Here is a 125977-nt window from a genome sequence, read left to right as displayed (position 1 = left end):
CTTTGCAGCAGATTTACCCAATGCAACGCATCGCTTGATTTCTTGATTGCTGTTTCCATGGCTGTTGATTGTGGATCCAAGTAAAAATGAAATCCTTGACAACTTCAATCTTTTCTCCGTTTATCATGATGTTGCTCATTGGTCCAGTTGTGAGGATTTTTGTTTTCTTTATGTTGAAGTGCAATCCATACTGAAGGCTGTGGTCTTTGATCTTCATTAGTAAGTGCTTCAAGTCCTTTTCACTTTCAGCAAGCAAGGCTGTGTCATCTGCATAACGCAGGTTGTTAATGAGTCTTCCTCCAATCCTGATGGCCCATTCCTCTTCAAATAGTTCAGCTTCTTGGATTATTTGCTCAGTATACAGACTGAATAGGTATGGTGAAAGAATATAACTCTGACGCACACCTTTCCTGACTTTAAACCAATCAGTATCCCCTTGTTCTATCTGAACAACTGCCTCTTGATCTATGTCAAGGTTCCTCATGAGCACAATTAAGTGTCCTGGAATTCCCGTTCTTTGCAATGTTATCCACAGTTTGTTATGATCCACACAGTCGAATGCCTTTGCATAGTCAATAAAACACAGGTAAACATCCTGCTGGTATTCTCTGCTTTCAGCCAGGATCCATCTGACATTAGCAATGATATCCCTGGTTCCACGTCCTCTTCTGAAACTAGCCTGAATGTCTGGCAGTTCCCTGTCGATATACTGCTGCAGCCATTTTTGAATGATCTTCAGCAAAATTTTGCTTGCGTGTGATAATGATATTGTTCTATAATTTCCACATTCAGCTGTATCACCTTTCTGGGGAATAGGCATAAATATGGATCTCTTTCAGTCAGTTGGCCAGAAAGCTGTCTTCTATATTTCTCAACATAGACAAGTGAGCGCCTCCAGTGCTGCATCCGTTTGTTGTTACATCTCAATTGATATTACGTCAAGTCCTGAAGCCTTATTTTTCACCAATGCCTTCAGAGCAGCTTGGACTTCTTTCTTCAGTAGCATCGGTTCCTGATCACATGCTACCTCTTGAAATGGCTGAACATCAACTAATTCTTTTTGATATAATGACTGTGTATTCTTTCCATCTTCTTTTGATGCTTCCTTGTGTTGTTTAGTATGTTTATTCTAGGACTGGGCAAATAAGTAATATATCGTGGATAATGAGACCCAAAAGGCTAGCGTGAAGCCTATAGTTGGATTGGATTTGAAAGTATTGATATGAACTCATGACTTTCAGTATATTAGACACATACAGGTACATAGAGGTAGAAACAGATGCGTGTACATGCACATGGTATGTACGTACACGTATGTTCTAGCTTTGTCTGCTGAGATGGCCTAAAAGCAAGGACTCCCAGCAGTGATGAGCGAACACAGTGCCTAGACCTTCGTTTCCACATACTATTCTGCAATAGCAGGAATCAGGACTCCTTGGAAAAACATCTCCCCTGCAACGGGCCAGGTCTTATGTATATGGACACTTCGGTGCACATCCAAGCTCCAACCTCAGTTTATCCTAGGAAGTCAGCTCTAGGGAATTGGCTCTACAGGCCCTAGAAGCAGGCTTAGGGCAATTTGAGTAAAGAACTTTGGGGTCCCACTCCTCTGCTGCTAGAACTTCTTGCCCCGTGGGGTGGAGCACAGCTGGAGGAGAGCCAGAGTGGAGCCTTCTCAAGTATGGAACCCAGGGCAGAGGCCCCTCGTAAGAGAACACCAAACGAATTCGGTATTTAAAAACATGTCATATCTTCTCGAATTTTAGGCCTTCCCCTGGGCCCTTGGATCTAAGAGAGCTTCCCTCAGGGTTCCTGGTGACACTAGTTTTTTAATATTTGGTTGTCTAAAGGAAATCACTTAAGGGTTTAACACGTACTTTTAGCACTCACCTAAATGCATGGTGTTGCCAATTGGCAGCTAGTTAACTGGTATAGTATATTGGAATCTGATTTGTTAACTTGAAAATCAGATTAAAACAAAAGATTACTGAGGGCCCTTTCAAGGTCATACTACATACAGCTTACCTCACAAGGACACCTAAGGGTCATGCAGTGCTATAGGGAAGTGGAAGTTTTGTTTTGACCTACTATGTACTATTGAGTGGAGCGCTGGTGGTGCAGTGCTTAAGAGCTACAGCTGCTAACCAAAGGATCGGCAGTTGGAATTCTCCAGCTGCTCCTTAGAAACCCTAAATTTTTAAAATAAAAAAGCGCTATTCTCTAAAAATTGAATTCTAAATATTCCACCAGGTTATATGTGTCCAGTGATTTGTTCTGGTGCCCACCAATGGCATTTTAATAATTGGAATCATTGCTGAAGAGTCATGAGACTTCTATTTCATCAAGATTTAAGTCTAGCTGTTTATACTTAGTGATAACCCAGCCTGAGGCTTAAGACAAAGAGCTGTTGTCAAAGGTGGGGAAAACCAAACTTCCTACAAGTCTGGGGAAAAAAACGGGGTGTGCTGGTCGGGGGAGTTGGGGGAAGTCACACAGGTATGCCCTTTGTAGATAGGGAATCTCTTCAGGCTTTATATCCCATTCTTTCTAACAATTCAAGGTTCTGTCATTATTGTTCAGGTATTTCTGTCTCCTATTGTCAAGTTTTATGAGCAAGTCTGGAATCTTTATAGTGAAGGAAAAGGGAAAAACAGAAGTCCTGAGGTTTTCTTCATCTACTTGGTCAACCTCTATTTTTAGTAACTATAAGGGGATTGACGGCTTTCAACTTTACAACTCCCTCTTCCAGCAGGAAACCTCAACATGGCACCCATCAAGCCACTTGATGCTGGGTGAACAAAAATCAAATCAGTAACAAATACGAAGCATTGTTTTGTGCTTTTTTTTCAGACTTTGTTAATGGTATGCTCTGAAATCATTTAACTTGCGCTTTCCACTCAGCATTATGATTTTTAAATGTATCCACCACCTGTGGCTCCAGATCCTTCATTTTAACCTCCACTGAAGAAATATGTAAAATTTACTCTTCCATTCCCCCACTGGGGCCCTGGTGGTGCAGTGGTTAAGCCTTTGGCTGCTAACCACCTGCTCCCTGGAAACCCTATGGGGCAGTCCTACTCTGTCCTATAGGGTCACCATGAGTTGGAACTGACGGCAACGGTTTTTTAAATTCTTCCACTGATTAGACAATGATCACTGTCTACGTCTTTTTGTGCAGTTATGCCAGCTTCAACACAGCATACCCTTAAAGACAAAGTTACTGAGTCTGAAGCGTACCCCCGCACCCTCGACTTTACTAGGTCCTGACAAAGTCCTCAGCAAAGGGGTTGCACCGATTTACACTCTCACCAGCTGTGTAGGGCACTTCCTATTTCTCACCAACACTTGCTATAATTAGACTTTTCTATATTTTTACCAAATTGATGGGTACGAAATTGTATCTTCTTGTTTTAGTATTTCCTTGAGCTCTTCTGCAATTGAGCTCAGTATATTACCATACCCTTTTTCTTTTCCTAAAAACTGGCTTGTTTTATTGATTTGTAGTTCTGTAAATATTCTGAATATTAATCCCATGTTAGTTCCCCTTTGCCGTCGAGTGGATTCTGACTCATAGCGACCCGAGAGGACGGAGAACTGTCCCACGCTGTTTCCAAGAAGTGGCTGGTGGGTTTGAACCGCCATCCTTTGGTCAGCAGCCAAGCTTGCCTTTGCAAATATCTTCTCCGAGTCTGAGGTTTGCCTTTTCATTTTTTTTTTAATGATATTGTTCATTTTACAGACTTTAAAAACATTTTAGAAATAACATTAAAAAAATTTTAAACCACATGTGTCTTCATGGTTGGTGGGAAGTGCTGCTGTTTATCAGCCTTACTCCCAGATCCAACTGATGATGACACTCTCTTCAACTAGAACATTGCCTGTGGCCACCAGGGAAGGGAGCTCTGGAATGGTTCACCTGGCAATTAAATACTCCAGCTTGGAAGTAGTGACTTCCCTGCAGTTCACAGGCCCCGAGTCAGAGCCAGCCATGCGGCCCCTCCCGAGCACCAGAGGACCAGAAAAGGCAATCCAAGCTTTCCACTGAACAGATGTTTTTAAATTTTAATGCAGTTAAATGTACCATTCTTTTGTTGCCTGTGCTTTTTCAAAGGTGTTATTCATACCATAAAACTCATCCTTCTGAACTGTACATTCAGTGGCTTTTAGTATATTCGCAAAATTGTGAAACCATTTCCTTTCCACTAGATAATCCCCAGAACACTATCATTCCAAAAAGAAACCCTGAAGAGGTCACTCCACCTACCCACTGCCACCCCCCACCCCCAGCCTCCCAGCCCGTGGCAAACACTATTTTCTGTCTCTACAGTTTCCCTATTTTGGACATTTCATGTCTAAGTAAAATCATACGTGACTTACATGTGTCTGGCTTCTTCCACTTAATAAGTATTAAAGTTTACCCACGCTATAGCGTACACCGGTTTCCTTTTACGGCTAAATATTCCATCGTTTGAATACACCACATCTTGTTTACCCATTCATCAGTTGATGGCCATTTTGGTTGTTTCTGTTTTTTGGCTACTACAAATCATGCTATGAATATCCAGGTAAAGGCTTCTACATGGACATGTTCTCAACTCTCTTGGGTGCATATCTAGGAGCGGATTGCTGCGTCATATGCTAACTCTTATGTATGACAGTTTTCCAAAGTGGCTGCACCATTTTACAATCCCACCAGCAATGTATGACAGTTCCAGTCTCTCCACATCCATGCCAACACTTGTTACTGTTTTTGATTATTGATCTAATGCAAAGGAACGCAGTCACGCTTGGAAGGTCTGAGCCTATCCAAGCTCATCCCACCTGCTGGAAGAGGCCACGGTTACCAAGGGGTTGAAGACCAGCTGTTGTTCTAGCAGGAGCTTTCCTTCTTGGGAGTTTCTCAAACATGGGTCCTCACTCATTAGTTTCTTCTCCTGGGCTTTTCAGAGAATAAGGGGAAAAAGACTCCTTTCCTCAAAAAAAAAAAAAAAAAAAAAAAATTGACTCCATCCAACTTCTTATATTCAACAGAGTCTCCCATAGTGTGTCCAGCTAGGAAGGTAAAGAAGGAAGAGCAAAGAACTGGAAAAAGAAACACAGTGGGAAGGAGTGGAGAATGGGACGGGAATTCAGAAAACCAGTCAATTATAACCCCAACTTGAGTCTTTTAGAAACTGCTACTCCAGCTGTGTTGCAATTTTGAAGCCGGAGGTATCAATGGGGCAAACAGCATTTTCATGCTCAGTAAAGGCATGAAACAGTGAAGGAAAGGCAGGGGTTCCCAAGGTCTGAAACAGACGCGTGCAAAGTGACTCCTGTAGTGAAGGTGTAGGACCTGTCACCATGAGCGCTCTCCTCACACTAGGAAAGGGACTCGGACAGGAGGAAACTTCAGGAAAAACAGGAAAGCCAGTGTGCTCATCGTTTCTAGTCTGTTATACCTTCCATTCAAAGGTGAGGCTGTTTGATTAGCAAAGTTGGGGAATATCTTGTTCCATGAAAAACGAAGTCCCAAAATAAGTTCAGAACACACCGAGCCCAAGACAACAACCTTCTTTCTCCTCGCTACTGTGGTCCACAAAAGGACAACGTGGCCACATCACTCCTCCCAAGGCCAGATTCAGCTTTAAAAAAATAACAAAAAAAAACATTGCCATCGAGTCAATTCTGACTCATAGTGACCCTACAGGACAGAGAACTGCTCCACAGGGTTTCCAAGGAGTAGCTAGTAGATCTGAACTGCTGACTTTTTGGTTAACAGCCAAGCTCTTCAACCACTGCACCACCAGGGCTCCAGACTCAGCTTGGGCACCCACAAAGCTAATGGAGAGCCTGGGAGGGCCAGGGTGGCAGCAGCTGTGCGAGATGCATGGGGGTCACGGTGGCAACAGGGAAATCCTCTAAGGGACATCTGCTACTCAACTGGGAAAAGGAAACCCAAGGGCTGCCAGGCCTGGAATTTCCCAAGAACCCAGAATTTTAAACACTTGGCGTCTTTAACATTTCTCCTATTTTAAAATGCTGGTGATCACCTCTTTTGAGAACACTGCCAGGGTCGCACCTAGCCCGCCAGCCCAAGTGCGGCCCCTGGGCTGTCCCTCCGACTCCCGTTCCAGCAGGTACGGCGCATATACTCTTGCTTATTCTGGATTAAAGGATCACACAGACACAGCATTTCCATGGAAAAAAAAAACCCTCTTGTTTATTTGATTAAACAAAAATAAAATAAACTGCATAGGAACAATTTTAAAGTCCAGAGAGACACCAACTTTGTTTTAAGGCTGCAGTAGCTGATACAGTGTCTCCTTGCTACCTTCTCCAGCCTTCTCTGTGGACCACAGTGATACATTCAGAAGCCTGTCAGCTAACACAGGAGTTTTTGAACACTTTTCCCATTGGTTCTTCACTTGCTCATTGCCTGTCATGCCTGTGGCCTGCAGTATAATATTTAAGATTTAAAAGTAAAACAAAAAAGATAAAAAAGGGGGGGGATACCCACAAACACAAAAACCCACTTTCACCCAAAGGTCTGGGGAAAGACCTTGCTTCCCCACCCATCCATTAGTTGATGGGACCCTTGCTGCTACTGCAGTGGTCATTGGGGGGAAAAAAAAAATGGCAAGAGGGACTCAACGCCCCAGACAGGCTTGCAGCATCGTCTCTGCTGCCACGGGGCTTACTCCGGGGGTGCATATTCCTTACTTTATGTCTGCCTTGGACAAATTAAAAAACTAAGAGGTTTTTCACTTAATTTCAAACACCAGTCGACAAGCACCCAATTCTGCATTTGCCTTTCTCGGAAAAAAAAAAAAAAAAGGACTCACCGAGTCGTGTGTTCTACACTTAAAAATGAAAGCATTTTGCTGACCAGGCATGACAGCTAACGGGACAGTATTAAGGAAGATTCCTCAACAAATACTAACAACCCTCCCAACCCACCCAAGTAGACCTAACATGCTAGTTAAAAACAATACCCCTAACCTACCCCTGCCCTCTCACCTGCATTGATTTTAAGGGAAAAGAAAAAAAGAAACCTGGCCACCCTACAAACAACAAAACCCTAGAAATATGGAAACTCTTCCTTGGAAGAAAGACAACTACAAAGATTGCTAGAAACATAAAGAACTACCACCGAGCTGGTTATTAAAAGAAGTAAACACTTTGCTACACACGTTAACATTCAGTCAGTATGCTCTGTGATAGAGCCTTACGAAAAAGACTACCTGAGCTTGTAAGTTAATACAATCATTAAAAGGAGGTCTAAGACCACGTGGAGACACAAAACTTTTAAAACCATTACTGGTTAAATGATGATAGAAAACATCCCACCAGGCTGGCTTGTTAACCCGTAAGATCAGCTTTAAAAATAGGTATCATTGAGGTATTTCTTCACCATGACTTTTATAAACCCAACGGATAAATACAGTGGTCTTAGAACCCTCTCTTCCAACCAAAACAAAATTTAGCTAGGGGAAGAAGAGAGGTGGGAGGTTCAGTAATTATATCCTGGTCATGTGCTTCTCGACTTTATCAAGTATTTAATAAACAAGCAAAGGAAAAAGAAACCTGTCCACCATGACACCTTTGGTAGGAAAAGTAAAAAAAAAAAAAAAAAAGACAGCACGCAAGAGTAACACATAGTTCACCGGTCACTGCCCAGTAAAAACAGTGACTTTTGCAATGTCATGGGTGACAAACATCCTACTAGGTCCAGAAAATCTACAAATACAATCACCAAGTCTAAAGGACTCTCTTTTCCTTCAAATATTCGATGTTTCCAACAACGAGACCCTTAGCATTGCTCCTGAAAGGATATATTTGCAGACACTCACAATATAGATAAAATATTTTTCTCTTGAAGAGAGAGACCTAAAGGTCTTTATTTGCAATTAAGTCCTCACACAGGTCAGATGAAATCAGCAGTTTCATAATACTGAATGTGACAGCGGTGCACAAGTGTCTTTATTAGCGGGAAAAAGCCAGGTTGGTTAAGAACCACTTGGATTTACGACCATACTTGCCTGAGTATAGGAATATTTGGTTTCAAAGTTTCTCTTTCAAAGCTAAACGTTTCTCCTAGGAGAAACCAACTCTGGATTTACAAAAACAGTTCTTCTAGAGGTAACCCCCACTCCCACCCACTCCCCCATGAATTAATACTATTCTTTTCTGAGACTTATCAAATGCTCATATGAGGTAGACAAATTTCACCGAAAGTGAGGTAGAAACAAAAAAAAGCACTCGGAGTGGTTGGTGTGTGTATTTTGTGTGTATGTGTGTGTGGTGCCCCTGGCCCACAGAAGCCTCAGGAGGCCCGGGCCCTACAATACCATCACACGCAAGTACAAGAGCTTGACTTTTATACAGCCCCAGACTGTGGGACACTCGGTAAGAGTGATGTTTTAAATAAATACCCTAAATACTTTTTGGCACCATTGGATTTTTCTTTAAAAAAAAAAAAAAACAGAAAAACAAGCTTAACTTTGGCATATCTTTTGCTATCTACCAGAGTACAGCCATCTTAGATCTTCCAAGAGGAAGGCAACCACACACACAGACGGTATTCTGCTGCTTCAAGCCTAAAAGTCTTCCCTCTGTAGATTAAGCTTTGGCTTAACTAGAATAAAACAGAATGAGCCAATCTCAAGCTATTTTCCCACAACTCCATCACAAAGTGCCTTATTTTTCTGGCAACTGTTTTGGCCTAACACGTAATTCAGGTTCTGTTTATGGTAGCCTTGCGTCTGATTCCCTAAATAAGTTAGACTTAAAAAGGGCACCAATTGAGCAGTCGGCGCACTTAGGGTACTGACCGAGCCACAGGGCTCCAGCCAGCACAGAGACTGCGTCTCCGGAACGAATTTACAGAGAAATGATTTTTTATTCATTTTTTTTAAGATAGCACTTTTGAAATTTTAGAAGTCAGTGTCCTCAGAAGTGGTTTTTACCTACGGGTTATTTAGAAATCCTGCAGCCATCTCCATCCTGAAACCTATATATACAAACCCAAATGTCATCTCTAAGCCTCCCAACCCCAGGTTCCACCTGACCATACCAGAACTCTATGGGGACTGCTGTTTTTAGAAATTCGTTTACTGTCTGGAAATATTTTCACCTTTTCCCTCACAGCACCCAGGACCTTATCTTCTGACCGTGTTGAGGACTTCTTCTCTTAGCCTCAATTCCTCCTCACAGGGGTTAGTATCACTTCATCCTGAGGGAGATACGCATTTAAATGCATGTGTTTTTAACAGCCTCACATTAGGGGGTACCAAATGCTGGCTTTCACCCTCTTTTCTTCGACTTGGAGCATCCCACTGTACAATAAATACTCTCCAAAGTGCTTGGCACCAATCCCTGTGGGTCAGGAGTCAATTGTGGGCAGCCACAGATGGCGCATGTTTTAAAAGCAAACGCTTCCCAAATGTAACCATGTTTCTCAAAAGCCCGTTGTGCGCCACCATTAAGGATTAAAAGGTAGCATTTCCCACCTTCACTGTCAGGAAATGAAGCCCTTACTTCCTTGAAGACTGCAAACTGGTGAGTCTTTACTAAGACCTGATTATTTCTGACATGGAGTAGAACGCCAGGCTTTACGACCAAATCTACAGTAAAATGTTAAGGTGAACAGTTTTAGTTTCTGCTATCCATCAGGAGAATTTCTCCAGCGGGTCCTAAAATTCCTCACAAGTGAAGAATCTGGGAAGGAAAGAGTGTGAAAATGAGGATGGAAAAACCAAAGAGGGCAGCGACTCACTGAAATAACTTATCCAGCCACGACCATGCCCTATGTTTCTGAAAACATTTTTAAGAAAAAAGAACTATGAAGGGCCATTCCCTCAAGAAAAGTCTTTTTTTTTTTTTTTTTTTAAGTATCTGAAACCAGTTGTCTTTGGTGTTTAAAGGGTGATTTGTTGGCTGGTTCGTAGAGGGAAGGATTAGCACCAAGTTACTCCAAAATAACAAACAGGAAAAATGTTTTAATTATGTGAACTCATTTCCAAAAATTCAGAACATTGGGGGTGGGAAACAAATAAAAGGCAACCTCATAGGAACTGGGGAAGGATTCATTATTAAATTCTTTAGTAAAAGAAAACGCATTTTTACCAAACCAGGTATCTTAATGCCTCCCCACCCTGTGACGTACAGCTGGAGGCAGCACTCTGAAGCTACTTTCCAATTTATGGATCCTTTACAGCGTGCAGTTCTCACTTGTGAAATGTTTTTTCCCTGTTTTTGTCACTTGAAAATACCTAAAATTTAAAGCAATGGAAAGAAGACAGGGTACCTTGAAGGGGCAAATTAATTGCCCAAAAGAGACGGGTGGGAGAAGCAATCTGATTGGCTCTTCACAATCCCCCACTCCACCTCTTTTTCTTTTGGGCCACAAAGGCAAATTGCTCCACTTTGTTCATTTATTCTGCTCATTTAAAACTACGTCCGTTTTGCAGCAGAAATTTCACTTCAACACAGGATCAGAAACGGATCCTTAGCCTTTCTGTTTCCACAAGAAGTCTCCCTGTAAGCCACTGACGTCGGAGGCGACCGCTCTTCCTGAGTGCTGCTCTGCATTATGGTTCTTATGTCAGTATTGGGGGCATAGAAGGGACCCATCTGGGTTCTGACAAGCAGGGTTACCAGCCACACCTGCTTCTTTCCACCTGAAAGACAGCCAACACCCAGAAGCACAAGGTCCTTGTACCCAAGTTCAGCTCACAACAAACCAACCCTGTAAAGTGACACCAATGCCATCCCAAGGGTCTATAGTGGGACCCTGGCTTTTTTCATTCTTTGGTACCGAGGTATAGGTTTAAGAAAAGGTATCCCGTCCCGTCCTACATTTCAGGTCGAGGTGATTTAGTTTACAAATCCTTTTACATTCAAAGGCCCTGGGGTGGGGGGTGGTAGTGGTGGAAATCCATATTAACCTTCAGCCTGGGCACAGACCATTCTGGAAAAGTGGCCTGAGCAGCGGTTGTGGTATGAGCTGTTCCTGTTCAATGTGACTTTCAAACACGCAATTTTCCTGGACTTCCAAAGCAGTAAAAAATTGTGCTTTTAAAACAAAAGTTTATTCTTCTGCTGACTGTCCTAGCACTACAGAACAACATTCAGTCTTGGGCTGGGGACTGAACTGCCCTTTTCCTGCAGAGTCCCTCATCTGGGGGTGGCCTTGCTTCTCTCCTGCACTCCACCTGGGATTCCAGCACACATGGGCCCACCCACGCTCACACCCACACACTAGCACGTGTCTGAAAACCCTCTCTCGAGAACGAGGCTCATCTTATCCTTGCTTCCACTGAGCTCCTTGTAACAACAGGAAAATAATCCTGGACATTTTTGAGAATCAAAACTCCGGCACTACATCCAATTATTTTTTAAGAAATCAAAGTGTGAAAAAAGGGGAGGAGGGGGTGGTTCTTGGAAGACGGCATGACATTTTCAGTTTTACTATTTCAGAGCAAGATCACACACTAACACGCGTGCACATAAGATAAACACATCCTCCCTCCCTTAAAAAAAAAAAAAAGAAGCAAAAATTACGTATCTTAAAATATGAATGGTCTGCTTTTCCTGGCTGGCAAGCCACAGCCACTTGTTCGAAGAATAAGAAAATATTCTGAGCAGGATGGTAAACACACTGAGGTATATATAAAAGGAGAACGCAGGAAAGTTCTCTCTTGCAGCACTTTCAAAATTAAAAAAAAAAAAAAAAATTTCCCCACAAAGATCAAGACCACAGAACAAAATCCAACCCCACAATAACATAGTATGCTTAAGAACACAAAACATCATTATGCAATCTAAATCCTAGTCTTCCATGTTTTATAGTTTTTTTTCCCTTTCCCCCGAAGTAGTTTTTTGTGTTTCCTTGGCTCGATCTACAGAACACACCCTACCAAACACATCCAGTGCCCTCCCAGCCATACAGATCCCAGGCTTGTGCATATCACGCCCCCACGTGGGGCAAGAGGGAATGTGACCCCCGCTGAGGGGCAGTGGGAGGGGGCATGGATGAGGGCCTGCCCAGAGAAGGAAATGTAAAGATTATGAGGTAGATAGAAATTATCACTTCACAGGCTCAGTCCCTGCAGAAAAGATAAGTACATTCATCTGTAAAAAAATAAAGATGAGGTAGGACTTAAGCGATGTTGTACTTTTCTTGTTCTTTTAAAATAAGAAAGAAAGCAAAAAAAAAAGAAAAAAAGAAAAAGAAATTTCCCTGAGACGGTTTCTTCTTGAAATTCAAAAGGAGAGGGACAGCAAGAGAGAGACGCAGACACGCACACCCCAAACAGAGAAGCCTAGAAAACGCGATTAGAAGATGAGGATTCGATTGTTGCCAAAGTCCACCACGACGATCATCCCGTCGGGGGTGACGGCGATGCCGGAGGGGCGGTCCATCTGCCCGAAGCCACTGCCCTGAGAGCCAAACTTGCACAGGAAGCTGCCGTTGGACTCAAACATCTGTACCCGGTGGTTCCTGGAGTCGGCCACGATGATGCGGCCTTCCTGGTCCACGGCCACGCCCTGTGGACGCAGAAACTGCCCGTTGCCAGTGCCCTCAGAGCCCAGGAAGCGTGCAGATTGGCAGTCGGGGTGAATGACAAGGAGGCGGTGGTTGTTGAAGTCGGTGACCACCAAGTGGCCCTCGTGGTTGAAGGCCACCCCTCGTGGGGAGTCAAAGTGCTTCCAGAGAGCCCCCTCGAAGCCATACTTATTCAGGAAGACCCCGTCGGGCCCGAACAGCTGGATCCGGTGGTTCCGTGTATCTGAGACCAGGATCCTACCCTCGGAATTCACTGCCACGTCCCAGGGGTAGTTGAACTGCCCGTTCTTGGTTCCCTTCTCACCAAACTTGAGGAGGAACTGGCCCTCGAAGGTGAAGATCTGGATGCGGTGATTGTCCTTGTCCGCCACCACGATCCTGCGTGAGGCGTCGCAGGCCACCCCGGCCGGCCGGTCAAACTGCCCAGGCCGGGAGCCCAGGGCACCGAACTTGTGGTGGAAGGTGCCACAGGGCTTGAATACCTGGATGCGGTTGTTGCTGCGGTCAGCGACAATGATGTAACCCTCCTTGTCCACGCTCACGCCCCATGGGCGGCAAAGCTTGCCGTCGCTGTCTCCCTCGCTGCCGAAACTCAGGCCCGGGAGCCCGATGCCCACGTAGCTGCGGCCTGACTTGACCACCACCTTGAAGGGGCTGTTCTCGATGTGCTGGTTGCACAGGGTGACGGACACCAGGTGCTCGCCCTCCAGCTGGGGCCGGTAGCTCACCACGTAAGTCCCGTTCTGCTGGTCATTCACCTCCGCTCCAAAAAGGTTGCCATCGGGGCCCAGGACCACAGCAGACATCAGGTCGCCCCCTGAGAGACGGGGCTCCCCATCATGGTCATAACCAATGACAGTGAAGGAGGCCACCTTACCCTGGAGGGCCCGCTTGAGGCCATCACCCGTGGCCTTGGTGAGCGGTGCAAAGGCACCACTGCTGACAAAGCCAAAGGATTTGATGGCCAGGTACAGGGCCTGGTCGGGGGGCGTGAACATGACCCGGTCATCTTCCTGGGGCTGCAGGAGGCTCCGCACGGTCTTCAGCTCCTGCACCTGGGCCAGCATGCGGTCTCGGGCCAGCAGGATGTCCAGCGCCCTGCCCTCCTCCAGGACCTGCTGGACGGCGCTGATGGTGCTCTCGAGCTTGTTGAGGTTCTGCCGCAGCTTCTCCACCTGCAGGTACAGAGACTTGGCTTTCACCTGGCGGATCTTCTCTACCTGGAGGGAAAGGTGGGAGCCGGGAGAAAGAAGACACGGCGCTTTAGAACCAAGTAAAGACAAAGGCACCTAACCCAAATCTAATCATAAGGACAGCCCCATGCTGAAGGACAATAGACAAAGGACAACTGGACTGCACTGCTCAAAAATGTCAAAATAAAAACAGCAAAGGAAGGCTGAGGACATGGTCCAGATGACAGGAAACCGAAGAGTAGTGAGAACTACAGGTAATGGGGCCATCCGGGATTGAATCCTGGATTGTGGGCGGGGGGATGCCTATAACGAAGACTACTAGGACAATCGGTGAAAGTTTTATGGATTGTGGATTAGATACTAGTATTGAATCAATATTAAATTCCTGGATTTGATTATGTCAGAGAACTTCTTTGTTCATTAGAAATAAACACTGTGAATACACAGGGGTAAAGGGATAACGTATCTCTGATTGACTCCCAAATCACATACATACATATACATAGGAAACGATAAGGCAAACGGGGCAAAACATAAACAACTGGTGAAGCTGGGTGAAGGGTATCTAAAGGTCTTTGTATTATTCCCATAACTTTTCTGTAAATTAGAGATCACATGATAAAAAAGTTAAATTCAGCCACCAAGCTCATGTTTCTGAGTGTCTGCATTGTCCCCGGCACTGGAGGTACAGCCGTGACCAAAACATACAAATACGGTCCCTGCCCTCCTAGAGCTTACATTTAAAAATGACAGACAGACATTACGCAAGCAAACGAAGAAATCCCAGATGGTAATTTCAGAGAGTGCCAAGTGCAGAAACAGGAAGGCAGTGACCAGAGAGGCCTGGTTTGGACAATAGCTGTCAGGGACTGGGTCTTTCAAGAGTGGAGACCTGGAAGGTCCCCAACAAGCAAAGGGTCCTTAGCCTGGTGAAACACGCAGGCCCTGAGGGTTTTACGCAGGGGAGTGGTTTGTGCGGATTTATGTTCTTACACCCTCAGCTACGTGGAACCTGGACTGAAGAGGGACAGTGAGGTAAGGGAACATGTGGCTGAAAAACAGAGGTAGAGAGAAAAGTGAACAGATGGGGCGGGGGTCCGCAGAGCCAGCGGGACTTCGCGAACAAAGCCAGTCTTGTGGCAAGACATGGAGCCTGAAATCTCACAGTGCGTGTATGCATGCACACGCACGTGACTAGAGGGTGAAAGGTTGTGTGTAGACAGAATATGGGGAACTCATGAGCGCTAAATCCAGGTTACAAACCCCACTCCCCTAGTCCCCTCTCTTCAATCCTGTGCTGATGAACAGCTTTTAGAATCTTCAACTCAAAAGCGCCATGGACTACAAGGAGCATTCATGTCGTGTTCCTGGTGAATTTACGTCTGTTCTGCAGGATTTAAGGAGCCCTGGTGATGCAGCAGTGAAGAGCTATGGCTGCTAACCAAATGGTCTGCCATTCCAATCCACCAGCCACTCCTTGGAAACCCTGTGGGGCAGTCCTACTACTTTGGCCTATAGGATCGCTATTGAGTCGCAATAGACTTGATGGCAAAAGGTTTTGGTTTTGGTGACACTGCGGCTAAAAATCACTCGGCTGCTAACCCAAGCATTGGTGGTTCTAACCCACCAGCTGCTCCGTGGAGGAAAAATGTGACAGTCTTGCTTCTGTAAAATTTACAGCCTTGCTAACCCTGTAGGGCAGTTCTGCTCTGTCCTATAGGGTCGCTAAGAATCAGAATTGACAGCAGTGGCTTTGGGTTAAGGATTTAAAAAATACGTTGCCCCCCGCCCCCAAAACTGCCCTAGAATCTCAGAACTAAAGAAGAAGGGAAAGACACTGGAAGGATGACAGAGATGTGACAGCTTAAGTTGGCAGGAGACCTTGGTGAAAGGATCTAAGATGTCACAGAGTCATAAAAACAAAGACCAGCAAGGTTCCTGGTTGGCTTAGCAAAAACAGATAAGGTAGTTCTCAGTGGTAAGGCTTTTTCCCATTACATTAATAACCACAACATTTCCGGACCCCATGCCCTAGCTCATCACCGTGGAAGAAGTAGAAGTGAGTTCCCGCCCAGGGTCTCACCAACGGACAGAGTAAAGATAGTCTGAACTCAGGCAAAATTGTGCATTTAAAGGTTTACAACATGGGGTATAATTTTCCATGAACTCACAACTCCAGGAACAAACATCAGCTGTTCAAACTATAAAACTCTTCATCCAGATTACTAAGTGACATCACAACAGATGTTAGACCACATTCCAGAAGGAGAGAAGCCATCTTCAATTTGAACAAAAAAGTGAGGACCTATGAGCTGCCAATCATCATGTTAGCATTGGGAACATTATAGCCCAGTGTAATCTGGTGAAAGCTAACTCATATTGGTTAAGACAATTTTTGCTACTCTTTTACGATCCTACGGAAACCCTGGTGGCGTAGTGGTTAAGTGCTACGGCTGCTAAACAAAGGGTCCGCAGTTTGAATCCGCCAGGTGCTCCTTGGAAACTCTGTGGGGCAGCTCTACTCTGTCCTATAGGGTCGCTATGAGTTGGAATCGACTCGACGGCACTGGGTTGGTTTGGCTTTGATGATCCTACAGCCAAGAATGGTTCCATGAGGCCCAATGAGAAGAATGGAGGAAAGCAAGCCAAAACATCTAGATTCAAATCCTTGCCTATTAAAGGTAAGGGACTACCTTGGTGGTTCTCAACTGACTGAGCAGATCCACCCGTGGTACATTTATAAAATCAAGATGTCCAGAAATACTGAGCCCAAAGCTCCAGGCGTATGGCCCAGAAGACAACCCACCAACCCCACCACACACACAATTGTGAACTTGGCAAGTTTGTCACAACTGCTGGCCTGTATCACTTCCAAGGAAGCCCTCTAAAGATAAAATGCTATGATATATAAACACAGGCTCTCATCTGGTTACGCTATTTGGGAAAATGGCATTTTGTCTAACTGATGATTGCTACCCGACCATTTTGTGTCATTTTGCAGAGAAGGCCATGGCTTCTTCTGCGTGCTCTGTTGATCTGAAAGCCACGGCAAGTCCAGTTCAGAATAAGGATCCACTGTTGGCAGGCTTCTACTCTAAGTGGATTCCCTCAGGCGATGATGACCGTGATTTTGACCCACTGAAACCAGGGTGGGTGTGTGTGTGTGTGTGTGTGTGTTGTGTGTGTTGTGTGTAGCAGAGGAAAAGCTAAGCCCTTTGGTCTTACACTGGGCCAAACCTCTGGTTTTGGTTCTGATCCCTGAAGTTTTGTTGTGTCACTGACTCTGACTCATAGCGACCCCATGTGACAGAGTAGAAATAGTGCCCCATAAGTGGCACGATGTATTTATACACAAGGTTATGTTGCTCCTACAAAGCTGAGTTTGATTTAGCCAAGGCAGTATTCCTGGGTTGTAAACTGGAGGGGAATGGAGCCCTGGTGGTGCAGTAGATTAAGTGTTCGTCTGCTAACCAGGAGATTGGCAGTTCAATTCCACCAGCCACTCCTTGGAAAGCCTATGGGGTAGTTTTACTCCATCCTGCAGGGTTGCTGTGAGTTGGACTCAACGGCAAAAGGTTATTATTCTTATTTTTTAAACCTTCACAGAAGCAGACACGAGGTCTTTCTCCTCCAGAGCCTCTCGGTGGGTTCAAACCACCAACCTTTCAGTTAACAGTTGAGTGCTTAACTGTTGTGCCACAGGGCTCCTTAGTGACTGGTCACCCTAAACTAGGTGGTATAATAATCCCCCAGGGGAGCTGAGTCCACCGGAAACTTCTACGCCATAAAAATTCAGTCAATACTTGACAAATTAAGACTTGGTCCTTACACTCTTGGTTTTCTCTGCAAAATATGAAACTATACAAAATAGTCGGGTAACTTGTTTATTCCCTTTATGTAAAACCCATTGCTGTCGAGTCGATTCCGACTCATAGCAACCCTATGGGACAGAGTAGAACTGCCTCATGGGGTTTCCAAGGAGTGGCTAGTGGATTTGAACTGCCGATCTTTTGGTTAGCAGCCTAAGCTCTTAGCCACTACTTGTGAGAATTAAAAGTGGGAGATTTTATTTATTTAATGCAACTGGGACTATGAGAAAAAACAAAATTTGTCTAACAAAGAGGTATCCTGGAAGAGGGCAGCAGAAAGGCTTTACTGGGAGGGAACAAAAAAATTAGTCATTAGTCAGAGGCGAGGACCCCCACAGGACCTGGGGTGAGGTCTCATAGCAGGAAGTAAAGAGAACAGGACTGAGGTGTGTAAGAACAAGCCAAGGTATTCTGGAATTACCTGAGAATAATTTTTGTAGGCAAGTAGAAACAGTTTGACTCTTTTTTGCCAAACATGCCTCTCCTGAAGTAAAAATGTAATTTCTATTTCTCCTGAGAGAGCACATGAGTCAGCCTCCCAGGAGGGAGAGGAGCTGAGGTAAGACCGGCAGAAAACCACCCCCCCCCCGGCCCCCACAAAGGCCCTTTCATCAGCAAATCCAGAAGAGCCAGTTTGTGTTCACCTCAGAGCTCTCGGGTTGCAGAAGTGGGCCCCTCTCAGTTATAATTAACATTCGTGGGTGGCACGCAAGACAACAGACCATGGAGACCATGGGGCCATCCGAGTGTCTGCAAACAACACTGGGTCCACAACGGAGCTCAAAAAATACTCGCTGAGTTAAATCCGGGACGTTTCCCCCTCAAACGCTCTACTCTTCCTGTCAACTGCAACTGAACAACTGAGCCACATCCCTTGAAAGGTCAGAAGAGGCAGAAAGCAGCTAATTACTAAGCATAACTAAATGGGGAAAAAAAGCAAAATCCAATGTAACTTTTCAGAACGTTTTAGGGCCCAGGAATTAATGAGGGTCCCTTTCAGAAATTGAGATGCTATTCCTACGAACAAATAGCACATACACACAAATGCAGATTTTCCATCAGTTATGTTAAAAACAAACAAACAAAAAACCAACCCAGTTCTAGTCACGTCTATTCTGACTCATGGGGACGCCCCGTGTGCTCAGCACAACCGTATTCCCTAAGAGTTTTTAAGGCTGGGATCACCAGAGACTTCTAAAGCACCTCTGGGTGGGTTCAAAACTGCCAACCTTTCAGCTAGTAGTCAAGTGCTTCACTGCTGCACCACCCAGGGCCTCCAATCAGCTATATACACCTACTCCTCACCTACCGACTATCTCGTTATCCAACATTTCGCATTTACAACAATAGTAAAAAAAAAGAACTATTATCTTTTTGCGCGTTAGGTGGGCATGTTGGCAATGCCTGCAGTGCGGCCCCTCAGGATTGAGGAGGGACTCTGTACAGCCTCTGGGAAGCTGGGCCTTGCTGCCCTGCTCTGTGTCCAGCTGCCGTGCAGAGTAGGCCTCCTCCATAGCCAAGCTGGAGGCAGGGGCAGCACCAAGCCAGCAGGTGCCTGTTCTTGGTTCCCAGCTCCTATGCTGCCTGAGGCCCTGCAGCTCAAAACTGCTGTGGGGTAGGAAGGAAGGAAAGAAAGAGGCATCGAAGACAGTGGTTGGAAGAAATGTGTGTGAGTTTAATGACATCCCAAAGTGCACCCAATTGGGCCTGAAGCCTCTGTGGGGCCAGATGAGTGGCCATGCTCCCAGTGCTCTTGCAGGAAGCCAGAGTCTCAGTGACTCTAGTCCTGGAGGGCAGAGCAGACTCCTGGGGATGGTGAGCAGGGCTTGCAGGGGTGGGAGTGGAGCCTGGAGGTGGGTCGTCAAGAGAAGCTCTGAGCCAGCACAGGAGGGAAGAGAAGTGGTTAAGCCATGGGCCCTCCGCTCACACAGCCTGGCTTGATCCAGCTGTGTCTCCTGGACTTTACACAGGTCACTGGTGGCATAGTGGTTAAGAGCTTGACTTCTTACCAAAAGGTTGGCAGTTTGAATCTACCAGGTGCTCCCTGGAAACCCTCTGGGGCAGTTCTGCTCTGTCCTACAGGGTAGCTGTGAGTTGGAATCGACTCGACAGCCATGGGTTTAGTTGGGTTTGTGGTTTTAGACTTGTCACAGTGAGAAGAACATCAGTAAACCTTAGCTATTACTGTTTCTATGATCATATTTTCTAAATTAAAAAAAAAAAAAACAAAAAAACGAGACAAATGGATGGTCTAAAAACGGGGAAAAAATTCTCTATTTTCAAATAATGCTGATTTTTCTTAAAGACCTGGTCTATGGAATGGAACCACATCGCTAAGTGAGGGGTGTGTGTAGTCTTACTCAAACAGAAGCTTTGGCTGCCCATCATTACAGTGAGTGTGTTTAGAGAACAGAGTTACATCTAAGAACTGACACGGGGTGACGGTCCACCCACAGGCACATGCCCGACTTTTCCCTGAGGACGTAAGATCAGAAAAGATTGGGATGGTGACCTGCACTTTGGTGGAGCGAGTCATCTTTCCAGCTGATTTTATCTCAACAGCACACTAGTGTGTGCTTGCCACCCTCTTCTGCCCCAACAGGAAGAAAGGGCACACACTCCCTGCCCTTACAAGCGGAAAACTGGTCTTCCACAAGGGTCAGGAAGTGGAGCCAGCCAGGATATCAGGAATAGGATGTTTCCTACCAGCCTGCTTCTCTTAACAACAGTTCTGATTGTATTCTCCTTTCTGCTCCTTTTCAGGACACGCAATAAAACTTGAGACTCGTGGGTGCCCGGCCACTTCTGAAAAGCCTTCTTGTACGACTGCATGGCCGGCACCCCCGGTGTTCCGGGGGGCCCTGTATCTTTCTGCCAACAAACTTTTAGGGGAAAACAGCAAGTGTTATAAACTTAGAGCCTGGTCCAGGACTCTGAAAATGAGTCTTCGGAAAGCTCTGCTGTGGTTTACAGAGGAAATGCCGGCGGGGTGGGCGGGCGGCCCACTGTTACCTTCCACAGCAGCTCGCACTCTCGCTCCTCCAGGGCCTTCTTGTGCCTTGCGGTCACCGCTTTGACCTCCGAGTGCACCAGCTTGGCCTTCATCTCCACCTGCTCTGCCACCGCCTGGGCCTGCTCGATGCTCAGCTGGAAAACCAACGAAAGTGTCAATGCACCAGGAGACCCTTTCACTGTCACAGCAAACGCTGAAATCTGCTTTTAGCAGATGTGGACAGCGACCACCCTGGGCCCCCAGACCACCTGACCCACCCTCCTTGGAAAGGGAGTGGACACTCAGGGGAAGACTGGCACCTGTTGGACGTGTAACTGAAGGAGCTGCTGGCAGGCGCTGGATTTCTTTGTAGGAGAAATGGTATCTACACAGCCAACGTCAGGACTATTAAGAGATACCTTGACACAGTAAAACTAGTGTGCAGGGAATGGAGACTGTGAAACGCACAACTCTGGGCACATGAGCAAAGCCAGCATGCTGAGGACATGAGGGTATACAACAGGCTCCCTACTATAGGGTTACCTGTCCCATCGTGGTCAAGGCACGAGCAACACAGCTCATCCCAGCTAGATGCAACACCTAGTGCACATCGGGACTATCATCTGGCCACCTAAGAAACTGTGCCCTGTGGTCAGGGACCGCCTGGCAGAGCTGTCTGCTCACCACCACACACCCCCACCTTGTACCAGGACCCTGAGTAAATCAGCTGGTTTAATCAGACATATTATTGTTCATAAAAAATTAATCCAGACAGAAGTCCTGGTGGTTTTCATTAATATTACATGACACATCTTGAAAAGCCACAAGGATCTCTATGAGATACTGAGGTATTAAATCAGGGAATCCTGCTGCTAATAGTACCACAGGTTCTATAGCAGATGACCCAGGTCAGGTGGGGCCTTGGGACACGGGGGTTGGAGCCCAAGTGGTAGGGTGACCAAACCATCTGGTCTGCGCTAGACTGAGGTGTTCCCGTGACACGGACTTTCGGTGTTCACACCAGAACAGGACAGTCCTGGGGAAGCCTGGATGGTTGGTCATCCTAGGAGATGGGTAATCCACATTCCAACCCTGGGTCCCTCTCCCTTTAGCTGTAAGGCCTTGGACAAGCTCCGGGGCCTCTCAGACCCTGGTAAAGGGCGGATGTAAGGAAATACACGGTGATACATGGAAACTGCTGAACATAACAAACACTGTCGCTATTAATGGTGCTCAGCTGACAAAAACACCTGGAAAGACAGCCCAACTATCCTTTCCCCTCAGCCATTACCTCTCACCACATCAGAGGCTTGGTCATGGAATTAGGCCTACTAACGATTCCCATCTTTACGTTTTAAAAAAAACTGTAGTAAAATACACAGAACATAAAACTCACCATTAGTGACCTTCACAATGGTGCTAGACCATAGTCACTATCCAGTTCCAGAACATTTCCATTATCCCCAAGGAAACCCCGTACCTATTAACTCCCCACACCATACTCTCCCTAGACCGTGGCAACCAATAATCTGCTTTCTGTCCCTATGGATTTGCCTATTCCAACACTGCAGATAAGGAATCCTACAGTATGCGGGATGCCTCATTTTTATGAATACTCTTCGGGCCAAACAGTGACTCCTTCAGTCACTTACTATCTGGGCCCCTATTTACCACCTTGAAGAGGACTGATATTCACAGCATGCAAGCTGCACCTACATGCATTTCCAGTTGGCTAAGCTCCTTAAGCTCACCGTGCCTCAATTTCCTTTCAAGTAACTAGGGTTAACGACACCAGTACCAGCTGCGGCCCAAGCTGACTCTGACTCAGGGTGACTCCATGTGTCTCCAAGTAGAACTCTGCTTCACAGAGTTTTCAATAGCTGTTCTCCCCCGACCCCATGGAAGTGGACCACCAGGCCCTTCTTCCAAGGCACCTCTAGGTAGACCTGAACCTCCAACCTTTCGGTTAGCAGCCAAGTGTGTTACCCATTTGTACCACTCAGGTACTCCTGTACAGCTACCCTCAGAACACCCATGACTGACAGATTTACTGTACTCTCTGCCTCAATCCCTGTGAAGCCTAAGGATCCACTGAGCTTTCCGGAGCTACTTGGGCTCATCTGGAAGGCTCACAGGCTCTCCACAGGCTAGAATCTTTCTCTTCCAACTTTACCTATTTCAAAACCTAGCTCAGGTCGCTTCCTTCCTGAAGCTAAAAGTGGCTGACGCCTTCCCATGTTTCTGCTGTCTTTACAATTCTGTTCCTCCTGCCCCCCGCCCCCGCTGCCAATATATACCAAACACAGCGGGATCTAAGTCCATGCAACTTGGCCATCTGGCTTGTAACAGAAACAAAATATAAATTTCATATTGTGTAGGTCCCTGGCCTTAGGTAGCCAACAAACAAACTGAAGCAGGCCGGTGCATATCTAAATTACCCAGAAGATAAAAAATTAGAATAACCAGTCAAACGTGCGAGTGTGGATATAAGCAGACATCATCACGGGACTGATGACTTTCAAATGTCTCAGAATTCACGAAGAAAAAGCGAAACCTCACTAGACATTAAGAACGGAGAGAATTTCATGTCGGAAACTGGTTAAATGTGAGATGGAAGGGCAAAGGGGATGCTGAGGCTAACAGAGACGGACAATAACTGCAGGAAGGAGCAATGAGCCCTTGGGCTGGGAGAACAAAGTTGTGACAACCCAGAAGTGTGGAAGAAGGGCTGAGCCCAGCTAATTCTGGGGGTGGCAAAAGCTGGATGCTGGAACCAACATCTGCTGCCAGGGTGAAGAAAGGGTGCTACTGAGAATAGAAGAAGCATGTCCCTTCTTCCAATTTCCAGACATGTGGTTGGAAGAGTCACAGCCCCAGCATCACAAGGCAAGACTATGAACATGCTGACTAGAGCCGGGATAGCAGAGCTCAGTAATCTAGACAGTCAGTTTTTAGATATGGTCGTTATTAATCAGCACAAAGTTGCTGTCCAAGTTAGTATCTGACCAAGACAACCAAGCCCGTGTCCGTGACATTTTTTAACCACTGCCTCAGTTGAAAAGCAGAAGCTGCAAACAGATTTATTTATAATAATGCCATGTTATGTGCCAGCTGGCCTTTATATAAAAATCAGAAAATGTGGCAACAGTAGACCCGCATTCCTCCAGGGTAAGCACTGGCTGGAGAGAGCACAGGGCATCCCCTGTGCAGAGCGGATGGGTTTACCTTCTCTCCCCTTGGCTGGGCTTGCTCTCATGTGTCCTGCCAGGCCCCAACAGGTCCTTGTGTTAGAAACTCCAGTTCTATGATAAGAACTGCCTGTTTCTTTCATTTTTCAAACAGGCAAAAGGAATGCAAAACTCTATGGCAACTTGAGTCATCACCCAGCATGCAAGGATAACATCATTTCTTGGGTAGAGAGTCATAAAGGCTAGATGTGTAGAGGGCAACATAGGTTTCCCCTAAACTGTACACACCCCAATCAAGCACTGCATTCCAAGATGTGCAGACCAGGTCAGGGCCTGGTAAACTGGTTCCTGATCTAAAACAGGAAGTTTGAAGCAGACACAAGGCAGATGGGTTGGGGACTTCCAATTTCCAAAACAGGAATGCACACTCTGCCCGTAAGAAAAGAGAATCACCCAACAAGCATGGGAATAGAGAGAAAATGTTACCATCTCTTAAATGTTAACAGATTTAATCAGATGTGGGAAAGTTAAGGGTCTCGATCCGGGCAGGTGAGACAGGCAGCACATGTCAACCAACTGTTGAATGGTGGCCATTCGTGGACGCGAGGAGTCGAAGGCCAAATGGAGGTTTCCTGGCAAAGAGTGCAGGCATCCATTAGCGATGTCTGCTGTGGACAGTAGTGTTGGCATGATGGCTACTTGATAATCAAAGGGTAATAAAGAATTCAGATACCACCCATAAACTCTTAGGCTACCATACTGTTTATGGGAGCTATCGTACTTGACTCTAAAATGTAATTTTTATCACGTTAACATCTTTGAAACTAGGGCTCATACTACAATTGCCAGTATTTTTTTATTAGTTACACATAAAATAAACATGCATCTTACGACCAATGGCATCTTAAATGTGATGAAATACATTAACTAAATCATCAGGGCTGTCTCAGGTGGATATTAACTACTCCTGAGCCTTGTTACTGTCATCCCCGGGGATTTGTGCACATCAAGAACTCCTACATAAATGACCAAAATGTACTTCCAGGGAGAGAGTCAAAGTGAAAGCAATGGAATATTCTACGAAGTAATAAAAGTGGTCAGTTTTAGAGCACTGATGAAGCGGATGAAAGTATCTTCTGTGCTTTGTTTGTTGTACACCTTCCTCAGGTATGAATTCTCTTTATCAGACAATCTAGAATTAATTCAGGGATTTACTTCTGGGTGTCTTCTCTAGACCTAAGACTTTCAAGTTAAAAACAAGACAAAGTTTGAGTCTCTTAGAGTTGTTAACTTAGGAATCTGAGAGTCAACTGTACATGTGATACTTGGCAGTTAATATTGGATAAAATCCAAATATTCACGGGAGAAATGTACCTTTTATGTATATATACTCTCCATCCAGAAATGATTTATGGGAAGCTTACAACATCACACAAACCAATCCTGAAATTAAGTGGATGAGAACATCAGGACTGGATGTGTCCAAGACAGACGGCCTCACCAGGGAGGTTAACACACAGACTGACTGCTGTACAGGGCAGCTTATTTGTTGTAGGAGAGGAACCAGTAGAAACCTCAAGCCTTCTGGCACCAACACAAACGCAGAAACTTGATCAGTGGAGTGATTTGGGGTCCAGAAGACCCTGCAGAGAGGCAGAAAACACCTCTGCTGTGTCTCTTGGGAGGTGTATTATCTCCAACCATGGAGAGGAAACCGACAAGTGTCCCTGGTTAAATAACGGTGGAGGGAGTCCATGAAGGTTCTTTCTTAAAAAAGCTGCTAAGTGGAAATTAAAACACCTGATCCCCAAGTAGTGCCGAGTCCAGGTACATTGTAATGTGTCACTGAGGACTCGTTTAAGGGTGGCGTAAGTTTTATGGAAACCCTGGTGGCGTAGTGGTTAAGTGCTACAGCTGTTAACCGCAGGGTCGGCAGTTCAAATCCACCAGGCACTCCTTGGAAACTCTATGGGGCAATTCTACCCTGTCCTATAGGGTCGCTATGGGTTGGAATCAACTTGACTGCACTGGGTGAGTAAGTTTTATAAGGCTTTAAATCTAGCTGAATAAGGAAGATTGAAGAAGAATTGATGCCTTTGAACTGTGGTGTTGGCGAAGAATATTGAATATACCATGGACTGCCAGAAGAACAAAGAAATCTTTCTTGGAAGAAGTACAAGAATGCTCCTTAGAAGCAAGGATGGCGAGACTGTGTCTTATATACTTTGGACATGTTGTCAAGAGGGATCAGTCCCTGGAGAAGGATGTCATGCTTGGCAGAGTACACGGTCAGCGGAAAAGAGGAAGACCCTCAACGAGGTGGACTGACACAGTGGGTGCAACAATGGGCTCAAGTATAACAACGATTGTAAGGATGGCGCAGGACCGGGCAGTGTTTCGTTCTGTTGTGCACAGGGTCGCTATGAGTCAGAGCCAACTCAACGGCACCCAACAACAACAACGACAAATCTAGCTGCAGATTTGGTCCAGCCAGTATCCTTTACTTTCTGGATGTGTTCTTACTCCAATCCTCTGGTCCAAAGGGGACTACCAGCCCTCGTGGTGCCCATCTCCCCACCCAAAGAGGGAGAATGGAGGAAGCCAGGCCAATCACGTGGGATTTTACAAATGGATGTTCCAAGCCTCCCTTCCTCAATCTCTCCAAAAAAGAAAAGGTGAAGGTGGAGGATCTCACTCCTTCCCTGCGGGAACAGGACGAGAGCTCCGCTTATGCCCACCTGCCTCTCTACTACACCGATGAAGCCCATGTTCGGCAGTCAGAATGAATGAGGTTACCCTGGAGAGACGAGCAGAGCTGAACGACACCATGGCTGAATCCCTGGGTCCCGAAAGCCTGATCCATCCACACTCTACCTGGTTACCTGAGACTATTCATTCCCTTTCAGTCCCTTGCAACCAAGAATCCTAATTAAGATGGCATGGGAAACTTTTTATTTAGGTCATGGTGCATTAAAATTTTTCAGCCATAATGTGTGTGTGGGTGTGTGTGGGTGTGTTAGCTGTAGTCTCCCAGTTTGGAAAAAAAGACCACCAGTTTTGGGTTCAGACCACAATTCCTTGACCACCTTTGGCACTCTTAACCTCTGTGAAGCAAGGTTTTCGCCCAATAAAATGCAAAGAATAACACCCATAGCTCCCAAGCCTGCTATGTGTCCATAAAGCACCTATTTCACTGCCAGTACCAGAGCAGACGCTCAATAAACAAGGGATGTTAATTCTTACTGATAAAAAGGGACGCTGGAAGACCATGGCTAGCTAATGCGATCTGAGACCTTTGAGAAAAGCCCCTACATTTTGTTTTCTTCCATTTTCACATCTGTAATGGGGGAAATGTTTTCTTCACCTACATCCTGGGACAGTTTACACAAGCTCACATGAGATACAAGCCTTCTCTGCATTTGTTGTCCTTATTTTCTATCATGGCAAGCGGGGGTTAATAAAACGCAGGCTACCTGGTCTTACCAAAGTGATCAAACAGAAAGTAGGGGACCACAGTCTAGCATCACATACAATTTCACTTCTATAACATAAGATAATTGTGCTAAGTTGCTGAAAACTCGGTTTTCATTTATGTGTCAAGTGATGTGATACAGTTCTCTTGCTTTCAATGAAGAGTACCAATAATATTTACTTTCATAACTGAGAAAAGCAACTTAGACGCCCAATAAACAAAATCAGAAGAGGGGGGAAAAGCACAAGTAGCTGGTAGTCTGAAACATTCATTTTAACGATATTACTACTATTGACTTACTACTAGTATCACACGAAAAGAGAAGCTCTACTTTAATCAAAACTATAGTGTGCTTAGATAAAAACTCTTGCAGCTGGTGTGATCATTAGGCCGGGTTTGGGTCAACATGCAGGTATAAAGGTTATGCAAGACTTCTGAAAAATTTTTACAAAAGGTGCAGAGGTCATGGTTTCTTTCTTCCAATTGCCCAGAACATAGATGGCATGGCTGGAGTGCCAGCAGCTATTCTGGACCATGAGGGGGATTTGTCAACATCTAGGATTTGTAGGGCAGAGCTGAAGAATCTTTGATTCCCCAATGAATCCCTTTATCGCCAGACCTCTTTTTGTTTTTAATAAAGAGATTAAACCTTGAGCTTTTAAACTACTATTTTGAGGGCAGAGAGTCTGTTACTCATTGCTAAAGGCAATTTCTAACTGATATAAAAAAAAAATCCAATCTATGACAGAAATCAGATTAGTAGTCGCTTGGAACATGGAGTAAGGTGGGAGAGATTAGGGGAAAAAAAGGACAAGGGAACGTTTGGAGGTGATAGGTATTTATAATCTTGATTGTGGAGTGGTTTCATGGGTGTCTTGTTATACAAGTGGGCATTTTAAATATGTCCAGTTCATTGTATACCAATTTAACCTAAATAAAACCAACTTGCTTCAGTTTCAACCATAGCAAAACAACAACAACAACAAAAAAATTACTATTAGTATTTCAGTCTGTTTTTTCTCAGTGTTATTTCCTGGTTTTGGATCATCTCTAAGCAACTCACAGTATACTTAGTACTCACTTATTGACTATCTCATTATTTCACATTTCACATTTCCAACAATAGTGAAAAATTCTACTATCTGACTATTCCGCACATTAACGACATACATCTGATGGTGTGGTACAAGGTGAGAGTAATGCTGGCTTGTGATGATGGGAAATCATTCTCAGTGGTTCTCACAGTTATATAATGATGTAGTCATCCTCCATTTTGTGATCTGATGTGGTCATCCTTCCTTTTTGCATATAACATCGATTTTCATACAATGAACTGGCCTATGGAGGCTGAAGATGCTAAATGAGGAGTGGGCATATGCTTTTTTACTTAAATGTGATCACAAACAGTTCATCACGTAACTGGCCATAAAATCCTTGCTCCTATGGCTGGCCATTCGTAATGGTCCAATGATTATCTCTTGTCTTCTCCAGCATGCAAGGAAGCTGCCATAGTGGAAATCCTAAAGGGGGGAATGACTTACTTCCAGTTAAAGCTCTGGATATTTTTCAAAGCACATGCTCCCATCCACAAAGATTAAGAATGGTGTACTCAACAGATTTCATAAGAGTCAGAGTATTCTGGGGTCATTTTTATTATGGTTACTTCTCAGGTTAAGCATACTGCCATAAGTTCAAATGAAACCGTTGTGTTTTGTCTTTATAAGGTATATGTTCGTTTCCTTCATTCTCTTCACCTTTTAGTGGCTTCCAATTTTATCTACTTATAATCTTTTCATAGAGTAACTAACTATATGTCATTACTTTTCTAATTTGTTGTTTCCCTTTTAATTTTACTGGTTTTTAACATGCAAAAAAGCCTTTTCTATCACTTCTAGTGCCTTTGTATTATATATATCTCCCTCAGTTGTTTTTTTGTTTTACCCTTTAACCTAGCTAGGTTTTAGCATTTGCTGTGATAACTTTTTAAATCTATTCCTTCTTTCTACCTCTTCACCCCTTATTTGGCTTAATGCCTTCTTAACTATACGATGCCAACAAGATAAAACCTACTTCTGGGATATGTATTCTGTCTCTTGAATCTGCCAGCACAAACAATAAGCTTTGAAAAGTGGCTGAAAAACTCGTTGAATACATTCATACTACCGAGATCAAATGAACAAACCTAGGACTGTTTCTTAGACCAATGACTTCTGAACTCAAACTTGTTATTTAAACCATCCCTGTAAAAGAAATCAGAATCTCGTCTTACCTTCTGGCCAGAATGACTGTGTTTTCTGGTTTAAGTGGGTTCAGTCACTTTTCTTCAAAACAGTAAGAACAAATATATGGGAACCCAAATTACGTACAGATTATCAAGAAAATCACCATTTCAGAAAATTACACACCAACTGCCTACAATTTCCCTCCTCTCCAATTATCACATAAAAGAAAACACGGGCTCCATATCCTCTCTGCTGAGCTCTTTAACGTAATGCTATTAATTGACAGCATGCATATTGTGTGGTCAGGCTGTCCACTTCCATTAACGTTTGAGAAGCTGCATGGTAAAATCATGTGGATGAGATCGTGCACCCCGAAATCTGTGTCATTCACAGCATTTCAAGGTAACTTCTTTAACTCTGTCTTCCCCATTCCCCTAGGCACCCCTCGTGGCACAGTGGTTAAGAGCCCAGCTACTAACCAAAAGGTCTGCGGCTTGAATTCACCAGCCGCTCCTTGGAAACCCTATGGGCCAACTCTACTCTGTCCTATAGCGTCATTATGAGTCAGGATCAACTTGATAGCAATAGGTTTGGTTTTGTGTTTTCTTTAACTCTGTGAGGCACGTCTCAACCTTTCAGTGGTTCTCTCTTTCCAATCACTGCTCAGTGACCAACAAATGTAAAACCACTTGTATATTCATATATAAATCTCAACATCTTTTCTCAGACGCATACCCTATGCTTTGTTGTTGCAGTTGGTCCTGACTCACGGTGACCCCACGTACAACAAAACTAAACGCTGCCCGGCCCGCACCATCCCTGTGATGGGCTGTGGATTTGAAACCTTGTGATCCACTCGATTTGCTCTGATTTTCAGGAAGATCACTAGGCCCTTCTTCCTAGTCTCTCTGGAAGCTCCACTGAAACCCATCCAGCATCATAGCAACAGGATGTACTGGAGACTCACTGGCAGGAAACTGCATCTGGGTCTCCCACATGGAATTCCACCACTGAGCTGCCACTGCGCCTCCTTACCCTGTGCTTAAAAACCCATCGCCGTCGAGTCAATTCTGGCTCATAGCAACCCTATAGGACACAGGAGAACCATCCCATAGGGCTTCCAAGGAGTGCTGGTGGATTCAAACTGCCGACCTTTTGGTTAGCAGCCACAGCTCTCAACTACTGTGCCACCAGGGCTCCTGCCCTATAATGACTGCCATTAAAGATTAATCAATCTTAGGGTTTTTTCCCCCTGTGCATTACTAACACTTTCCCCGAAGTCTTTTTAAAATACGTGAAATGATGTAGTCATTAAATGAGTTTTGTTGTAAATGCTCCCAGGGACGAGGACCGCCCTGTGTACACCCCAACGTTCCTCTGATGTTTCCGGAACAGCATCGTACCTTAACATTTAGGAGACGCTGGGTTACAATTGCTCCAGGCTGACTTCAGTGCCCTGTGACCATGGTGGGGCTAGTGAGCTGTCACCTGTCCACTCCTACTCAATCTGCTTCCATGACATACAACTGTGACAGTCCTGAGCCCTGCTGGCAGCCCCATGTACAAAACATGTCTTCACACTAAAAAGCATGTCACACCAGACTTCTGGCCTTCACAGCTTGTTTCTGTGGCTTACATGGCCAACAAGCTTTCAGCAAAAGGTTTTAGTGTGAAGTTAGTTAGCCCTGTTAAGCGCTCAGATGCTCGCTTAAAGGTCCGTGGTTTTAACCCACCAGCTGCTCAGTGGGAGAAAAGACCTAGCAATCCACTCTCTCAAAGATTACAGCCTAGAAGACCCTACGGGGTAGGTGTGCTGTGTCACATAGGGTCACTATGAGTCGGACTCAACTCCACGGCCCAGCCTTTACCTCAGCTTCCCCTCCCTGCTCCAGAGGCCTGTGTCGGCATCGCAGCATTAACTCAGCGAATGAGGTTCTGTGTTTTCCACCAACATTCAAGAACTGCGTTCTTAACAGGCGCCCGTACTCTCATTTCAGAGAGGGCCTCTGAGCTCCCAGATGCTTGCTTTTCTAGAAACTCCCACTTCATCAACGATCTGATGAGAACAGCCAGAAGCAGGTGTCCGATCCCACTCCAGTCCTCAGATCATTGGCTGAATGTAGGTTTTAAAGAATTATAACCCAGAGCAAAGAAAGAGCACTACACACACACACATACACACACCCCACTGTTACATGAGGATTTTCTAGGAAATCTATTCAGAATCCATGTAAAGCTGATACTCTGCAGGCATACCTAGGTGTGGGGAATCCCTGGGTGGTACAAATGGTTAAAGGCTCAACTACTAACCTAAAGGCTGGTGGTTTGAACTCATCCAGAGGTGTCTTGAAGACAAGCCTGGCAATCTGCTTCCAAAAGGCCATGGCCTTAAAAATCCTATGGAGCAGTTCTACTCTGCACACGTGAGGTCATCATGACTAGAAATGACTGGACAACCATGACCACCACTAGATATGGCCATACAGTGTTAAAATACCAAAACACTGGGCCTCTCACCTCACCCGAACTACTTACTCCCTGGCCACCTGGCTCCTCCCCACAGAATGCTCCATCATCCCCTATTCAGACTAGTGTCAGGCACACTACTACCAACTATTATTTTCAATTTCACCCCTTGGGCCTGTGCCTAGTTCTTTCCACTGCTCACGAAGTAGGCTGTCAGGAAACACAGAAGATATTTAGTTTAGAAATTGAGCGTGGCAGACAACACTGGCTATCCCTCAAATTCTCTCCCTTTCACAGAGAACGTGCGTTTCCCTGAGATATCATCATCTTAACACAGACCTCTTTATAGCAAATCATGACACTTGGTTTTTCTCCCTCGAGTGGCTGACTCCACAAAGCAGAGGTGGCTGTGACAGAGCTCAAGACCACCAGCAATTCTCTAACTTAGGCTTCAAAGACTCCCTGCATGTTCTCAGTCTCCTAGGGCGGAGCAAAAAAAATAAAAAGAAAGGCTCCCCCTGTCCCCATCAGTGGTCCTGAAACCCTGCTGCACTGTAGAATCACCTGGGGGGATTTAAAAACTCCTGGCGGGCAGGCTATACCCGAGACAGATCCTATCACAATCCAGCATGTAAGCTTCCAAAGACACGCGGATGTGCAGCAGAGGCTGGGTACCAGCTCTGGGAGACACCCACAGAGCTAAGACACTTGGCAAGGTCCTAACTGTGGTCGCATAAAACAGGAGACACAAGCCATCTCACCCCTGGAAACACAGACATGCTGACAGGATGACCCACCAGTGGAGACGCCTGCAAATGAGAACTACTGGAACTAAGGATAAGAAACACATTCTTCATGAGTATTATCTTATGTCTTAGAGTCCAGTCCACTATGCCTGAAGAGCTGGCTTTGGGAATGGTTTTAGATCTGGGTTAACAGAGAGTCTGGGGGCCATGTCTTCTGGGGTTTCTCCAATCTCAGTCAGACCATTAAGTCTGGTTTTTTGTTTTTGTTTTTTTTTTTACTAGAATTTGAATTCTGCACCCTACTATTTTTTTCCTGCTCCATCAGGGACTCTGCTGCGTTCCCTGTCAGGGCAGTCTTCGGTGGTAGCTGGGCACCATCTAGTTCTTCTGGTCTCAGGCTGATGGAGTCCCTCTGGTTTACGTGGTCCTTTTTGTTTCTTGGGCTAGTATTTTTCTTGTGTCTTTAGTGTCAAACGTTCAACCTTTCAGTTAGCAGCCAGTGCATTAACCACTCAGACCACCCAGGGTCTCCACGTGTGAGAAAGAAGGGAACCAGGCGAGGGGTGGGGAGAACTGACCTGGATTGCCTGGCGGCCCTGCTGGGCGTCGGCCAGCAGCTGGATGGTGAGCGCCCTTGAGTCCTGCAGCGCCTCCTGGAGGTAGGTGAAGCTGTGGCCTCCGTGCCGGCCCATGGTGCACTCACGGCAGATGGGCACCGAGCAAGTGTCACAGTACAGGTGCAGCACCTGCCGACGACGTGAGGACAGACATTAGTGAGATGCATGACACCAGAGGGGCAAGCAGAAGGACAAGCAGGGTGCCTGGAATCCCAGGCCCAGAGCTACCCGATCCCAACAACCACGCACGCCCCTACGTGGAGAGGGAGCAAGTCCAGCAACAGTGAACACAGCCAAAATTAACCACGTGCTCTTCTTTCCACTCCCTCCTGCCCCACGTCAAGGGAAAATACCACAACTCCCACACACCCCTTTCCTTTCATTCAGAACAGTAACCGCCATACTTCAAAGGCCAAGATGCAATGCAAACCACCCTCCTGGCAGAAGAGATTTCCCCGCATCTCAGATTAATTACCCAGGAAAGTTGCAAGATTATGTTTCTCTAGTCTGAGGTTGGCAGCATACATAAAAAGATACACCAGAAGGGCTCCCCTCGCCACCCCAGCCTTCGGGTGTGTGGAGCAAGGAGTCAGTATTAATCACTCTCACACCACAGCACGTCTCCAGGCTCGCCATCAAGATTAGCACAAAACGCAAAGCCTGGTCCTCACAGGCAGGCGCTCAAGCTAACTATGGGCTTAAGCTTCTGGAACGAAGGCCAAAAAGCTAGTGGTAAGGTCTGCCAGGTTCTCGTCTTTCTTCTTCCTGCCAAGTTACGCCAAGGAGTTGAACCTGGGAGGCAGCCGGCGCTGATAGAACTGCTTTACGTGATGCTGTGTGTTTCCCTGGGGCCCTGCGTGCTGAGGGGAGAGAGAGAATGGTTGGCACAAGCTCCACCTGCTGATAAACAAGGAGCTCTGGAAAGCTCCTTGGCACAGAAACTGGGCCAGCGTCACTGCCATGTCCCTCCATGGGACAAGGCGCTTAACATGCTCTGTGTAAATGTTTGCTGGATTGCTTTCAAGGGCAGAGCTTAAATCTGCCTCTGGTACACCTGTGTGTGAGGGAAGCCAGCCAACACACAACAGAGAAGCGAGGTCCATGGGGGATTCTACACCTACACACACACACACACACACACACACACGTCCTTAATCCCCAGATGATGAGACTGTGGGGGGGATCAGGGCCACATGGCTAGCAAGGACAGAGAGGGGCGGCTAATGTGAGCCTTTCTCAAGATTTTGGCACATGCACGGTGAAGACAACCTGTCAGAGTATAATCTAAATTCCACGGGACACTTGTTCGCAGGCAAACTACCCTGCTGAGTATAGTGCAGAGCCAGGATGTGGGACTCAGGATGAGGCGATTCTGCATGGAACACGACGGGAGCCTCCTGGCCTGGTGGAGAGGCCGCGAAGGGGGAGTGTTGTGGGAAACTGCGATAGGGAGGGAGGGTCAACACCCCCGTATAGAAAGGGACAGGGATGGAGTGAGAATACCGCTTCTCCTTTTCTCCAGCATGTGGCTGCTCTCCTTCTCCAGGCTTTTTATTTTATTAACCAACCCAATCTTAGCACAAAGGGTGTGCTCTGGGAAATGACCTTCCCACTGGCTCAGTCATCCAAAAGTCCTGCTGCTCCGCTAAGCCTCAGTTAATAGCTAGTGTTACTATGGAGGTTCGTAATCCAGTGTGACTTAGACTGCTTCTAGGGGAATCTCTGGATTCAGAAACGGAGATAAGAAAACATTTAGGATATTATGTTCCTACTTTTTTTAAAGTTCTGATGTAGCATGTTATGGCCCCTATTTTATATAAGGGAAATATCATATGAGTAGTTGGTAACTCATCTACCAGTTTTGTCCACTGAAGTACTTTTCCAGCAATCCACAGTACGCTGAAACCAGGTGGCAGTAATTTGACCTCTTCGTCAAGGCCAGTAGGTCCACCATTTACAGACAATCTAAGCTCTCCTCTTGTCCTGAGAAAGCTAAACTTAAATATTAACCAAAAAAAAAAAAGGGAACCCTGGTGGTGGTACAGTGGTTAAATGCTTGGCTGCCAACCAAAATGTCAGCAGTTTGCAAAATCCATCAAATGGGGAAAAGACAGTCTTTTTAACAAATGGGCAAACTGAAGGTCCATCTGCAAAAAAAAAAAAAAAAATGAAACAGGACTCATACCTCACACTACACACAAAACTAACTCAAAATGGATCAAAGGCCTAAATATAAAACCAAAAACTTTAAGGATCATAGAAGAAAAAACAGGATCAACACTAGAGGCCCTAATATACGGCATTAACAGGATAGAGATGGTAACTAACAACACACAAACTCCAGAAAGAGAACCTACAGATTGGGGAAAAAATTTTGGCTATTACAAATCCAACAAAGGTCTAAGCTCCCAAATCTATGTGAAAATCCAACACCTCTACAGCCAAAAGACAAAAAATCCAATTAAAAAAATGAGCAAAGGAAATGTGAAAAGACACTTCACCAGAGAAGACATTCAAACGGCTAACAGACACAAGAGTACATGCTCAGTTTTAATCTGCCAGGCGCTCCTTGGGAACTCTATGGGGCAGTTCTACTCTGTCCTATAGCATCGCTGAGTCGGAATCGACTCGACGGCACTGGGTTTGGTTTTTTTTTTAAGTAGTAACTTTGGTGAAGGGTAAGACAGTACACAATACTGGGGAAGCCAGCACAACTTGTACAAGGCAAGGCCATGGAAGCTCCAGAGACTCATCTAAACTCCCTGAGCTGAAGGCTGGGGGGGACTATGGTCTCGGGGAACATCTAGCTCAATTGGCCTAACATAATTTATAAACAAAATTTTCTACATTCTACTTTGCTGAGTAGCGCTTGGAGTCTTAAAAGCCTGTGAGCAGCCATCTAAGATACGCCACTGGTCTCACCCCTTTGGGAGCAAGGGACAATGAAGACAACTAAAGACACAAGGGAAAAATTAGTCCAATGGACCACAACTACCACGGTATCCACCAGTCTTGGGTCCAGTACAACGAGATAGTGCCCAGCTACCACCACTGACTGCTCTGACAGGGATCAAAATAGAGAGTCCCAGACAGAGCTGGAGAAAAATGTAGAACAAAATTCTAACCCACACACACAAAAAAACAGACTTACTGGTCTGACAGAGACTGGAAAAACCCCGAGAATATGGACCCTGGACACCCTTTTGGCTCAGTAATGGAGTCACCCCTGAGGTTCATCCTTCAGCCAAAGATTACACAGGCCCATAAAACAAAATGAGATTAAACGGGCACGCCAGCCGAGGGAGAAGGACTAGAAGGCAGGAGGAGACAGGAAAGCCAGTAACGGGAACCCAAGGTCGAGAACGGAGAGTGCTGACATGTAAGGTTGTTAACCAACGTCATAAAACAATATGCATACTGTTTAATGAGAAGCTAGTTTGTTCTAGAAACCTTCATCTAAAGTACAATTTAAAAAATTATATATGGGGCAGGGGAGGAGGAGGAGTTGGCAGTTTGAATCCATCAGCCGCTCCTTGGAAACCCTACTGTCCTATAGGGTACCTATGAGTCAAAATTGACTTGGCAGCAACGTGTTTTTTGGGGGGGGGTTGGGGGTGGGGGGACTAGGTAGGGTAGGTGTACATTTAACTTCATTAGAAACTACCAGACTGTTTCTCAAAGTAGTTGAGCTGCTTCATACTCCCACCAGCAGTGTGTGAACTTGTGGGTTGCTCCCCATCGTCCATCCATTCCCTGGAAAGGTTCCTTTTAAATTAGAATGAAAGATGCCTCTGTGGCCCCTCTTTCGCCAGAGGACAGCCCCCCAACCTGAAAGCTTCTCTCCTCTCTAGCTTTTCTCAACAGCTGTGTGGGCTGGCTGGGCTGCGCTCTATTGTTTACCCTGCTGGCGGATGGGAATATAACAATTAAAAGTCACTGTCCTCTTGATGTCAGGGAGTCATTGTTCTATGGTGCACGGAAAAGAACGGTTAGCCCGAGCCCGTTGCTGTCTGGCTGGCTGACCCACCTGTGACAAAACACTGGATCTGTCTTAGTCTCTTAGTGCTGCTGTAACAGAAATACCACAAGCGGTGGCTTTAGTGAACGGAAGTTTACTTTTTCACTGTTTCGGAGGCCAGAAGCCCAGATTCAGGGCGCCGGCACTAGGGAAAGGCTTTCTCTGTTCCGCCTGCGGGAAAACCCTTGCCTCCTGTCAGCTTCTGTTCCTCTGTGACTCCACATGGAAGCGATCTTTCTCCATTTGTGCTTCCTTCTCTGCACTCAAAGTGCTCTTTGGATATCTCAAAGGGTAATACCTTAAAACACCCTACACTGATACGGTCTCATTGACACAACAAAGAAAACCTATTCCCAACTGGGACCACATCCAAGTGTATAGGAGTTGGGATTCCAGTACATATGGGGGCAAGATGATTGGTGGAGACACACAATTCAATCCATTAACAGGGTCTGCCTGGGCACCCTACCCCTTCCACTCCGAAACCCTGGCAGGCAGCCCTATCTCCCAGGCATCAGGACAGAAGAGGCTGTGAAGTAACTCTTAGCTGACCCAGAGCTCCAGGTCCCGGCTGCACAACTACAAAGAATTAAGGTGCTTTTCTTGAGTTTCAGTTTGTTAACCAAAAAATACAGAACCTGGATGATGCTGGGAATAGAAAATACCCCATGAGGTTTTCATAGGTTTTAAAGGATTGCACAGATGCAGTGGCCAAAAAAGAAATCCTGGTCAGATCAACAGGGGGCAGCAGGGAGGGGCAGGGTGCCTGACACTCCTGACCACACAGACATCTCTAAAATGGGCACTAGGGGTCTCTGGGTGCGATCCCTACCTACCTGCACACCATGGCACGTGGAATCAACGCAGTTCTGAGTGCCCAGGACACACTGTGGTGTCAGAAGGGCCAGTGTGCAGTTTCAGGATACCTGAAGTGACCAGGCAGCTGATAATAAAAACTACAGGTAGGTAGAAAAAAAACAAAACAAAAAAAAAAAAATCAAACAACATATTGCATTGGACAAATCTGCTGCCCAAAAGAAAACTTTTTAAAGTTTTTAAAAACAAAGATGTCACTTTGAGGACTAAGGTGTGCCTGACCCAAGCCACGGTATTTTCAGTCACCTCATATGCATGCGAAAGCCGGACAAGAGAACATGGAAGACCAGAGGGAGAGCTGGTGCCTTTGAATTGTGGTGTTGGCAAAGAATACTGAATATGCCATGGACTGCCAGAAAAACACACACATCTGTCTTGGAATAAGTACAACCAGAATGTTCCTTAAAGGGGAGGACGGTGAGACGCGTCTCACATAGTTTGGACATGTTATTAGGAGGGATCAGTCCCTGGAGAAGGACATCATGCTTGGTGATAAAGTAGAGCGTCAGAGAAAAAAAGGGGAAGAACCTCAAGGAAATGGACTGACACAGTGGCTGCAATGACAGGCTCAAACACTACAGTGATTGTGAGCCTGGCACAGGACCAGACAGTGTTTCGGTCTGTTGTACACAGGGTCGCTGTGAGTCAGAACCAACTGGACGGCACCTAGCGACAAGAGCAATTTTTTTCTTTTTTAAATTCATTGCCCGAAACCTTCTGGCTAAATACGGAGTAAAATTTTGGGAAAGGTTTCCCGCTGCATTTAGAAACCCCACATTTTATCTATCTGCAATTCCTAAGATCAAAAATCCACAACGTTAGCAGTAGATAAGAATGTGCTTGGATGCAATTCTCTCTCAACCGGCTGGAAGGTTATTTTAAAGAATAAACTGGAGCCCGGGTTCTCCATTTAAAGGCCTGTGCAGGGCCATAAACTGGGGTGGGGGGGAGTGGTCCTCTGGCGGCAGGAATTCAGGGCCCATTAGGGGCTTCCCGGGCAGATGCAGGGACACGCCCCCGGGGCCTGGCGACAAACCGGCTGCCCCTGCTGAATGGAGCAGGCCTGACCTCTGACCCTGAAAGTGACCACCCTCTTCCCTGCCCCCAGCTTCCAGAAAGCCCCACCCATGGCCTTCCTCTCCCAAAATTTCTAAAATACCAGGCAGAGACAAAGACCCAGGAATGTGGGCCCAGCAGGAAGGGGAAGGGGAGGGGGAGGGGGAGGGCTAAAGGAAAAATAAATAAATAAAAATACCCAGTGGGCAGGGTGACCTTAGCCAGTTTTTTAAATAAAATGCTTTGTCAATGAAAAGGACTTTGTCTCTATGTGTGCTCCCAGAATCTAAATTTTTACCCCGCTTGTGGTCCAACAAGGAAAATACCCATCTCGGGGATCCTGGTAGCGCACCCCACAACTGAAACAACAGACTTTCAGGTTTAAAGGACAACCAACCATATCACAGTGTGGAATGTAAACTGAAAAGATGGAGGGGCCTCTGCCAGAGTAAAGATGCCTCCGCTAATGTGGTACCTAAAACCCTAAAATATAGTACCTTAGAAAACAACCCCAAAATAGTTTTGAAAACCTAAAATAAAGCATATTAACGTTTTAAATTAACATATTAAATTTATTTCCTGCTGTTTCTGCCAAATCCCTTTAAGAAGCCATGAAGCATGCATGTGGTCTCACACGAACTAGGGGACCTGTTTCCCCCCAGAGAAATGAAGTGGTGACAAGGGGTTCCAGAAGCAACATGGGCCCCCAAAGCCTGACCTGTGTGCCCCTCTGCAGGCTCCCATCTGGGGCAACGGGGGTGTTCGTTCAAAAAATGGTAAAGTTCGAGGCACACACTCTGGCCAGGAAGCAAAGTCTATTAAATAACATCAAAGCTTTACGTGGCTTGGGGAAATGCTCTGCGCAGTGGTCCAGAGCTCCCAGCCCTGGCCACGTGCGGCTGCAGAGCGGCCAGGGAGGCCCGGGAAGAGCAAAGAAAGGACCCCAGCTCACTGACAACCATCACCAGCTCAGGACCTCAGAGCCCAAATGGGAACAAATTATCCTCTCCCTTTTCTGCGGGCCCGCGAGGGGAGAGTTCAAAATATTTTTTAAATGCTTTGTTTTTAAATTTATTTAAAAAGGTATTGAAGTGCAAATGTTTTTTTTAAATCTCTCAATTTCTATTTTTTAAAATGTAACTGTCCCAAATTATTCTATACTCTATATTCTATACCGCATATTCAAATTTTCTGAAGGCATCAACGGCGGCAACATTATACGGGACTTTTTTCACTTAACTTGGAGAATGTTCTGGGGGTTCCCTCTATATAGAGGGCTGCCAGTTTTTTTTTGTTTTGTTTTGGGTTTGGTTTTGTTTTGTTTAAATAGCTGCATGGTATGTTGCCAAGTGGGTGTGTTGTTGTCGTTAGGTGTTTTCCTGTTCTGACTCATTGCGACCCTGTGTACAACAGAATGAAATGCCGTGCCATTCTCATGATCCTTGTCATGCTTGAGCCCATCGTTGCAGCCCACATCTTATTTAATCAGTATCCTGCTGACAGAATTTTTAAAAGTATTTTCCGACTTTTAGGGTGAAAAAAAATAAAAGAAAAATCCCGAACAATGTTGCAGGGAATAACTTGTTCTTTAAAGGGCCCCCCAAAAGTTCCTCCCACTTGGTAAATATATACACACCCTGATGTCATAGTTTTCAAGGAAAAGATCTACTTGTAAGTGGGGACAGCAAGAATTCAAGTGAAGTCAACTGTCAGGTCAATATCCACCCAGGAAGAACGCAAAGGTGGTCACCGTCAAGCTTCAGTTTCTGTTCCCGACAAGACCAAACGTCCACAAAAAGCCAGTCCTGCAAGACGCCAGGTGAGGCAGCCGATGTGGACACAGGCCACGGCTGAGAGTTCAGATCCTCCTGGCTGGAAGGTTGCAGTGGGAAACTGGAAAGAGGCACAGAGAAGAGGAGCAGGCAGGCAGGGCCTGCGTCCCCAGTACCAACAGCTAGGGAGATTGTCGCCAACGCAAAAGGAGGTGGCTGTGGGTGGGGAGGTGTCTCCAGAGGTATGAAAATGATAGAAGGGGTTTCAGGCAATTTAAAAATGGATACTGTAGATACTTATGAATCCCAGAGGGTTTCATTCAACCACCCAGTGAAACAAACGCTAGGTGCCCTTTTCTACAATTCCAAAATCTTAAAAAAAAAAACAAAAAAAACTCTGGAAAACAAACTTTTCACATGAGTTTTTGGCAACAAAACCTCAACTAGCATAAAAATGACTTATAATTTTTATCTATACCATCTATAGTGTGGGTTTTCATATATTCTACTGCAGAAATACTAATACTTATTATTTGGGAGTGTTATTTTATTACTTAATATGGGGCCCTGGTGACACAGCGGTTAAGAGCTTTGGCTACTAACCAAAAACGTCAGCAGTTCGAATCCACCAGATGCTCCTTGGAAACCCCATAGGGCAATTCTCCTTGGTCCTACGGGGTTCACTATGATTCGGAACCCACTGGATGGCAACAAGGGGGCTTACTTAACGTATGTGAGCGTACAGGGCTGGCTTTCCAAAACTTGAAAGTTTGAAAACTAAGGCACATGTGGCCCCAAGGGTTAACAAGGTAAGAGACTTAAACATGTAATGCCACCTCTATCAGGCCAGCTGGCTAAATAATCTCCATTCCCAGGTCAAATAAGCAAATAGAGTCAAGACTACCTGGGGGGAGGGTGTGCCCAAGAACAGCCTAAAGGGGGGTCAGAAAGGATAGAGGAGCAGTCTGCACAACCTAGATCAAATGTTCAGGCTCTGTGGACAAGGTGGTGCAGCGCTTAAGAGCTCAGGTGCCAACCAAAAGGTCAGCTGTTCGAATCCACCAGCCACGCCTTAGAAACCCTACGGGACAGTTCTACTCTGTCCTGTAGGGTCACTATGAGTTGGAATCAACCTGCCGGCAATGGGGTTTGGTTTTTTACAGGTGGACAAGGTAAATTTGACAAGGTAGGGCTGAAATCTGAGGGGCACGCCATTAGCACTGACAACTTGCTAGACACGCTGCAGTCGCTGGTGCCTCTCCCTCAAAGTATCCAGTAATTTCAAGGATATGACACAACGCTTACCAATTTAACCTTTCTCACGTGCACAATTCAGTGTCATCAATCACATTGATCATGTTGTAGAACCATCACCAATGTCTGCTGTCAGGTTTCCATCTCCGTAAAGAGAAACTCATGCTTCCTAAACAATGGCTGCCCAAGGGGCAGCCATCTGTTTGGAACTCGTTCACTTGAGGATTTTGTGCCACCCCAAAAGTCACAACTTGATCCCTTACTCCCTATTCCTTTAGGCACAAATCCCCACCGATCCCTGCTCCCCTAACAGGTACCTCCTTCCTCCCAACACCAGCAACCACCACCTGGCAGGGCCTTCTCCTCCTCCCGGCAGGGCCTTCTCCTCCCATGTCCCACTCCACAAGGCCTTCCTCAAACTCTGCCAGCACCTTCTCCTACTATCAGCCGAACCCCCGGCCTGTGCGGCCAGGCCCTCTGTCCTCTCTTTTATATTCCAGAAACCAGCCCTGCCCCGTCCCGAGTCTTCACATACATGGTATTCAGTGTCCTTTCTCCCTGGAGGGACCCTCCTTGTAGCCCAGTACCACGTGTCTGTCCTGAGCACATACCTACACAAGCCTTCAATATTAATAACACACACACACACACAAAAAAGAACCATTATCTTTTAGAAACTAAAACCAAAAAAAAAAAAGGATCACCGATAACTAGACACATACGCTCTCTTCCCATAGTTGAATGCTTAGACTTGGGTGAGCTTCCTTCCAGAGAAATAACTCAACCTTGGCTCATAGAATGGTCAGTTATTGAAAGTATGAAAATAAGTTCACAATGGAAAAAAAACCATTTACCTCTTAGCACTGATTCTTTGAAAGATGATGAAAACCCAGAGAGGGAAACCTGGGCAGCACAGAACAATACCTTTGACCAATTTTGCCAGAGTCACGGACAATATAGTTTCATGAATGTCTCTTACCATAAGCCTCTCCTAAAGCCGAAGAAGGGTCTCAGCTCAAGAAAGGGGCTCTCTGAGGCAAGAAAAGGAATCCCCGGGTGGGACCAATGGTCCATGCACATGGCTGCTAACTGAAAAGTTGGCAGATCGGGTACACTCCGAGGTGTCTCAGAGGAAAGGCCTGATGATGGATTTCTAGAAAATCAGCCACTGAAAATCCTAGGGAGCACAGTTCTGCTCTGATACACACAGGGTCAGCCACGGGGTCAGCCACGGCCAGATCAACCCAACAGCCCCTGGTTTCAACCGGAGGCAAGAAAGGGTGGTACAACTCAGGTATTTTGCTTATGATCCTGATCCTTCTTTTCGGGTAGCTGTAGCTTGTAGGCTTTTTTGGGGAGTGGGAGGAGGTGGGGGGAGAGAAATCCAGGGACCTATAAAGGGCAGGGGTGGAGGTGGAGAGGAGGAACGGAAGCTTTGGGTAGGGAAAAAGACAGAAAAGACTGCACTTCCCACTGTAAGCAACGTTAGCATCTGCTGAGCCTTTGTGAAACCAGAAAAAGAAAATTTTTTAATGTTTTAAACATAATCGAGACGTTGCTTAATACTAAGTGTGCCACAGACAACATACACAGCAACTCCAGGGCGTAGGACTCAAGGTTCTATTTCTATTACCTGGAATGTCCACCCTCCCTATCCCTGGGACTGCTCTGCCCTGGTGGCAATCTGTTGGGTCTGGGTCCTGCTTCTGCCCATGCCTTTCACAGCTGTAGATAAATAATAACCAGTATGTTCTCCAAACGCCAAGAGTCTGCCCCTGGGGACAGCCCAGCAGCTCCCTCAGCTCTTGGGGCCACCAATTATTGGCTTCTGCATTGATCTCCTGGTCAGAATGTGCCAGGTGGAGGGACATGGAGTGGCTGGTCATGCCCACCCATGCCAGCAGGGCTTACTGCCCACTGCCTGGAATCTCTCTCAACATGGCTTGCAGGCTTTAACAAGCACCCACAATGGAATGGCATCTCTGTGACAGTGGCACGTAACACACTTGTGCTTGGGGTTTCCTTGAATGGATCCAAGTTAGATCATGTAACATGGACCCGGGGTGACTGGAGGGAACGCAAGGGCATCCCTTCTGTGTGACAGAAATGTTCTATCTTCATGGGAGGGGTGGTCATGTAGGTGTGTATGTAATCCTCACATCTCAAGCTGTACGCTTATAATCTGTATTTTATTCTGTATAAATCCAACAGCCCCCTTCGCTGAAAAAAAAAGCAGAGGGCAACACTAGTACTCATTACGTAAGTATTGATGGGGTGAGGCTTGGAGCCTAGCCTCAGTGTGGCACCCTTCATGGATGAGAACCCAATAAATACCCATTGAGCCCATAAATGAGTTACTTTAATGGTCCCACATAATTTACTTCTAACTGGTCGCCACCAGTCTTTCCACAATGTTCCCACTAGGATTTTTCCTTTGCCCTCCACTGTAAATATTATCTTTGATAAGTTCTATCTCTCAAGAGGCAAGCATTGACCAACTCCCTAGAGGTTTTGAAAAAATGAGAGCCCTGAGTCCGATTTACACCACCAGAGGCGGCAGGTGGCCACAAAGCCGAAGGAAACCATCAGTGTCCCAGCTGCCAGCCCGGCATGCATCTGACCTCTGACGTACTAACGAGTGGCCCCGTGCATCAAATAAGAGAGATCTGTCCCGAATTGTGAGCACTGCCCACGTAAATTACAGATTTTTAATCCAGAAAGAAAGACAGACTTTGACATAGACACACAGTCTTCCCATTGCCTCCACCGTTGCAAAAGCAGAATTGGTGGTACCTGCGGGGTGACTTTTAAAAATGAGCAGACTCTGTAGGTGGTCATGTAATTCAGTCCTCACCTCTTAAACAGTGGGCAACATTGTGCACTCGAGACCCCATCGCTCCCGGAGGAGCAAAAGGGGTTTCAATTGCCTGCATGGCTGGAGATCATGCGGACAGGTGGCCTTAAAGCAAGGGAAGGCACGCACCACCTGGGAAAAATCAGCCCGAGAAGAGAAGCAGAAATAAGAACTCAGACAAGCATAAAATAAACGACAAGAAGTCATGTAAAATTGCTAGCCGAGCTTACTGCACCCTGTTCCATGCAACATAATAAAACACGTTCCCTTCTCCTCCCATTCCGGAAAGTTCCATCATCCTGAGTAACCGGACCCCCTAATCAATGGAAACACTGCAAGCAGGAGGGAAAAGAATGGCTCCTGCGTTAGTCTGTTGCCCTCCGCCTTGGTTAGGGTGCAGGGCTCAGGGTTTTCCAGACGGAAAAGGTGCAGCCCTGGTCTTCATCCATCATACAGGTAGTCAGATGACCATGGGTCATTTTATGACCTGATTACCGTCCTGAGCAGGGCCTTGCAAGTCAAGAAGTTAAACGAGGAACTTTGTTTTAATCCGGAGTTGTTCACAGGCAGAAGTTATTTAAATTGGGAAGGGACCAATCCCAGGAAGCAGTTCTGACTCATGGCAAGCCCGTGTGTTTGCTACAGAGTAGAACTTCGCTCCACAGGCTTTTCTTGGCTGTAACCCTCACAGAAGCAGATCGCCAGGCCTTTCTTCCATGGAGTGGCTGGGTAGGTTCAAACCTCCAACTCTTAGGTTAGTAGTGGAACACTTAACTGTTTCTGCCACCCAGGAACCGAGTGCACATACCAAAACCCAAACCAAACCCGTTGCCGTTGATGCCGTCAAGTGGATTCTGACTCACAGCGACCCTACAGGACAGAGCAGAACTGCCCTACAGAGTTCCTAAGGAACACCTGGTGGATTTGAACTGCCAGCCTTTTGGTTAGCAGCCGCAGCACTTAACCACTACACCACCAGGGTTTCCGAGTGCACGCACAGTCTCTGTGAATTCCCTAATGCCAATAAGTGTTTATTTCTCAGCAGAGGGTGCCAAGGCTAAGGTGGGGGGCTGGCTCACGCTCACGAACTCCCTGGTGTCAGTGACACAAAGGGGTTTCTCAAAGCCCTAAGCCCAGGCTCTTCTGCAGCATTCCCCAAGCTCTCCCAACAAAGAGGACTTTTTAAAAATGTAAGAGTGCAGTGAACATACCCTTGCAGTGTCCCTTCCCCCTCCCTCTGAAACTCAAGAATCACCAGGGCCTTTTTTAATAGCTTCCTTTTCAAGTAAAAGGCAAGAGGAGGAAGACCTAACCAAAAACCAAGCCAACTGCCCTCCAGTCGATTCCAACTAATAGTGGCACTATACAACAAGACTACCAAACCAAACCCAGTGCCGTCGAGTCCGACTCATAGCGACCCTATAGAACAGAGTAGAACTGCCCCATAGAGTTTTCAAGGAGCGCCTGGCGGATTTGAACTGCCGACCCTTTGGTTGGCAGCCAAAGCACTTAACCACTATGCCACCAGGGTTTCCACAGCAAGACTAAAGGGGCCTCAAATCAAAGCTCTAGGAAAATAGCTGGGGGCAAAGGAAAGGCCTTAGTCTTGTCACGGAATTATCTCATTTTTAAAACCCTTTCCAATTTAGGAGCTTGTGAGGCTGTCAATCTAAACCCCTCTTTTCTCCAACAATTTCCCATTGTGGTAGTCGATTCTGATTCATTGTGACCCTATAGGACAGAGGAGAACTGCCCCATAGGGTTTCCAAGGAGCGGCTGGTAGATTCAAACTACCAGCCTCTTGGTTAGCAGCCGAACTCTTAACCACTGCCCCACCAGGGATCCTTCCTCCAACAGTTGTTGTTGTTAGGTGCCATCGAGTCGATTCCGACTCATAGTGACTCTATGCACAACAAAATGAAACACTGCCCGGTCCTGCGCCATCCTTACAATTGTTGTTATATGCTTGAGCTCATTGTTGCAGCCACTGTGTCAATCCACCTTGTTAGGGTCTTCCTCTTTTCTACTGACCCTGTACTCTGCCATATGTGTGGGCAGCCCCATAAAGGCCAAGAAGCAGTGGGCAGGGCCATGTAGCCCAGGCCAGGCAAGGGGACCAGCTTTCAAAAGCACCTGTCACTCACACTGGGAAAAACCAGGGAAGTGTATGAGCCTGGGTGGTTCTGGGATCCAGGCAGTTACCGGGTGTGTCTCAGAGACAGCAAATGACCCTACCCCAGGGAAAAGTCCAAACTGTGAAGAGCACAGGAGACCTTCTCCCATCAACCATCAGTGAGTGACCTAGGGGGCCCTCCAGGAGGGACGGTGAAGAGAAAATGTAAAAGGCAGGCTATCTCAGATTAAGAGCCATTAACATTTAAAGCCCTCTTAAAGGTGGGTGTGGGGAGCAGAAACCAAGTTCAACAAAGGGTGGGACACAGAATGGCAGGTAAACCAGTAAAAACTGGTCCAAGAGGAAGAACAGGGGAGACCCAAGCATACCCTGGAGAAGAAGGGCCCAACCTGTGCTGGAACCATAGAGGATAAATGTGAGTAAGCCTACCAACTGCAGAGCTGTCAGGTCAGGTGCCCTTCCAAAGGACCAAGCCAAATGCCCCTGGGAATCTCAGGGACCCCAGCCCCCAAGGCCAGCAAATCTGAAGCAGAGAAATGCCAACTAACCAGTAATAAGACAGAATCAAAAAGAGCAACATTTGAGAACCCAACATGGAGTCAAATTCCTCTTTAGAAGCCTGGGTTCGTGATACCACTCATCACGCGATGCTTTTTTCCTTCTTTATTGGGAAAATGATAATGAGAAATCATTTCCAGTCTCAGACATGCGCCCTTCTCAGAATCCTGTTTTGTCCCAACAAATGACACTTGTGCAGCGTTCTCCTGAGGCCATCTCTTCCAAGCTGTACCTGCAGGCTGTTCAACGGAGCTCAAGTCTGACTCAGCAGGGAGTGGGATCGGGAGGCCCCCACAGTTCTGCCCTACAGAACCTCCCCAACTCATACCCCAAGCAGATTCCCAAGGATAAGCTGGAGTTAAAAACGATAGGCGTGTCAGGGTGGGGAAAAAATAAAATTCACAAGCTGGCTGAGACAATCTGGTAGTATCGGTTATGTAACCTCAGTTTCTAGGAAGAACATAAAGGAGTAGGAGGAAAACCTTTAGATTGGTCTCTGCGTGAGTCCTGAAGGAATCCTGGTGGTGCCAACTGTTAAGGGTTAAGCGCTCTTTGCTCTTTGGCAGAAAGATATGGCAGTCAGCTTCTTAAGATTTACAGCCTTGGAGACCCTATGGGGCACTTCCACTCTGTTCTTTAGGATATTCGGAAGGGCAGTGGGTTTTGTTTTTTTGGGAGGGGCGAAGGGTGGGTCCTGAAATTGTTTCATGAGGCCCTGTGTTGACAGAAAAGGTCGCCTGTATTTTGGCAAACACCTAAATCAGGAAGAAGTGAGATACCAGATGAGAGAAATCTAAGTATCTGTGATGGATGATCAAATTACCATGTTCTGAGGTTCTGGCTTTATCTTTAGTCCTTCCACCACATTAATCCCACTGCACCTGACACTGGGAGGAACTTGCTTCCCCCGGAGCCGCTGGCCAGGAGTCTCAGGCTGGCCTGTCCTCCTTCCGGTCCGTTACGGAGGAGCCTCTGGTTCCCTCTCCCATCCTAGATCTTCAAATTCATCTATTTTACAGAAAACTCTTTTCTTAGAGTCAGCCTGCATCTCCAAGGCTGTAGTCTCTGATCCCACAATATCCTTATCAAGTGTGCTCTATTTTCTGCAAATTATTGTTGTTTGCTATTTACAAGACTCTGAGCTAAGAAGATTGGGAGCTTTAAAAAACAAAAACAAAGCTTAAGAAATGTCCAGTCTCCTAGAGGTAGGGGGACCACTTCCATCTTATCTTGGTTGGTGTGGGGAAATCTGGCTTGCACATATTACCTTGGCATAATGGTTAATGGCACCATTGTTCACTCTCAAAAGTGGCCGAATTTCGACACTGCACGTCACCCCAGCTAGAGTGGGTCAGTAAGACCAATGGAGAAGTAGCCAAAATACCTGAGAGCAGAAAGCAAAACTCATCATCATCCAGAAAAGTTGTACAAAATGCCTCCATCCCTCCATAGGGTTTGGGGGAGGGTCTATCTTCTCAACAACTCTTTTAGGACCAGAACTTCAGCCACCTTGCACAGGTGACACTGTGGTAGGGCAGCTCGATCAGAAAATGGCCTCCTGGAGGCAACAGGACAGGGCCAGGAGGACGGAAGTGGGAAATTCACAAACGCAGTTAAAATGAAGAACCTGAGCAAACCAGCAGTTCCTGGCTCAAGCGCTGGAGATGTGGAGTAGCCTGATGGGAAGCGTTAGCTGGAAGGTCCTGGAAGATACTGGGGAAAGGAAGCCAGAGGAGGCTCCTGAGGACGGGTGTAACTGGTGCTTGGGAGACCTTGAAGGGACAGAAGTTACAGTGATCGACAACCATCCACACAGAGAGGGGACGGCCACGTTGTGCAACCAAAACCCTTTCCCACGGAGTTGATTCCAACACACCACGACCCTATACTACCAAGTAGGAACTTGAGGGCTGGGGTTCCAGAAGAAGAGGACTATTGTGGTTAGAAGCAAGGTTACCTTCTCATTGTGCCTAAGCCAAAGTCAGTAGGCTGAATTTCTTCTGGCCCTGCTGAGGATGGGCCAGTAGGAGGCGCCACCTGCCCCACTTTCAGGCCTCTCTCCTTCCTGCTGTCTGTTACCCCATCTGGACTATGAGAAGCCAACCCTCTGCCCCAGAAGAGACAGGGCCACTGGGTTCAGCATCCTTATCCTCCCCTGCTCTCCCGCTTAAGTTTCTGCTTATATTGGAGTTCCTCTGGGCTCAACTCTTCCTCTCTCCCTCTCAGTCAAGCCTCCCTGCTGTGTTCCTCAAACTCCCCTATCCCAGCACCTGAACCCTCATTCTGGGACAATGAGACCCCTCCAGTGGACAGGCATCCCTGAGTGTACCATCACCTTCCAGCCTCTCAGGCAGCCAGCAGGCCTGGGATCCCTGCTGCTTCTACTGCTGCCCTAGAAGGAGAAGCCCCTTCCCTCTGCTGCAGCCACCACACACTGCTGGAGTCGACTCCGACTCAGCGACCCTACAGGACAGGGCAGAACTGCCCCACAGGGTTTCCAAGGAGCAGCTGGTGGATTCAAACTGCCGACCTTGTGATTAGCAGCTGAGCTCTTAACCACTGCGCCACCAGGGCTCCTGCAGCAGCCACAGCTAGCCTTTCAAAAGGCCAGAGACAGGCTGCAGCACTGCCCTCCAGAGGCTTCGCATCGCAGCAGGCAGCTGGGGAGGGCAGGGGGTGGTCGTGGAGGCTGTTCTCCCTTCAGTGGTTTAGCTCAGCCAGACTGTGCACGCTTGCTGCTCCCCCCGCCTGAGATGTTCCCTCCGCTCCACTTCATTCAGGTCTAATCACTTCCTCAGAGCCTCCCCCTATAACCGAGGCTGCCCTGGTCCCTATCTCCTCCGTTCCCTTACTCTGCTTAAGTTTCTTCTCAGCACTTTCATTGACTCCTCAGGAGAGTTTAAGGACCACAAGGACTGGAACTTTCCTGTCTTGCTCACTGCCTCATTCCTGGCATCTAGCAGTGTCTGGCACAAAGACGCTCAAAAAATGTTTGGTGAATGAACAAATGAACAGAATGAAGGACCCGATGATTTTCACATTAGGGAGTGGTTAGCACTGCATCCCACCTGGAGAGTAAGACGGGGAGGAGGAACAGGACAGGAAAACTGTGCCTCAGTTTCCAATACTGAAATCACAAATAGAAACCCACGTCACATTATGAAAATCTAGTTCCCAACACTGGGAAGTAGTATCTGGGTGAATTTGTGGACTTTTTCTAAAAAAGTCACTTGTGGTCAATTAAAAATGGTTTTGTTTTTTTTCTTTGGCTACTCCTCCCGTCGAAACATGCAGTCCATTTCCCCTTCCCTTGAATCTGGGCTGGCCTTGTCTTGCCTTGCCCAATCCAATGTGGTAGAAGTCAGGCTATGTAACTTCTGAGTGGGGCAGCCTTTGCTTTCCTGTACTTAGAAAACTCATGCTTGGAACCCAGCCGCCATGCTGTGAGAAGCCCAGCTCATGTGGAAGAAAACTCAGGCACTCTGGTTGACAGCTCCCCTTCACTGGATTGCCAACCAGGTGAGCCAGCCATTTTGGTCTTTCCAAAACAGCATCTGTCCAGATGACTACTGCCCCATCAATGACAAGTACGGCAGAAGACTGGCATGGCTGAGTCCAGACTACCTACAGAGTATTCAGAAACACCATTTTTATTTTCTTTATCAATGAACATAAAACAGAGCTATTCGCTGAGTTGGAGTTGAGGGCTGGAAGGGTTTCTTCAGCCAGATAATGCCTTCTTTTCTCTTCGAGTAAAACCCAAAGAATGAATGATATTCACAGCTCCTTCCCATACCACTTCTCAACAGCTAATCTCACCAAAATATATGGATTTGTTCATTTATTCACTCATGAATTCCACCCCAGAGCTTCGGTCAGGCCAGAAGCCACAGAGGAAAATCCATGTTCCAAATACTCAAGAGCTGTTCACCACCTCTCAGAGCCTCATCAACAAGCCTGCTTCACCAGCCATCTCCAGAAGGTTCTTGCCATGTTTGAGATTATTTCCAGAAAGTAACTGTCCATGGGAATGAGATGGCAGGGGGGACTGTAAATCCCCAGGAAGCTTCCAAAGGGGATAATAACCCCAAGACTTTTTTTTGCAAGTCTCCTCACCAAGCCACCATCTCTCCCACAAACTTTCTCACCAAAAGCAAAGTTCACATTTGACAAACCTATGGTACAGACCTATAATCTTATTTCTCACAACTGGACCAATATGATATCAATAAAAGCTTCATATCCTTTTCTTCTCAGGAAAAAGGGAGGGTTGCTCCTTTCTCCACAATATATCTTTATATGTTCGAGTCATCTGCTGGGAATGAGATGCTTCCTTAAAAATACAGATGATTTGTGGCACCATGGTTGAGACTGAAGACAAACTCAACGTTCGTCACTACGCCATACAATGAATAACCAGGAAACCACTGAAAAGAATGAGTATGCTGTGAGCTCAACAGAATGGCTTCCAAGATACGTTACTATAGAAGAAACAAGGCATGGAGCCACGTATATAGAATGCCGCTATACGCATAAAAGAAAGAGCAAGTAAGTATTCCTTGCTAGTCACCTCTACAGTGAGTGGTACCTGTGATCTGCTTGTAGTTAATAGAATAGTATTGTGTATTTTTTATCCCACACCAAATGGGTGTGTCTGTGTAGCTGCTTAGAATTTAATGAAATTCCAAATGCCTTTTACTATTGCCTTCATATTTAATTACTGCTTATACTAAATAACTAATATTAAAAAAAAAATTTTTTTTTTTAATATCAGGTATAGGGTCGCTATGAGTCAGAATCGACTCGACGGCACTGGGTTTGTTTTTTGTTTGTTTGTTTGTTTGTTTAATATCAGGTATGTGATGTCCAGGGGAGAAACAGGATACAATTGAGTAAAATTCGCAGTATGATCTTAATTGGGGATGGAGCAATGGCTCTAAAGCCACTTTTGAAATACGTGCACCAAACTGTTAATAATAGTTATCTCTAAGGATGACCAGCCATCTAATTTTCTGTGTTTTCTAAATTTCCACATAAACCAGAAAAAAAAACCCACCGCCATCAGGTTGACTGCGACTCATAGCGACCCCATAGCACAGAGTAGAACTGCTTCAGAGGGTTTCCAAGGCTGCAAATCTTTACATAAGCCAAATCTTTCTCCCACGGTGTGGCTCGTGGGTTCCAACTGCAGTTCCTTTGGTTAGCAGTCGAGCACTTTAACCACTGTGCCACCAGTGCTCCTCAAATTTCCACAGGAGACTTAAACAAAGCATAGGGCTCTCTGAGGTTCACTGACCCATGATTTGTCAGACTTCAAAAGGAGTTTAATAATGGGCACTATTCCAGGCACTTCACACACATTCTCTCATTTAATCCTCACCACAACCCCACAGAGTAGCTATTATTATCATCCTCATTTTACAGGTGAAGAAACTGAGGCAAAGACAGGTAAGTCACCTATGGCTAGAAAGTGGCGGGTCTCCATAGGGACCTCAGGTCTACACAGTAACCTCTAGGCTTTGCTACTTCTGACAGCAACGACACTCCCTCCTACCCCCCGCCCCCAGTTTCGAAAAGCTTACCCCTATAAACCTTAAAAAAAAAAAAAAAAAAATTTTTTTTTTTTAATAAACCTTAGTCTACAACCAGCCAGTTTTTATAACACAGTTCCCTGCGTGTCACCAACTACTGCTGAACAACTCCCCGACTGCTTTCTTTTTTTCTGTATCATGTCTTAGCTCAACAACTCTCAATGGCTCCCAGGTGCCTGCAGGTCAAGAGTAAAGGCCTCTCAGATTTGACACATCTGACTTCAATCACAACCCCTAAAATAAAAAATCCAGTTGGCTGTCCTCTCCAGTTCATGGTGGCTACATGTGCTCTGTCAGAGCAGAACTGGGCCCCTTAGGGTTTTTTCAAAGGCTGGTTTTCAGAAATAGATCACCAGGCCTTTCTTTACGGTGCCTCTGGGTAGACTCAAACCTCCAACCTTTCAGCCAACCATTTTGCACCATATCCAGGGGCCCCTGGTGATGTAGTGGTTAAGTGCTACAGCTGCTAACCAAAAGGTCAGCAGTTCGAATCCATCAACTGCTCCTCTCCTTGGAAACCCAATGGGACAGTTCTACTCTGACTTACAGGGTTAGAATTAGAATTGACTCCAAGGCAAAGGGTTTGTTTGTTTGTTTTTAGGGACTCCTCTAAAAATGCAGTGAAATAAAAACTCTCCAGCCAAAAGTTCTGTCTCAGCTTTCTGCTCCTGAATCCTCCTGACGTCTGGAGGCCACCCTCCTCCTATCCCTTGTTGATCCTTCCACCCTCTAAAACCAAAAAAAAAAAAAAAAAAAAAACCAACTCTACAACACAGCATTTCTCTGAACCACCGTCTTGGCTCCTAATACCTTAAATTTCTACACATCCCCTCAGGCACAATCCAGTACCAGACATGTGGAGAAGCTGGAAAAACCTATTTATCTGCCTCCCAACCCCCACCCTCCTGCTGCTCAGAGGGAAGGAACACAGCCCTCAATGTCCTTCTCCAGGATATGCCCCCAGGGGCTCCTCCTTAGGCCCAGACACCATCCCTGCGCCCCTAATTTCACTCATGGCCCCACAATCCAGAAGCTTACCCCCAGGGGGGGTCTGTGATCAATTTAGTCCCAGGCTTAGGGCCAATCATAAGACAGCTTGGTCCAAGATAGCAGCTAGTCCAATACAGAGTCTTTGTTCCCACAGGTTCCTTGGGGCATGCTGCTGAGAGAGGAAGACCCCAGGCGCATTCCCTCTCCCACTGAAGAGCTTTGCGAGGAGGGAAGTGGACAGAAAATGCCTGTCCCCGCTCTACCCCAAAGGAAAAAGCTGTTCATAAGCCTGGACGATATAAGCAGACTTTTCCTTTTCGCTGTTTGGCAACTCTTCAGGCTCCTATTTGTCGCTCTGCAATTGTTGAGCTCCCCAAATAATACATTTTCTATGATGAATGTCACACAAGAGATAATTAACTTTAAATTAGAACCGCCCGGCCCTGTCCCTCTAAGGGCCGCCAGCTCTCCCAGTAGCATTACTAATGGGAAGATAAGATGTGGACCAGACCAACCAAGAGAATCCAAACCACTTTACATTAGCTGAGTGAATTCATCTAGAAGGAAGGACAGTATACAATCAGACTCAATTCCGAATATGCTCCTTGTTGATGCGACCAGCTTTTTGCTAGCTGTAGCCTGCAACTCTACCCCGGAATTTCACTACGTAGGCATTTTTTTTAAAAAGAGGGGCAGGACTGAGACCCCATGCTCAAAAAGAACAAACTATCCCATTGCGCCCAAGAAACACTGCAGAACAAGCTTTTAAAAAGTGTTGAACTAGAAAGGGAGCTTTTTTTTAAAAAAACCCTGCTCGTGGGAGTTCTTTAAAAACAACAACAAAAACAGGAAGGGGGAGAGGCTGGTTTTAAAAAAATGTTTTGCATTTTTGTGTATTTTGATAAACACAATAGCTTTTTTGACTGGGGAGGGGGAACCATTCCTCTGCCAGCACCTCAGGATTTCTAATTAGAAAGGGGTGGGTGGTGGGAGTGGAGAAACGACTTGGGATTTTGGGATCTGATCAATGCAACATGTTAGGGACAGAGCACGGTCAAAAGGAAATGATTAATCCCACGACAGAAACAGGCGGATGGGGCTAGGGATGGGCCCCCCACAAAATCCTAATAAGTGCACATCAAAAAGACACTCTGGTTAGCGGGGTTTTCTCCCCAACCATACTCAAGATTTGTACCTTGGGTGCATCATCCTTCCGATAACGAAGGTCTCCTCGAGCTGGTTTTCCTTAGAGGTTATTTTTATGTGCTGATTTCATTCCCTCCCATAGTTGCAAAAGCAGTCTGCCTCAAGCAGGGGAGAGAATGCCTCCAGTCATCTGGATGACTAAGACATTCTGTGACCATTTCCATGACTGGCGGGAACCTCCCGACCGTTAATGGAGGAGGGAATATTTTAGGCCCATTTAAAAGAAGTTACCAGTCAAGACATACAATATCCCTTTGAAATGCGATGACATCAACACTCTTTGAAAGCACATAAATAGGTCAACATCGAGAGGAGGGGGAAGGGAAATGCCTTGTAAGAATTCTTTGGGAAACAATTTTCCTCTTAGCTTTTCTCCCTTGCCTTTAGGTCACACTTAAAAATTCGTATTCCTAAGTAACAACGCAAAACTCCCTCTCACCAACAGACTGGCATTTAAACAAGCTCAGAACTGCCCCAACACATTTCTGTCCCATGACAGACCTCGTCCCCGCAAAAGAGGCATGAGAAATCACCACGGGCTAAACTGAAACCCTGGGGACTGGGTGGGGTCACGTTCTACTTTGAAAAATTCACGGTAACAGATGACTATCTTGCTTTGAGAGGGCCCCCGCAGACATACCCCAAGAAAGCTTTGGACCACAAAATCTTCAAAGCTAGATGGGAGTGGCCTTAGACTGCATAACCCCAGGGTTTGGCAATCCCTCCACTTGTGTGCAGTTGTGCGTGTGCACATTTTCCTGGTCCACAGGGGACATGGGATTCTTAAAGGGGGCCTGACTATTGGTGGGAAGGGGAGAGTTAATAATCTCTACCCAAAACGGAGCCCTGGTGGTACAGTGGTGAAGAGCTCGGCTGCTAACCAAAAGGTTAGCAGTTTGAAGCCACCAGCCGCTCCTTGGAAGCCCTACAGGGCAGTTCTAATCTGTCCTATAGGGTTGCTAGGAGTCTGAATCGACTCAACCGCAAAGGGTTTGGCTTTTAGTACACAAAAAACCCTGTCTACCGTCCCCACCAGACAAGTAAGTAGAGAGGAAGGAGGCCCCTTTAGCTGGGTAAAACAGGCCGGTGTCACTTTAGGGGGAAAAGATTAGAGCTCAATCTTCCAGCCTCTCATCCAGACTCCTTCCTCTAGCCAAGCTATTTAAAAATTAGTCCTCAGGGAAAATGGCAATGCCAACTCAAGGCAGATAAGAGAGCCCCGCCCTGCCTTCCCAGAAAAGGGATGTTTGACCATCAATTCTTGGTAGCAGCCCCGACAGGCTCTGGCTCCTGGCTTTGTCCATCCAAACTGTAGCCTGCTGTCTGCCCCAAGGAATGGCTTTAATTGAAATTGCAAGCTATCTTGCTGGCCTCCCCCTCCCTCTCTGCCTCCCTGGTCTCCCAGGACTAAGATCCCTGGATCCTGTTTCCTATAATACAGGGGGGTCCTTGAAAACCTCTAAATACCATCTTAACTCCAACCCAGGATCCTGTGGCCACGTGAGGGCTGTGAGACATGGCTCTGGTGTTTGGCAAGGCCCTAGCACCTAGAAGTCTCCAGTGGAGCTCGGTGGGACCAGCAGGGACAAGACCCAGACCCAGCCGCAGTTGTGTGACCTCACAGAAAACTTTCCAGCAAAACCCAGAGAAGACTGTCTCCCCACCATCTGCAATGAAAAGTCACAAGAAGCTCTTTTCCTGCACGCCTGGTGTCCACACTGCTAGCAGCTCCCCAAGAAGACCTCTCTGCTCCTGGACTCCACTCGCCTTGGCTCCCCAGCCCAGCCACTACTCCCAGGCTGCAGAACAAAAAAGAAGACAACAGCATCAGGGGTTATTAAAAACTGCCAGAGGAGGGGGGTAAGTAACCTCAGGTGCCTGCTCACAAGAGTGGAGCAAGAAAAGAAGCAAAATTTAGCAATACAACAGGATGATGGAGCAAAGAATTAGCTGGGGGTGGGGGGGGAGAGAGGAGAATATATATATATATACCCCTTGTTTCTTCAGAGGGGCCCTTCCAACAGCCCCAGGACATGATGGCTCAGGCCTCACGCCCTCCAGGGAAGAGGGTGGTGTCAGGGGTAGAAGTGAAGGGGCCGCTGGGGCCGAAGTCTAGGGAAAAGATAAGAGTTTATGGGCCAGACCTTGCAGAACTCCCTCAGTGGGATTCCTCTGGATTCCTGGACTTGTGTAACTCAGAAGGCAGAGAAGCCTGCACTGGGAGACACACCCTACCCCAGGGTACATGGCTGTCAAAACTCCCCGAACGTTTCTGATTTGTGCAATTTATTATACATACAGTGTATGTATGGAAACCCCCGGTGGCTTAGTAGTTAAGAGCTATGGCTGCTAACCAAAAGGTAGTCAGTTCAAATCCACCAGACACTCCTTGGAAACCCTATGGGGCAGTTCTACCCTGGTTGCAATGAGTTGAGTGCACTCAACAGCAATGGCTTTGGTTTGGGTTTTATACCATGAAGCTGCCCTGGTACACGATGGTTAAGCGCTCAGCTGCGAATTCAAAGGTTGGTAGTTCAAACCCATTAACCACTCAGTGGGATAAGTCTGGCGATCTGCTCCCATAAAGATTACAGCCTAAGAAACCATATGGGGCAGTTGTACTCTGTCCTATTTAAAAAAAAAAAAAAACTCATTGCTGACAAGTCGATTCCGACTCATAGTGACCCCATAGGACAGAACAGAACTGCCCCATAGGGCTTCCAAGGAGCGTCTGGTGGATTCGAACTGCCGACCTTTTGGTTAGCAGCCATAGCCCTTAACATCTGCACCACTGGGGTCTCTGTAGTGTCAGGAAATCTTTTGTTTGAACTGAGCACCTATCATTAGCGCTATTCAATAAATAAGAAAACCAAGGCACAGAGAGGTTTATTAACTTGTGCAAAGTCACCCAGCTAGAAAGTGGCTCCTGTCTGTGGCTCCCTGCCACTCCTGTATAAATCAAAAATGAAACCCGCTGCCGCCGAGTCAGTTCTGACTCATGAGGACCCCACGTGTGACAGAGCAGAACTGCCCCACAGGGTTTTCTTGGGTGTAATCTTTACAGAAGCAGGTCACCTGGTCTTTCTTCCCTGGAGCTGCTGGGTTTGACCTGCCACCCTTTAGGTTAGTAGTTGAGGGCAAACCATCTGCACCATTTAAGGACATGCTCCTGGATAAAATACTCTCAAACACATCACTTCTAAAATGAGTCCAACCACAATATACCAGGAGGATATAACCATATTAAATATTTATGCACCCAATGACAGGGCTGCAAGACACATAAAACAAACTCTACCGGCCTTGAAAAGTGAGACACAGACAGCTCCACAATAATAGTAGGAGACCTCAACACACCACTTTCAGTGAAGGACAGGACGTCCAGAAAGAAGCTCAATAAAGACACGGAAGATCTAAATGCCACAATCAACCAACTTGACCTCATAGACATATACAGAACACTCCACCCAACAGCAAACAAGTACAGTTTCTTTTCTAGTGCACATAGAACATTCTCTAGGATAGACCACATATTAGGTCATAAAGCAAGCCTTAACAGAACGCAAAACATCAAAATACTACAAAGCATCTTCTCTGACCATAAGGACACAAAAGTAGAAATTAGTAACAGAATAAAGCAGAAAAAAGAAATCAAACACTTGGAAACTGAACAATACCCTGCTCAAAAAAGACTGGAATATAGAAGACATTAAGGATGGAACAAAGAAATTCAGAGAATCCAATGAGAATGAAAACACTTCCTATCAGAACCTTTGGGACACAGAGAAAGCAGTGCTCAGAGGTCAATTTCACACGTCCAAAAAGAGGAAAGGGCCCAAATCAAAGAATTATCCCTACAAGCTGAATAGAAAGAGAGCAATAAAATGAGTCCTACCACAAATAAAAAAGGAACAGAGCCTCATGCTGAGAGGGAACCAAGGCTCAGAGGCAAATGTGGGAGGGGGCAGGTGCTAGGGGGAGTCTCTCCTGTCTGCAAATGCATTTTTCAAATGAACGTAACTTATACATTTAACTGTGTACAAAGCTGGGCTCACTACAGGTACTTTATATATGCTTCCCAAATAGGCGAACCTAAGTCACGCGGTGGGTGGGATGTTTCCCTACATTATCTCATTAAAACTGTACCACTACCTAAGGAACGATAAATCCCACCTCCATTTTACAGGTATGGAAACTGAGGTTTTGTGCAAGCCACAAGGCTGATATGCAATTCCGCCCAGAAACCTTACGAAAGGCTCCAGTCTCCATTCCCATTTCACAGGTGGAAGAAACTGAGGTTTTGTTCTACCAATAAAGAGACCAGGGCCCTTTTTTCCTCACAGGGCTGGGCCCACATGAATATTATTAACCCACAATTCACACTCAGCTGGTTATAATCTGTCACCTATACTTCATGGCTTTAAACATTTGTGCCTGTGACTACAGTGTGTCAAAGACGCAGACAACTGAAGTCTAAAAGAGCTAACAGCTTTATAGCCAAAACTTGGGAGGCGGGGTTGCTGCCAAGCAGGGTTGTCATAAAATTACCCCTGGGGCACCGTCACGGATACTTCTTAGATATAACCAAACACATTGCAGATTGGTTTTCTAGGCTTGAAGGCTTAGGATCATAGTCTCGTGGGACAACTCGGTCAACTGGCATAATATAATTCATAGAGCTTAGGCTCCACATCCTAGTTTGGTGAGTAGTGTCTGGGATTTTAAAAGTTTGTGAGGAGCCATGTAAGATGAAATTATCGGTCTCTTCTCATCAACAAAAGTGAAAGAGGGAAACCGAAGACTCAAAGAAGAAACTAGTCTACAGAACTAAGTCTACAAGAGCCATGACCTCATCTACCCTGAGTCCAGGAGAACTAGATGATGCCCAGCTACCAACAACTGTTCTGATCAGGGCCAAAACAGACACATCTTGACGGAACGGGAGAAGAATGTGGAACAGAACGCAAATTCTTAAACAGTCCAGACTTGCTGGAATGGGTGAGACTAAAGGACTCCCCGAGACTATTGCCCTGAGATACTGCACAAACCTCGAGCCAAAATTACCCACCACTGAGGTCACCTTTTAGCTAAATAAGTTTGGCTTATAAAATAAAGAACAGAACCCGTTAGTACTGCACACCTTTAAAAAAAAGATCTACGTAATCAAATGGTCAACAATTACTCTAAATCAAAGATTTAAGGGAAACTAGATTATTGGAAACTAAACATTCAGAATTCATAAGGTTTTCACTGGTAATGCTTTCCAGAAGTAGACCGCCGGGTCCTTCTTCCTAGTCTGTCTTAGTCTGGAAGCTCAGCTGAAACCTATCCTCCATGGGTGACCCTGCTGGTATCTCAATACTGTTGGCATAGCTTCCAGCATCACAGCAACATGCAAGCCCCCACAGTACGACAAAGTGACAGACACATGGGGAAAGAATAGATTTGACGCACTGAACACTAGTGACTGAAGACCAGACGAGTTGTGGAATGACATCAAGGACATCATACACGAAGAAAGCAAGCGGTCACTGAAAAGACAGGAAAGAAAGAAAAGGCAAAGATGGATGTCAGAGGAGACACTGAAACTTGCTCTCGAACGTCGAGCAGCTAAAGCAAAAGAAGAATTGATGAAGTAAAACAACTGAAGAGAAGATTTCAAAGGGCGGCTCGAGAAGACAAAGTATTATAATGACGTGTGCAAAGAGCTGGAAATAGAAAACCAAAAGGGAAGAACACGCTCCACGTTTCTCAAGCTGAAAGAAGTGAAGAAAAAATTCAAGCCTCGAGTTGCAATAGTGAAGGATTCCATGGGGAAAATATTAAATGACCCAGGAAGCATCTTTTGACGGAAGGAATACACAGAGTCATTATATCAAAAAGAATGAGTCAATGTTCAACCATTTCAAGAGATGGTATATGATCAGGAACCGATGGTACTGAAGGAAGAAGTCCAAGCTGCTCTGAAGGCACTGGCGAAAAACAAGGCTCCAGGAATTGATGGAATATCAATTGAGATGTTTCAACAAACAGATGCAGCGCTGGAGGTGCTCACTTGTCTATGCCAAGAAATATGGAAGACAGCTTCCTGGCCAACCGACTGGAAGAGATCCATATTTATGCCTATTCCTAAGAAAGGTGATCCAAATGAATGTGGAAATTATAGAACAATATCATTAATATTACACGCAAGCAAAACTTTGCTGAAGATCATTCAAACACGGCTGCAGCAGTATATCAACAGGGAACTGCTGGAAATTCAGGCCAGTTTCAGAAGAGGATGTGGAACTAGGGATATCATTGCTGATGTCAGATGGATCCTGGCTGAAAGCAGAGAATACCAGGAAGATATTTACCTGTGTTTTATTGGCTATGCAAAGCCATTCGACTGTGTGGATCATACAAAGTTATGGATAACAATGCAAAGAATGGGAATTCCAGAACACTTAATTGTGCTCATGAGGAACCTTTACATAGATCAAGAGGCAGTTGTTCAGACAAAACAAGGGGATACTGATTGGTTTAAAGTCAGGAAAGGTGTGCGTCAGAGTTGTATCCTTTCACCATACCTATTCAGTCTGTATGCTGAGCAAATAATCCAAGAAGCTGGACTATATGAAGAAGAACGGGGCATCAGGATTGGAGGAAGACTCATTAACAACCTGCGTTATACAGATGACACAACCTTGCTTGCTGAAAGTCAAGAGGATTTGAAGCACTTACTAATGAAGATCAAAGACCAAAGCCTTCAGTATGGATTACACCTCAACAGAAAGAAAACAAAAATCCTCACAACTGGGCCAATGAGCCACATGACAAACGGAGAAAAGATTGAAGTTGTCAAGGATTTCATTTTACTTGGATCCACAATCAATAGCCATGGAAGCAGCAGTCAAGAAATCAAAAGACACATTGCATTGGGTAAATCTGCTGCAAAGGACCTCTTTGAAGCGTTGAAGAGCAAAGATGTCACCCTGAAGACCAAGGTGCCCCTGACCCACGCCATGGTATTTTCAAATCGCATCATATGCACGTGAAAGCTGGACAATGAATAAGGAGGACCAAAGAAGAACTGACGCCTTTGAATTGTGGTGTTGGCAAAGAATGTTGAATATGCCATGGACTGCCAAAAGAACGAACAAATCTGTCTTGGAGGAAGTGCAGCCAGAATGCTCCTTAGAAGCAAGGATGGCGAGACTGCGTCTTACATACTTTGGACATGTTGTCAGGAGGGATCAGTCTCTGGAGAAGGACATCATGCTTGGCAGAGTACAGGGTCAGTGGAAAAGAGGAAGACCCTCAACAAGGTGGATTGACACAGTGGCTGCAACAATGAGCTCAAGCATAACAACCACTGTTAAGGATGGCGCAGGACCAGGCAGTGTTTCGTTCTGTTGTGCATAGCGTCGCTATGAGTCAGAACTGACTCAAGGCACCTGACAACAACATTCAGAAAGGAATTAATGAGAATGCTGACACATTGTGGAAAATGTAACCAATGTCTCTAAACAATTTGTGTAGTAACTGTTAAAAGAGAACCTAATTTGCTATGTAAATTATCAGAGAAAACACAATTTAAAAAAATAAACTGGCCGTAGGATGGTTAACAGAACAGAAAGAAACCCTGGTGGCATAGTAGTTAAGAGCTATGGCTGCTCACCAAAAGCTTGGCAGTTCAAATCCACCAGGCACTCCTTGGAAACTCTATGGGGCAGTTCTACTCTTCCCATAGAGTCGCTGTGAGCCAGAATTGACTGGGCAGTAACAGGTTTGGTTTTTGGTTTTTTAAGATGGTTAAGATGGTATGCCTAGAGGAGTAACCTGTTCGGTCCATCTGTGTATGGGGCTGGAGCGGGGGATCCCTGAGAGTTCTGAGAAGCCAGCAGTTGCCTTCTCCTTTCATCCCCTTTGCCCTGCCTTCTGGCAATTCCTGCATCTTTGCAAGGCGCTCCAGAGCCTGGTCCAGAGTACAGCAGGAGCACTGGGGTCTGAGCCACCCTTCCCCCAGGTTTCCACCCAGGAAACCCCCAGGTGGTGAATCAGCATCCCTGGCTGAGGTCTTCACAGCCGCAAGCTTAACATTTCAGCTCCGTCTTAAACTTATGGTATCCCTTCTACAAGAAGGAGCCCTGGTAGCGCAGTGGTTAAGTGCTATGGCTGCTAACCAAAAGGTTGGCAGTTCGAATTCACCAGCCACTCCTTACAAATGCTATCCTATGGGGCAGTTCTCCTCTATCCTATAGGGTCACTGCTAGCTGGAATGGACTCTAGGGCCCTAGGTTTCTACAGCACAGCAGCCGCTGTTTCAGTACAACCTTCAAACAAAAGGGATACTTGGGGAAGAGGTGTCAAATCTGAGTCATTCCTTTCCCCATTTGTCTGAGGCTGCTGGTGGGGGGGCGGGGGCTGGATTAATTCAGGGTGACCTTCGCTACAGGAACAAGCCTAGACAGAAGACTTCACAGGGAAAGAAAAAAATAGAAGCTTATTTATGGGCTTTTAGTTTTTCAAGGAGACATGGTGATGATTTAAAAAAAAACACTGGAAAACAGCGTGACGTTAAACATAAACGATCCAAAGGAGCATAAAATACCGTAGAGGTAGAGCACCCCTGAAAGGATTTTATTTAAGCCACAGTGAAAATTGGGGGCACTGAGTCTGCAGAGAAAACCTCTAGCCACGCAGGAGAAGGTCTGGCCTTCTTGCAGAGAGCTACACCGTTTGCCCTGACTCAGCAGAGGTGGGCCCATCCCACCAGGAGCTGAGCCTCCAGCCTGCAGCTTCCCGGTGGCCTTAAGTGCCTGAGCAGGCCCGGCAGGCTCCCTGCCAGAGAGACAGGTACCTGGAAGGCATCCAGGTGGCTCCCATTCAGAAAGAGGAGGTGCCAACTGGCAGCGAGACCAGCAGCTGAAAGACCTGGCAAGAGATGCAATGCAGCCTCGCCCTTGGCAGCAGTGTAGACACCGGGAGTTTGGCTCCGGTGCCCAGTTCCAGAGCAGCTAGCCTCGTTCTAAGCACCTTTATCTGTGGCCATGGCAGTTCCGTAGGCAAATTCGAGCCAAAAAACTCAGTCTTCATTAACCTGTCTCAACTGGATTTTCATCCCCATATGGTTAAGATTGGAAACCCTGGTGGCATAGTGGTTAAGTGCTACAGCTGCTAACCAAAGGGTCGGCAGTTCGAATCCGCCGGGCACTCCTTGGAAACTCTATGGGGCAGTTCTACTCTGTCCTATAGGGTCGCTATGAGTCAGAATCGACTCAACGGCACTGGGTTTGGTTTGGTTTTTTTTATGGGTAAGATTGGGAAACTTACAGAAAATGGATTAAGTTTCTTAGAAACATACGTTCCTTTGTTCTGCTTCAAAGGTGGCTCTGAAAACGGGGTGGCTACTGAAATGCTGTGGCTTGACTCTTAGTTAAGAAACACCAAACGACCGCAAGTGAAGCCTCATAATTTTCGAGGCTGCTTCAATTAGGGCATCCATGGGAAACAGGTGTAACAACTCCACTGAACATCTCTTTGGATAAAGAGAGATTATGACTAACAATTGGGTAAAATGCCAATTAAAAACGCATACAACTCCGGCGTACTGTGACCTGAAATCCCCTCTCCTTCGGCACCAGAATTTTAATTTGCACTGGAACCCCCACCCCCCAAGGTACTTCCTAAAAATGTCCGTTTGAGCCCCACCCCAGTTTTGAAGAATCAGAATCTCTGTGGGGTAGAGGCAGGGGTTTACTGATTCTCAAACAGGCAAGGTAAACACACGGCGCTTACCAGATGACCTACAGAGAACAAGTTCAGTTCACATTTTTCACCAAAGGTTCTGCTTCCAGGTATGGCTGGCCATCTCTCTCCCAAGCCCACAGAAAGCAGGGCTTCGAATCCCTGCTAAGAATTTTCATGTCTAACAAGTTCCCGGCTGAAAATCTGCATTTCTACCCCCAGATATACTGGGTCTGAATCTGCATTTAACAAGATTCCCAAGTGACTCTTAGGTATAACTTCCTGGGAACCTGTTAGACATTGAAATTCTCAGCACATCATTGATGTGGTGAAACTCGTGTGAAATTGTTCATTACAGATTAGTAAGCAAGCACAAGTAAACCTGTGCTTACCTTGCTTGCTGGGTTATGGGCCCCTGGGTAGAGGGTAGTCCAGGGTCAGTCAACTTCTCAGGTCACTGGTAAACAAGGAAAGGCTTAATTTAAACGATTACCTGAAGTAATAAAGAAATGCAATCAGAAAACAGGAAGGGCTCAAGCAAGGTGTCTTTTGTGTCACTGGATTAGGAAGGAATCAAATGCTTTTTGAACAAATAAATGTTCAAGAAAATACTGCTCCAAGAGTTCTCAGGAAACCCTGGTGGCATAGCGGTTAAGAGCTACAGCTGCTAACCAAAAGGTTGGTGGTTCAAATCCACCAGGCATTCCTTCGAAACCCTATGGGGCAGAGTTCTACCCCGCGGTATATGTAGGGTCGCTATGAGTCGGAATCAACTCCACAGCAACGGGTTTGGTTTCTTGGTTTTAACAGCTTTTAAGGAGCCCTGGTGGCACAATGGAAACCCTGGTGGCGTAGTGGTTAAGTGCTACAGCTGCTAACCAAGAAGTCTGCAGTTCAAATCCACCAGGCACTCCTTGGAAACTCTATGGGGCAGTTCTACTCTGTCCTATAGGGTTGCTATGAGTCGGCATCGACTCGATGGCAGTGGGTTTGGGTTTGGGTGGCACAATGGTTAAGAGCTTGAGTGGCTGCAAAGGTCAGTGGTTCGAACCCACCATCTACTCCACAGGAGAAAGATGCGGCGGTCTGCTTCCGTAAAGATTTACAACCTTGGAAACCCTATGGGCCAGTTCCGCTCTATCCTTCAGGGTCACTGCTAAGAGTCAGAATCAACTAGACAGCAACATTTCTTAGCATACTTTTTAAAATTTTATGTCTAGGCACCATAAGTCCTTAGCAGAAAAAAAATGTATTAGATGGTGTTATTTACATAACATTAAATCCAGCAGGATTTACGGGGCTTCTCCACAAAGGTGGGGCAGGCCCCAGATTAACCCTCGCCCAAGCCCTGGTGGATTCCCAGGTCAGCTCTGCAGGTTCCCAGAGGGCAGCGAGGCAGCACAGGGGCTCAGGGAGGTTCTCTCGGATAACAGCCCTTGGGCGAGGACTCCACAGAATGTCACTTGTCCTCGGATGGGCTGGAACAGAAAACCCAGCGGGAAACGGGATAAGCACACAGGCGGGAATTAAGCCTCCTTCCCGGAGAAGATTAAACACAGTTAATTAAAATCCTGCAGAACCAGGAGGCAGGAGGATTAGGTGGCAGGAAAAGGGAGGGCAATGCTAGCAGGAGAGGTGATGCCTGCCCAGAAGAGTTCCTTTCCAGAGCTCTTCTGCCCACTGCTAATGGTGTCGCAGTGGTTAAGAGCTTGGCTGCTAACCAAAAGGTCGGCAGTTCAAATCCACCAACCACTCCTTGGAAACCCTATGGGGCAGCAGCTCTACTCTGTTCTACGGAGTTGCTATGAGTCAGAACCGATTCGACGGGTACATACCATAACAATCAAGATTAAATGAGCTGAGCATTACATTCTGACAGATCCCTGTACCATTTCACTTAAAGGCAATTCTGAAGGCCTGTTTCCGGAGCTGGGCAAGTCCAAATGTGTTTTTTCATATAAAAAAAAGTAGTTACAGGGGAGTCAACCTGTTGTTGTCGAGTTGCAACCCTATAAGACAGAGCAGAGCTGCCCGTAGGGTTTACAGGCTGACTGCCGCATCCTTCTCCCAAGGAGCAGTTGGTGGGTTTGAACCACCCACCTTCTGGTTAGCAGGCAAGCATTTAACCACTGTGCCACCATGAAACAGAGGAAATTGGTGGGCTGGAGATGGAGACTCCTCTGAAGTGCAAAGATCAATCGTCAACCCTCAATTTTTCTTGCTTGCATTTCTCCTCATCTCCTCCCCTCCCCCCAGGCTATCACTCAGTCCAGATCTGGAGGACTGAAAGCAGCAGCAAGCAGCTAGAGGGTTCCCAGAAGGGCGATTCCCCCCACCTCCTCCATTCCCCAGCAAAGACATGAACTGATGGATTCAGTCAAACCCAGGAAGCCTTGCCCTGTCCAAGTCCCGCTTGTGGGGCTCTTGTGACCACCTAGTAATCCCACAAAAATCCCTCCCAGTTACAGAAGACCGAGGGCAGGACCATCAAAAGCATTCACGAAGCACCTAACTGCCCGGAGTCCAGGCAAAGATTCATGGGGGCCTGGGCCCTTCCCTGGGAGAGGGTCATTTATGGCCATTAAGGCTAGAGTAAGGCAGGCTCCCAGAGACCATAAAACTCCTAGGAAAGGAAGTGGAGATTAACCACTTCCTCCTGCCCCTCAGAAAGGGGTTTCAAGTTGTACCAAATTGCAGAACAGAGGGCTGGGGGGTGGGGGGTGGGGAAGGGGGTTTCAGAAGAGCCTACACCGGGCCGTCACCTCTGACTAACGTTTGGGGTTCGCAGTTGCTTTGATTTTTACAGACAGGGTTTTGTAGCCCTCACTGCTCCAGCATCTCTGGGAAGCGCATTCTAGCATGTCCCCCGCAGCCCCAGCTGCCCCACCTGCCCCTCGGCCGGGGGTCTGGATTCCGACCAATAAGGAACAGGGGCACACTTAAGATTGCATTTCTTTGACAAGTATTGTGTGGGCACAGTCGGTGGCCTCCTTCTTAATTCCTTTCATAATTATCAGCCAGGTTTGTCAAGTTAAAAATTGACCTTACCCTATCTTCTCATCTTTCACTCTTTCATTGCAATTTATTTCAGCAAACTTCTCCCAAATCTAGGAAAAACAACAATAAGCAGGAACAAGCCTCAGTCAAGAAACGAGAGCGAAGCCTACCAGTGTGACTTCCTGGATTGAGACCATAAATTTTGCTCTGAGCTTCCTGGCAGTCAAAGCGAAATGAGAAATACTATACAATTACGTGGTGGTTCAGTGGTAGAATTCTCGCCTTCCGTGTGGTAGACCTGGGTTCGATTCCCAGCCAAGGCACCAAACGTGCAGCCACCACCTCATCTGCCGGTAGTGGCCTGTGTGCTGCTATGACACTGAACAGGGTTCAGCAACGCTTCCAGACCAGGACAAACCAGGAAGAAAGGCCTGGCAATCCACTTCTGAAAATGAGCGAGTGAAGACCCTACGGATCACAACAGTCCCATACGTAACCCATCATGGGACTGGGCAGTGTTCTGTTCAGTTATGCATGGGGTCACAGTGCAGGGGGCGTGGGGGGGGGTCAAAGCAGCTAACAAGAACAACTATGTCCTTATCAAACCCATCAATATTCTAGATGACCAACGTTTTTCCCAAACCCACACACAGTAGTAGAACCTTTAACTTAAACACACCATCCTGAACAGCCCTAAATATAGAACTAGAAACACACGCAGATAGGACCTGCTTTCTGAGCTTCCCTTCTTCTCCCCACTGCTGAATGGCACCCAAACCCCTGAAGACAGGAGTCGGGGGGGGATCATTGTGACCACCGAGACACCACCCCATTCACAATGAGGCCTAAGGGGTGGCACTGAGACCCCCGCCATGTGGTTGGCAGCAGTGGATCCAGATGGGAGTAAGAGCTTTCTCCTCCGCTTTTGGCTGGTGCTCAGACCCCTGGGTTTCCAGTTAAAAGGTGAAATTCAGACATGCAACATTTTTCAGTACAGTATAAGTATGTCCCAAATACTACATGGCATACTCATACTAAAAAATGATGTTTATCTGAAATTCAAATGTAACTTGGTACCTTTTCCCCCTAAATCTGGGAACCCTAGTCAGGAGGCTTCTGGTAAACTCTGGGGAGGTCCCAATTAAGGAAAGCCCTGAAAACCTCTGGGAAGGGAAAACTCGAACTTAGAGAAGCCATGTTAAATCAAAGAGTGGTTGTAGCCTTACACTTATTAACCATCACTTTTATTAAAAAAAAAATGGGAGGTTACAGGCCAATCAAATTGACAGGCCACATGTTCCAGGTGATTGGGCAAGTGGCTCTTTGCAGGACTCACAACGGCCTGTGCTCCCCCAGGATTTATTTATGCATCGATCACTGGTGACATTTATCAAACTGTGCTGTAATCGTCTGCTTAATGCTGTCCTCCAGATCAGACTGTTATCTCCATGAGGGTTTGCAGCCATGTCCTCAGCAACAAGCAACGTTCTACACAGACGCTCAATAAACGTTCATTCAGGAGGAAGAAAAACTGACTACCAACTTCACGATTAGGTGTAGGACTTCTCTAGGTAGAAAACGGGAAGAATTCTAGACAGAATAAACAAAGGTGAAGGGATTCAAAATTTTGGTTTCAGGACCCATTCATACATTTACGGAGCCCTGGTGGTGCAATGGTTAAGAGCTACGGCTGCTAACCAAAAGGTCAGCAGTTTGAATCCACCAGCTGCTCCTTGGAAACCTTATGGGGCAGGCAGGTCTACTCTGTCCTATAGGGTCACGAAGAGTCAGAATCAACTCAATGGCAACAGGTTTGGTTTTATACATTTAAAAATCATTTAAGATTCCAAAGAACTTTTTGATAATTGCCATATTAGAAATTAAAACATTAATTTTAATACTGACCTATGTAATTTATTTTAAAACAAGAATAAGCCTCTTACACATAAATATAAATGGTATATTTTTATGAAAAATAATTACATTTTCTGGAAAAAACTGTGAGAAGAGTGGAACTGTTTTACATTTTTGCAAATCTCTTTAACATCTGGCTCAAAAGAAGACAGTTGGATTCTTCTGTCGGCTTCCTCAATCTGATGAAATATGCTGCTATGATGGAAGATCAAAAAACATACAGTGGAAACAGGAGACATATTTTACTAGCTTTTTCAGATCATGCGGACACTCTTCTCTGATATTACACCCAAACTTGGCAAGTGGGAGTTTTCTTAAAGGTAAGTTGTAATGTGAAATCTGAAACTGTATGATTTTTTTTTTTTTTTTTAATTATTACAAATTAAAACTCATTGGTCTTAATAAATGGGGAGAGGGACTTTTCAGTCTGATGTGGCTAGGACCAAAGCAGGGATCTCTTGCACCAAAGTGTGGCTTGTTGGCTCCCTTGGTCCAGTCCAAGGGTGGCCGAGACCACAGCCACAGCCAGGCATTCCCTCCTTCTCCCTGTGAGGCTGAGGGCTCCCCAGAACAGAAGGACAAGGTTTCAGCAGCGCACACCTCTCAGATCAGCATTCCAGGAGGCAGCTATTCCTGCCTAAGGGCGGAACAAAGGGCCTGGGGAGGAATTCCTGCCGCCCCAGGCTAGCATGGGGGTGGGGGGCGGTAATTATCCACAGGACACTGGGCAGAGAAATGTGCCCCCAGCAAGAGGACCTAGGAAGCTCATTCGCTCTGTTCTGGCAGGCCCATGGAAGACTGCAGTGCAGATATCCAGATACTGAAATTGGCCCTTAGAAACCACGAATGCGATTTGGGGGCTGAGTCTCAAACCGTGATGGAGCAAAGTTCAGCGGAGGGAAATCTAAAGGAAACCGGCCCAAAACCCTGAATTTACTCATTAACTCTATCTGGAGGGTCTTCTTTGTCTTCCCGCTATGTACCTACCGGCTTTTACTGTAACCAATGCGAACATTTCACTGTCCTTGGAAGCAGAGAATGGAGGGTAATGACTGCTCCTGCATCCCCATAGGAGGTTTCAATCTGGTGTGCCCAGCAAAAAGGCCTAATGGAAGCGGGGGGTGGGGGGGGTGGGACTAGAAACTGGTGAAAGGAACCTTTTCTCTTTCCTCCCTCCCTCTGGCTGGTGCACACTCTTCTGTTCATACAACGGACAGGCTCTTCAGGCAGCCTGAAAGGGAGAGGAGAGACTTGGGCTTTCAGAAGCCTGGGGAAAAATGTCTGGGCAGGGCACACAATTGCCAGGTTGTCTCCTTTAAGGGCTGTGGTGGTTCCTGGGTGATTGTGTTCCTATGAAACACCCCTTTCATGGTCCCCAACTGCAGGGCTCCCAAGAGCTCCCTGGAGCCTGTTTGCATTAACTCTGTAAACATTGGTTGAACATTCACTTTGCAGATAGGGCTCTAATGGCCAATGGAGTGAGTGCTTCCCGGGTTTTCAAATGCCTGGCTCCGCAAAGGCGCCCAGGTATCTCTTCCTCGAGCAACACTACCTTCTCTTCCTCCTGCCTGAGCACCCCCTCACACACCCCATTCACTTCCCTGCCCTCCAAGGGGCCACCAGTCGCCGTTTAGTCAACTCCAACTCACGGTGACTCCATGGGTGTCTTTGTAGAGTGCGCTCCATAGGGTTTTCAGCAGCTGATTTTTCTGAAGTGGATCTCCAGGCCATTCTGCTGAGGCACCTCTGGGGAGACTCGAACCTCCAACCTTATGGTTAGTGCTAGCATTAACCTTCTGCACCAATCAGGGGTGCCTCTCCCAGCCCAGCTACCTCCTAATCCCCTCAGTAGACCCAGTTCTCACTGGGGGATGAGACCACACACAGGGCAAGAGCTAAACATTCAGAGAAGGTAGAAGAATAACTCTGAAGCCCAGACAAGGCTATTTTGATAGTGTCAGGCTGTAGGGGCCCCCCTCCCACAACGAAGCTCAGTTATCAACGCAGACTTTCTAAATTGAAGACCCAACATTTGTGCACACAGGGAACAGCCCAAAGCCTGCAGGTAAGATCCTGTCCCTTCCCCCGTGGGATCTCATCCAGTGAAGGGCAGTTCTGAATGACATTTCCAACAGTTGGTCCATGACAAGTGTTTTCTCCCCCCACCCCCACCAGCTGGCCCAAAAACCAAGTAAAATTTCCTCTGTAAATCCAACTTTGCGACTCATAAGGACCCTATAGGACACAGGAGCACTGCCCCATAGGGTTTCCAAGGGTGTAAGTCTTTACAGAAGCCAACTACCACATCCTTCTCCCGTGGAGTGGGCTGGTGGCTTTGAACCACTGAATCTTCTGTTAGCAGCCATGTGCTTAACCACTGCACCACCAGGGGAGCTCAAAACATGAGCATATAGTACGTAATCAAATCAAAAGTAACTTAGAGGTTTTCCATGTACCTCATTCACCTCGCTACACAAACCCCCCAGATTTTCTATTTCCCTTTAGAGTAAGGTAAGGGTCTCCAGAAGGCAATCTCTGTCCTATTTCTTTGTGTTCTCAAACACCTGGGGAGGCCCAGGCACAAGGCAGATGCTCCACACAAGTGTGTTGACTAAGTGGAATTCACTTCCACGTTTTCCAAGCAGTCGGTGAGGAATTTGCCTCAGCAGGCCTCTGCTCATTGGAAAACAATGTGCCCTGGCCATTCACGTGGCAGCCACAAACCAGCAAATGGTCAGAGGAAAAAAGGGAGAGGCAGAATCCGGGCCTACTCAAACGCTAAATGCCTTGGAGGTTTCGGGAGTTTTACAGCCGTCCCCACATCAGCACCAAGTCAGGACATCAGCTCTTACAACTTTCCACCATGACATTCATCACACCCACAGCCCCTACGGCTCTAGTTTCAGTAAATTCTTCTCAGACCCATGACCAGAGCAGCAGGCCAAATTTCTCAAAGAAAACCAAAAAACCAAACCCGTTGCCATCAAGTTGATTCAGACTCACAGGGATCCTACAGGACAGAGTGAAACTGCCCCATAGGGTTTCCAAAGAGCAGCTGGTGAGCGGCACTAAAAGAAGACGATGGAAATGCCCTATCTTGATCAGGGTGGTGGCAACACACGAATAAAACTGGTCAAAACTTGTGAAAATGTGCATTTCAAATGAGTGCATCTTAACTGTATGTAAACTTTGTTAAAGAATGAGTACAGTCTGGCATGCAAAGGTGTGCCAGATTCATTATCAGATTTAAAAAATAAAGCAAATTATAGAATTAAACAGTATACTTTAAAAAAAAAAAAAAAACCATTACTGTTGAGCTGATTCCAACCTTTCCAACTCACAGCAACCCTATAGGACAGAGCAGAACTGCCCCAGAGGGTTTCCAAGGAATGGCTGGTGGATTCGAACTCCCAACCTTTTGGTCAGCAGCCCAGCTCTTAACCACTGCACCACCAGGACTCCGTCTTACAGTGTACAATGTAATAGATGACATCTCAAAAACAGAACCTATGTGTACATGATGAAAGTATAAACACAGATATAAAGATACAGTTGCAGAGGTACAGTAAACGAAACCAAGGATACAACGCAAACTATTTCCAGGGGCTAAATCCTGCAAGCCGAATTGGCCTGCTGTATTTTTTAGCTACTTACTCTCTGCCTGTGTTACAGTGACAACTTACTTCTTTTGCAATTAAAAATTCAACTAAGATCAATCAGTTGGAGGAGACAAGTCAGAGCCCTAAGGGCATGAATGAGGCAACAGATAGAATTGTATTTGAAGGATGGGGTGCTCAGGATTAAACTGGGAGGGAGCCAGGTGGAGAAATGACAGTTCAGTGGACAGTCATTGTTTTAATCTACCCAGCCTCATTCATTCCAGGCAGTTCCAATGAAGTGCCTGTCAACGCCCTCCGCCCCTTGAAGACAGAAGTGGGCTTGTGACTCAGGCTTTCCCATTCACAGTACCCCATTCTCCTGGTCACAGTAATTGGTCCAGGGATGGGCATGTGACTCAAGCCAGGCCAATCAGAGTCCTTCTCTGAAATTTTACAGTCACCATGAGAAAGAAGTTGCTCCTTACTGGGCTGAAATGATAAAAGCCTGGACCTATATGTGGCCATGTTTCCTCACCCCTGTTTCCCTCTGCAAGGAGAAAGCTTGTGTATCATGGGAAAGATGGGGCCTGAGTGAGGAAGGGAATAGGAAGAAGAGAGAAAACCATCTGACAATGTTATCGAAGTCTCTGAAACCAACTTTGTGGACCTAACAATTACATGAGCCAATAAACTGTCTTCTTTCACATTAAAAAAAAAATTTTTTTTTCAAGTAAGATAAAAACTGAGGGGAAGGAAGGCAGCTGTAGTCAGGACCCAGCCCAGTAACTGGCACAAAGCAGGTAAAGGAATACGTGGTTTGTAACAGACACACCAATAGAAGCCTCACGCGGCTTAAGGTTGTCACCCACCTGCAGTGAATATAACTGTGACCACCTGCAGACAATCTATTTTCTTACCAGCTACCAAACATCAAAGAGATTTTTAAGAGATCTCCGGTACATGACTAAGAAGCATGAATATATATTAAACAGCAAATCAGTTGGCATTGCGGGGAGCAGGGTGATGGATCTTTGTAAAGAGCCCTGGTGGTACAAATGGCTAAGCACTCCACTGCTAACCAAAAGGTTGCTGGTTCAAACCCATGCAGTGGTTCCATGAAAGACCTGGCCATCTGCTCCTGTAAAGACTACAGCCCAAGAAAACCCTATGGGGCAGTTCTACTCTGTCACATGGGGTCGCTATGAGTTGGAATACATTTAGAATGTTTCCCTGAAACGTAAGGTTCAGAGAAAAGGTGGCATATCACATCACTAGGGGAAAATGGGACCATTCACTAACAGGTCAAGGAATGAAAAGAATGTGCACCTCAAAACAATCAACCATAGGAGAACAAAACCAAAGTTCAGAAGGACCGTAGAGGCAGGAAAGCTGGCCAAATGGACAGAGGAACCCAGGGAGGAAGCGGGGGAGAGGCCTGACACTTTCTGGGGTTTGCAAGCAATGTCACGAAATGAGCTATGTATAAATCACTGAATGGGAAACTAGTTTGCTCTGTAAACTTTCACCTAAACCACAACAAAATGTTCCCCTAGCAAAAAAAGGCCACTCAGCAGTAGGCTGGAAAAGTTCTGATAGATTTTCTACGTGCAAGCATCCAGCGGGTTTGTGATTTCTCTTTTGCTACGTGTTTGTTTATAAATCTGATGCCTCACAGTGGTTTTAAATGTCTCACTTAAGTAAAATTTACCAATAAATATAAGATGACTAAAAGGGACCTTTTACAAAAAAGAGAAATCATAGATTTCTTAAGAGTCAAATGAAAACCAAAGCACAGCATACAAAACTTACGGAATGCAGCAAAGGCAGTACTCAGAGGGAAACTTATAGCAATAAATGTCTACATTAAAAAAAAAAAGATCTCAAATCAACTGCCTAACTCAACAACTCCAGAAACTACAAAGAACAAACCCAAAACCTTCTGGAAGGAAGGAACAAAAACCAGAGCAGAAGTAAATTAAAAAAAAAAAAAAGAAAAATGAAGAACGAACAAAACCAAAAGTTGGTCCTTTGAAAAGATCAATAAAATTGACAAAACTTTAAGCTAGACTGACAAAAGAGATGTCCCACGAAATCGAAAGCCTAAACCTCCAAACCAAGGAACCAAATTCCATAAGATTTTTGATTATACATAAGCAGTTTTCAGCAGCTTCCTTTTTTGTGTGTGATGGTTGTAAATAAAGAAGTCCAGGTAGCACAGTGGTTACACTGGTTGGCTGCTATCTGAAAGGTCAGCAGTTGGAACCCACCAGCCGCTCCACAGGACAAAGATGTGGCGTCTGCTTCCGGAAAGATTACAGCCTTGGAAACCCTATGGGAAAGTTCTACTCTGTCCTATAGAGCTGCTAGGAGCCGGAATAGACTCAAAAGGCAGTGGGCTGGGTTTGCTGTAAATATATCTATCATACAACTTCTGCAAATTCAACTTTTTACAGGTGTACAAATTACTGACATCAATAATTGGCTGTGCAACCCCACCCTTAATCAATATTATTTTCCCATCATGGTTAGCCTCTTCCTCTCCCCTTCTTCCCCGGCCCTGGTAACCACTAATAAACTTTGGTCTCCACCAAAAAAAAAAAAAATTAGGAGCATCACTGTTCTAAATAAAATTATATCTCTACCTCCCATGATACACAAAAGCTACATTCTAAAGACACAAAGTGTAGAGAAAGTAAGACTGACTACAGCTGATGACACTAACGTGTATTCCACGATGAACTAAGTGAGGCGAGCCGTGGCCACAGACACCTACCCACTGCCATGGAATTGATTCCAACTCAGCGACCCTATAGGACAGTGTAGAACTGCCCCATAGGGTTTCCAGGGCTGTAAATCTTTCACATCTTTCTCCTGAAGACCTGGGTGGTGGGTTAGAAGCCCCGACCTTTCAGTTAGCAGCTGAGTACTTAACCACTGCACCACCAGGGCCCCTTGCAACAGAAAGCACCCAGTATTTGTCCAGGCTGCCTACAAGTAGATTTAAAAAATCCTAGGAGAGATATAGGCCAAGGACCTGAGCAGGTAATTCAGGAGGAAACCCAAATGGCCAATAACCCCTTGCTGTTGGGATGGCCAATAAACATATGGAAAGACCTCACCTCACAGTAATCAGGGAAATGCCAAGTAAAACAGGGCCTTTTTTCTCTCATTAGATTGATGGCAAGGGGTGTGACGGGTGTGAGGAAATGTGGCTGGTGGGGGTGCAAGCTTTCAGAGGAACAAAGTGCCAGCAGGAGTTACTAACATTTCAAATGTGCTTCTCCAGTGTCCCAGCAAGTCCCTTGCTGGGGGGAGGGGGAAACCTCCCCTCCAGAAGCCAGCAACAGTGACACAAGTGTGTGCATTACTGGCCATGGCCAAATGTAAAGGCAATCCAAACAAAGGAACAGGTAAACGAATTCCGGAGTCTCTGGGCTGCTAACCGAAAGGGTCCAGTCAACCCAGGCGCCTTGGGAGAAAGGCCTGGGGATCTACTTCTGAGAAATCAGCCACTGAAAACCCTACAGAGGGCACACAGTTCTCATGACACACATGGAGGTCGCTGGGAGCGGAATCAACTAATGGCAACTGGTTTTAAATAAAATTCTACACCAAGAACACCAAGGGCAGAACAGTGAGGACCAACCAGTGAGTACAGGGTGACAACTCTTTCTATATGCATGTGTGTGTACACAGAGCCTTGGTGGCGTAGTGGTTAAGAGATCGGCTACTAAACCAAAAGGCTGGCAGTTCAATTCCACCAGGCGCTCCTTGGAAACCCTATGGGGCAGTTCTACTCTTTCCTATAGAGTCACTATGAGCTGGCAATGGGTTTGGTTTGGTGCATGTAAACAGTGCTTAAAGGGTTTGGGGAAAAAAAAAAAAAAACACCAAGCTCAGACCACCACATACTTTTTGGAAAAGAAGTGAGACTGGGGGCATGTTTAAAAACATTAAAATTTACATATAAACTAAAAAAAAAAAAATATGTATTCCTTATGTAATTAAAACAGAATACGGGTTAACTAGTCTAAATTACTTCCATCATGTAATACAGCAACTACAAACCAACTGAGCAAGGCGAAAGAAGGAAAGAAAAAAAATCAATATTCACATTTATTCTGAAAAATCACAACTCAGTATGACGTGAGGTCTAAACAAAATGCCAGTTTAAAAAAAACTACTGTTAAAAGCATCGAAATCTAAAATAGTGATAGCCCCTCCTCCACTTTTAACCCTGTTAAGGGTTCACAAATGTTCTACAGTTTTCATTAATTAAGCACTCATTCACTAAGGTTGGCGCTCTGGTGGCACAGTGGTTAAGAGCCTGGCTGCTAACCCAGAGGTGAGCAGTTCAAATCCACCAGCCACTCCTTTGGAAGCACTATGGGGGCAGTTCTACTCTGTCCTATAGGGTCGATATGAGTCGGATTCAACTGGATGGCAATGGATATTTTTTTTTTTTTTTTTACTAAAAACGAAAAAAGAAGAAGAAGAAGAAAAAAACCCAGTGCTGTCAAGTCGATTCTGACTTATAGCGACCCTATAGGACAGAGTAGAACTGCCCCATAGAGTTTCCAAGGAGCACCTGGCGGATTTGAACTGCCAACCCTTTGTTTAGCAGCTGTAGCACTTAACAACTACACCACTGGGGTTTCCCAGTTCCTCTTTTTGTTCACTGTGGGCAAACCTATCCACCTCTAGTATCAAAGAGGGGGAAGGGACCCTCATAGTGAGAACAGAAGTACAGGGATGGAAATGAAGTGCTTTTACCGGGGGAAGGGCCAGAGAAGGGCCAGGCAACCCCAGAATGTTCTATCCTGGACATTCCAGACTCCCCTTTTCCCTGACCCCACTCTCCCAGCAGCCCTCCTATCCTCATTTTACACAAGAAACTGTCTTGTATCCAGGTTAGGTGACAGTGACAAAGACCCCAGTGAGCCTGGAACCCAACCTCCTTTCCCAAGCCTGGTCCAAACATCACCTCCTCACCTTCATACTTTGATCGTATATGTGATTTTTTTATCTTATTCCTATTTATGTGTTGCTTTTTCTTTTTTCCTTTTTTTTTTTTTTTTTTGCAGTTGTTCGGGAGGCTGATTTTGCATCCTAACAAGCAAACAAAAAATCTGAAAATGAAGTCAGTGAGGCCTGGGGGTGGGGAGCGGTGGGGCGACATTGATGAACTAGTCAGAGTATCTGAAGCCCCGCCAAACTCTGTGCTCAGTTCTACAGCAGACCCTATACAATCAACAGAAAAAAACCCTCTACTACAATCCTCCAAACACCAAATGCAAACAGGCACTCCTGCTTTTACAAGGGAAGGTAATGTTTATTTTCAAACTTGAAAACTTGGCTGTATTTGAAGCAAAACTTCCACAGTCTGAAACAGCCAAACATATTTAGGGCCTTTATTTGCATGATTTGAATGTTATCAGTAGCAAAACAAAGATACTGCTGAAGATAGGCAATAACTTCAGTTCTTACCAAGGTCTGTATTTATTGGGCAACAGACATGGGGAGATTACGAAATTAGCAGCTGCTGTGGCAAGTCCCAAAAGTGTTCTAGAATTAACCACTATTCCTGCTGAAAAAGAAAGGATTCTACCATTAAACATTCATGAGTTGGTTTCCAGTTATTGCTGTAAACAAACCCTACACAATCACCTTTTCTCCCCCACCAACCTTCAGTTTTAGAAGTGCAGACACTAAGCCCCACTTCACCCTCACTACCTGGAAAAGGATCTTTCCAAGATTTCCCCTTGAAGCTCCAAATATTTATATCAGTCCATACCAGACAGTAAGCAACACCATGATAAACGGAGAAACGATTAAAGTTGCCAAAAATTTCATGTTACTTGGATCCACAATCAACAGCCATGGAAGCAGCAGTCAAGAAATCAAAGGACGCATCGCATCTGGGCAAATCTGCTACAAAAAACCTCTTTTAAAGTGTTCAAGAGCAAAGATGTCACTTTGAGGACTAAGGTGCACCTGACCCAAGCCGTGGTATTTTCAATCACCTCGTGTGCACGCGAAAGCTGGACAATGAATAAAGAAGACCGAAGAATTGATGCCTCTGGAGTATGGTGCTCGAGAATACTGAATATATCATGGACTGCCGGAAGAACGAACAAATCTGTCTTTGAAGAAGTGCGGCCAGAATGCTCATTAGAAGGATGGTCAGACTTCATCTCACATACTCTGGACATGTGATCACGAGGGACCAGTCCCTGGAGAAGGACATCATGCTTGGTCAAGTAGAGGGTCACCGAAAAAGAGGAAGACCTTCAACGAGATGGACTGCCACGGTGGCTGCAACAAAGGGCTCAAGCATGACAACGATTGTGACGATGGTGCAGGACTGGGCAGTGTTTCGTTCTGTTGTACACAGGGTGGCTATGAGTCAGAGCCAACTCAACGGCACCTGGCACCTAACAACAACAACATAGTAGACCAGAGCTGTGGTTTTTATTTCTTCTTATTTGTACACCCATGTAGCATTAAGTTCAATTAGATTGGTCAATTTTTCTCCTAAAATATTCCCCTAAGTCCCAGAAAATTCTGATAAAGCCAACAAGAAAAATAAAGACCAAAGGGAATTTGATAACCTGTTAACCTAGTTAAGATTACTGAAAATAAAGAGCAAAGCAGGTGTGACTAGCCAGGGCTAGTTCCTTTGCTTACATTTCTTACAGATATGGGGCACACTGGAAACCCTGGTGGCGTAGCGGTTAAGTGCTACGGCTGTTAACCAAAGGGTCGGCAGTTCAAATCCGCAAGGCACTCCTTGGAAACTCCATGGGGCAGTTATACTCTGTCCTATAGGGTCGCTATGAGTCAGAATGGACTTGACACCAGTGGGTTTGGTTTTTGGCTTTGGGGCACACTGCAGTTCCTCTCAAACAAAAGAAGTCATCCCAAGGTAGACTAGGATGCAAATGATAGAGATGAAGAAACCGAGGCTCAAAGTCAGACAAGTTTACAAACTTTGTTGGATTTTTTTGAGCATAAGGCAGCGACTAGCAATATTCAACGCGGCACTGCACATATTGCAGACATTAAAATAACACCCTGTGTGTGAATGTTTACAGCAGCTTTAGTCACAACTGCCAAGCAAAACAAGTAAAACACACAGGAAACACAACGTCCCAACTGATGAATGTGTAAAACGTGGTACACACCTACAGTGGAATATTACTAGGCCGTGAAAAAGAAGGAAGACCCAATGATATACTTTTTAAAAGAAAAAAACCCAAACCAGTCGAGTCACCTCTGACTCATGGCGACCCTACGTGTGTCATAGTAGAAGTGTGCTGCATAGGGTTTTCAAGGCTATGGCTTCTGGGGTGTAGATTGCCAGGCCTTTCTTCCAAGGCACCTCTGGCTGGACTCAAAGCTCCAACCTTTCAGTTAGTAGTCGAGCACTTAACCGCCTCTGCCCCCAGGGACTTCTGATTCACACTACAAGTGAATGGTAGACCAGATCAGTAGCTGCCTAGATCTGGGGGGGTGGGGTGACTACAAAAGGGCCCAGGGTTGTTGGGGGGTCTGTTCTGTGTCCTAACTGTGAGGGTCACTCAGTGTGCGTTTGTCAAAACATGAAGAAGTGCACTCTAAAAAGGGTGAGTATTTTTTTTTTAATTAGCAAGATCACAATAGGGCTAGCAGAGGTGAGGCCTTCCTGTTCAACCCGAGCTCTGCGGCGCACACCCAAGCGGACATGAAGGAGCCACCAGCTGCCTAAGGGGAGCCTCCCCATTTCTCTAATCTGCCTGGGCTGGTATATCTTACCTCATACCAGGCAGAGGCCACAGTCTTCCAAAGGCAAAAAAAAAACCCAAAAAACAGCCAACCTCCCCTTGCGGTGGAGTCGATTCTGACTCATAGCAACCCTATAGGACAGAGGAGAACTGCCCCCATAGGGTTTCCAAGGCTTAAATCTTTATGGAAGCAGGCTGTCACATCTTTCTCTGGAGAGCAGCCGGTGGGTTTGAACTGCCAACCTTTCAGTTGGCAGCCAAGCACTTTAACTGCTGCGCCACCAGGGCTTCTCCCTTCCAAAGGCGGCTGTCCACAAATGGCCACCCTGTGTAGCTGAAGCAGACTTTGCTCGGGGTGCAGAAGCAGATGGAGGCTGTGGGGAAGGCCGGGAGTCCGCTCATCCCTGACTGGTGGACTGGTGGTGCATAAACCTCCCAGGACAGGGACGTGGGGCCACTTTCCTCATGTTCTTCTCCACCGGCTTCTTTACGAAATCTTCCCGAGGGAGTCAGGTCAATTTTTATAGGAATTATATCTCTCTCTGTACTCCTGTTTCAACATCTTTACTTAAACTGTGTAATTATAAACAAAACTAGTACAGCTGACGTAAACCGTTGAGACCACCACCAGCAGTCTCTCCTGGGACGCCAATACAACAGGTGAATCCTGGAGAGCCGGGGGAGTGGATGGCAGTGCCCCCCGCCTCGCCCCCAGCAACCAAGCGCCACCTGCTAACAGGAGCCAGCTGCAAGGCCCAGGCTGCTGCAAGCTGGTTCAGCAGAGAGCAGCTGAGCGAGTCCACCACACTTCACTGGACCAGCACCACTCACCCTGGGCATGTTCCCATTCCTCGAGTGTGAGGTCGCCCCCAGGTTTTCACGAGAAGGTGGTGCTTCCGGGACCAACAGCCCAATGGGATGCCACCTTCCCAGCTATAGGGTTATTGAGTTATTCTCTCTCAGCCCCACCCACACCCCCTTCTGCCCTCTCCTGTGATGCTGGGGCTGGGCAAATCACATCTCTGCTTTGCCAGCTGGGTCCCATTAAGGGACGGTAGAGGAAAAAGAGCTCGTTCTTCAATGTCTGCTTCCCAGGTCACCCCATCAAGGAACTGCTCTCACCCCAGCAACATCCAACACCGGTCTGTTCCAGCAGCAGCACGGACTTCAGTTTGCGGTTCTTGAACACAGTGGGGGGAGGGGGGGAGCCTTGTTACCCCCAAACACACTCACATGAGCTGAGCAGCCTCTTCCTCAGGTCCCAGGCTCTAAGAATTAATAATTCCAACCTCTTTCCATTGGTCCCCTAGTCTTAGGGTAGTAGCTGCTTTCTGCAGTTACTGCTTCCCCGATACCTTTTTTCAGTGACCAAGTTAACGATTTACTATCAGTTAACAATTCTTTGCATTAACTGTTCAAGTAATTGAAGTATCTTCTGACAGTTACTTCTTCCACGTTACCAATGCCCTGCCTCAAAAAAACAAAAGTTGCTGTCAAGTCAATTCTGACTCATACCGACCTAGAAGACAGAACAGATCTGCCCCACAGTCTCCAAGGGGTGGCTGGTGGATTTGAACTGCCGACCTTTTGGTTAGCAGCTGAACGCTTAAGTACAGTGCCACCAGGGCTCCAAGGAGGGGTGAAAAAGGCAAGGACTCTAATTTAAATAATGCCTTCCTTACGGGTGTTGAAAGGATTAGCAAACATTAGTTAAACCGTCTGCATTATCACACACCATCCTGCAACTCCTACCTAAGTTCCATCATTCAAGATTCATCTTAAGCCCTTCTTTCCCTCCACGTGAACCTGTTTAGATGCCACGTCCATTAGCATTTGGGTGTCACCCAGTCATTTAAATAAGGCCACATATACAGGGCCCACACAGGTAAGCTGACACATAAGCCCCTCCCCAACACCTTTCCGTGTCCGGTGTTCCCAAACAGACGAACCATGAGGCTCAGGCAGGGAACAGAGGTTATACGTCTTCAGTACAGGGTACAATTCCCAGCAGCAAACAGGCGCTCAGACATTTAGACGATAAATCTTAACACATCAAGTCCCGTCAACGACGGGCAACCGCTCAAATTATTTCATGGTATCGGTTATCACTTGGCCATCAACCAGGAAATATCTTTAAGAAAGAAAAGCAGCCTACTTCATTTCACAAAAAGGTATTCTACCCATTTGGCTGCAACCTGCAGAAAAAACTGAAGCCAGTCTGGTTCAAAACCATTTATATACAATTATGCGCACATATGATAAAATGTAAAAATTTCCAGCTCCTTCCTCAAAGCACCTTCAGACAAAATATGTTGTTAGTTGTTGCTGTGTCTGACGCATGTCAACCCCACGTACAATAAAGGAAAAGCTGACTGGTTCTGCATCATCTCCACGATACCAAACAACGCTGCGGCCACTGTGTACACTTTCCATCGTACGGAGCTAACCACTGAGCGCCGTATCTGTTGTGATCCACAGGGTTTTCATTGGCTAATTTTCAGGAGATGGCCAGGCCTTTCTTCCAGGTCTAGCTTGCTCCAAAAATGCCACTAAAACCTGTCCGCCATGGGGCCCTGATGGTAGCTGAAATACTGGTGGTGCGGCTTCCAGCACCACAGCAACACATGAGCTCCCCAGAAACAGGTCTCTAGGAGGTAAATGCTCCTATCCCTTCCATCTTAAAAGTCTAGACACTGAAGCTTAGAAGTGACTTGCCCAAGGAAATACAGCTACCGCAGCAAGCCAAAAACCCCACTACTACTCACAAAGACCCTACAGAACAGAGTAGAACTGCCCCATGCTGTTTCCAAGGCTGTAATCTTTACGGAAGCAGTCCGCTAGGTTTTCTTACTCTATAAAGCTCATGCTCTTGTCTGTATCAACAAGCTGTACTCATCTTCCTCCAAGCTATTGCCCCCCTTGGTCCCCTTAATTTCCCCCTTGCTATACATAATGGGGGCAAAAAAATCCATTAAAAACCTAACTTTGGGGGTGCACCGTTTGACTTGAAAACTACAAAGTCCCCTGTGTTCCTACAAAGGTTTTATGAGCATCTTCTGATGGTCAAAGGCAATCTGGGTCACCCAGTGAGAGCTGACCATCAGGAAAATCCTTCTAGAACTGTCCTTAAACCCACTAACACCAACAGAGGGCAGAGGTGTCTAAGAGTGCCTCCCCCCACCACCCCACTAATGCCAAAACAACTGCTGTGGAACTTTGGGGCCTGGGTGGGTTCCATACCCAGATATTCCAACAGAATGTACTTATGTCACAAGTTCACTGGCTGAGAAAGCATCACTTGTTCCTTAATACTGTAGGTTCTCTGAGACTTCGCTACCATTTCAAAAACTTAACTGAAACTCAAGATTTCTGCCCTAATATGATAAATGGCTACTCCAGTATTCCCATTTGGCCAAGACAATATGGGTCCATGTATGCTCTTTTAATTTTCTCCCTGAACAACTCAGAAAAACCAAAAACAAAAGGGTAAAACACAAGACACTAAAATCCAGAAGGGAAAAAAAAAACTTCTGAGACACCAGATTTTTTTTTTAATATTTTTATTATTATTATTATTATTTTTAATAACTTTTATTAAGCTTCAAGTGAACGTTTACAAATCCAATCAGTCTGTCACATGTAAGTTTACGTACATCTCACTCCCTACTCCCACCTGCTCTCCTCCCCCTCTTGAGTCAGCCCTTTCAGTCTCTCCTTTCTTGACAATTTTGCCGAGACACCAGATTTTTAAGGACTAGTTTCAACTGCTTGCAAGAAATCACCTGCCAGAAACCAAATGTTATATAAGAAAAGTGCTCAGAATCTGCTTAAATTCCTGAGGGATGAAAACTTCCTCGTTCAACAATCACAATTATCACGTGTCAGATATTGTTTGTACATAAAGAGCAATGTGAAGAAGGCGCTGGGCTAAGTGTCAGGACAGCTTCTGATCAACAAGCCATCTCACCTCCCCATTTGCAAAGTAATGGGCTTTCTGGTGATGATTTCGGTGTATTCCTCAGACACCCCAACAGGCACACAGGCGCACGCGCGCACGCACACACACCCCCCCTTGCAATACCATGAAATTAAAGTTTATAAGTATTCCACAGTCCCTAAAATCAGACTGCCCCTTGAGTAAGCTGGTCCACTTCCCTAAAATGCCGCAGTTCCAAAAGGAATCTTGGCTTCAAAGACTGTTGTTGCTTGGTGCTGTCAAGTCGATTCTGAGTCATAGGGACCCAACGTGACAGAAGTAGAACTGCCCTGTAAGATTCCCAAGGCTGCAATCTTTCTGGGGCAGATCACCAGGTCTTTTCTCCCACAGAGCCACTGGTGGGCTTGAACCGCCAACCACTCGGCTAGCAGCTAAGCACTTGACCAGTGCGCCACCTGGGCTTCTTCTTTAGTGAATCCCTAAACAGGAAAACTGACATTATACTTTAAAACAAACAAAAAAGCTAAGGGTATTTACACGTTACGTAGCCTCTAAACATACCTGCAGACCGCTGGTCTGTCAGTTTGCCATATAGTGGTGGCTTGCGTGTTGCTATGACGTTAGAAGCTGTGCCACCAGCATTTAAAATACCAGCAGGGTCACCCATGGTGGACAGGTTTCAGTGGCGCTTCCAGACAAAGACTAGGAAGAAAGACCTGGCAACCTACTTCCGAAAGTTAGACAATGAAAATCTTATAGATCACAACAGAACACTGTCCAACTTACTTGTTTTGAACAAGAGCTCAACTGCTAAGAGGATATCATGTTTGGTGAGGTAGGGTGTCAGTGAGGGCGTGGGAGACCCTTGTTGAGACAGATCAGCGCAACAGCCACAAGGACGGACTCAAACATGTTGGTGACTGTGTCTCTGACGCAGGATGGAGGGGAGGGCGGCAAGGTTTTACTCTGTTGTACATAAAGTCACTACTTGTTGGAGCTGACAGCAGCAAACAACATAAATATTTGTACCTGTCTTCTCACCAAGGCATGCCCAGGGGGTTTTACGGCCCTAAAATTGTCTAGATCAAAAGTTGTGCGATCCAGTTTTTGTGAACGTCACCTGAAGGCATCACTGCACCTTTCCAATTCAGATAATGATGAACGGGTAAGAGCCGAGTTCAGCCACAATTCCCAGAACTGAAAATTCATGTTCTTCTACCAATCCCCTTTGTGGAGCAGGGGAGGGAGTGAAAGGTCTTTAATTTCCCAATAACTTATTAATAAAAGGTATCATGAATGCTTACAATTGTTACAATTGCCTTAATTATGGGACACTTTACTATGACTCTTTATATACATTAGCTCTAATCCTTACAACAGTGAAGTAGCACTATACCCATTTTATAGACGAGAAAACCAAGGCAAAACAAGAATCTGAACTTAGAACCACAATTTCAAAGAATGCTCAACTAAAGCTGATTAAGTAAACAGACAACTTTAATAAGAAACATCACATTTTTACATTTTTTCCGACTATTACTGAAACTTTCTTTCCCTTATCCACTTTTCTGCTCAGTACTTACACACACACACACACACATATATATATAACACTTTTCCTGTGGTATTTTCAGTACAAGCCTATAGATGATCCTAAGTAAGAAAAACACCTCCCCTGCCCGCTTTAACACTGATCCCAAAAGAGGCAGAGGATACACAATAAAATTGGCAAATGTGGTCCAGATTTAAGGAGCCCTGGTGGCGCAGTGGTTAAGCACTTGGCTGCTAACCGAAAGGTCGGCGGTTTGAACCCATCAGCCGCTCTGCAGGAGAAAGATGCGGCAGTCTGCTTCCATAAAGATTTACAGCCTTGGAAACCCTATGGGGCAGCTCTACCCTGTCCTATAGGGTCCCTATCAGTCGGATTCAACTCAGCAGCAAAGGGCTTGCTTTTTTTTTGTTTGGTCTAGATTCCACACCCAAATAAAAACTGCTGGTGCCACCTGACTCCCAATTCTCATGTTTAAAACCCCTTAAGTAATCACGTCAGACACGTATTTAACAGAAAATCTAATAACACAGAGTTTTATACAATCGCATTTTTAGAGTTATTCTAATTAGACAAAGAGTTTGAAAGAAGTTCCTGAAATTGGCTGGCATTTCAAGAAAAATATTTTTTTAACTGCAAAAGGTTAAAGCTAGAAGGAAACAGATGGCCAAACTTTCCAGAAGTCACAACTAAAGGATACAGCTGTTGACAGACACTGGCAAAGGCATAGGGCTCTCATTCCCAGGGGTTCCTCAGAAATGCAGGGTGTCAAAGCCGGGAGGGGATGAACAGCCTCAGTCTACACGGACGGCCTGGACCCACTTCGCTCTCCTCCGCGTGCACTGCTCTCATTCACACAAACCAGGGTCCCACGAATACTGACAGAATTCGCTATCCTGGAGAAGCTCTAGGGCCCCGCGTTCAAGGATCAGATCTCCTTCCCAATAATTACACTGCTAACATATAATTACTACAGGCTACAACTTATCAATAAAGACTACCGCTTCCTTAGGGCATTTATGTAGAAAACGGTTTCTGAACAATTTACAACCGGCTGCCATTTTTTGTGCCTATTGATTGATGACTAAACTGGGATCATTACACAGATTTAAAAGAAGTCACTTGGTGGAAATTGATGACCAGGCTAGGAACGATCCAGGGTTAGTAGAAAAATCTACGTTAAGGAGGACAAAACCAAATACTGGACAAACTTGTTGGACTAAATATGTATCTTCCGGAAACTCAGTTGGCTTTGAGTAGGAAAGGAAACCCTGGAACTGGGTGTCCCCATTTTGCTCTATCCCAGACCCGACACACCGCTGTGAGCAAACATGTATACATCTTAAAACATGGGGGGAACAGGAGATGCCATCTGAATGGAAGAGGGGGTAAAATCATCCTGGAATATGGTTTACAGAAAACTATTTCAGATGAAAATAGCCAGTACCACACTCCTCAACCCCTCCCAGTTTTTCTGTTAACAAGCCAGGGTCTTGTCAGTCAAAACAAGTCAATCTGGTTTCAGTCAACTTGGTTTGTGGGTATAGACAAGATCTCAAAGGGAGAGGGATAATTTAGTATCGAACACGCAGGAGGTCACATTGGCTGAAGAGGAAAACTGGATCAAGCTTCCTTTTCCAAGTCATGACGCTTAAAAGGTCCAGAAGAGGTACAGGAACAGTGTGGGGCCGTGGGTGACATCTGGTCCCTGTGGGCAACTAATGCTTTTATCAGTGTCTTTCTCTTGCTCTCTTCCAAAAGAAGAGACGAATGGCAGAACTCAGCCTTCCTGAGCAAAGCCTTTAATTCCCTGCTAGTGTCATGGGAGGCTGGGGGAGGGAACGCTACACCTTGAAACTGCACGTGTGATAGGATTCCTCTCAACCTTATTGCCAAGAGTCAGGAAAGAATGACACCAAAAAGTGGTCCTTTATTCCCTAAGAATGAATACAGCTAAAACAAACCTTGCCCTGTGTGGAGAGGTGGATGGATAAATGGCAAGATTAAGCCAATCGTGTGACTTTTCAGTTAGCACCAAAGGAAACAAAAATCAGAGGAGGTGGGCTAAACTCATGCTAGAGAAAAACCAACAAATCGCTGAAATTTTCTCCTGAATTAGAGGACTGGAAACCCTTTCTTACCCTGGGAAATAAAACACAACAAAAGCATCTTAACTGTTATATCTCCTCCTTTTCTCCTTTACAACTTCCCGGCTGAGCTAACTCTTACTCTATATACGCACAATTAAGAGATTTTGAAAGGAAAACACACACCAAAAAAAGGCCTACGCTCTGAATTTTATGTATGAGGAGAAAGGTGCCTCCCTTTTACACGGCGCTTTAGGAAACTAGTCAATTTTAAAGCTGAGTTTTAGCCTGCTGGAATCCAAAAAGAACTTTCTGAAAAATACTTTTAGTAGCTAGAAAGGTAAGCAGAACTGGGATGGAAAAAAGGCAGTATTACTCTATCTGCAAGACCTTCAAGATTCCTCTGATTCAAACACAACTATTTAACTTAGACATGGGAGCAATAAATACAAAGTCAAATGAAGAACCCAAAGCTAGAAGAACGTGTGCATTTTCTTCCCTCGAAATCCTCAGTTTTCCAAAATTCATATTCCTGGCCTTGGAAACCATCTTGTAGACAAAAAGTCAAGTCTCTGCCACCCAAAATCAGTTTACTTTTCTTTAGGAAGAAAATTTCAACTAGTCACAAAAGGTTCCCTGGACATGCTAATACCACAACAGCTTCTGATGGTAGAAGAGTTCATAACTCGGGGCTATGCCTGCGAGGCAACCCTCATCAGCGGTCTTGCCCAACTAATGGCCCGGCTACCCCAGGGTCCACGAAGATGAAGTCCATTCCTGTACACTTTAATGAAAAGTCAGGTACATTCCTCAGCTCAAACGTGGCTTTTTAAAAGCCCACAGATTACATTCAAAGGCTAAGGAATTAAGACACCAGTAATGCATACTTCTCCCCCATATTTTTATCAAGGATTTTCTTAATTCAACAGACTTCCATCTACAAATATCTACCTACTGAACTAGATTCAAAGCAGCAACCTTTGTAGTTATTTCCAAGGTTTGGGAAGTGTGTTTGCTGGCCAAAAGGGGTGTGAGAGGTACATACTGAAGACACATTACCACCTCAGCCTGTAGTGTGCAGAAATACTAGAACGCCCTTTTCCTTCCATTTTTTGCCTTGTCCTTATAAAATGATTTTTGGTGTAGGTTTTATATTATCGTTTACCCAAGTACATGCATATAAGTGAAAAGTACGCATGGTTTGGGTGTGCATGCCTGAAAAGCTTCAGCTCTGAAACCTAGAAAAAAAAATTATCAGTGCTGAATGCAAATACAACCCCAATGGTCGAAAGGTTGGCAGTTCCATCGCATCCAGAGGGTCCTCAGAAGACAGACCCTGGGATTTATCTCCGAAAGTTTACAGCCCTGAAAGCCCTATGGAGCAGTTCTACTCTGCACACGTGAGGTCACCATGGATCGGAATGGACTTGACGGCCACCACTCATAAAAACTTTAGGATACAAGACAGGAGTTCATTCCACAACCAATTTTAGGCAGCAAACTGCTCAACATGGTGGGGGGAAGCAGTCCCGGGGAGGTGATTGTGCTAACCCCAGAAGCCCAGGAGAGCTCAAAATTCAAGGTCAGAATCCTAGAATTCATCTTTCCAGACTTTTTTTTTCTTTACCTGATTCAGGACCTGTATATAAACTGTATCAGCACCTGCACTCCATTTTGCATCTGAGAAATAGGAAAATCTCACTCCCTGGCCTGCCTAACTGGGAACAACATTGCCACCCTGGGCTGGGACGGGCTACAGTGTTTCCTTCGGCTCAAAATGGCAACCCCCGGGCTGGCTCCCCACCGGTGGCCACCACTAGTGACAAGGCCTTTCCTGGGGACAGGGACGGCTCAGATCCCCCTGGGCTCCCCGCCATTTACAGAACACCGACGCCCTGTATTAAGACACTGAACACAGAACCGGACACCAAAGGACAGACATGTGATGCACCAATAAAACAAACATTTAAGGGTAACTTGTGAGCAGCTACCGCAGCTCACTCAAGCCACTGGCAGCACTTCCTAGCCTCTAACAGCAAACTGCGAAGTGAAAACCCGAAGGGCTGTGAGGACCCGGCTGGGGAGCCCCTCGGGAGAGCCTCGGCAGTCTGGGCCAGCTAGGCACCCCGGGCCCGCAGCGCTGTTCTGCCCTTCTCCCCCGGCCCCGGGGGTGCAGATCCGACGCACACAGGGCCCAGGATTCCCGGCCCGCTGCCACCAAGCCAAAGTGGCTCCAGGGCTCTCTGACTGACCACTGAAACAAATCTACGGAGAATCTCAGCCTTTTTGAATGAAGCAAATCCAAAATGAGAGCCTTGGAGCAAACAAATCTTTTCATCATCTCGTTGGAAAACCCAACTCCCGACTTACAAATTTCAAAACTATTGTGTTTTAAACCAAGGACTCAGGCACCATCTCAAATGCTAATACCGAGAAGCCATTTCCAGAGGGAACTTGGTGTCCGCCGGCGACAGCCCACAGGCCGCCACCGCACCCCTGGCTGGCCAACGGCTGTAGGCACCTTCTCTAAAATGACAGAAGAAAATCGGGCACCCCGGGCCTCCTTCCCAAGGTCAGGTGGCATGGGTCCCCGTAAACCAAGGGCGCCCTGAATTATTTAATGGGGAGGCAACTCAGCGAAGCAGCACGGTTTTTAAATCGAGATAGATCCTATACAGAGCAAAAAGCATCTTTGTCCACCGACCAGAGTGCCAATCAAGGCAGAGGGCATTCTACACCTCCCAAAGTGCCCCTTCCAGTCAGAGGCATGGCTTTTTAAAATAGTACTCTGAAGCTGTAACGGTCACTTCCTCCGAAGGAAAAGAAGAATTTAGGCCAAGGATGGGAACTCCAAATGAACCTCATTACCTAGCACTTTCCCGCCTAAGGCTTTAGCCCTCTGTTCACAACGTTGGAGTTTGTTACCTCTAAATTCAAATGTTCCAGCACTGTACGTGCAAGAACGAAGAAAGAGGTCTAAAACTTCATTTCCAAATTCTCCTTTTTTAATGAGAAATCTACGGGTAAGAGAATTTTCCTCGAAACCGGGCAGATTTGATGTTTTCAAAGGATATTTAGTTTAGTAATGCACTACACCTCAACACTTTGGCCAACAACTTCAACTTTGTACGGCAGGGGTGTGAAAATCGGGATTCTCAGAGCAGCCGGGTCCCCTCCAGCGTGGCACCCCTCACTTCATGTTCTCCTCCCATATGATTTGCACAGCTTTAGAATTTTATAAAAAGCGAATAAACCTTTTTCAAGTCTGGCAACACCGGGCATCTACTAGGTTTTAGGCAAATATAAAACAGAAGTGGATCTTTAACTGCAAATACAGATAATAACTGAGTGCTGGGGAAGAGTTTCACCAACGCCCCTCCCAGGAGGGAAATTCTCGCGGATTCTGGGCACCCTCTTCCCCTCCCCCGCCCCCATTTCAACCTAATCCGCAAGTAAATGGGCTCGTTTTTTTCGTTCCTAGGATTTGGGTCAGTATCCAGCTCATTTGTTTTTCTGAGATGAAAGAACAAGCGAGAAACACTCACCTATAAATATGAAAAAAATGTAAAATAAGCCTATTCAAAGCTTAAAAAACGAAGGAAGGGCATGACGGCCCCCAGCTTCATACCTAGGGGTTTAAAAAGGAGGTGCCCCAAAATAAATAAATAAAAAGCAGGCGCCCACAAGTAGGTTAGAATTTCAACTTTTTCCCAGTAGGAAAAGCTGGCTTAAGGCCATCAGGCAACAGCTCCGCCCGTCACCGCAAATAACAGGTTATGCGTGGAAAAGGCCGCAGCGCTGTATAGGGCTGTTCCCTCCCGGCGCGCCCACTCACACCGGCAGCAGCTCCCAGTAGGGTTTTTAAAGCCGTTGCCGTCCCCTTCTCCAAGGCAAGACTAAAGCGACTGCACACCCGCGTCTACAGGTAGAAGCTACCGAAGTTACCGACACCCCTCCGCAAAATGCTTGACCCCCTTACTCCCCAGAGTTCGAGTGAGCGGAAGACGCTCGCCCCACAGCAACTCCCAAGTCGAGAAGGGGTCACGTGGTGTGTAGAAAACAAGCAAGAAAGGTTTATTCGACAGCCAAAAGAGCTCAATCAAGCCCCAAAGTGGCTGTGGTGCAGCCCTCAAACCCTGCTCCCCACCGAGTTGGAGCCGCGTGCGCTGATGGGTGAGCCGGGTGGGGACACCTCCCAACCAGGGAAACCGGTTCCCGCAGGGATCCAAGCCGGGACAGGCGGGCGCGTCCGAGGGGCTCCCAGCCGGGAGAGGGCAATGGACAAGGTTCCCGAGGCCGTTTCCATCTTGGCGCTGAGCCGTGGGGCGGCGAGGCCGAACAGCGATCCCACCTAAGGGGTCTCAGGAGCCAGAAGACGCTTTTTATACACAGTGCGGGAAACGGAGACTACCACGGAGCAGAGAAGAGCTGAAGACCCGATGGGGGCCCCGTGGCCCGGGTTAGAGCCCGTGAAAGATGCACATGTGTGCACTGGGAGCAGCGGTGATGGCTGCAGGTCTTGGTGAACGTAATTAACATCACCGAGTTGTCCAAGGGAAAATGGTTGAAGCGGGAAATGTTTTGTTACATATTTTACCCCAATTAAAAATAATTTAAAAATCCACATAAGCCCTCTCTTCCAACCCAAGAAAGCTATCCAAAACAAAAAAACACAGCCTCCTCGCCGTTCAGAAACCCCTCCGAGGGGCCCCCCCACAAACGCGCACGTGGAAACCAGGTCCCCACAGGCACACGCACCACCGTCCCTCCCTTCCCAGCTCGTGCCTTATTAAAAAGCAAACAAACAAGAACATTTTCTGGCGGGCACACACTCGGAGACCACGGCTACTCAGACACACAATTCCCACCTCATGTCCTACCTAAGACAACAATCTACACACTTTCTCCAACAGAAATGACCAAATCCGGAAAGGTGCCCACGGTTCGGGAACAGCGCGGGGGAGGGGGGCTCCCACATGCAGAGAGGCCAGGTCTACACACACGCACCTCTTCACAGCTCATGCCTAACTGGAGACAATGGTTGCCACATTTTCCCAGATGCAAAAAAGTTAGTACCGAAGAGGGGGGCCCCCGGGCTTTGGAACCCATCGGGGGCCTCTAGCGGGAATGGACGGAGCAGCCGGGTCTGAACACACACATTTCCCAAGTCAGGACTCACTACCTACTTGGAAACGACTGCCGTATTTAACCATAGAGAAATAAAATAAATCCGGAGGAAGGGGGTCCCCTCCTCTCGCTTTGGGACCCGTTGCGAGGCCCTCCAGGTGTACCCACGCACTCCCCCACCCCGCCAGGGCGCAGTTCCCCGAAGCCGCCCCACGCACTCACCTCGTCGTCGTGGTGCTGGCAGAAGCCGAGGCGCTCGGGAAACACCGAGAGGATGGAAAAGGGCGAGCTGGGGAAAGGCGGCCCGAGCCCGAGCTGCTGCGCCGCGGCCGCAGCGGCGGCAGGACCCGGCGGGCCGCGCTCAATGTAGTGGTCCTTGGTGAGGCGCACGCGCTGATGCGCGCGGACGCAGTTGTCACACAGGTGCTCCTGGCAGTCGAGGCAGCGCGACGAGGCTGCGTTGCCCTCATCGCACGAGCTACAGCCGTGAGGCCGGCGCAGCAACAGCGCCGACGGTGAGGCAGCCGAGCCGCCCGGGGCGGCGCGGGACGGCGCGGGTGGCGGCGGCGCCTGCGGGAGTGGCGGCGCCGACGCGGGCGCGCGCGGATGCGCGTGGTGCCGGTGGTTGCTGTGGCCGCCCGCGCCCGCCGGTGCGCCGGCGCGCCCGTTGTTCTTGGGCGGCGGCTCGTCGGCCGTGGCCACGACGGCGTCCAGCAGGTTACTGAGTAGAAAGGCGGACGAAGGCAGCGCGTCCATGCCGGCCGCCTCGGCCAGCACGACTTTCTGGTCGCAAACAGGGCAGCGCAGCTTGAGCGGCTCTCCCGGCGCGCCGCCGCCCGCCGCCGGCAGCCGGTGCGCCTCGAGGCACGGGCGGCAGAAGGCGTGCAAGCAGGGCAGGACGTGCAGGCGGCGCGCCGCGGCCCCCGGGCCCCCGCAGTTCCCCGACGACGTGGATGTCTGCGAGGACGACGACGACGCAGAGGAGCTGGAGGAGAGCGGCGCTGGCGAGCCGCACGTTTCCTTGCACAGCAGGCAGAACTGGAAGTCGGTCTCGGGGAACGAAGCCATTTGCAACCCGGCCCGGAGGAGGGAGGAGACCAGAGAGGAAGAGGAGGAGGAGGAGGCGAGAGCGGACGAGGTGGGTGGGGGAGCCGCCGACTCACTCAGAAAAATGCATCGATTAGGCCTGCAATCCCGGGCCGGCACCAGGGCGGCCCGGCCCGCGCGTGGCCACCCCCGACGCTGCGGGCATTAAATGCCACTATCCAGAGGCGACACAGATTCCTCCCGGAGGACTTGGGGCCCGCGTGCCTTCCGAAGCGATAGCGCCAGAGCAAGTCCCGACACGCGGGGGGCGAGCGGGGGCGGGGAGGTCAGAGGACTCCCTGGAGCAGCTGGGCTTCGCTTCGCGCTCGCTCGCTGAGGGGAGTCCCCAGAACGAGAGTCTGCTGTGCAATTCCCGTCCCGGCGGGAGGAGCAGAATTTGGTTCGGCAAGTTATTTGGTGTGTTTTGTTTTTTGTTTCCTTTAAACGGAATTAGTTTCTTCTAGAGAGGCTAAGGTGCCCCAAACTAGCAAAGGCGGGAGCGGCGCGTCGCCAATCTGGTGTCCCCCCGCGCGGCGCCGGCCGCCCCGCCGCATGACGCGGCGGCTAGGGGCTCCTGGGTGGCCCGGCGTCCTGCGCCCGGGGCTTGCGCACCGCCGGGCGCGGCCTCCCCTGAAGGCGGGCGGCCTGGCCCGCGGCAGCTGCAGCTCGTGGGGCCCGGCGGTGTCCGCACGCGTGCACTACGCACGCGCGTCCCACGCGCCTCGAGTCTCCCGCGCGCCCGCCCAGCTCGGCCGCCGCGCTTAACACGCACGCGCGCCCCACGCGGCCGGGGCCCTGCGCCCCCGCCTCACCCGGCCGGGCGCCTCCCGCGCGCTCCTTCCCTCCGGCTTAGCCGCGCCGTAGCGCGGGGCCGCAGGTCCCCTCGGGCCGCCTTGAATTATTCATCGGCAGGAAGATATTAGATGTACCCGCTCCGCGCGGGCCGTCGTGCAATGCTATCCGAGCTCCGCGCGCGCCGCGCGCCCCTCCTCCCCAAGTCCGTCCTCTCTGAAACCTTGGCAGCGAAGAGGGATCACATTTCCTTTGTCATCGGGCCATTTCGCCCTCGCCTTGGTCCCCCCTCCGATCCCGAGCCGCGGGGACGGAGCCTCCTCCCGGGCGCGCCGGAATCAGTGGAATCAGCGGAATCAGCAACGGCCCCGCGCGCCGAGCTCGGGAGCCGCGTGGCCAACGCTGCCAGCCAGCGCCCGCAGCATCTCCCTTCTTGAACGAGTCGCGGAGTGGGACTCGGGTGGCCCCGACCGCGCTGCGCCTACCGGCCTTGGCTCACGCGGTGCCCGGGTCTCCTGGGACTTTCACAACACCCCCCAATTCGGGCCGCGTGCGCGCGCGCGCGTACCCCCTCTTTCTCTGCTTTGCCGCCTCTTCCTCGTTCACCTCCTCCTCCTCCTCCTCTTCTCAGTACGCCGGTTATTGGGACTGATCGGAATTCGGAATCCTTTTAATCTCCAAAGGAGCAAACTCACTTCCGCCGGAGTGCTGGGAGGGGGCTCGAGGGAGGGGAGGCGGGGGAGGGGGCGCCAGGCAAACAGGAAACATTAGCCCTCTCAGCACTGCTCGCTTTTGTGTGCTCCCTCCCTCCTCCCTCCAACCTCCTCCCTTCTCCTGGCCGCTAGGGAGATGACCGCCCCCGGGCTTCAGTGTGACGACCTTTGAAACCTTTCGAGCGAGGAGTGGAGAGTGACTCTTCCGTTTATTTAAAATAGAAAAGAAAAGATTTCATTCTGAATCCTGGCTCAACGGAGGCTTCTGTCCCCTGCCTGTGAGATCCTGGGTTTTCTTCCCACCTTTTTCTCTTTTACGTTTTCTTAAAGACTCTGGATGTCTGTGATCAACACAAACAGCACGCAGTTGTGTGCAGAATTAAGCGAATCTACATTCTGGGTCGGCGAAGGGGCCAGTTTTGGCGTTTTAATGGGGAGGCGGGCAGCTGGTCAGGGCGCGGGGACCGAGGTGACGGCCCCTCGGCCATCTGGGTGGTGCCAGAGGCTGCTGGCTGCTCTGGGAGAGGAGCCTGCAGGCTCCGTGGAAGGAGGCTGCCTTGGAAGGGCAGAAGGGGCCACTTACTAGGATTGTGTCTGGCCTGGAGGCGAACAGGCAGAACAATTTTCTCTGTCTTAACACTGTCATGCAATTAGTGACATCGTGGGGCCTATTTTAACTCACATAACCCACCTCTACATGCAACTAAATGAATCTCAAGAACATCACGTTGGGAGAGAGAAGCCAGACACAAAGAGCTCACGCTGTGGTTCCATTTACAGGGAAGTCTAGAACTGGCAGAACTCCGCTTTGGGAATAGAAAAAGTCCCTTTAGGGGTGATGGGGTACTGGCTGAGGAGGGGCACAAAGGAACCCCCTGGGGTGATGGAATACAGATATATAGGTATGTGCATTTGTCAAACAAAATCTAGTTAAGACCTGTGCAAAATTCCACTTTGTAAATTATACTTAAAAAGGGGGAGAAAAAAAAAAAATCAGTGTCCAACCCCAGTAACCATGCCTGGATCCTAGAGATGGATGAGAAAACGAAAATCAGCATCTACAGTGTAAACATCCCTAGCTACTCCTCTGATTTTACTCACCGGAATTCAATGGGTTTTCCAGGGGACAATCAACCTGGAAACAGCCCTTAAATCAACCCAGCTGGACAAACGTGTTGAAGGCCCCAGGAAGCTTCTGAATAACCTCCCTGCCAGGGATAAAGCCATCTGGGGAAGGGAAGGGGGCAGAATGTGGGAAGTGCTCCCCAGTCCTAGGAAGAGCCTGGCAATCTGCTGTTGGGTGCCAAGGAGTAGATTTTCCACTCATGGTGACCCCCTATGACAGAGTAGAACTGCCCCATAGCGTTTTCTAGGCTGTGATCTTTACGGAAGCAAATGCCCAGGTCTTTCTTTCGTAGAGATGCTGGGTGGGTTTGAACAGCCAACCTTTGGGTTAGCAGTGATCATGTCTAACCGTTGTGCTTAACTGTTGTGCTTAACCATTGTACAACCAGGGCTCCTTGGCAATCCCTTCCCATTGCCATGGAGTAAATTCTGGCTCATAGTGACTCTGTAGGACAGAATAGAACTGGCCCCTAGGGTTTCCCAGGAGCAGCTGGTAGAGTCCAGCTACTGATCTTTTGGTTAGCAGGTAAACGCCTGGATTCCAACTCACGGCAACCCTATAGGACGGAAGAGAACTACCGCGTAGGGTTCCCAAGGAGCGACTGGTAGATTCGAACTGCTGAGGTTTTGGTTAGCAGCCAAGCTCTTAACCACTGCATCACCAAAACCCGTTGCCCTCGAGTCAGTTATGGGTCAAGTATGAGACTTTGTCACCAGGGCTCCCTAAATCCTCAGCTGCCCTCAGGAGCTCTCATCTCAGCAAGAAACAGTTCAACGAATATTGGCTCAAATGTGAGAGGGATGGAGAAATTACTGACCAGATGAAACCAAAACAGGGCTCCTCCTTCACCAAATGAATGAGCAGAGGAAACCCTTTATCCTTTAGAGAGGTGCTTCCCAGGCCACCATCTATTGCCCACACAAGCCTGCTTCTTCCATAATAATTTCTGAGTTCTGCTCGTCAACATGTACACACACACACACACACACACACACATACACATATTCACACACATGAATTTTCTACCACACCAGCCTTGCTGCAGACCTGCAAGGTGTATTTTTTGCTTTTGTTTCTTTTCCTTTCTTTGATTGTTTTTCTTTTTCTTTTCTTTTTTTACTCCTTTAAACAAAAACAAGAGGAAAACAGATGGGGAAAGAGAATTGCCAGAAGGAAGATGGCCCCAGAGGGTCAGAGCAGGGATGGGCCAGACCTGCTGTCTCCTAGGCTTGACCCCACCCACCAGCATCTAAAAACGTTTAAAAAAAAAAAAAAATCGCAGGAGAAGAAAAGAGGAAGAAAAGGAAAACCCTCCACAATCCTCCTGGTCTTAAGACTCTGAAACACATTGAAAGTAGATGATAGTAGAGCTGAAAAGTCAGCCAAGCCATAATGAAGGGGTAGAAAGGCCAAAACTCCAGAAAGAGGACTCAGACCTGAGCTCCTGGGTTGGTTTCCTGGGGACAATTGCTCAGAATAAGAAAAAGAGGCGGGAAAAGGTTTTGATTTCTCTTTAGAAAAAAGCTTCCCTTTCTTTTCTTGACTAGACAGGACCCTGGCAGGAAGCAGGACTGCGGTGTAAGTGGTAAAATTAGCACATTGCTAATTTCTGTTAAGACTTCATTAGCCTTTGGTGGGTAATAAGGAAATGTTACCAACTACTTTAACCCTAATTATTTAGAAATATAGTTATGATTTTTTAAATATGTGGTATAAAACCCAAACCCACTGCCTAAATGAGTCGATTCTGCTTCATAGCAACCCTATAGGACAGAGTAGAACCACACCCCATAGAGTTTCCAAGGAGCACCTGGCAGATTCGAACTGCCGACCCTTTGGGTAGCAGCCGTAGCACTTAACCACTACGCCACCAGGGTTTCCTTATGTGATAGCGATAGATAATAAATTAGGATTAGACTCTAAGAAAACCATAGGTTATCCACGAGAGGAGCCAGAATTATGTACCCAGATAAAAGGCAGAAGACATGACGCCTTTATCATAAACTACATTGTATTAAATTTTTCATTGCTGTCCTAGTTAATAAACAACACCCTTTGTAGGCACGCAGCCTTGGTGTTTTTCCTCTGCTAGTTTAACATTGGAGCCCTGGTGGTGCAGTGGTTAAGAGCTCAGCTGCTAACCAAAAGGTTGGCAGTTGGAATCTACCAGCCACTGCTTGGAAACCCCACGAGGCAGTTCTCCTCCGTCTTACAGGGTCACTATGAGTCAGAATTGACTCGACGGCAATGGGCTCAGTTTTGGATTAGTTTAACGTTAGAAAGTGAGTGTATATATGCCTTCCCAAATCCTGAAAATAAATCACCTTTATATTTTAATAAGTAACCATTTATTAAAAAAAGAAAACCACTTTGAAATTGTAAACAAACCAAACCCTTTGCCCTGGAGTCAATTCTGACTCATAGTGACCCTGTAGGACAGGGTAGAACCGCCCCACAGAGTTTCCAAGGAGTACCTGGTGGATTCAAACTGCCAACACTTTGGTTAGCAGCCATAGCACTTAACCACTGGGCCACCAGGGTTTCCGTTGAAATTAATAGAGGCGGTAAATTGCCATTCTCTCTCGAATTAGTCTTTAACCACATTTGGTTTTCAAAACAGGACACTAGGCCCTGCCACTCTCTCCGACCTCAGGTCGGGGCTTAGAGCACATTTTCATCAGAGCAACTTTGTACCTGCTATTTTCATCTGCTCCTTTAATTAAATATTCGATGCACCTGTTAGTTTTGATACCAGAATTGGCACCTTTCATCACCAGCCTCAAGGTGCATTCACATAATACATAAATATATAAATCACCAGAGTATTTTTTAAAACATTAAACAAGCAAAAAAAAAAAAAAAAAAAACAAACCCATTGCCGTCGAGTCAATTCCGACTCAGAGCAACCCTATAGCATTGCGTTGTAATTACGATTTTGAACTGTTAGAAGGTGAGGCAGGTGGGTACCAGCCTAACAGACAACGTCGGATTGTTGCTTGCATCCTGCTAGTTGAGGATCGAGTTCTATATACTATACCACCTCTTGACTCCACCCTGACTCTGGCCTTGGAGTCCTTAAAAGAAGTGTGTCAGCAGCTTTTGACAACCCAGAGCTCAGACAGCAACAAGCCATGTGATACAACTTAACCTCTAGCCACCTAGAACTTTATAGACTGCAGTGGGAAAACTCAAACAGTGCTCAAGAGCAAATGGTGTTGTTGTTTGGTGCCGTTGAGTCAGCTCTGACTCATAACAACCCTATAGGACAGAGTAGAACTACCCCATAGGGTTTCCAAGGAGCAACTGATGGATTCGAACTGCTGACCTTATGGTAGCAGCCAAATGCTTAACCATCGTGCCACCAGGGCGCCTCAGGAGCACACAGACATATAAAAAGTAAATAGCCAACATGAGAAGGCAGAAACGGACAGCAACTGGTTGAATGGACACAGGGGAACCGCAGAGTGGAAACGGGGAGCGTGCTGTCACATTGTGGGGATTGCAACCAATGTCACAAAATAATATGTGTATAAACTGTAGAATGAGAAATTAACTTGAACTGTAAACTTTCATCTAAAGCACAAAAAAATTAAATAGCCACCTTTGCATAAAGTAGTTTTAGATCTGGGCTAGATTACATCCCAGCTTTGCCACTTGCTAACTGTGTGACCTTGGGTAGGTTACTTAACCTCTCTGTGCCTGAGATTTCTCATCCATACAACAGGAATGATACAAGTACCAAACCCATCAGGGTTAAATGAGTTGCTTTGTATAGTGCCAAGCACACGCAGGTGCTCAATAAATACTAACTTTTAGAGTTTTATTGGAGCCCTGGTGGCACAGTGGTTAAGCACTCAGCTGCTAACCAAAAGGTCGGCACTTCAGATTCATCGGTGGCTCCTTGGAAACCCCATGGGGCAGTTCTACTCCGTGCTGTAGAGTCGCTATGAGTCAGAATCCACTCGACCAACGGCAGCGGCTTCGGTTTTGGTTTTACTTTTATTATTGTCATTCAGCAGAGTGGTTTGCACGGTCTGCCCACACCCAGGATTTTCATGGCCAATTCAGTACTCCCCACTGGGCTCAGAAGCAGACATCTCCTCCTCCCACCCCGATAACAGGAAGTGCATCTCACCTCTGTCACTCCTGGCTCAACGCTGCACAGTGGCTGCCCGCGGCGGAGCCCTCAGCCTGGGTTTTCTAGAATGAACATATGAACATCTGTGACTTTCATAATAAGGAGGGAAGGGCTATAAACGCTGTTTTTAAAATAAATACAGCAAAAAAAATCAAAAGGTAGATAAATCAACACGTATTGTTAAACCTAGTCAGCTTCTTATTCCAAGTGTTGTCTGATTTTGTGACTGAAAAACTATGCCATCGGGGCCATCCCTGTTTCAGCCTATAGCTCTGTCCTTCACCCATTCCTCCTGCTCCAGACCTCAGGGCCTCTCCTTGTCTAAAAAATTTAGCTCAGACTACTAAATCTGACAGCCCAGGACCTCTCTGTCCTGTCGCGACTCTCCCTGCGTGACTTCCCAGCACTGTTCCTACAAGCCCTCCTCACCACCAGCATACACCCAAACTCAACCGCTGACGATCTACTGTGTCTTCTGCCTGGCAATTCCAAGGCAGCCTCTTCCCGCCATCCAGGGCTCTCATTGAGAGGTGGGGGCTAGCGTCCCACCCCTAGAGTCTGGGCAGGCCTGTGAGTACCTTGACCAATAGAGTATGGCAGAAGTGCTGCTGGGCCAGTTCTGGGCCTTTAAGAAAACTGGCAGCTTCCACCTTGGTCTCTAAGAGCCTGAACCACAACATAAGATATCTGACATCCCTTCTGGAGAGACCACACGAAGAGGCCCTGAGTCTGTATGGAGAGACAGAAGGGCTCATTTGAGCCCAGCCTTCCAGCTGTTTCCACCAAGGTGCCAAGTATATGAGCAATGCCATCTTGGAAACTTCATAACATCCAATTTGAATACCACTGAGCAGGGCTGAATTCCTGATCTACAAAATCCGTGAGCTGTAATGCACTGGTTGTTGGTTTAAGCTGCTAAGTTTTGGGGTCCCCCACGCATCTTCAGTTTGTCTCATGTGGGGGCTTGCATGTTGCTGTGATGCTGGAAGCTATGGCACGGTATTCAAATATCAGCAGGGTCACCCGCGGCAGACAGGTTTCCATTGAGCTTCCAGACTTAAACTAGGAAGAAGGACCTGGCAGTCTACTTCTGAAAAGAATTAGCCAGTGAGAACTTTATGGATAGCACTGGATCATTGTCTAATATAGTGCCGGAAGATGAGCCCCTCAGGTTGGAAGGCCCTCGAAAGACAACAGGGGAAGAGCGGCCTCCTCCAAGTGGAGTCCACCGTAATAACGTGAATGGAATCAAGCTCTTGGGACCTTCATTTGCTGATATGGCACGACTCAAAATGAGAAGAAACAGCTGCAAACATACATTAATAATCGGAACATGAACATGGAATGTACAAAATATGAATATGGGAAAATTCGGAATTGTCAAAAACGAAACGGAACGCATAATTTGATATCCTAGGTATGCTTGGTAGAGTAGAGGGTCAGCGAAAAAGAGGAAGACCCACAATGAGATGGATTGACACAGTGGCTGCAACAATGGGCTCCAGCATGACAACGGTTGTGAGGATGGTGCAGGACCAGGCAGTGTCTCATCCTGTTGTATGTAGGGTTGCTATGAGTTAGAGCTGACTGGACAGCAACTAAGAACAACAATGACAAGTTTTGGGGTAGTTCATTCCCACTCCTCTGCCAGATGAATGGCCTTAGTTCTTCTTCCTTTAAAAAACAAAAACAAAGAACAACTTTATTGAGGCATGACATAAGATAAATGGACCTCACGTATATAAAGTATATAATTTGTTAAGGTTTGATTCACAGATATACCCATAAAGCCATCACTACGATCGAGAAAATGAACGTATCCATTGCCCCCAAAATTTCTTCCAACCACTTGCTAATCCCTTCATCCCACCCGTCCCCAGCCAGCCCCTGATCTGCTTTCTGTCACCACAGATTAGATTGCATTTTCTGGAGTAACCTTTTGGCAAGGAGAGGAGGTTCTGACCTCTTTCACTCAGCATGATTATTTTGAGATTGATCCATATCGTCGAGTAGCTCAATAGTTTGTTTCTTTTTATTGCTGAGTAGTATTCCATTGTAGGGATGCACCACAATTCATTTTCAGGTTCGGATTTCATAAAGTTGCTATGAACGTTCACACTCAAGTCCTGGTATGGACATGTGTATCCTTTTCTCAGGAAAATACCTGGGAGTGGAATGGCTGGATCGTGTGATAGGTGCATATTAACTTCTCAAGAAGCTGACGGATGGCTTTCTGAAGTGGTTGACCGTTCTACATTTCCACCAGCAGTGTTTGAGGGTTCCGCTTTGTCCACATCCCCACCCAGACTGTGATCCGTTTTGTTTTTGTTTGTTTTTAATTTTAGCCATTCTAAATATAATAAGCATGTAGTAGTATCTCAGTGTGGCTTTTATTTTCATTTCCCTAATACCTAGTGATGTTGAGCTTTTTCACAGGTTTGTCGTCCATACATCTTCTTTGGTGAAGGGTCTATTCAAAGTTTTTGCCTTTTTTTTTTTTTTAATTAGAGTGTTTGTTTCATTACTGTTGAGTTTGGAAGTTCTTTATGTATTAAGTTTTGGGAGTTGTTTGTATATTTTAGACACAAGTCCTATATCAGATACGTGCTTTGTAAAGATTTTTTTTCTAGTCTATAGCTTGTCTTTTCATTCTCTTTTGAATGATGACAAGTTTTAAATTTTGATGAAGCCCAGTTTAATCAATTTGTCCTTTTATGGATTGCGCTTTTTGAGTTATATCTAAAAACATTTGCTAAGCCTTGGTTTCCTTTTCTATAAAATGGGGATAATAATAGAGCCTGTGTCTTTGGGTGGTTAGGAGGATTCAGTGAGATAATGCTTTTAAGGCATTTTGCTCAGGGTCTGGTACACAGCAAGAGCTTAGAAAATGGTAGCGGTAGTCTCCCTCTATATCACTGCAAAAGTGGCTTGGGGGCAGTGTCTGACCTCCTCCAACCCCACAAGGGGAAGGAGAACCAAGATCAACAGTGCAAGGCTGATTCCCACGAGGTGGAGGCCAGACAAGCCTTCTCTCTCCGCCATCTTTACTAATTCTGACACCAGCTGTCCCTCCCACAGCACTCTCTACTGGGTTCAATAATTCAGTGCAGTGGCCGCACAGAACCCACAGACCATACTCACGATTATGGGGTTTATTATAAGGGAAGTCACAGTTACAATTCAAGCTCAACAACGCACAGGATACAGTTCTTTCATCGGGATAGCCTCTTCCCAGCCATGATCCCAGGCACACCTCTCCGTGGCCCTCAGTCTTTGCCCAAAAGCACTCAGCTTTTTCTCTCCACAGGCCAGGAAGCCCACCGCACTGTCTCCTACTGGTCTCTCCTTCCTTGGTGGTAGTGGGCTCTCCTCTTTGCTCTGGAACTGGCTCTCTTTTAAGGTAAAACTGACCAATCCCCTTGTTAAGCCACAATTACCCTATCACACAGTCACCTGGGTGGGGGTTACAAGACCGTGGCTAGAAAGGCCACACACAAAAGTAATTAATCCACCGCGATCGCATACATTTCTGAAATGTCCTTACCTTCAACTTTCATCCATCTAAATCCCCACCTATCCTTTAAAGACTAACTCAGTGTCCCCTGCTTTTTCCAGAACATGGGTCAGAAGGCATTTATCCTCCTTGCCACCTCCCATCCCCATTGCACTTAAGCCCTTACTCTCTTCTGAAATGGAATGTTTCCACCTACTGGGGTAGATTGCTGCAGTAATGGCCCCAATTTGTTCATGCCTCCCTATCTCTGTGCCCTCTGACACATCCCACAAGGACTCTGGGCTGGGTCATATGATTGCTGTGGCCAATGAGACAGTAGCATCCGGGATACAAGCAGAAATCTGAAAAGTGGTGGACCATTTGGAGCTTGCTGCGTTCCTGCTTCTGGACCCCTGTGACCCTTGGGCCAATCTGCTGGAGGTTGAGACATGTGGCCCAGTTACCCCTGTCATCCCCCTGACAGCCGCCCAACTGCTAGGCATGTAAGTGAGGCCAGGGAGGACCAGCCAGCCACCTGCTGACCTGCCAACTGACCAGAGAAGAGAAGCGATTTTCCCAAGGTAACACGGTGAGGGAATGAGGCAATAGGTGAGCTCACTCGATGAATATTTTTTGAGCACTTGCTGTGTGCCAGGCTTTGGGAATGCAGCAGTGAACAAAACAGAGTCCTTCCCTTGACTGGGGAGATAGACAGTGCACAGCTGATGGATGCGGAGCGTGTCGGTTTCCAGTGATCCATGCTGTAAAGCAAAGCAAAGCTGGGTGAGGGGGCAGAGAGTGACGGAGTGGGGTTGCTGCTTGAGATAGAGAGGGCAAGGAAGGCTTCTCTAGGAGCTCACATCGGAGAAGAGACCAGAACAAGGTGAGGGAACTAGCCATGTAGGTCTCTAGAGGAGAGAGTAACAGGCAGGGGGAACCACAGATGGAAAGACTCTGAGATGGGAATAGGACAGACTTGAGAAGCAGCAGTGTGGCCAGTGAAAGTAGACTGCAATGAACAGTGGGAAATGAGGTCAGAAATGAAACCAGGGGCCTTCTAAATCAGGTAGAACTTGGGAATTTATTCTGTGTGATGAGACGTCAATAGAGTGTTACAGTCAAGGGAGTCCCATGTTCTGATTTCTGTTTTAGAAGGATCACTCTGGCTTCCGTGTAGACAGGAGACGATAGGGTACAGGAGTGGGATCATAGATAGGAGCTGATGATGGCTTGGACCAGCGTGGTAGCAGTGGAGGTGGTGAGGGGTAGTCAAATCAAGATACTGTACTTTATGGACTCAAAGACCTCATTAGGTGTAAGATACACTGTGTAGTTTTAAAACATGGCCTCAAATTCTTTGACACTCCTCTTGTGGAGAAGTGGAGTTCCGCGTGCCTTCCCTTTGAATCTGGGTGGGGTTTTGTCTGCTTCAACCAATAAAATACAGCAGAAGTGATGCTATGTAGCTTCTGGGACTAGGTCATAAAAGTCCATGCAGCTTCCAAGTTGCTCGGTGGAGCACTCACTCTTGGAACCCTGAGCTGCCATGATGGAGAGATCAGATGGAGAGTCCACTTGGAGAAGCCCTGAGAATATATGTTTCTATGTTTATTAACATGTCATCAGGAGGGATCAGTCTCTAGGGAAGGACATCATGCTTGGTGAAGTAAAGGGTCAACGAAAAAGAGGAAGACCTCAATAAGGTGGATTGACACAGTGCAGTGACTTCAACAGTGAGCTCAAGCATAGCAATGATTGTGAGGATGGTGCAGGACCGGGCAGTGTTTTGTTCTGCTGTGCGTAGGGTTGCTATGAGTCGGAAGTGACTCGATGGCACCTAACAACAACACAACAACATGTTTATTAATTTCCCAGGGCTGTTGGAACAAAATCACGAACTAGGAGACATCTAAGAATGGAAATGTATCATCTCACTGTTCTGGAGGCTAGGAGTCTGCATTCAGAGCCTTGGCAGAGCCGTGTTCTCTCTTGCAGCTCTAGGGAACGATCTTTGTTTGTCTCTTCAGTTTCAGGTAGCCCCAGGTGTTTTCTGGAGCTCACTTAGCCATCTTGTCCTTGTGTCTCTGTCCTCCTTTTAGAAGGACTGCACTCTACTTTGGATTAGATTGTATTAGAAGCCACCCAACTGAGGTATGACCTCATGTGAATTTAAGTGATACCATCTTCAAAAACCCTATTTTCAAACAAGTTCACATTCACAGGTACTGGAGGTTAAGACTTCAGCATATCCTTTGGGGGGATACCATTCTATCCGTAACACTATGGATGGATGGATGGATGGACGGACGGACGGACAGATGTAAACTGATGTCCAATGACCCCCCAACTATTCATGTCATCCTAGCCCAGGGGCCAGACATGTGAGTAAAGATGCCTCCAGGTGATTCTAGCCTCCAACCTTTGGAGTCACCCCAGTGAATCAAGTCTTCCCAGCTGAGATTTCAGACATTGTGAAACGGAGACAAGCAATCCTTGTTGTGCCTTATCTGAATTCCAGACCCCCATAATCTGTGCACGTAGTAAAATGCTGGTTGTTTTATGCAACTAAGTTTTGGAATGGTTTGTTATGCAGTAATAAATAACTAGACCATACACCATCATTAGCCACTACTAAGAATTAAAAAAAAAATATTGTACTTTATCAATTTTAAGAACCTTCCCAATTTCAGAAACAATACCAAATTGATGAAAGAAGAACCAGTAGGATTTGCTGATGTCTTGGAAGAGAGAAAGACAAGAGTCAAGAGGTGGGGGTGATGCCAAGGTTTTGGGCCCAAGCAGCTGGATGGATGGTGACACCATTTCCGGAGCTGTAGAACACTGGGGATCGAATGAGTGCGTGCTGTTTGGGGGTCAGTACCGACAGGACTGCCTGGCTCAGGTGTGGGACAGAAAACAATTCCTGGAGAATACCTGGCAGAGTTGCTTCCACGTCTGTGTTCCCGCAAACCCAGTTCTCTCCTCTGTGCTGTACCACGGGAGGGCTGATCCTTGCAGGCTGCACTCCCCAGGTTCCTGAGTCAGCTGGTTTCTGGCTTGGTTTGGCTAGTAGAAGGTTGGCGGTTGACTGGAGGGCAAGAGGAACGGAAAAGCCAGGGTATTTCTCCCCTTCTCTCTCTGCTGTAGGTAACAACTCCAGTCTCCAGCAGTGTCTGCATCTCTCCCATGACTCCAGCTTCTGCTAACCATGCCCACCATGGCTTCAGCTTCCAGCTGCTGACCTCAGTCCCTGAGTTCTGGTAACCTCACTTCTTCCGTTGACCCTCCACTTAGGGGTGGCAGCAGCTTCCTGTTCTAGCAGATTTCTGGGTCCCATCACCTGTCTAACCAACCTCTCCACCAGTTCCTTTTGTTGTAAATAGGTAGTCATTTCTGTTTTCCTGGGTGGATCCTGACCATGGGACCACAGGCTGGGGACTTAAGTGAAACCTTGTAGCCTCAGGTGAGAGGCAGAGGCCTTGCACAGTCCCACCTTGCGCAGACTCCCGGGCTCCAGGGTGTTTACCAACCTCTCACCTCAGGGTTTGCTCACTCCTAACCTCTGTGCTTTTGTACCAGGCATTCCCTCTGTCGGTAATACTTGGTTTGCACGAATCCTTGGCAACCTCCTTTCTCAAATCCCAGGGCAGAAGCCCTTGCCTTCTCTAAGTCTTTTTGCTGTGCCTCAGCCGTCTCACCTCCTGCCTGTTGCTTGTCAGCGCCCACTTTGCTCAGTGTGCATGTGCTGAAATGCTGCTTGGTAAAACTTTATGCCGTTTCCTACCTCCGTACTTTTGCAGATTGTCTCCTTGCACCTAGAGCGCCCTCTCCATGGCTCACAGCTCCCCTCTGTGACTGGAAAGCTCCTACTCAGCCTTCAAAACCCCATTCAAGTCTCGCATCTTCTGGGAAGTAAGTCACTTCTGGCACCCCACCTCCGACCGAGAGGCAAACTCCCACATTCACGCTGCTGTCAACAGTTCCTATCATACTACGCTGTAGCAACTTCACACGTACAAAATCTCCAGCTCCTTGGAGGCAGGGGCCAAGTCACAGACTTTGATCCAAGCACCAGAAACCCTGAATAACTCTTTGTTGAATGCCTACCTGCTAGATGCCTGGTTAACCAGAGGTTTTCAGTTGTTGAAAGCAAGTGCCTTAGGGCTTCCTAGTTGAGTTATAAGACTCCCTTCTGAACCTTCGTGCAGCCCATTAGCCTCTATCCTGGGACAATATTTAAAAAAAAAAACCCAAACCCGTTGCCATCAAGTTGATTCTGACTCATAGTGACTCTATAGGACAGAGTACAACTGCCCCATAGGGTTCCCAGGGAGGGCCTAGTGGATTCAAACTGCTGACTCTTGGTTAGTAGCCGTAGCTCCTAACCACTATGGCACCAGGGCTCCCAGGGCAATGTTAGGCAGGAGGAAGTCAATAAATGCCAGCTGACATGACCATTTTGTTTCTTTCTCTTCCTAACCCCCCACCTTTTCTTTCTTTTTTTAAAGCTTTTGGCTCTTGTTAATTTTATGTAGTTGTTTTACTTATTTTTATTTTTTCCTTTATATTTTGAAATAATTTCAAGTGTAGAGGAAAATGGCAATAATAGTACTAACAGCTCCCATAATACCCTTCACCCAGAGTCCCCAAATATTAACATTTTACCTAATTTTGCGTTATCACGCCTTCTCTCTCTCCCTCTATATAGTTAAAAAAAAAACCAAAAAACCCTTTGCCTTTGAGTCAATTCTGACTCTAGTGACCCTACATATGATTACATAGTCACATGTGATATGTATATGTTACACGTTGTTGTTATTTGCTCTCGAGTATTACATGGACCTAATCTGTAGTTTACATATTATTGTTTTCTCAGGAGTCCTGGTTGCACAGTGGTTAAGCACTTGGCTGCTAATCAAAAGGTCGGAGGTTCGAACCCACCAGCTGCTTCGCAGGAAAAAGATGTGGCATTTGGCTTCCATAAATATTACAGCCTTGGAAATCCTATGGGGCAGTTCTACCCTGTCCTATAGTGTCCCTATGAGTCGGAATTGACTCACCCGCAGTGGGTTTTGGGTTACTGTTTTCTCAGAACCATTTGGGGGAAAAGTTGCAGACATGATGCCCCTCTATGCCTAATTATTTCCTTGTGCATTTTCTTTCTTTTTATTGTGCTTTAAATGAAGGTTTACAAAACAAACTAGTTTCTCAAACAATACACATGTTGTGTCGTGACATTATCTGCCAGCTCTGCGAAGTGTCCACAGTCTCCCTTTCCTAACATCAGGTTCCCCATTTCCATTCATCCAGCTTTCCTGTCCCCTCCTGCCTTCTCATCCTTGCCCCTGGGCTGGTGTGCCCCTTTAGTCTCGTATCCACGGTTGAGCTACGTGTATTATTGTTTTATGGGCCCGTCTAATCTTTGGCTGAAGGGTGAACCTCAGTGTGACTTCAGTACTAGTTAAAAGGGTGTCTGGGGGGCCATACTCTCAGGGTTTCTCCAAACTCTGTCAGGCCAGTAAGTCTGGTCTTTTGTGAGTTAGAATTTTGTTCTACATTTTTCTCCTGCTCTGTCTGGGGCCCTGTATGTGGCCCCTGTCAGAGGGGGCGGTGGTGGTAGTTGGACACCATCTAATGTGCTTCCTTGTGCATTTTCTAAGAACACGGACATTATCTTATGGAACCAAAGTCCAGTTATCAAAATCAGGAAATTTAACACTGATACAATTCTGCTATCTAATCCACAAACCTCATTCAAATTTCACCAGTTGTCCCAATGGTGTCTTGAATGGACAAATCTGTGTTTCCTTTTCCCAGGGTCCAGTCGAGGATTGCACATGGCGTGAATCTGGGAGAGCTCCCAGACCTCCTTTGTCCTTCAGGACCTGACATTTTTGAAGAGTCCAGGCAGGCGGTTTTATTTCCTCACGGGTTTAAAATCCTAAGATTTCACCTCTCATCCTGTTGTTACCAAACTCTTTTTTTTTCAGACTTGGGGAAGGGACTCTTGGCAGGGCCCTTGTAAAATCTTAAATAAACTATGTGAACAAATTCCACTTTGACCACTCTCTTGTTAAAATTCCTTAAAAAAATTTCACTCGTTGGGCCCAAAGGACTTGAACAAAAGCCGGGCTTCTCCTAGTAGTCGCTGTTCCTCAGAAGATTTTATATGCCGTTTAATGATTTTTCACCAAGAGTTTTTTTTGCTCTTAAAGTTGAATTAATTGAATTTTAATTCAGCAGGATTGCCCTCTAAAAGGGGAGCCCTGGCTCAGCAGGTTGAGTTGAGGCCTTTACACTTCACGAAGGCCTTTTTCAAGGCCGGTAGAATTCTGAGGGGTAGAAACTCAGCCCTGCAGCACCTGAAACTCTGTTCTGGAATGATTTCCTCACCTCTGTTTTGGACCAGGAAACCTGGCGGTGTAGCGGTTAAGAGCTATGGGTACTAACCAAAAGACTGGCAGTTCAAATCTACCAGGGGCTCCTTGGAAACCCTATGGGGCAGTTCTTCCCTGTCCTATAGAGACGCAATGAGTTGGAACCCACTTGATGGCAATGGATTTGGTTTTGGTTTGGTTCTTTTGGACCATAATGAAAAAATCCCCCCCACCCCTTTTTCTTTCCCAGCAGAAGAAAACAATGAAATGGCCCAAGGACCTCTGACTTGATCTCCTCAGCCTCTCAGATTTGATTCTCCCAACTTTGATATGGGAAGTTTAAGAGCCTTCACCTACTGCCCAAGTGACCCTCCTGTTAGCTTCAACCCGGTAACAATGCCATTTTCCTTCTGATTCTTTCAGAAGGTCACTCTCTCTTTAAAAACAAAACAAATAACTTTTAACTTTTTTTTTTTTTAATTTTTCATTGTGCTTTAAGTTTACAAGTCAATCTCTCATACTAAAATTTATATACACCTTGTTATGTACTCCTAATTGTTCTCCCCCTAGTGAGACAGCTCCCTCTTTCCCTCCACTCTGTCTTTTCCTGTCCATTCTGCCAGCTCCTGACCCCCTCTGCCCTCTCATCTCCCCTCCAGACAGGAGCTGCCCCCATAGTCTCTTGTATCTACTTGATCTAAGAAGCTTATTCTTTACCAGCATCATTTTCTATCCCATTGTCCAGTATAGTCCCTGTCTAAAGAGTTGGCTTTGGGAATGGTTCCTGTCCTGTGCTAACAGAAGGTCTGGGGACCGTGACCACTGGGGTCCTTCTAGTCTCAGGCAGACCAGTAAGTCTGGTCTTTTTACAAGAATTTGGGGTCTGCCTTCCACTGCTCTCCTCCCTCAGGGGTTCTCTGTTGTGTTCCCTGTTAGGGCAGTCATCGGTTGTAGCCGGGCACCATCTAGTTCTTCTGGTCTCAGGCCGATGGAGTCTCTGGTTTATGTGGCCCTTTCTGTCTCTTGGGCTCGTAATTACCTTGTATCTTTGGTGTTCTTCATTCTCCTTTGCTCCAGGTGGTTTGAGACCAATTGATGCATCTTAGATGGCCACTTGCTAGCGTTTAAGACCCCAGACACCATTCTCCAAAGTGGGAAAACTTTTAATTTTTATTTAAAAAAAAATTTGAACAGCTAAACTTGGTTAAAATTCAAAAAATATAAAAGACTTGTACCAAGAAAATTCTAGGCCTTCTCTCCTGACCCTTAGCTCCACTGCACCGTCCTGCTGGCTCAGGTTTCGCAGGATCCTAGAATCCTTTCATCCTATGAATTTTGTTGAATAAGTCAGCAACTGAGGGGCCAAACCGTGCCATTTCCTCCCAGAATACTCCCCTCTCTCTATTTTCATGATCAGCCTAGCCTGGGTTTCAGTAAATGAATGAATAAAAACCCGTTCTCAGAATTTTATAAAACATTCTGCCTTTAAATGGACTTTGTCACAGTGGTTAAGAGCTCAGCTGCTGACCAAAAGGCCGGCAGTTCGAATCCACCAGCCGCTCCTTGGAAACCCTATGGGGCAGTTCTGCTCTGCCCTATAGGGTCGCTAGGAGTCAGAATCGACTTGGTGGCAATGGCAACAAGGGCAGAGACACACTGGGCTCAGAGAGCCGCCACCCCACTTCTGCAGCCTGCAGGGAGCTGGCAGAGGCCAAATGAAGGGCTGCCTGTGACCTCAGATGCCTGAGCCATGAAGCCACGGCTGGGTTTTTCAGGTTTTTTCATACTGCTCTTGTGAACAACCAGAAAGGAAGAAAAAGCCTATTTCCTCTCTGGGAAAGATGGCTTGAAAAAGTCAGGGGCTCCAGGCAGGGCCAGGCAAGGGGAGGCCCCTCCCCACCCACTCCTTCCACCTGTAGCAGCTGCCACCCCCGCTGGCTTCATTTGAGCAGACAGAAACCGGAAACTCAGAAACTTATTTCTCCAAAGGGGGCATTTACTGCGCAAAGTTCTAAGGAAGCACTGTCCGTAGGTTCTCCCTCCTCTGACCACTGTCTGCAATGTGAGCATTACCCTCATTTTATGGACGCAGGAACTGAGGTTCAGAGAGGTCAAGCAACCTGCGCGCAGTCACACAGCCAGGAAGTGGCAGAGCTGGGATTTGAATCCAGGAGTGTCGTAACACCCAAGACTTCCCCATGACCCCATCCTCCTGCCTCCCTCCCAGAACTGGGGGAGAGGGCCGGGCTCAGGATCTCCTCACAGCATTGACAGTGGCCTGTGCATTGACTTAACTGATGTAAGCTTTAATGACCTGGTTACTGTCTAGGTACCAGGCACTGCTCCTAGCGCTTTAGGAACATTACCTCATTTAAAGTTCCTAAAGGCCTGCGGGGTATGTATTGTTACCATCCCATTTCACAGATGGGAAAATGTGGCCCGGAGGTGAAGGAACTTGAGCAAGGTCACACAGGAAATCGTGGAACTGGGGTTTGGGTGGTTTGGTGGTAGAATTCTCACCTTCTGTGAAGGAAATTAGAGCCCTGGTGGCACCATGGTTAAGTGCTACCGCTGCTAACCAAAAGGTCGGCAGTTCAAATCCAGCAGCTGCTCCTCGGAAATCCTATACAGCAGTTCTACTCTATAGGGTCGCTATAAGTCGGAATTGACTTGATGGCAACAGGTTTGGTTTTTGCTGGTTATGAAGGAAATAGATTCCTGCCCAGTGTGCGTCATAGCTACCACTTGTCTATCAGTGGAAGTTTACATGTTGCCATGATGCTTGTAGGGGCCCTGGTGGTGCAATGGTTACGTTCAAGGCTGCTAACCCAAAGGTCAGTGGCTAGAACCCATTGGCTCCGTGGCAATCTGTTCCCATAAGGATTACAGCCTGGGAAGCCCTATGGGGCAGTTCTACTCTGTCCTACAGGGTCACTATGAGTCGGAGTTGGCTGGATGGCACATACGACAACATGATGCTTGTACAGGTTTCAGTAGAGCTTCTAGACTAAGGTGGACTAGGAAGAAAGGCCCGGCAATCTACTTCCAAAAATCAGCCAATTAAAACCCTGTGGAGCGCAACGGTCCAATTCACAACAGATCACAGGGATGGCTCAGGATTGGACAATGTTTCCTTCCGCTGTGGGGTGGCCATGAGTTGGAGGGAGACTCTGCGGCAGCTAACAACAAGAATCTGGTTCCAGAGTCTGTGTTTCGCACCTTCCCTGAAGTCAGAGGCAAGAGAAGCAGGGGGCATACAAGTGGACAGATTGCAAACAAACTAGAAAGAAGGCAAGCAGGGCACCTCCCAAAATCTGTGGAAAGGAAACGCACCCCTGCCCGACTGCAGTGGTGGAGCCAGCAACGGGCGTCTTCCCGAACAGCGTCATCGCTGGCCTGCCGCCAGCCCTGCCCTTCTGGGGAGCCCTTTGGTGGGAAGAGTCTTGCCCAGGCAGGCTCCGTGGCCTGACTATGGGAACGTAAGTCCCGGGGTCCAAGGAGCGGAGGAAGAGGAAGCCTTCTTTCTTTATAGCCCCCTCACTCAAGGCCCTCTCCAGACTCTCAAAGCCCTATCTGAGCTAGAGCTCCTCAAAGATCTGCCCCCACCTGTTGTTGTTGTTGTTGTTAGGTGCCATCAAGTCGGTTCCGACTCATAGTGACTTTATGTACCACACAACAAAACACTGCCAGATCCTGTGCCATCCTCACAATCGTTATGCTGGAGCCCATTGTTGCAGCCACTGTATTAGTTCATCTCATTGAGGGTCTTCCTCTTTTCCGATGACCCTCTACCAAGCATGACGTCCTTCTTCAGGGACTGATCCCTCCTGACAACATGTCCAAAATATGTAAGACACAGTTTTACCATCCTTCCTTTTAAGGAGCATTCTGGTTGTACTTCTTCCAAGACAGATCTGTTCCTTCTTTTAGCAGTCGATGGTGTAAGCAATATTCTTCGCCAACACCGCAATTCAAAGGCATCAATTCTCCGGTCTTCCTTATTCATTGTCCAGCTTTCACATGCATATGAGGCGACTGAAAACACCATGGCTTGGGTCAGGCGCACCTTAGTCTTCAAGGTGACATCTTTGCTTTTCAACACTTTAAAGAGGTCCCTTGCAGCAGATTTGCCCAATGCTTTTGATTTCTTGACTGCTGCTTCCCTGGTGGTTGATTGTGGATCCAGGTAAAACGGACGTGGGTTAATCCCCAACTCAGGACTGCTGTCCACCTTGCATTTCAGCAGGTGTGGCCCCAGCATGACTGCGTTATCTCCTGTGTTCTCCCTCCTGGACACTACAGCTAACTCCTTCTCCCACTGTGTCACTGCTGATCCCACACAGGCTTCCTCCAGCTAGCATTTGGTTATTGCCCGGATCTTTACCCACCTCCCAGATCCCCCAGGTTGCTCCTTTCCACTGTGCAGTAATAATGAGGGCCACAGTAACTAAGTGGGAGTGGAGAGTTGAATTTCTCAACCTGGAACACATGCCATTTTTAGAAAGGGAAATTTGGGCGCTTTGGTGTTTTACTTATTGGGCTGTTTTGGAGGGTGGGGTAGGGATAGCGAAAAAGAAGACCCTCAAGGAGATGAACTGACACAGTGGCTGCAACAATGGGCTCAAGCATAATAACGATTGTGAGGATGGCGCAGGACCAGGCAGTGTTTCATTCTGTGGTACATAGGGTCGCTATGAGTTGGAACTGACTTGATGGCACCAAACAACAACAACAAAGATTTCTGGCAAACAAATGCAAAGTGAGATCTTGAACTGGATTCTGGACCCAGGGACAGGGGAACCTCAATGATGGGCATTCGGGGGCCAATTGAGGATGTTTGAACATAGACTGTGTATTTAAAAAAAAAAAAAACCAGTTGCCATCGAGTCAATTCCGACTCCTAGTGACCCTAAAGGACAGAGTAGAACTGCCCCATAGGGTTTCCAAGGAGCACCGCCGACCTTTTGGTTAGTAGCTGTAGCTCTTAACCATTATGCCACCAGGGTTTCCGACTGTGTATTAGGTAATATTTTATTATCAATCTTAACTTTCTTGGGACTGATAATTATTTTATGACTGTGTGGAGAATGGCCTTGTTCTTAGAAATACAGGCTGAAGCACTTAAGGGTGAGTTATCATGGTGTCTGCAATTTACTTTCAAAAGTTCATTAAAAAAAAATTATATCCACTAAAGTAAATGTTGGCAAGCATTAATTGGTGAATCTAGGGCATAAACCAGTTTTCACCTTTTTTATATCTTTATTATTTTTCAGAATAAAAACTTGTACTTGCAACTCAACAATAAACAGGCAAAACCCAATTAAAAAATGAGCAAGGGCTTAAATAGACATTTCTCCAAAGAAGATAGACAAAAGGCCAGTGAACACCTGAAAAAATGCTCAATATCATTAGTCATTAAAAACCCAAACCCATTGCCATCAAATCAATTCCAACTCATAGCAACCCTATAGGACAGAGTAGAACTACCCCATTTCCAAGGAGTAGCTGGTAGATTCAAACTGCCAACCTTTTGGTTAGCAGCCAAGCTCTTAACCACTGTGCCATCAGGGCTCCTCATTAGTCATTAGGGAAATGCAAATCAAAACCACAATGAGATACCACTTTGCAACCCTTAGAATGGTTATAACAAAACACACACACACACAAAAGCAAACAAACCAATAGGGAGAGAATGCAGAGAAACCAGAACCCTCACGTATTGCTGAGGGGAACGTAAAACAGCGCAACCGCTTTGGAAAACAACCTGGCAGTTCTGCAAAAAGTTAAATATAGAGTTACCATTGGACCCAGCAATTCCACTCCTAGGTAAGTATGTACCCAAAATAACTGAAAAATACCTGTTTCACAGGAATGTTCATAGCAGCATTATTTATAGTATCTAAAAGTGGAAACAACTCAAATGTTCATTAACTGATAAATGAATAACAAAATGTGGTGTATCCATACCAAAAAAGAAAAAAAAAAAAAAAAAAGATTGCTTTTGAGTTGCCACAGTGTTGCCAAGGCTGTAAATCTTTATGGAAGCAGACTGCCACATCTTTCTCCCTTGGAGCAGCGGATGGATTTGAACTGCCAACCTTATGGTTAGCAGCCAAGCGCTTTAATCACTGCACCACCAGGGCTCCTTGGTGTATCCATACAGTGAGAATATTATTCAGCCATAAGGAGGAATGAAACGCGATACATGCTACAACATGGAGAAACATCAAATATGTAATGCTGAGTGAGAGAAGCTAGGTGTGCAAGATCATTTGATTCCATTTATACAAAATTTCCAGAACAGGTAAGTCCATAGAGGCAGAAAGCAGAAGAGGGGAGAGGAAAATAGGACATCATTGCTGAATGGGTTTGCGGCTTCCTTCTGGGGTGAGGAAAATGTCCTGGGGCTAGACAGAGACGGTGGTTGGACACCATCGTGAATGTATTAAATGCCACTGAGTTGTGCACTTTAAAGACAGTTAATTGTTAATCTATGTTATATGACTTTTGTCTCCATAAAAACTTTTTTTTTTAATTAAATATTTTTGGGAAAAAAGGTCACCATTCAGAAATGCAATTCGTAGTGCTTTCTAGAGAATCGATGGCAAATTAATAGTGAATCACACCTTTCTCTTCAAAAATAAGTCATAACATAGATCAAATTATACATGGTTATTCAGGGGGAGTCACAACCCAAGGCCCACCCATGGAACCCAAAGAACCATCGGTCTGAGAATTGAGTCTTTGCTACCTCAGATAAAAGCCGGCACTCTTCAGGACTCAGGATCTCTGCAGTGTGACCAGACCTTTCTTCCTCGTTTTATTTCCCTTGGGCAGGTCCATGTAGCCCCCTCACAGCAGCAGCCTCCTGCCCTTCTCTCTGCCCCCTGGAAATGACGCCTCCTCCTTGAAGCCTTATCCAATCCTTGGGTCCTTGTCTTTGTTCTTTGATGTGGAGGCTAGGACTATGTAGTCTCACCTTGACTTCTGTCCTATAAACCTGTGCCTTTCCCAGAGCAGGTGCCTTGATGGAGTTTAAAAATCTGACCGACCTGAGTTACAATGAGTTTCTTACACTGTGGCGACTGGAGAAATATTTATTAATGATTTTGAGTCAACTAACAGTTCCCTGGGCCAAATGACAAAACCTTGTCCCTGATTTTAAGGCGCCCCTAATTTACTTACGGGGATGACACAAACACCCTGAGTAATTAGCTGAGATGGTGTCTATTGTTCGTATCTAGTTCTAAAACTCAGAGGCAAGAAAGAAAATATAGACAAGCCCAAGAATAGGATGAAAACGGTATCCACCCTTTTCCTTTACCCACAAATAAAATAATGAAACAAATAAGACAAAATGAATCCAACAAAATTTAAAAAGTAAATGATTAAGATGAAAATAAATGAAATAAAATTAGTAAAAGGACAGCAAGTACCACAGGAAGGGAGACAATAAAAAATAATGAAGTGAGATAAATGAAACTAAAATAAGGTGAAATAACTAAAATAAATAAAAGGAAACAAACATAAGACAGTAAATGCAATTAATAAAATCCACGCCTCAGTCACTGGGGGAAACGGCGTGTGTATTCGTTGGGCACCAGGGTCCACGTTCCTGCGGGCTTCTGTGCACCCCACAAGCCGGTCCCCTCGTCTTTGGGACCCCGGGTGTGGGCCACGAACAGCTAAAGCTCAGCTCCAAGAAGTGACAGGCCCCCCTCCGCGCTGCGCCCCAGGGCGAGATGGGTGTCCAAGTCCGGTGCGCCGGCAGGTGGCGCTCTGGGTCCCGGGGTCGACGCGCGCAGCCTCTGCGCACTGGGGCTGCCAGCACCCCCTCCGGTTTGCACGCGCATTTGCACGTTTGCTCCGTGTCCCCTGGAGCCCTCTTGGCCCTTTAGGCCGAAGCGTCCCCCCTTGGTAAAAATGTGCATAAAACACCCCTACCCTGCTCCCCACCACCTGCGGTCTCGCCGGTGCCCACCCTGGTTAGTTTGGACCCTATGGAAAGCGTCACGTCAAACGCAGGGTGCCTGCCACCAGAATACACGTGTGAAAGGGGTCTGCCTTGATCTCCATGGAAGGAATACTGTAACAAGTGGTTTCATAGAAAACAGTTGAAAGTGCCAGATAACATCTTGATACTGGAATACAGAAACCACCTGCCTGGTGCCTCAGGGAAAGGATATTCGTTCTGGAAGACCCAGAATGGCTACCTGTGGCTTTAGCCGGGACTGCACGCAGGCCGAGGACATCTGCAGGCTGCGTTTCCACGAGCCCCAGAAGCCCCCAGCAAAAAGCCGTGCTGGGGGAGGGGGAGCTGGGGGTGGGGATGAGGACAAGGGGCCGCTCACATGCAAATGCCGCGGTGACAATCCGGCCGGGCGCCTCCGCGCCTCCGGGAGGCCGGGGCAGGAACAAAGCCTTAGCATTTTCTGCATGTGAAAAGCGCGCATTCCTGGGCGGGGAGGCCAGGAGGGCGCCGCCCCCCTCTCCCCATTCACACTCCAGACCACACAGCGCGCCTCTCGCGCCAAATGCTCCAAGGTTCGTTTCAGCTTTTCTTTTGACCCGGGCGATGCATGCGAAATGTAGATATTTCCCTAAACGTCGGCTTTGACATTTAATGCGATCCTAAGTAGTCTGAAATGTGGACGGGATTAGGAGGAGGCTTGGGGCCCACAGGGACACTTGGCCAAATCCCCTAAATCCTCCAGGACAATTGTTTGTCACCACACGGATTCCCTTTGCCCCAAATGAGGGGGCTAATGAACTCCGCTGCCTCCTCTCCTGGCACCTCGGCTCCCACCCCTGCCCCCGTGCCTGCATTTCTGCCCCTTCCCGGGGAACGACGAGTAAATTGATTGCTCTGTGCGTGGGTCTGGTTACTTTGGGCTGGGTCAACTGACTTGGAGACCAAGTTTGACCAGTAACTATCCCACCCATCCTGAGCCACTATTTAACTCACTGATAAGGCTCAGAGGGTCAAGGATGCCGGGGCCCTGTGAACCCTGGGGTTATGTTAATAGTCCATCTCTATCTTGAAAGAAGTAGGCCCTGTGACATTGCCAGGCCTAGAAAGGGAACTTCACCAAAAATTCTGTTCCCGAGACGTTTACAGTGCACCCCTAACAATCCACGTACTGGACAACGTGCAGCCCTGTCTCCAGAGATGCTCACAATCCAGGAAGGGGAAGAAAATGGCGGAGAAACCGTCATGCCAGACAAAGTGGGCGTGCTTGTAAATCCGCCAAATTGGTGTGGGGCTCAATAGCCTGGAAGCCTGGCCTCAGTAAGCATGCATGAGGTGAATCAAGAGTTGGGGCAGAAGAAGAATCTCCTTGGAGGTTAGGGCCACGGAAAGCCAGCGTGAGATGGCTAGGATATTGACAGGTTGGAAACTTGGAGAACATTTCAGGTGGGGGAGGAGACGGAAGCAAAACCTGGGGGTGGGAAATGGTGACTCCTTTTGGGAGATGGCAAAGAATCCAGTTTGAGGAACATAATGGGATGTGAGGGAGGGATTAAGAGAAGCTAAATAGGGAGCAGGGAGCAGTTACCATGCCTGACCTTGAAGGCCCCCTGAGCTGGGGGACCCCTGGGCTGGGCAGGAGTCAGAGCTGCCTTAGGAAGAAAGGTGTGAGAAGGGACCTGAGGCAGGGAGACCTGGAATCCTCTTGTTATCACAGGATGAGGCCCTGGGCAAGGCAGGTGAGAAAACATAGGATGCCAGCATTTACTGAGCAACTATTATGCACCACGTACTGGAGATACCAAAAATGAAGAAGCTGAAAAAAGGCCAGACTTACTGGACCATTAGAGACCATTAGAGACTGGATGAGCCTCCAAGACTATCGCCCTGAGATGCTCTTTAAACTGAGAGCTCAAACGACTCCCAGAGGTCACTCTTCAGCCAAATGACAGACTACCCCATAAAATTAATACCACCTGTGAGGACTGTGCTCCCCAAAATGATCATCTAGAGGAAACCAAATAGTTAACATTTACCTGCACCAAAGATAAGAAGGCAAGGGGGGACAGGGAAACTAGATTAACAGAAACAACCAAAATGGAAATAATGAGAATGCTGGGACATCGTGAAGAATGTAACCAATGTCACTGAATGATATATGTGGAAATTGTTAAATGAGAGCCTAATTTCCTGTGTAAACTTTCACCAAAAACACAATATTTTTAAAAAATGAAGGAGGCAATAATTTGCCTCAAGGAGCCCCCTCTCCCCCTCCCCATTGCCCAACCCGTGCTATCTCCATGATGTCAGTGGTTCAGAAACTCTTTTGATATGCCTTTTACGAAGTAACAATCCTAGAGTTCCCTCTTGGACATTTGGAGTTCAGCAATAGTAACAATGGCCAGGCCCTTAAACCTCATTCCAACCCTGTAAGATAGTTACTATCAATATCCCCACCTTACAGATGAAGAAACTGAGGCACAAGGCAGCAAAGTAACTTGTCCCACGAACCCAGAGAACCAAGACTTGAAGCTAGAGTCTGCTTCCAGGATCCAGGAGGTCATCAGACGTATTTCTCCCCGTGACTTCCAAGATGGGGATAGAAGAGACTCACAGGTAACACTGAGATAAAGGAACATGTGGAGGGTGACTGGGCCCTTAATGCAACAGGAGGAACAAGTGAACTCACCTGTCCACCAGGTGTACTTTGCATTCATCATCCCACTTTAATCCTTCCCTGGGGCAAGTAATCCTCATTTTACAAACCAGCTGTCATCTGCTCAAACTCCTTTGGGCTGAGTCGGGGGCAGAGCTCCAGACAACTATGCAGAAAACAGACCACGGATGGTGGAAATGCCAGGGCACGTTTCGTTATGAAACGGTGGTACTTTGAGATGGTAGAGGGTAAGCGGTGTTCACGTGTAGGCAGCTGGAAATGGATCAGGAACGGCCACGGGAGGTTGCTAGACCGAGATGTCAGTTAAGGGCACAGGCTGAGTAGAGCTCGGCTTGGGGCCATCCTACGGGGTCAGGGCCAGGAGGCATAAAGGATGACTACTCCAGCTGTCCTGAGGGTTCATGCCTTACAGCTTTGGGGACACGTGCAATAATATTCTCATTGGGACTTTGCAAGGTCCATGAAGTGACTCTTGCCCCCTTTTGCAGATGGTGCAGCTGAATGGGTCGTAGAGCTTGAACAGAAGCTAGTGGGTCTCTTCCCAGAATCCAAAACCCCAGCAAATAAGACACCACCTTTGAGGATCTTGATGCATACACCTACACCTGCTAAACTCCATAAAACCATAGACCGCAGAGGAATGGGTATGTACCAGGAGACATAAAGTGTCAAGACATCGGGGGCAGCCAGGAAGTTTAAGGAAAGTGGCATTTAAAACTTTTTACATTAAGTTAGATTACCTCAGCAGAAGTGGCTTTAATAAATTGTTGTAGGAAAATAGGTGGGATGCCTGCTGAGTTAAACCATAGTGGGGGAAGAGTTTACATCTAACTTTGGGATCTGCAGAGGGCACCTGCCCTTCACAGCTATTTCTGCTTTCCCATAAACTAGCAAGCAGGGAAAGTTCTAATTTCTTGAGATTCTTCCAAAGATGATGTTATGCATTGAATCGTGTCCCCCCAAAAAATGCGTGTTGTAAATCCTCACCTTTGTGCCTATAGTGGAGCCCTGGTGGCACAGTAGTTAGTAGTTCAGATGTTAACCAAAAGGTCAGCAGTTCAAATCCACCAGCTGCTCCTTGGAAACCCTATAGGGCAGTTCTACTCTGTCCCATTGGGTCACTGTGTCTGAACTGACTCCATGGCAACTTTCTTTTTTTTTTTAATGCCTATGGTTTTAATACCATTTGGGTGTGGGTTTTCTTTGTCATGTTAATGGACAAGATTAGTGTAGGTTGTGTCTTGATTCAATCTCTCTTGAGATATAAGAGATTAAACAAGAGAGTAAGCACAAATGGGGGAAGAGAGATGCCAAGCCACAGGAAGAGCACTCAGGAGCAGAAGAGACAAGGACCCTTCTCCAGAGCTGACAGAGGAAGCCTTCCTCTGGAGCTGGCGCCCTGAGTTTGGACTTCAGGCCCCCTAAACTGTGAAAGAATAAATTTGTTTGTTAAAGCCATCACCACTTGTGGCATCTCTGTTGTAGTAGTGCTAGATAACTAAGACAAAATTTGGTACCAGGAGTGGGGTGCTGCTCTAATGGATACCTAAAATGTGGAAGTGGTTTTGAAATTGGGTTATGGGTAGAGGCTGGGAGAATTTTAAGGTGCCTTAAAAAAAAAAAAAAAAAAAATTTCTTTTTTTTAATAGGAAAAGCCTAGACGGACTGACACAGTGGCTGCAACAATGGGCTCAAATATACGATTGTGAGGATGGTGCAGGACCAGGCAGTGTTTCGTTCTGTTGTACCTAGGGTTACTATGAGTCCAAACTGACTCCATGGCACCAAACAACAATAGTAAAAGCCTAGATTGCCCTGAAGAGACTGCTGGTAGAAGAATTATGAACGTCAAAGACGATTCAGGTGAGGGCTCAGAAGGAAGTGAGGAGAGCTGCAGAGGAAGTCTCTACTGTCTTAGAGAATACATACGGTGCCAGCAACAGAATGCTGCTAGAAATCTGGACATTCAGTGTGGTTCTGGGGAGGCTTCAAAAGAAAACAATGAACATGGGATTGGACAGTGGAGGAAGGGTGATGTGTTTTATCCAGTGGCGAAGAACTTGTCTCAATTATGTTCAAATGTTTGGTGGAAGGCAGAACTTTTAAGTGATGAACTTGGATAGTCCGCTGAGGAGATTCCTGAAAGGTCTTCAAGGTCTCTCCTTGCTGCTTACAGTAAAATGTCAGAGGGAAGAGATGGACTTAAAAATAATCTGTGCAAAATGAAAACAAAACTTAAAAGATTTGGACAGTTGTACAAGCTAAGGAGGCCTGTTTTAGAATTTTCACAATGGACGTGGCTACAATCTTTTGTTAAAGAGATTATGCCTGTGACTGATGGATCTAACCAACTACCACAGCAGAAAACCCATCAGCTTAGACTGAGGAAGACAGAGTACGACCGTGTAAAAATGGCGGCATGGACACAGACCCCAAGATCAAGAGCCCAAGGTGGATTCCTATGAGGTGCAGGTCAAACATACCTCCAACCTTTTCACCAAGTTTGACACCAGCCAGCCCTCCCATGGAGCTTTCAACTTCTCTGCTGGGTTCGAGAATTGGCTGCAATGGCCACACAGAACTTACAGACCATACTCATGATTGTGGGACTTATTAGGGAAGTAACAGGCTGCAACTCAAGATCAGGAACGACTCAGGATACAGTTCTTCAGTCAGGACAGCTTCTTCTCAGTGTTGCCTCTCTGGCCCTTGGCCCTGCCCTGCTTGGGCAAGTCCAACAAAGCTCTTTAGCTCCATCAGTAAGTGCCCCCAGAAGCACCCAACTCCACCTGTAAGCCTCGGCCTGAAGGCTATCAACTCCTGCTCACTTCCTGGGCTGGGAAGCCCTTTGTACTTCTTGTGCTGGTCTCCTGATTCTGCCGCCGCCATTTCTCCTGTGTGGCAAGCTTTGATGAATCTACCAAATGGTCTTAACCAGGGGGTCGCCCAACTTTTCTAAATCAAGTATACACTGGGGATTTCCCCCTGAAGTTAGCATTTCCACTCTAGTGGCAGAATTTGGGCAATGTCAATCCCACACACATACCTGTCTCTTGGGAAGAAGCTTTGCGATACTTGTTTGCATTTGCAGAGGGTTAGCAATGAACCTTGAACTCCCTAACAGAGCCCAGAGCCAGTGCTTCTGCCTAAGGGAACGGGAGGGTGAACAAGCCCAGTGCACTGAACCTTGTTTGCCTTTATTTATAATTTTTAAGCAAACAATTCCTATCAGATCTGTCATTCCTTCTTAACTTGATTTTATTAGCCCTATGGGTCACTA

At 46.7% G+C, this 125977-nt stretch overlaps 1 protein-coding gene across 1 annotated transcript; it reads right to left on the bottom strand.

The window, feature by feature from the left end:
• Positions 1-12141: 12141 nt before the first annotated feature.
• Positions 12142-95539, bottom strand: TRIM71 (tripartite motif containing 71). Its single transcript, XM_010595587.3, has 4 exons — positions 94549-95539; positions 33277-33444; positions 20625-20759; positions 12142-13770 (listed from the first exon to the last, which is right to left on the bottom strand). The coding sequence occupies exons 1-4, from the start codon at positions 95392-95394 to the stop codon at positions 12319-12321; spliced, it is 2601 nt and encodes an 866-aa protein (XP_010593889.2). The 5' UTR covers positions 95395-95539; the 3' UTR covers positions 12142-12318.
• Between the last annotated feature and the right edge of the window lie 30438 nt (positions 95540-125977).

Source organism: Loxodonta africana, chromosome 27 (assembly GCF_030014295.1).
Source record: "Loxodonta africana isolate mLoxAfr1 chromosome 27, mLoxAfr1.hap2, whole genome shotgun sequence".
Lineage (NCBI taxonomy): Eukaryota > Metazoa > Chordata > Mammalia > Proboscidea > Elephantidae > Loxodonta > Loxodonta africana.
The sequence above is the reverse complement of the archived record's forward strand: the minus strand, read 5'-3'. Positions and strand labels throughout refer to the sequence as shown.

Excerpts from the sequence above, each read along its gene's own strand:
- TRIM71 (XM_010595587.3), bottom strand. The coding sequence starts at position 95,394 with ATGGCTTCGTTCCCCGAGACCGACTTCCAGTTCTGCCTGCTGTGCAAG. Across the intron at positions 33,445-94,548 it reads GCCAGCACCACGACGACGAG|GTGCTGCACCTGTACTGTGA; the intron begins GTGAGTGCGTGG and ends CGTCGTCGGCAG. Across the intron at positions 20,760-33,276 it reads AGGGCCGCCAGGCAATCCAG|CTGAGCATCGAGCAGGCCCA; the intron begins GTCAGTTCTCCC and ends TTGGTTTTCCAG.